The sequence below is a fragment of the Bufo bufo genome, chromosome 2 (assembly GCF_905171765.1).
Source record: "Bufo bufo chromosome 2, aBufBuf1.1, whole genome shotgun sequence".
NCBI lineage: Eukaryota > Metazoa > Chordata > Amphibia > Anura > Bufonidae > Bufo > Bufo bufo.
This window is the reverse complement of record NC_053390.1, coordinates 262,918,051-263,062,229: the sequence shown is the minus strand read 5'-3', so window position 1 is coordinate 263,062,229 and position 144,179 is coordinate 262,918,051.

The following is a 144,179-nucleotide window of genomic DNA, read 5'->3' as shown; positions in this document are numbered from 1 at the left end:
AAGGACGCTTTGCCAAAATTGGATATAATATCATTAATTGCACTTAAAGCAGTTGTTGGATTTGATGTCAGTATTAGTACATCGTCAGCAAAAAGGCCAATGCGGTGGTCTGAGTTACCCACTGTTAACCCCTTAATGAGAGATGAGGATCTAATGTGCTCCGCAAAGGGTTCCATTGCCAGGGCGAATATCAAGGGTGACATAGGACATCCTTGTCTGGTTCCATTCTTTATATTGAATGGAGTAGACAAAAAACTAGATGAGTATATAGATGCGGTTGGGTTAGAATATAGTGCCATTACTGCAGATAAAAAGAAATCCCTAAATCCGAACTTTTCCAAAGTAGCCTGGATGTATTTCCAATGTATTCTATCGAACGCCTTCTCCGCGTCCAAGGAAAGGAGCAGAGAAGGCGTTCGGGAGGAATATGCTACATCTAGAAGATCTATAAATCTCCTAGTACCATCTGAGGATTGTCTGTTGGGAACAAACCCAATTTGATCATTGACTATAAGGGAAGGCAAAATGCTGGATAATCTTTTTGCTAAAATTTTTGCAAAAATCTTTACATCAGAGTTTAGTAGTGATATTGGTCTGAAGTTAGCCGGTTTATCAGCAGGTTTACCAGGTTTTGGGAGGGTTATTATCATTGCATTTAACATGTCTTTGGGGATTGAATTTTGCTCTGCTATCAAATTGAAGGATCTGTTCAGGAAGGGGCTTAGAATGTGGGAGAAATTTTTATAGTATTCGTTTGTGAGTCCATCAGGACCTGGGGACTTATTGTTTTTGAGGGATTGGATTGTTTCAGTTATTTCTAGATGTGTGATTTTAGCGTTAAGGGCTTGGTTTTGGGATGAGGATATGGACGGAAGGGAAATATCTTTGAGAAAGTCATTAATATATTCAGGAGTTGGTTGGACTGTGTCAGCTGATTTTTCCAAATTATATAGGTTTTCATAGTATTTTGCAAATTCTTCTGCTATGTGTTTGGGGTTATACACTTTTTGGTTCTGGCTGTTGTATAAGAAGGGGATTCTTGATTTGGCTTCTCTTTTTTTAATTCTGTTCGCTAAGATTTTTGATGCTTTGTTGCCTTGAGAGTAATGGTCTGATTTTAATTTTCGAAGGTGGAATTCGTGTTTTTCATGAAGGTGAAGGTATAAATGATGTCTAGCAGTTTTTAGTTTGTTAATGATTTTTGGATCCAGAGACATCTTAGAGGAATTTTCTAGAACATTAATGTCCGCTAGTAATTTATCTAAGATTTCCCTTCTTTTTTTCTTTTGAATAGCTGCATGTTTTAGCAATACACCTCTTATAAATGCCTTGTGCGCACTCCATATTGTAATATCTGATACCAGATTATTGTCATTCATCTTAAAATATTCCTTTAATGAGAATTCTACGTCTGTGCGTATAGAGCCACTTTGGAGTAAAGAATTGTTAAGTCTCCACGGGGAGTATATTTTATTGCTATATGTGTCATCTAGTGTAAGGGAGATGAATGCATGGTCAGACCACGTTATATTAGAAATCGTTACCTCTATTACTTTTTGAAGTAGCCATTTATCTGAGAGAAAGAGGTCTATTCTAGAATAAGTGTTATGTGGGTGTGAGAAAAAAGTAAAATCTTTTTCATTGGCATGGTGTACCCTCCAGATATCTAGGAGTCCTTCCTGAAATATGAAATCTCTGAGTTGTGAGTTTTTGGGAGATAAGATAGGGGAAGGGAGTCTGTCCATTGAGGAGTCAGGGCACATATTAAAATCACCGCAGATCAGTAAGGATCCTTTCTTAGAATCCTGAGCTAATTTGATGATGCGTTTGATAAACTTTATCTGATCAGCATTAGGGGCATACAGGTTAACTATTGTGTATCTAGTGTTGTTTATGTCACATATTATGATAATATATCTACCTTCTTCATCTATTATTGTGTCATGACAATGGAAAGCAACAGAGTTCTTGAAACCTATAATCACACCTTTTCTTTTTTTTGAGGCTGGAGAGAAGAAAATATGCGGAAAGGAGGGATGAGAAAATCTGTATGAGTCTTCCTTATTAAGATGGGATTCCTGAATACAGATGATATCAGCTCTCTGTTTCCTCACCTCACTCCAACAAGTTGAACGCTTAAAGGGATTATTGAGACCATTAACATTTGCAGAAAAATTTTTTATGCCTTTATTGGCCATCTTGAACTCTAAGAAAGCATGCTAGAGTTCCTAATCTGAATTGATTAACCAGTAATGTGTGAATAACATAGTAAAGTACCCAAGTGTTACCGTGTTTTGATTGTGGGGGTCGTAGCATTGTACCTTTAGGTTCGGATATTTGAGGATGAAGGTATAGACCCTTTTTATGTAACCTTGTAAAACAATAAATTAAAACATAAAAAATAAGGTAAATATTAAATAACAATAACATAACAATGGTCTAACAATGACCACAAATTGTGATGTATCTCACTTAGTATAGGAGACGTTAGGTAAACAGTGGATTAGAGAATGTGAACACAGAGATGGGATATGTGTTCTGGGAGGTAGAGCAACGGGTGTGGAGCCCCGTTGAAATAGTATAGCATGAAAGTATACTTAATATAATATGGAAATTGTCCAGGATAGAACTCATGGAGGATTTCTTCCTACTTTGGACCATTCTGGAGTCAGGTTCAGTTGGCTTCTGTCCGAGGCAGGCCTGTAAGGTGAAGAGTTCATTACTTTGTCTTTGTCTTTGTCTTTGGCGCCCTCTAGTGGCACGGTAATGTTCCATTTGGCAAAGGCATTTGACGCTTCCTGAGGAGAGACTAGTACAATTGATGAGTTTTGATATCTTACAATCAGCTTAACAGGGAAGCCCCATTTATAAGGAATATTGTTATCCCTTAGTGCTTTGGTGTACGGTTGAAATTCACGTCTTCTACTCAGCGTTGCTGGTGAGAGGTCTGTGAATAGGAGAACATTGCAAAATCTTTCAGGAATGTCTGATCTCTTTTTTTGGGCTTCTCTCATCAGGGAATCCTTTAGGTGATAGAAATGGATTCTAGCTAAAACGTCTCTGGGAATAGAGGCTGATAAGGCTTTGGGTTTAGGAACCCGGTGAACACGGTCTATGATTAGCTCTGACCCTGGGGTGTCTGGTAAATATGACATTATAAGATCCGCAATAAAATCTTGTAATTGAGAGTCCAGAACGCTTTCAGGAATGCTTCTGAATCTTATGTTGTTTCTTCTGGAGCGATCCTCCAGATCAGCAATTTTAAGTTTCATGGTGGCTATGTCATCTTCAACCGCATTATGATTATCTACTAGTGAGTTATGTGCAGTGACAAATTCCTCCATTTTTTCTTCCAAATGTGCTGTTCTATCCCCTATGGCGACTATGTCTGCATGAATAACAGAGATTGTTTCTTTAAAGTCACCATGTATGGATCTTTTTAGATCTGCCAACATGTCCTGCATTGTGGTAACTGTTAGTCCAGGATCTATGCCTGGTGAAGCAGGGTAAGTATTAAGGGGAGGACTGTATGGCTGTTGCTCACTCACCCTTTTTTGTTTTTTAGGTTCCTGTGGTGGTGGAGAACCGGATCCTGCTGAGGAGGGAGATCCAGAAGATCGCTGGATGGGTGCCGCTGCTGGAGATGTACAGGGCTCTCCCTCTGTGTGGCGGGAACCGGCGCCATCTTGAGAAGTCCCAGGAGCTGGGTGAAAAAACGCCGTCATTTTCTGAGGCTGTGGACCTTTCTTCCGTCCCCTGGTCATCATCGGCAGGTCTGCTGTATCGAGGGCTGTCCTGGGGTAGGTAAGTATGAAATATATTTGCTGTAGTTGTGCCGCTTTGAGCCGTTATCGAGGCTCCACAACCGGAGCTCACACACTATGCGTCCTCTCCTCTCAGCATCCGGCCACGCCCCCACAGATTCTTTATTAATGACGCAGCAGATTAACTAGGTACATGCACCTACAGTGGGATGCGAATGTTTGGGCAACCTTGTTAATCGTCATGATTTTCCTGTATAAATCGTTGGTTGTTACGATAAAAAATGTCAGTTAAATATATCATATAGGAGACACACACAGTGATATTTGAAAAGTGAAATGAAGTTTATTGGATTTACAGAAAGTGTGCTATAATTGTTTAAACAAAATTAGGCAGGTGCATAAATTTGGGCACCACAAAAAAGAAATAAAATCAATATTTAGTAGATCCTCCTTTTGCAGAAATTACAGCCTCTAAACGCTTCCTGTAGGTTCCAATGAGAGTCTGGATTCTGGTTATTTTGGACCATTCCTCTTTACAAAACATCTTTAGTTCATTCAGGTTTGATGGCTTCCGACCATGGACAGCTCTCTTTAAGTCACACCACAGATTTTCAATTATATTCAGGTCTGGGGACTGAGATGGCCATTCCAGAACGTTGTACTTGTTCCTCTGCATAAATGCCTTAGTGGATTTTGAGAAGTGTTTAGGGTCGTTGTCTTGTTGAAAGATCCAGCCGCGGCGCAGCTTCAGCTTTGTCACTGATTCCTGGACATTGGTCTCCAGAATCTGCTGATACTGAGTGGAATCCATGCGTCCCTCAACTTTGACAAGATTCCCAGTCCCTGCACTAGCCACACAGCCCCACAGCATGATGGAACCACCACCATATTTTACTGTAGGTAGTACGTGTTTTTCTTGGAATGCTGTGTTCTTTTTCCTCCATGCATAACGCCCCTTGTTATGGCCAAATAACTCAATTTTAGTTTCATCAGTCCACAGCACCTTATTCCAAAATGAAGCTAGCTTGTCCAAATGTGCTTTAGCCAACCTCAAGCGGCACTTTTTTTTCTCTGCATCACTCTCGCATACAGCATCTCCTTGTGTAAAGTGCGCCGAATGGTTGAACGATGCACAGTGACTCCATCTGCAGCAAGATGATGTTGTAGGTATTTGGTGCTGGTCTGTGGGTTGACTCTGACTGTTCTCACCATTCGTCGCTTCGGTCTATCCAAGATTTTTCTTGGTCTGCGAGCCTTAACTTGAACTGAGCCTGTGGTCTTCCATTTCCTCAATATGTTCCTAACTGTGGAAACAGACAGCTGAAATCTCTGAGACAGATTTCTGTATCCTTCCTCTAAACCATGATGTCTTCAGGTCATCTGAGAGTTGTTTTGAGACCCCCATGTTGCTACTCTTCAGAGAAAATTAAAAGAGGAGGGAAACTTACAATTGACCCCCTTAAATACTCTTTCTCATGCTTGGATTCACCTGTGTATGTAGGTCAGGGGTCACTCAGCTTACCAAGCCAATTTGAGTTCCAATAATTAGTTCTAAAGGTTTTGGAATCAATAAAATGACAACAGTGCCCAAATTTATGCACCTGCCTAATTTTGTTTAAACAATTATAGCACACTTTCTGTAAATCCAATAAACTTCATTTCACTTCTCAAATATCACTGTGTGTGTCTCCTATATGATATATTTAACTGACATTTTCTATCGTAACAACCAACGATTTATACAGGAAAATCATGATGATTAACAAGGTTGCCCAAACTTTCGCATCCCACTGTATGTATTAGACTGGCTATTGAGACTAAGTCTAGTGCAAATAACAGAATAGATTAAGTATAAATGGCCCAGCAGATGAACTATATAAACGTCCCTATGTTACACCGCCTGTTGACAATGGTTCTAATGCACCGTATGTCTATGTGTAACTGAACAGATTAATTAATAATGGCGCAGCAGATAAAGTACACACACCTATATATTAGATCATCTGATGCACAGTCAGTCTATGTATAACAGAACAGATTAAGAATGAATGGCACAACAGATGAAGAAGATGCACAGGTTGATTACACAGAGCCTGCACTGTCCCTGCAGTCTCCCGCTGCTCTCCCTACAGTGTCTGAAAACTCTCCTTAAGATCTCCCTACACTGTCACTGCACTGTCCCTATTCAAGATTATACAATTAAAGCTTAGCACACCTGTCCCTATGCTCAGTTTAATGTCAAATTCCAGAGAGCAGACGGGATTAGGCTTTTTCAATTAGTGCAATTAGTTTCACTTCAATTCGGTCAACAGTTATTGTTATCATATTCACAGGGCAATTTGATCAAGAGGAGTAAAGTTTTAAACGTTTACCAAGTTTTATTAGGGGCTTTTCTGCTTATCCGTTTTATATGGAACTTTTGTTGGCAGTAATTTGCATAATTCCCAGTCTATGTTTATCCAGATTCTGAAAGTTACAATTCTGGGCTTTACTTGACACAAAATTCTAAGCTTTTTTTCTAGTTGAAGCAATCATTTAAACTAGTCATGATTTATTACACATGTCCTTGAACGTGAAAGGATTAAAATGCACAGACTGAATCATAGAGATCTGGTTAATACTATGAATAGGCATATAAGGATATAATTTACTACATCGTTAAATATTGTACACCACAAATTGTACATATTGTATTGTAAATCCTTGGCAGACCTTTGAGCTACTTATAGCATTGTGTGACTAGAGAAGTGATACATGTGAACAGAGCCTTAGTAGAAACCACAGTTAAGCCCATATATATATATACAGTATATATACATATTTGTCATTAACTGAAATGATATGCATTGCAGTCCGAACATTTCCTTAAACAGATGAAAAGATTATGACTTTTACTAACACATAAAAACATTTTAGAAATTGGCTTAAATAGTATTTTACATATTAATGTGCTTTAGCATAGTAATTAACATATTAATTGTGATATGGGCATTGTAGTATTTTAATTTTTGATTAGATGATGGCACTGAAAACTAGGTTAGTATTTTCAGAAAAATGATTAATATTCAAATTTACTATTGCAGTTGGTAGTGTAAAGTGGATGCCCAACTTGAATAATTTTTTTGGTATAAATAGATTAAAATGTTTCAGATTATTTTTTTTACTATAAGTTTACATTGATCACAGTTTGCTTTTCATATCTGAATTCCCTGCATAAAGCTTTAGTTAAATAATAATATTCTGTCTGCCATCAGTCACTACTAGGGAGCGCTTAGGAGATAACTGCATACTCTTCACAACAAAACAGATATGGATGAAGCACTCTCCAGATGGCCTCAATACATGTTACCACATCAGATGGATCCTTCACATATAGACAGTGTAAGAAGTAGAGAATAAGCAACAGCACGCTGGGGCAGATTTACTTTAAAGATTTACCACATTTACTAAGTGTTTGAGGCACTTTTAGATACAAATATGTGGTTGTAAAGTTAGACTAGACGGTCTACCGTGATAAATCTAGTGCAGTTTTCCAAGTTTATACTTTCTACTGATTAGACAGTATTAATCAATCTGACCCTCAGTGTTCAGTTTAAGCACAGTTCATGCTGTGAATTTGTCCATGTGGTGTCTTGGGGACACTTTGGCCATGTGTGAGGGATAAACCATCTTGAACTAAACTATGGCCCTAGTTTATCATGCCTTCAGCCTTTTGCGACTTTTTGGACTTTTGCAACTTTTTGGCATTTCTACACCACTCACTCCAGTTTTGAAATATGGGTGGGGAAGTAGGTGTGGTTAGCTATGTTAATGAGTTTCACTCCAGATTTATCACTGAGACTTTTGAAAAAAGTAAAAAAAAAAAGTTGCACTCTCACTCCAGTAGGAGGGTGGAGGAGGAAAACTGAAGTACTTTTTCTGGACAGAAGTGTTAAGTTTAAGGATGAGACAAAGTTATCAAAACATGTGACATTAGATAAATGTGGTGTAAAGTACGCCAACACAGACTTAAGCAAAACTGACTTTAAATATTCCTCTCATGATAAATTCCGCCTTTTGTGCTGTTTCCTATTTTCTTCTTTCTGGATTGTGTATACTTCATACATTCAATGCAATAATAAAAAAAATGCAATAATCTCCCCCTAAAGCATTATTTATATATACACTCACCTAAAGAATTATTAGGAACACCATACTAATACGGTGTTGGACCCCCTTTTGCCTTCAGAACTGCCTTAATTCTACGTGGCATTGATTCAACAAGGTGCTGATAGCATTCTTTAGAAATGTTAGCCCATATTGATAGGATAGCATCTTGCAGTTGATGGAGATTTGAGGGATGCACATCCAGGGCACGAAGCTCCCGTTCCACCACATCTCAAAGATGCTCTATTGGGTTGAGATCTGGTGACTGTGGGGGCCATTTTAGTACAGTGAACTCATTGTCATGTTGAAGAAACCAATTTGAAATGATTCAAGCTTTGTGACATGGTGCATTATCCTGCTGGAAGTAGCCATCAGAGGGTGGATACATGTTCTCATTCTGTTTACGCCAAATTCGGACTCTACGATTTGAATGTCTCAACAGAAATTGAGACTCATCAGACCAGGCAACATTTTTCCAGTCTTCAACAGTCCGATTTTGGTGAGCTCGTGCAAAAAGTAGCCTCTTTTTCCTATTTGTAGTGGAGATGAGTGGTACCCGGTGGAGTCTTCTGCTGTTGTAGCCCCTCTGCCTCAAGGTTGTGTGTGTTGTGGCTTCACAAATGCTTTGCTGCATACCTCGGTTGTAACGAGTGGTTATTTCAGTCAACGTTGCTCTTCTATCAGCTTGAATCAGTCGGCCCATTCTCCTCTGACCTCTATCATCCACAAGGCATTTTTTGCCCACAGGACTGCCGCATACTGGATGTTTTTCCCTTTTCACACCATTCTTTGTAAACCCTAGAAATGGTTGTGCGTGAAAATCCCAGTAACTGAGCAGATTGTGAAATACTCAGACCGGCCCGTCGGGCACCAACAACCATGCCACGCTCAAAATTGCTTAAATCACCTTTCTTTCCTAATCTGACATTCAGTTTGGAGTTCAGGAGATTGACTTGACCAGGACCACACCCCTAAATGCATTGAAGCAACTGCCATGTGATTGGTTGACTAGATAATTGCATTAATGAGAAATAGAACAGGTGTTCCTAATAATTCTTTAGGTGAGTGTATATATATATATATATATATATATATATATACTGTGTGTATATATTGTGACACAGTGAGAGGTTTGGTCTGGGAAAACAGGTATTTTCCTCCCAGCATGTTGTAATGGTCACGTACACACACACACAGGGGGATGATAGTGATCACTGCGCTCCACACTCACCCCTGGACCTGCCTACTTGCCTCGCAAGTCCTGATGGCAGGGGACAACTGGACAGCAGTCCCTAGCTTAGAACATGTGCTGGGAGGACAGACAAGACAAATAACGGATAGTGAACGACCAGGTCAATACCAAGAGAGAAACGCAGTACAAAAGGATAAAGCAGAGAATATTCAGGAGGAGCCGGAGTCAAAATACTAGGAGAGTAATGAAGTACAACAGGAGTCCGCAAAGAATAGTCAGGTGGAAGCCGAGGTCAGAATACCAGGAGAGCAGCGCAGTACAGGAGGAGCAGGCAGAGGATTGTCAGGGAACTCAGGAGCAGGTAAGTATGCCAGGTAACAAAAATCGCAATGAACCTAATTAACAGGCAAGCTGTGGCTAGAAGGCTGCCTGTTAAATACTGGCCAGCTAGGGTCATGTGACGTGGCCAGCGCCACATGACCCCACACTAGTGAATACAGCTGAGCACCGAGTGCCCAGCTCGGTGCTCAGACCTCCCCTGGTTGCCGGGGGAACTGAGGATGCCGGGTGCGCGGAGGAGACGTGTGTGGCCAGTCTGTCCCGCCCCCAATCACCTAAGAGACGAGGACGCTGTGCGTGTCCTCACTCCTGCATAGAGACGGGACGCCGACGGCGCTGAGGAGAGCGAGTGGCTCGGCGTCCTGTGACAGTACCCCTCCTCTTATGCGGTGCCACCGGACCCAAGACTTCAGAAAACGGCCTTTCAGGATGTTCTAAATGAAATTTTCGAACCAGTCTAGGAGCATGAACCTCCCTAGCAGGTATCCAAGATCTCTCTTCGGGTCCATACTCCTTCCAGTGAATCAGGTACTGTATGGAATTACGCACTCTCCTGACCAGTAATCTGGTATCTTTGACACCACATACTCGACAGCATCATTAACAAGAACCGGCGGAGGCGAGACTTTCGATGGTACAACAGGTTCAAAATATTATTTAAGTAGAGATTTATGAAACACATTGTGAATGTGGAACGACTCGGGCAGCTCCAACCTAAACGATACCGGATTAATCACCTCCGTAATCTTATACAGTCCAATAAAACGAGGAGCAAATTTTCTAGAAGCTACCTTGAGAGAGAGATTCTGGAGGACAACCACACCTTATCCCCAAACTGAAAGTTCACCCCCTGTCAGGTCAATTTTAGAAAACCAGGTTGCCCCCAGTACCTGGTTAAATAAATCCAAAATCAATGGGAGAGAGTATCTATTCTGGATCGTGATCTTATTTAATTTCCGTTAATCGATACCTTTGTGGTGCATGTGGACCGCGCCGGCATCCTCCATTGTACGCATTTTTTTGCAGGGGATGGTCGTTTGCTGCGGTCCACATGCGGTGGGACTGCTCCCCCAATGAAAAACACGCTACAGTGTTTGGGGTTTGAGCAGTTCCCCCATATTTGCCACTATATTTCTGTGATTTTGTTTTATATGTATTGAATGTGCCTTTACCTAGCATTTAAACATTCTTTTGCACCTGGTAACCTCCATCAAACGGTCTGATATGGGTGTGGCTTACAGTCTTGCTTTATTCACATTGCATTAGTTGTCCTGCTATGCGGTTGTGTGGAAGCTTGGCTGTGAGCTGGATTTCATCACCTTCAGACCGTGTTCACACCATAGTTAGCGTAGTGGTAGGACCCTTGCCATGCTGAGAGACCGTGACGTGGTGCATGATAGGCTCCGATATGTTCCTGACAGGAATATATTGGCAAAAGTCTTAGCTTTTAATATCTGCTTGTATGACTAGCTAGTATAGTCAGTGGCATATCCGTTTGGTGCATTTTTTTCTGGGATTTATATAATTATAATTTCATCCGCACAATGCTCCGTTTTGTGTAGGATGTCTTTGTGGTGCATGTGGACCGCGCCGGCATCCTCCATTGTACACATTTTTTTGCTGGGGATGGTCGTTTGCTGCGGTCCACATGCGGTGGGACTGCTCCCCCAATGAAAAACACGCTACAGTGTTTGGGGTTTGAGCAGTTCCCCCATATTTGCCACTATATTTCTGTGATTTTGTTTAATCGATACAAGGCCTAAGACCACCATCCTTCTTCTTTAGTTTCAAAACATTTTTTATTGAAGAGTATAGATAAATTCCCCATTAAAAGTGTTCTGTCTGACCCAGGAAGAAGTACATCAGCGACTTAAAAAGATTAAAATAGACAAATCGCCAGGACCGGATGGCATACACCCCCGTATCCTAAGGGAATTAAGTAATGTCATAGCCAGACCCTTATTTCTGATATTTGCGGACTCTATACTGACAGGGAATGTCCCACAGGATTGGCGCATGGCAAATGTGGTGCCAATATTCAAAAAGGGTCCAAAAACAGAGCCTGGAAACTATAGGCCGGTAAGTTTAACATCTGTTGTGGTTTTCTGAGCATCTCAACGGAAATAAGCAAATAACGCCATATCAGCATGGCTTCGTGAGGGATCGGTCATGCCAAACAAATTTAATCAGTTTCTATGAGGAGGTAAGTTCTAGACTTGACAGCGGCAAATCAATGGATGTCGTATATCTGGACTTCTTCAAAGCATTTGACACTGTACCACATAAAAGGTTAGTATATAAAATGAGAATGCTCGGACTGGGAGAAAACGTCTGTATGTGGGTAAGTAACTGGCTCAATGATAGAAAACAGAGGGTGGTTATTAACGGTACACACTCAGATTGGGTCACTGTCACTAGTGGGGTACCTCAGGGGTCAGTATTGGGCCCTATTCTCTTCAATATATTTATTAATGATCTTGTAGAAGGCTTGCATAGAAAAAGTATCAATTTTCGCAGATGACACGAAACTGTGTAAAGTGATTTACACTGAAGAGGACAGTATACTACTACAGAGGGATCTGGATAGATTGGAGGCTTGGGCAGATAAGTGGCAGATGAGGTTTACACTGACAAATGTAAGGTTATGCACATGGGAAGGAATAATGCAAGTCACCCGTACATACTAAATGATAAAACACTCGGTAATACTTACATGGAAAAGGATCTAGGAATTTTAATAAACAGCAAACTAAGCTGCAAAAACCAGTGTCAGGCAGCTGCTGCCAAGGCCAATAAGATAATGGGTTGCATCAGAAGGGGCATAGATGCCCGTGATAAGAACATAGTCCTACCACTTTACAAATCGCTAGTCAGACCGTACAGTTCTGGGCTCCTGTAAGCAAGGCAGACATAGCAGAGCTGGAGAAGGTCGAGAGGAGGGCAACTAAAGTAATAACTGGAATGGGGCAACTACAGTACCCTGAAAGATTATCAAAATTAGGGTTATTCACTTTAGAAAAAAGACGACTGAGGGGAGATCTAATTAATATGTATAAATATATCAGGGGTCAGTACAGAGATCTATCCCATCATCTATTTATCCCCAGGACTGTGACTGTGACGAGGGGACATCCTCTGCGTCTGGAGGAAAGAAGGTTTGTACGCAAACATAGAAAACGATTCTTTACGGTAAGAGCAGTGAGACTATGGAACTCTCTGCCTGAGGAGGTGGTGATGGTGAGTACAATAAAGGAATTCAAGAGGGGCCTGGATGTATTTCTGGAGCGTAATAATATTACAGGCTATAGCTACTAGAGAGGGGTCGTTTGATCCAGGGAGTTATTCTGATTGCCTGGTTGGAGTCGGGAAGGAATTTTTTATTCCTCTAAAGTGGGGAAAATTGGCTTCTACCTCACAGTTTTTTTTTTTGCCTTCCTCTGGATCAACTTGCAGGATAACAGGCCGAACTGGATGGACAAATGTCTTTTTTCAGTCTTATGTACTATGTTACTATGTTACTATGTTCAAGTATATCGTGTTTTTTTTTGCTTGTTTCCGTAAAGGAGTAATATTTTTTCTTAAAAGGTCAGATGTGCAATAATTATTTTACAGAAAGTGAAAAATAAGGATAATGAATAATCACATATAATGCGAAGAGTAAACATTAGGTAGACAATGGGAAAAAAGGGGGGGGGTAGGATTTACAGCTCATTAAGTCGTCAAGTCTGGAATGCAAACCATCTGGAGATTTCAGTCTACTATAGGGATTTGTGTATTATTACTGGATAGCCCTTGCTTATCGAAGCCTCTAAATGACACCCAAGGGTACCAGGTCTTCTGAAAAGCTTGAGTGGATCTGGTTTCCCAACCAGCTATCTGCTCCATTCTATAGATATCGTCTCATTTATTAAGCCACATAGCTAATGTGGGAAGTGAGTCACATCTCCATTTAGAGGTGATAAGTATCCTAGCAGAGGCCAGCAAGGAGGTTATCAGTTTCTTTGCATGTCTAGGGAGTGGTATTGGATCCAACAGGTTAAGTAGGCATAGTTGTGGTGTTGGTTGAACTTTGGTTTTACATATCTCACTGATCGAGGAACATATGGTATTCCAAAAGGAAGTTATATGGCTACATTGCCACCATATGTGAATAAATGTACCGGAATCCTGTTTACAACGCCAGCATAGGTGGCTGATGTCTGGGTATATTTTTTGAAGGACCTCAGGGGTGTAATACCAACGTGTGAGTATTTTATAATAATTCTCCTGTAAGCGAACGCATGAGGAGATCTTCGGAGTTAATGCTAAACACTTGTTGAGGGAATCTTGTGACAGTGTATTTTGTAGGTCCTTTTCCCATTTTATCATAAACGATAAGGTTTCAGGTTTGTTATATTGAAGTAACTCGGCATATATAGTAGTTATCTTTTTAGTTGGTTCTTTCAATTGTAATACTTTTGACTAAAATTGAGTCGGATATTTATATTTTGCTGGAAGTAATGCTTTCATAAAGCTTTTGACATGTGTCAAATGGAGGTAGGACAGAGGGGGTATGTGGAAAGGTTGTTTCCAATTTTCTAGTAAATAACCCTGCGAATCCAGCAGGTCTATGATTGGGGTGGTAAGGCATCTGAGGGAACTCGGAAGGGTCTGGAGGAATTGAGGTGGCGCATCCCATAGTATATCTATTATTTGTAGTAAAGGAGATATAGGGGTAGAAATCAGCAAGTGTTTAAGGTGGTGATTCCATATTCTAACAGTGTTTTTTGTTAGGAGGCTAAAAAGCTTTGTATGGGACAAAAATTTGTCCGATAATAGGAGGGATCTTAGTGAGATGCGGTTAATTAATTGTTCAACTTGTATGTCCAGTCGGGCCTCTGACTGGCGGAGCCAGTCTAGACATCGTACTCCTTGTATAGCTATATAATAACTACGTATATCCGGTACTCCCATCCCGCCCTGAAGAGAAGGTAATGTAGTGTACTGTTTTTTAAGTCTAGGTTTTTTCTTATGCCACAGGAAATTGGAGAGGATGGTCTGAATTTGTGTAAAGAAAGATCTAGGAAGGGGTATTGGTAAGGTCTGGAGGTAATATAGTATCTTAGGCAATAATATCGTTTTGATTAAAGTGTCTACCGAACCAGGATGAGAATTGGATGTCCCAAGTATTAATGGTTTGGCTTAAAGCTTTGGGGAGTTCCTGAAAGTTCGTTTTGTATAAATCATTTGGGTCAGCTGTTAACCAAATTCACAGGAATTTTAGGGAGATGTTGGACCATTGGTAAGGTGTAATTAATTGTAATCTGTTTTGGGTTTGTAAATCCAATGTCACGTTGAGAACTTGGGATTTGGCTGGGTTTATTAGGAAGTTAGATATTTTCCCAAAAAGGTCAAATATATTCTGTATAGCGGGGAATGCTGAGTCTGGATTTGTTATCATTACCAAGAGGTCATCCACGAATGCGGCAAGGTGGTGCTGTACCCCCTGCAGATCAATACCCTTTATTCTATCGTCTTGTCTAATTGCCTGAAACAAGCATTCTACTGTGAGAACGAATAGTAGAGGAGACAAGGGGCATCCTTGTCGGGTCCCATTATTGATCTGCAGGGGGGAGAGTGATAAAGTACCATTTATTAGGACCCTGGCTGTGGGTTTATTATACATTGCCATGATGGTAGAGATAAATTGGTCCGGTATACCAAATTTGTTGAGCGCTCTCTTCATGAATATCCAATCAATATGGTCAAACGCCTTTTCGGCGTCAGTGCCTAGTAACACTAAGTGCCTAGTAACACTAGCGTAATTTATGATATGGATCAGTCTAGTGGTGTTCATTCTGCCCTCTCTCCCAGCCACAAATTCAACCTGTTCACTACGGATGAGAAGGGGTAGAATCGTTTTTAGTCGAAGGGCTATGAGTTTGGCAAACATTTTGAGATCTGTGTTAAGGAGTGATATAGGTCTATAGTTGGCACAGAGAGAGTTGTCTTTGCTCTCTTTAGGTATGATTGTGATATGTGCCATCAACATCTGGGACGGCAAAGGATCTTCTTTTAGTGCCCCCTTGCATAGGTCAAGAAACCTAGGCAATAGGGCAGTACGGAAAGTACAATAGAATAACAGCGATAAACCATCTGGGCCCGGACTCTTATGGGGAAGGGGGTTAGCACTTCATTCAATTCGTGGATTGTAAATGGTTTTAGTAAAAACCTGGACTGTTCTGCAGAGAGAGAGGGCAGATTGAGGGTAGCCAACCAGTTATCTATTGCCGTAACCTTATCTTCTACGTTTGTCAATGAAGGAGGAGGGGTGATATTGTATAGACTTTCATAAAAGTCATTGAACCGGGATGCTATCTCATCAGTGTTTCTCAAAGGATGTGAAGAGGGTGACCGGATCATATGGATATAGGATTTTGTTTTCCGTTTTTTAATCTGTGCTAGCAAAAACTTTGAAGCTTTGTCGCCATGTGCATAGTACTTATATTTAGCTGATAAAAAAAAGTTTAGCTGTACGGGCGTTAGGAGTGTTCTTAAGGGTAGATCTTAACAGTTTGAGTTGGCTTAGGGTCACATCAGATATATGTTTCTTATGTATATTTTCAAGTTTCTGGATTTGTCTAGAAAGATCCAGTATTTGTTGTTCCTTTTGTTTTTTATTGTAAGATCCAAGTCCAATAAGGTGACCCCTAACTACCGTTTTGTGAGCTTCCCAAATAGATCCGTATTTCACGTCAGGGGTGTCATTGAGCTTAAAGTATTCCTCAAGCAGCTCAGTTATTTTCATATTATGATCTGGAGAATTGAGCAAAGACTCGTTCAGCCGCCAGTTGTACATGGGTTTGGGGAGCTGTCTAAGGATTACCTCCAAAAACACTGGTGCGTGATCTGAAAGCAGTAGGGAACCTATCTGTGCTTTTTTACAGTACGATAGTAACTGAATGGGTAAGAACAGGTAATCTAGGCGCTGATACGAGCAATGGGCCACTGAGTAAAAAGTGTAATCTTTAGTGTTGGGGTGTAAAGCTCTCCAGCCGTCCATGAGCCTGAGCGATTCTAATATGTCTAATATCTGACTTTCGCTAAAGCTGTTCTGGATGTGGAAGATAAACTGGTTGAGGAGTCTAGTTGTGGGAATAATGCCAAGTTTAAGTCACCACCTAAGATAACCGCTCCTTCCGCAAAGTTTCTTAGATATTGTTACGACCAGAGGATGTGGATCCTCTGTGTCAGCTGATAGAGGACTGGGAATTAGTCCAATATTGCTGACTGCTGACTCTCAGAGACAGGACCCTGGTGTCTGCACTGGTTACCTTGAATGCAGCTACCTGCAGTAGTGTGAACAGAGTCCAACAAAGGCAGAATAAAGGAACAGATGGTCTTTACTGGCAGACAGTATTCAAAAGTCACTTGACAGATACAGGCAACACAAAGTTCAGAGCAATATAGCATGCAGATATAAGCAGTCTCATAGGCAGCGCAGGGTCTGGATCCAGGCAGACTTCCAGGAGGAGATGGGCAGATGCATAGTCAGGCAGTGCAGATATAAGCGGTCTCATTGTCAGGCAGTGCAGATATAAGCAGTCTCATAGGCAGTGCAGGATCTGGATCCAGGCAGACTTACAGGAGGAGATGGACAGACGCGTAGTCAGTCAGTGCAGAGGTCTATAATCCAGGTGATCCAATAAACAGACAGCAGGCAGATGCGTAGTCAAACGAAGCAGAGGTCAGAATCCAGGAAATCCAATAAACAGACACAGAGGAATGCTTCAGCGGGAGTCAAGAGGTACAACAACCACGCTTGGGCACTTCATGATGAGTGAAGCTGCCTTAAATACAAATAGTCCCGCCTCCGGGTGGGGATGGTAATCAGGAACCAGCTGCCTACTCCTATAAGAAAGGGAGAGGTGCGCGCGCGCATGCTATAGCGCATCAGATGACACCTGGCAAAGAGGACGGATGCGGCGGTATGCTGGCGGGCACCTGCGTCTCCTACAAGGTAAGCCAGTACTGGGACCCATAGTGCTGCAATGTGTAGACAGCGATCTGCCACCCTGCAGTGGAGATGCAGATCCCATACTGACAGTACCCCCCCTCTTACGCCCCCTCCTCCACACGGCTGACCTGGAGAGGAATTTCTTCAGCAACAGAGGGGCATGAATATTCTCTGCAGATTCCCATGACCTTTCTTCAGGCCCGTAGCCCTTCCAGTCCACCAAATAGAAGGTCTTACCTCTGATAATCCTCCTGTCTAGAATGTCCTTAACTTCAAACTCATCATCCATAGTGACAGGAGGAGGGTTCTGTGAAGTGCCTTTGCAAAACCTGTTAAAGACAGCTGGCTTAAGTAACGAAACATGAAATGAGTTGGAAATCCGCAAGGTAGCAGGTAGTTTGAGCTTGTAGGCAACAGGATTAATTTTCTTGATCACAGAAAAAGGTCCCAAGAATCGCGGAGCCAGTTTGTAAGAGGGAAGTCTGAGACGGATATTCTTAGAAGAAAGCCATACCTTGTCTCCAATGGCAAACTGAGGAGGAGGTCTGCGCCTCTTATCCGCAGACCTTTTCATCTGGTCCGCTGCTCTCCGAAGCGATACTTTAGTGTCAGACCAGACCTGAGACAGCTGCTCCACACAGGAATCTGCCGCAGGAACTCCAGAAGAAGGCCGCACGGGAAGAGGAACACTTGGATGTCGTCCATAGACCACAAAAAATTGAGATTTACCTGTGGCTTGGTTGACTCTATTGTTATGAGCAAATTCCGCCCAGGAAAGATGCTTCACCCAGTCATCCTGATGGGCATTAGTGAAATGTCACAGGAAGCTGACCAATATTTGGTTCATGCGTTCCACCTGGCCGTTAGACTGTGGATGATAGGCAGAAGAAAAGTCCAAAGAGACATTCAGAGACTTACATAAAGATCTCCAGAACCGGGAGGTGAATTGTACTCCTCTATCCGAGACGATATGGAGGGGAAATCCATGAAGGCGGAAGATATGTAAAATGAATAGCTCAGCCAGACGAGGAGCAGATGGCAGACCTGGAAGCGGAATAAAGTGCGACATCTTAGAAAAACGGTCAACGACAACCCAAATGACTGTACAGTCCTCTGAGACAGGTAAATCGGTTATGAAGTCCATACCAATATGCTGCCAGGGGACCTCAGGCACCGGAAGAGGCAATAATAAACCTGCAGGTTTCAGTCTGGGAGACTTATTCTGAGCACACAAGGTACAGGAAGCCACAAAGTCTACAATATCCGCGGTTATGGATGGCCACCAGTAATGTCTGGAGATGAGATTCAAGGTCCCCCGTTGACCTGGATGGCCAGCAATCTTGGATGAATGCCCCCACCATAAAACCTTCCTTCGTTTAGATTCCAGAACAAAGATCTTAACTGGGGGAACCTTGGACAGGTTAACTGGAGCCACTGGGACTACTTTAGTTGGTTCAATGATGAACTGGGGTTCGTCTTCTGAATCTGTGGTTTCAAAGGACCTCGAGAGAGCGTCCGCTTTGATATTTTTGTCAGCGGACCGAAAATGCAATTGAAAATTAAATCGGGCAAAGAAGAGAGACCAACGGGCCTGACGAGGATTAAGTCGTTGAGCTGTATGCAAATAGGTGAGGTTCTTATGATCGGTGTAAATTATGACCGGTAGGCTAGAACCTTCCAGAAGATATCTCCATTCCTCTAGAGCCAACTTAATTGCTAGGAGTTCCCTGTCCCCAATAGAATAGTTTTTTTCGGCAGTGGAAAATAACTTAGAAAAAAACCCACAAGGAGACATACGACCTGAGGCATTCTTCTGTGACAGGACTGCCCCGGCTCCCACGGAGGATGCGTCCACCTCCAAGAAGAACTGTTTGTTGGGTTCTGGGCGTCTAAGGACTGGAGCTGAAGAAAAGGCTTGCTTGAGGGAGGAAAATGCCGTCTCTGCTTCAGGGGACCATTGTTTGGGATTGGCACCCTTCTTGGTCAGACCAGAAATAGGAGCTGTCAGGGTAGAAAAATTACGGCTGAATTGACGATAATAATTGGCAAAACCCAAGAACCTTTGTATTGCCTTCAGGCCGGAGGGACGGGGCCAGTCGAGCACTGCTGCCACCTTTCCAGGATCCATTTTGAGACCATGATCCGAGATGATGTACCCCAGGAAGGGCAGGGACGACTTTTCAAAGACACACTTTTCCAATTTAGCGTACAGACGATTCTCTCGTAAGCGTTGTAAGACCATCTGCACATGCCTGCGATGAGTTCTGATGTAACTGGAAAAAATAAGAATATCATCCAAATAGACAACAACACAAGAATAGAGGAGATCTCGAAAAATGTCATTGACAAACTCCTGGAAGACAGCAGGGGCATTACTGAGCCCGAAGGGCATCACGAGGTATTCATAGTGGCCATCCCTGGTATTAAAAGCTGTCTTCCATTCGTCACCCTCACGAATCCGTATTAAATTATATGCCCCCCGCAAGTCCAGCTTAGAGAAGATCCGAGCCCCACGGAGTCTATCAAATAATTCAGAAATTAACGGTAAAGGGTATTTATTCTTGATGGTGATCTTATTCAGACCACGGTAGTCTATACAGGGGCGAAGAGACCCATCTTTCTTTTTCACAAAAAAGAATCCTGCCCCTGCAGGTGAGGAAGACTTCCTGATGAAACCCCTCTCAAGGTTCTCCTTAATGTAATCTGCTGTTGCCTGCGATTCAGCAGGAGACAGGGGATAAACACGACCCCGAGGAGGAGAAGTCCCAGGTAGTAAATCAATTGGGCAGTCATAGAGGCGATGGGGAGGTAGTGTCTCAGCCTCTTTTTTATCGAACACATCCGCAAAGGAATGATAGACCACCGGCAAGGCCTCCAGGTTTTTAGGGAGGGATATAGAGACCCTTCGTTGAAAATAGAACATAAGCACTTGCCTTGGCACAGCTGACCCCATTGAAGAACCTCTCCAGAGCTCCACTCGATTACTGGATTGTGCATCCTAAGCCAGGGCAACCCCAGCAAAAGAGAATGGGACAGTTCAGGGAGCACATATAGAGAAATCTTTTCAACATGTAACCACCCTACATGCAGTTCCAACGGCTCAGTGATAACCCGGACTGGATCCGTCAGTACTTGTCCACTGACGGCAGTCACCAGCAGGGGATTTTGAAGCAGGCGTACAGGAATGTGGTATTGACTCACCATAGCAGATATGGAGACCTTGATGCCCCCAAGAACCAGAGTCACAGGAATTTGGAGAGTGGAACAGTTTTCGCCTAGGGCCGCCTCTCCCAAAGACCCTAAGCATTGGAGTTTCCCGACTTCTGGGGACAGTTGCGGACACGGTGACCCGGACCACCACAGTAGAGGCAGAGTCCAGAAGACATGCGAAGACGACGTTCCTCATCCGAGAGCCGAGTGGAATTCACCTGCATGGGTTCAGGATCCGAAAAGGAGGTGCGTAATGGAGGTTGAGACGTATTAGACTTAAACAGTTGTTGTGGAAGTCTTTTTTTTCGACGGGCCTCACGAGCTCGCTCCGAAAACCGTATGTCGATTTTAATAGCCAGAGAGATCAGAGCCTCAAGGGAGGTAGGCACATCACGACCTGCAAGTTCATCCTTAATACGTCCAGACAAACCTTCCCAAAAGGCCGCCACCAAAGCCTCCTCATTCCACGAAACTTCAGACGCTAAGGTCCGGAACTGAATCGCATATTGGCCCACCGACCAGCTTCCTTGACGGACGTGCAGCAGAGAGGAGGCCGCAGAAGAAGCTCGACCTGGCTCCTCAAACACCCTCTTAAAAGAGTCCATAAATAGTGCCACATTATTGGTGATAGGACCAGATCTCTCCCATATTGGATTCGCCCAGGCCAGAGCCTCACCCTCGAGATGAGAGATAATGAACGCCACTTTAGCGCGGTCTGATTAAAAGTGATGAGGAAGCAGTTCAAAGTGAATTGTACACTGGTTAAGAAACCCACGACAGACTTTCGGGTTGCCGCTGTAACGGGGTGGAGCAGATAATCGTGGTCCGGAAACGCTTGGCTGTGCTGCAGCCGCAACAGGGACAGCAGAAGCAGTAGGAGCCTGTGCAGACTGTGCTGTAGAAAGGGAGTCCAGGCGAGCAGCTACATGCTGCAAGTAATTAATCACTTGTTTCTGGGTAGTACGCTGTTGTTCAAGTTCATGTAGTAGTTCAGACATTCCTGGTTTAGAGCCAGCGGAATCCATGGCCCAAGCGTACTGTTACGACCAGAGGATGTGGATCCTCTGTGTAAGCTGATAGAGGACTGGGAATTAGTCCAATATTGCTGACTGCTGACTCTCAGAGACAGGACCCTGGTGTCTGCACTGGTTACCTTGAATGCAGCTACCTGCAGTAGTGTGAACAGAGTCCAACAAAGGCAGAATAAAGGAACAGATGGTCTTTACTGGCAGACAGTATTCAAAAGTCACTTGACAGATACAGGCAACACAAAGTTCAGAGCAATATAGCATGCAGATATAAGCAGTCTCATAGGCAGCGCAGGGTCTGGATCCAGGCAGACTTACAGGAGGAGATGGGCAGATGCATAGTCAGGCAGTGCAGATATAAGCGGTCTCATTGTCAGGCAGTGCAGATATAAGCAGTCTCATAGGCAGTGCAGGATCTGGATCCAGGCAGACTTACAGGAGGAGATGGGCAGACGCGTAGTCAGGCAGTTCTGAGATCTATAATCCAGGTGATCCAATAAACAGACAGCAGGCAGATGCGTAGTCAAACGAAGCAGAGGTCAGAATCCAGGAAATCCAATAAACAGACACAGAGGAATGCTTCAGCGGGAGTCAAGAGGTACAACAACCACGCTTGGGCACTTCATGATGAGTGAAGCTGCCTTAAATACAAATAGTCCCGCCTCCGGGTGGGGATGGTAATCAGGAACCAGTTGCCTACTCCTATAAGAAAGGGAGAGGTGCGCGCGCGCATGCTATAGCGCATCAGATGACACCTGGCAAAGAGGACGGATGCGGCGGTATGCTGGCGGGCACCTGCGTCTCCTACAAGGTAAGCCAGTACTGGGACCCATAGTGCTGCAATGTGTAGACAGCGATCTGCCACCCTGCAGTGGAGATGCAGATCCCATACTGACAGATATTCTAGAGTGCTACAAATCCATTTGGATTGAGCTGTGTTCGGGGCATATATATTCCCAAATGTAAATGTTTGATTACCTAGTGTACCCTTGATAAAAATTTATCTTCCCTCCGGATCAATCAAGGAGGAGAGAACATTTAGTGGAAAGTTTTTGTGGATGCAGAAGAAGGCGATACACCGTGGAACCATTGATTAAAACAGAGATCGTTCAGACGCGGTGTATGGTCTTTTTTAAAGTGAGTTTCTTGTACCATGGCTACACTCACCTGTTGCTTGCGTAGCAAATATATTATCTGACTTTGTTTAGCCGGAGAGTTAAGGCCTCTAACGTTGAAGGAGCAGATCTTCAAGGTGGCCATTTAGTTGAGGTGCAGATGTGTGATCTATCGATGAAGCAATTCCAGACTTGCTCGGTGAATTTTATGTGCTGTAGGACTAGGAGGGGGAGGGGAAAGTCATGGTGGAGAAAAAAAATTGAACAGTCAATACAAACATTAGTATATAGGTTAATAACCAAGTACAGCAATTTTGAGGGTATGCTGAATTAGAGAAATAAAGGGAGCCACCCAAACAGGGTGGAAGAGTGGGAGGTGGAGAATGGACAGCAATAGGCAGCATGGCGATGCTAACGAGTAGGAAGATAAAAGCTATAGAAGGAGGGAGTAGTAAGCTTGGGTTTGTAGATGAGCCCCAGCTGGGGGACACCGTATAGGGACTCTAGTGGACCTAAGTAAGGCTGGTCATAGTGGGGATAAAAGTGTAAAGCGTTTATTTTATTTATTTTTTCTTATCAAGAAAGCCTAAGAGAAGGTAATAAAATATGGGGAGGGGGGGGGGAAGGATAAGGTATGGAGGGGGGAAAGAGGAGGGGGGTAGATTAGGGGATAGGCCTATTTTGAGAAAAAGAAGTGGAGATAGAGATAAGAAATAAAACTCTGGATAAGCTCAGAGTTCAGAAAATGAGAACACAGTAAGTGAGAGAAGGATAAACTTATTATCAAATATGACTTTAGCTAGTAAGAAGGATTCTGAATCTTTAGAATAGTCCCTTGATCCTATGGAGACTTCAGGTGAAGGGCTACTTGTGGACCAGGAATGGAGGTTCCCTCAAGTGGAAGAGGAGCAGGAATCGGGTAATCTTCCTGTGGAGAGTCAATCCGGGTCTAGGGAAATTCTTCTTGGGGTCATCTTCATCAACCTTCTCTTTGAGCGCTGGGATCTGGAGGAAGCGCTCGGGGTCCAAGGTTCCAACACGGGTATAGCTGGTAAGTCCGTTAGGTTTTTAACGATGTACCAATCCGGTATATCCAGCGGCTCTATCTCCAGGGTGTTGTATACCTGGGGAAGGTCAGAGGGAGATCTGATCACTAGCTTGCGCCCCGGGTTGTTAATCAATAAACCAAACGGATGGAGCCAACGATAGGTGATAGATTTCTGCTGCAATACACCCAGAAGAGGTTTTAGCGCTCTTCTTTTCTGTAATGTCATTGGTGATAGATCCTGGAATAAAGAAACCGTGGTCCCGAAGCAGGCAAGTGGGTGTTTTTCTCTCGCCTCTTTAAGCAATTTTTCCTTGGTGCTAAAACTGAACAGTTTGCAGATTATGTCTCGTGGGGGTTCTTGTGGCTTGGGAGGTGGGCGAAGCGCCCTGTGAGCTCGGTCCATAGTGAGGTCATCTGTGGCCTCGGGGCCTAGTAGCGTTCGGAATAGCTCTTTCAATGACGACATGATAGAATCAGACAATACAGTCTCCAGAATGCCCTTAATACGGAGGTTGTGTCTCCTTCCCTTGTTATCTTGGTCTTCGACCAGGCTGTACAGGTGGTTAATGTGAGCCTGTGCATGTTCAAAGCTGTGGGATGCCACGGTGTTAAAAGCCATTAAAAGCCATTGATTCCTCGTGACTGGCCTCGAGCACCTCCACACGTTCTCTGAGTTGTTTCTGGTCACTCTTTATATCTTGTAAGTCCTGTTTTAAAGGAGCTAATGCGACTCCTAAAGCCTCTCTTATAAAAGATCTGGAGACCGGGAGATTTTCCACAGTGTGAAGGGATTCTGCTTCGCTTTACCTACCTCCGTCCGAGTCTGCAGATGCGCCTGCCTGCTCGTCTCTCACTGCTGACTCTCTCTCCCGCGCCATCTTGGATTCAGCGCGGGGTCTCTGAGCGCTTTTCTTGAAGAATTTCTCCATCTGTCCATTGACTGGATTTGATCCCCGTGGTCCGGGGCTATCTCTGGACTTGTCTCATCCGATTTTCCCCATTTTCTCCATTCTTAGTGTGCTGATTAAGCTCGCTTGCACCGTGTCTGCAGCAGAGCTCACACAAGCATGTGAGTCTCGCTCTGCGGCCAAGCTCCCTGCCTCCACCATCCTTCTTCTTAACGAAGAAAACCCCCGCCCCCATAGGAGAGACATAAGGTCTAATGTGCCCCTTACTGAGGCTTTACTTAATATAATCTTCCATGGCCTTGCGTTCGGGCTTAGAAAGATTATAAATACGCCCCTTAGGAAGCCTGGCACCCTCTACTAATTCTATGGCACAATCATAAGGTCTATGGGGTGGTAGAACCTCCGGGGTTGGTGATGAGAACACATCAGAATATTCCTTAATGACTGTGGGTAATGTATCAGATTCTACTGAGACCCCAGCCTGTACCACAGACAAGCACGAATCGCATTTGGGTCCCCATTTCACCAACTCCCCCCTGGACCAATCTATAGTGGGGTTGTGTAATTGGAGCCAAGGCAACCCTAGTACAAACTCGACCGGTAAGTTCTCCGGGACTAAGAGGGAACAATTCTCAGAGTGGCACACACCCACGGTTAAAGAAATCCCTGAGGTACACGACCTCATCGTACCACCTACCAGGGGAGTGGCGTCAATAGCCATGATATGGATAGGTGTAGGTAGAACAAAAATTGGAATACCCAGTCTTATAGTGTACTCAGAATCAATAAAGCTGGCCGCTGAGCCACAGTCAATAAAGGCCTTGCCCGGCCATTTATTACACCCCAGAGATATCGCTATAGGTATACCAAAAGCTTACATTTCATAATATCAGGGTGTACCTGGTCTTTAGGTTGCCTTGCCTTGGGAGATTTGACGGAGAGGACCTTCTTAGGACACTGGTTGATCCAATGGTCAGGATCTCCGCAGTAAAAACACACTCCACGTCTGCGGCGCAGATTCCCTCAGGTCATGCCGACCTGCATGGGTTCTTCGGAAGAGACCTCAGCATTGTTCCTGGGATAGACCTCAGGCTGGACCACCATCTGAGAAGAGAACCGTCGTTCCTGTCGTCTCTCTCTAAAACGTCAGTCAAGTCGGACAACAAGGGTCATCATCTCCTCTAGAGTCTCTGGAAGCTGATAACTCACTAGAAGATCCTTTAAGTTATCAGACAGACCTGACCTGAACTGACTCTAAGGCCCCTTTCACACGGGCGTTGCGGATTGGGGCCGGATGCGTTCAGGGTGCGTTCAGTGAAACTCGCATCACTTTGCAAGTAAGTTCAGTCAGTTTTGTCTGCGATTACATTCAGTTGTTCCATTTTTTCCACGCGGGTGCAATGCGTTTTGATGCGTTTTTCACGCGCGTGATAAAAAACTGAAGGTTTACAAACAACATCTCTTAGCAACCATCAGTGAAAAACGCATTGCACCCGCACTTGCTTGCGGATGCAATGCGTTTTTCACTGAAGCCCCATTCACTTCTATGGGGCCAGGGCTGCGTGAAAAACGCAGAATATAGAACATGCTGCGTTTTTCACACAACGCAGAACTGATGCGTGAAAAAAAACGCTCATGTACACAGACTCATTGAAATGAATAGGTCAGGATTCAGTGCGGGTGCAATGCGTTCACGTCACGCATTGCACCCGCGCGGAAATCTCGCCCATGTGAAAGGGGCCTTAAGGGCTTGTTCATTCCACCCTGTGGGAACACACCACCTTCTAAATTTGGTGCAATACTCCTCCGCTGGTAGATTGCCCTGAATCAGTGCCTTTAGAGCAGTCTAAGCTACAAGTGCCCTGTCTGGTTCATCATACAGGGTTCCCAGGTCCTGAAAAAAACCCTCTACTGATGCTAAATAACTGGCGTCAGCTGGTAAAGAGAATGCCCACTCCTGGGGATCAACCTGTAATCGGGAAATAACAATGCCCACATGTTGACTCTCGGGGCCAGAGGACACGGGCGCAAACTGAAATAAAGTTTACAAGTTTCCTTAAAGGAAAGAAACTTCTTCCGGTCTCCAGAAAAGGGTTCAGGAAGCTTAATCTGGGGCTCTAAATGCAGACTGGAGGCCTGAGGAATGGAAGAACCTTGTCCTAACTCAAAAGAAGGCAGTTTCTCCCCAAGTTCCTGCACCATCTGCGTCAGGTTAGAAACGTGGTCAGTCAGGGTCACCAGAGGATTCATGATACAGTGGTTTGGTAGGGCCTGTTAATCTGTAACGGTCACGTACACACACACACAGGGGGGAGGATAGTGACCACTGCGCTCCACCCTCACCCCTGGCCCTGCCTACTTGCCTCGCAAGTCCTGATGACAGGGGACAACTGGACAGCAGTCCCTAGCTTAGAATACGTGCTGGGAGGACAGACAAGACAAATAACGGATAGTGAACGGACCGGGCCAAGAGAGCAACGCAGTACAAAAGGATAAAGCAGAGAATAATCAGGAGGAGCCGGGGTCAAAATACCAGGAGAGTAATGAAGTACAACAGGAGTCCGCAAAGAATCGCCAGGTGGAAGCCGGGGTCAGAATACCAGGAGAGCAGTGCAGTACAGGAGGAGCAGGCAGAGGATCGTCGGGGAACTCAGGAGCAGGTAAGTATGCCAGGTAACAAAAATCGCAATGAACCTAATTAACAGGCAACCTGTGGCCAGCAGGCTGCCTGTTAAATACTGGCCAGCTGGGGTCATGTGACGTGGACAGCGCCACATGACCCCACACTAGTAAATACAGCTGAGCACCGAGTGCCCAGCTCGGTGCTCAGACCTCCCCTGGTTGCCGGGGGAACTGAGGACGCCGGGCGCACGGAGGAGACATGCGTGGCCGGTCCGTCCCACCCCAATCATCTAGGAGACGAGGACGCTGTGCGCGTCCTTGCTCCTGCACATAGTCGGGACGCCGACGGCGCTGAGGAGAGAGAGCGCCTTGGTGTCCCGTGACACATGTGCTGCTGGGCTGATTTACAGCCAGGTGAGGTCAAATACTGGACCGGATTTAAGTGCCGATCCAGGTTTTGGCAGCACCTGGCTGTCCTTAAATAGGCAGCTGGGCTCAGAAGCAAGGTCTCTGTGTTGGGATCTGGGAGCCTTGTGTCTGGATGAAGGCTTGCTACCTGTTTGGCGTGAAAACAGGTTGGTGCTACTATGCTCAAGGACTCTTTGAGGCAGAATTGCCGCATGGCGTGAATTACCACCAACACTGAAAGGTGACTTTTTGCATGTTTATGACTGCTTGTTTTGTCACTTGCCTAAAGTGTGAATAACTGAACTGTTTGATCCAAAGAACTTGTTGCCTCTATACTGCGTCCGCTGATCCTGTTTACCAGAGCGAAACCCCACTATATATATATATATATATATATATATATACAGTTGCAAGAAAAAGTATGTGAACCCTTTGGAATGATATGGATCTTCATCTAAGTCACAACAATAGACAATCACAGTCTGCTTAAACTAATAACACACAAAGAATTAAATGTTACCATGTTTTTATTGAACACACCAGGTAAACAATCACAGTGCAGGTGGAAAAAGTATGTGAACCCTTGGATTTAATAACTGGTTGAACCTCCTTTGGCAGCAATAACTTCAACCAAACGTTTCCTGTAGTTGCAGATCAGACGTTCACAACAGTCAGGAGTAATTCTTGACCGTTCCTCTTTACAGAACTGTTTCAGTTCAGCAATATTCTTGGGATGTCTGGTGTGAATCGCTTTCTTGAGGTCATGTCACAGCATCTCAATCGGGTTGAGGTCAGGACTCTTACTGGGCCACTCCAGAAGGCATATTTTCTTCTGTTTAAGCCATTCTGTTGTTGATTTACTTCTATGCTTTGGGTCGTTGTCCTGTTGCAACACCCATCTTCTGTTGAGCTTCAGATGGTGAACAGATGGCCTTAGGCTCTCCTGCAAATTGTCTTGCTAAATTTGGGAATTCATTTTTCCTTCGATGATAGCAATCCGTCCAGGCCCTGACGCAGCAAAGCAGCCCCAAAGCATGATGCACCAACACCATACTTCACAGTTGGGATGAAGTTTTGATGTTGGTGTGCTGTGCCTCTTTTTTTCCACACATAGTGTTGTGTGTTTCTTCCAAACAACTCAACTTTGGTTTCATCTGTCCACAGAATATTTTGCCAGTACTGGTGTGGAACATCCAGGTGCTCTTGTGCAAACTGTAAACGTGCAGCAATGTTTTTTTTGACATTAGTGGCTTCCTCTGTGGTATCCTCCCATGAAATCCATTCTTGTTTAGTGTTTTACGTATCGTAGATTCGCTAACAGGGATGTCAGCATATGCCAGAGACTTTTGTAAGTCTTTAGCTGACACTCTAGGATTCTTCTTCACCTCATTGAGCAGCCTGTGCTTTGCTCTTGCAGTCATCTTTACAGGACGGCCACTCCTAGGGAGAGTAGCAGCAGCGCTGTACTTTCTCCATTTATAGACAATTTGTCTTACCGTGGATTCATGAACAGCAAGGCTTTTGGAGATACTTTTATAACCCTTTCCAGCTTTATGCAAGTCAACAGTTCTTAATCGTAGGTCTTCTGAGAGCTCTTTTGTGTGAGGCATCATTCACATCAGGCAATGCTTCTTGTGAAAAGCAAACCCAGAACTGGTTTGTGTGTTTTTTTTTTATAGGGCAGGATAGCTGTAACTAACACCTCCAATCTCATCTCATTGATTGGACTCCAGTTGGCTGACACCTCATTCCAATTAGCTCTTGGAGATGTCATTAGTCTAGGGGTTTACATACTTTTCCCACCTGCACTGTGAATGTTTACATGGTGTGTTCAATAAACACATGGTAACATTTAATTCTTTGTGTTATTAGTTTACGCAGACTGTGATTGTCTTAGATGAAGATCAGATCACATTTTATGACCAATTTGTGCAGAAATCCATATCATTCCAAAGGGTTCACATACTTTTTCTTGCAACTGTATATATATATATATATATATAGAGAGAGAAACAAAAAAGTTCAGTGGCAGCACCGTCAATGAAACAAATGTGGGTGCAGCTGGCCCAGTGTGGATGTAAGCCAATCCAGATAGATAAAAATAACAAAAAGGGCAGCACTCCAGAAAGTAAAAAATGAAAAAATCTTTAATTACCTATATGGGACAAGCGACGTTTCGGCTCAATGTGTGAGCCTTTCTCAAGCAATGTGTACAGACAAAATACTGAGTATATATACCAGTAGGAGTGAATACAATCAATGTGCACTACAGGTGTGCTCATAACAAATAAGTTAATCAAATAAGTTAATCAAATACAAAATACAGTACATATATCAAATTTGCAGTATTTTGTCTGTACACATTGCTTGAGAAAGGCTCACACATTGAGCCGAAACGTCGCTTGTCCCATATGGGTAATTAAAGATTTTTTCATTTTTTACTTTCTGGAGTGCTGCCCTTTTTGTTATTTTATATACAGTACAGACCAAAAGTTTGGACACACCTTCTCATTCAAAGAGTTTTCTTTATTTTCATGACTATGAAGGCATCAAAACTATGAATTAACACATGTGGAATTATATACATAACAAACAAGTGTGAAACAACTGAAAATATGTCATATTCTAGGTTCTTCAAAGTAGCCACCTTTTGCTTTGATTACTGCTTTGCACACTCTTGGCATTCTCTTGATGAGCTTCAAGAGGTAGTCCCCTGAAATGGTCTTCCAACAGTCTTGAAGGAGTTCCCAGAGATGCTTAGCACTTGTTGGCCCGTTTGCCTTCACTCTGCGGTCCAGCTCACCCAAAACCATCTCGATTGGGTTCAGGTCCGGTGACTGTGGAGACCAGGTCATCTGGCGCAGCACCCCATTACTCTCCTTCATGGTCAAATAGCCCTTAATTTCAAAGTTTTCCCAATTTTTCGGCTGACTGACTGACCTTCATTTCTTAAAGTAATGATGGCCACTCGTTTTTCTTTACTTAGCTGCTTTTTTATTGCCATAATACAAATTCTAACAGTCTATTCAGTAGGACTATCAGCTGTGTATCCACCTGACTTCTCCTCAACGCAACTGATGGTCCCAACCCCATTTATAAGGCAAGAAATCCCACTTATTAAACCTGACAGGGCACACCTGTGAAGTGAAAACCATTTCAGGGGTCTACCTCTTGAAGCTCATCAAGAGAATGCCAAGAGTGTGCTAAGCAGTAATCAAAGCAAAAGGTGGCTACTTTGAAGAACCTAGAATATGACATATTTTCAGTTGTTTCACACTTGTTTGTTATGTATATAATTCCACATGTGGTAATTCATAGTTTTGATGCCTTCAGTGTGAATCTACAATTTTCATAGTCATGAAAATAAAGAAAACTCTTTGAATGAGAAGGTGTGTCCAAACTTTTGGTCTGTACTGTATATATATATATATATATATATATATATACAGTGGGATGCGAAAGTTTGGGCAACCTTGTTAATCGTCATGATTTTCCTGTATAAATCGTTGGTTATTACGATAAAAAATGTCAGTTAAATATATCATATAGGAGACACATACAGTGATATTTGAGAAGTGAAATAAAGTTTATTGGATTTACAGAAAGTGTGCTATAATTTTTTAAACAAAATTAGGCAGGTGCATAAATTTGGACACTGTTGTCATTTTATTGATTCCAAAACCTTTAGAACTAATTATTGAAACTCAAATTGGCTTGGTAAGCTCAGTGACCCCTGACCTACATACACAGGTGAATCCAATTATAAGAGTATTTAAGGGGGTCAATTGTAAGTTTCCCTCCTCTTTTAATTTTCTCTAATGCCGGCTTCCTCACTGTGACGTAGTCGGCGCAGGTGCAGTGAGGAATCCGGCACCAGGATCGCATCATTCACTCACTGCGCCGAAGACAGAAGTGAATGGCGCAGGCGCGGGATTTCGCCAACGATGCAGGGAACAGTGGCATCAATCAAGAGGTGCTGGGCGGGCAGAACACTGGACCTGGGTGGGATAAAGCGTGAGTGGACGGAGCCTCTAGGTGCTGATTTTACGCCCACATAGCACCTAGAGGCTCATTAGCATAGAATAAAAGTGCTTTTTTAACAAAAATGGCTGCAGGGACTAATGTTAGAAACATACTGTTATGTAGTGCTGACATTAGCGCATCGCTAATGTCAGTCAGCTACATAACAGTATTTATGGTGGTAGAAACCCTTTAAGGACAGCCAGGTGCTGCCAAAACCCGGACCGGCACTTAAACTCCGGTATTTGACCTCACCTGGCTGGAAATCAGCCCAGTCGCACATGCTAGGAGGAAAATACCTGCCTTGCCAGACACAATCCCTCACTGTGTCATATACCCCCCCTTCTTTGTTCAACCCTGAGGGGGTGGACACACACCAGACAAAAAACATCTGGTGACCCGGGCATTCCTGTCTTTGGCCTGGCTCATCCACTTGAGAGGGGAGTGGTCGGTCACCAGGTGGAACTTTCTCCCCAACAAATAGTAGTGGAGAGACTCGAGTGCCTACTTGATAGCCAGACACTCTCTCTCCACTATACTGTACCTGGTTTCAGCTGGGGTGAGCTTGCGCCTTAGGAAGACAATGGGATGCTCCTCCCCGTTGACTTCCTGAGACAGTACAGCACCGAGGCCTACTTCGGAGGCATCCGTTTGTACCACGAACTCCCTCTTGATGTCGGGAGTCACCAAAACCGGTGACCCACAGAGGGCCGACTTCAAAGAGGCAAAAGCCTCTTCCGCCCGATCATCCCAGCAAACCATCACTGATTTTCGTCCCTTCAAGAGCCCTTCAAGTAGGGAACAAACCTCATGTAATAGCCCACAATTCTCAGGAATTACTTTATTTGCCTAATGATGACAGGTCGGGACCAATTCGGTATCGCCTCTATTTTGTTCACTTGGGGTTTGATGACTCCGCACCCAATTACATACCTCAGGTAGTTAGTCTCTTCTAACCCTATTGCACATTTATTTTGGTTAGCGGTCCACTACAGCCTGTACTGTGGGTAGGTGACTTTCTCAGTCGGTACTGTGGATGACAATATCGTCCAGGTAAGCCGAAGAGTACCGACAATGTGGACAAAGCCCAATGTCCATTAGTCACTAAAAAGTGGCGGGGGCGCCATGCAGACCAAAGGGTAAGACCTTATATTGATACAGCCCCTCAAGCGTACCAGAACACTTTCGTGAGGTCCAAAACAGAAAAATACCTGTCTTGTCCTAACCTCTCGATGAGCTCATCCACCCGGGGATACGCATAGAATTTGGAAACCTCGTTAAGTTTTCGAAAGTCGTTACAAAACCGCAACGTCCCGTCTGGCTTGGGTATCAATACTATAGGACTGGCTCACTCACTTTTTGACTCCTCAATGACATCTAGCTGCAACATTAGCTGCACCTCCTCCGATATGGCTTGTCGCCGAGCCTCGGGTACCCGGAATGGTTTTAATCAGACTTTTGCCTGAGGCTCAGTGACAACGTCATGCTGGATTATGGAAGTGCTTCCAGGGAGGTCCGACAACACATCCGTGTTCCGACTAACGAACTCCCTTGCCTCCTGAGTCTGTTTAGAGGAGAGACTGTCAGCAATTTGTACTGTGGCAGCCGCCTCTCTTGCATCAGACAGAGAAGCCGGTACCTCTTCTCCTTAAAAACCCGACCGCGGGCTGTCTTCTGTACAGGTTTTCCTATCTTTCCACGGTTTGTGTAAATTTACATAGTAAACCTGCTCCGGCTTTCGCCGCCCTGGCTGGTGTACTTTGTAGTTTACATCTCCCCTGCCACCTAGCCAGGAACTTACTGTCCACGGTTGGCACCAGAACCAAAACCCGATCACCCGAGTTAACGATCCGGACCCGAGCCTGCCGATTATAGACCCGACTCTGGGCTCGCTGAGCTGCCTCCATATTCTCCCTAACAAGAGACTGTCTCTATCCAATCTTGCATCTGGGTAACGTACTCAATGACACTTTTATGTGGAGTGGGTTGTTGTTACCATGCCTCTGTGGCCACGTCCAAGAGACCGCAAGGGTGTCTTCCATATAGCAGTTCGAAGGGCGAGAACCCAGTAGAGGCCTGGAGTACCTCTCGGACTGTGAACATGCGATAGGGCAGAAGGAGGTCTCAGTCCTTCCCATCTTTAGACACTACCTTTTTCAACATATTTTTTAATGTTTGGTTAAACTGTTCTATCAGACCGTCCTTTGGCGGATGGTAAATGGACTTCCGAAGTTGTTTTATTTGCATCAACTTACAGAGTTCCCTCATCACCTTAGACATAAAGGGGGTCTCTTGGTTGGTCAGAACCTCTTTAGGTAGTCCTACTCGGGAAAACATCTCCATTAACTCCTTAGCTATGAGTTTGGCTGAGGTATGTCAGCAACCGAGTGGCGTAGTCTAGAATGACTAAGATGTGTTGATGGCCTCTGGCGGACTTCGTTACTGGATCTATGAGGTCCATAGCTATTCGGTCAAACGGTACTTCAATAATCGGGAGAACCAAAATATTAATTATACCGCCACACAGTGTTGTGTGTATGGCAGCATAAGGTCACACCCAAATTAATGCAGAAATTATATGTGAACTGGGTATCTTAAAACATAACTTTTACTAAGTCAATTAAAATAGATATAACACCACTTGGTGCGAGACAACAATTATTCATACAAATCCACTAGCTATAAATCACATGAATAGTGAAATAAATGGGTGGGTCTTACCACGCCTTGTGGAAGGATCCACCTCTAGTGGAGTTAGGTCCTTGTGGATGGTTTGCAGAAGGACACTGGTGACCAAAGTGCTTGTGTCTGGCAGCATAGATCAAACTCCTAGTATACCCTGGTAGTAGGTTCCCTACCTATAAGGGGGCTAGGGGCTGATCTTTTCAGCTGCCTATCAGACACAGAGCACCCGCCCGACAGAGGCGACCCCATACGGAACCTTTTCCTCTGTATGGGCCTAGTACTACACTTTACCCTGTTAACAAAGCCCTACATGCCATGTTTCATTCTTATTTGCCAGAAATCATCAGGGGACTTCACAGAGTATGCAGGGTTAACTAAAAAGGAAAATACAGAATTACACAAAGTGTTGGTCAGTTATCATACTGAGTGTCAGATGTTAAATAGCAGACTACTCGGATTGTCAACTTACTGGAATCGAAGGTAGTTTACCGCCGTATTCTTTAAATGGATAATAGGTAGGTCATATCCATGCTGAATTAAGGGAAGTGTCCTATGTCAGCGTGTGTCTCTCCGCAAGTAGTGGTAATTTGGGAGAGCAGCTATTACTAGTCTCTCCCCCTCTATATACCCCAGAGCCGGCTGGTTACGCCGCCTGATTACCTGCCTCACCTGTCCATGGTGGCGCGAGTGCCTTTCTCCGCTTGTGGAACGCACGCCGCCCGCGAGACCTTTTGAAACAACTTGATGGGATCCATATGGAGGAGGGATGCATACTGGGTAGCGTAGACGTAGAGGCCTTATATTCATCAATCCCACACAAATGGGGGCTACATGCAGTGTCTCACTTCTTATCTACAAGGGGGAGGCAGTTTCAAGCACATAACAGTTTTGTAGTTTTGTGCTCGAACTACTTGCGTTCTCACTTAAAAGGAATTACTTCCTGTTTAATGGCCGATTCTACCACCAGCTCAGGGGCACTGCGATGGGGAGCCCCTGTGCCCCATCGTATGTAAACCTGTTCCTGGGCTGGTGGGAGAATACCCTGGTATTTAGAGACGAGTCAACACCAGAATTACAGTGTGTACAAAAATGGGCACGGTTTATTGATGACATATTCGTCATTTGGAGGGGGAGCCTTGAGACTTTCTCTACATGGGTCCATAGCCTAAATAAGAATGACATAGGCCTCCATTTTACATCAGAGTGTCACCCAACACAACTCCCCTTCCTTGATATTTGTGTCATCCAGAACCAGAGCGGTACTCTGGATACATCTATTTACCGAAAGCCCACCTCTACTAACTCTCTCTTGAGGTGGGAGAGTAACCACCCTTTCCCCTCAAGAGAGGGATTCTGCGAGGACAATACCTGCGGCTAAGGAGGAATTGTTCCAGACGCTCTGACTTTGTGCAACAGGCCGAGGACCTAAGAACCAGATTCATGGACTGAGGGTACCCGGCGGGTATATTGACACCGGCCTATCAGGCCGCTCTTAATTGTGACTGAGGGTCACTCCTTATTCCCAAAGATGAACCACCAATTGGTAGCCATTCACAGGCAAATAGAGAAATTTGTCTTATCAGTACGTTTAACGGTTCTTCCACTGCAATAAGGGATATTATCTCCAAGCACTGGCATGTATTAAGGATGGATCCAGATATATGTAAAGTCATAAAGGAATACCCCAGCATCACATACAGGCGTGGCAGGAGTGTTCGCGATCAGATGGTGAACAGCCATTTTACACCAGCCTCCACCAATAAAACGTGGCTTGAAAGAGGTATCCACGGCAACTATAGATGTGGTGGATGTGTAGCGTGCACCTTTATGACCAAGGCAAAAACATTCAGGAGCAGTAAAACCGGAAAGACATACATGGTCAGGGACTTTATTAATTGTAAAACCACAGGAGTAGTTTATAAGATCACATGTGACTGTGGAAAAGAATATGTGGGAAAAACAACAAGAGAACTCAGGAGGAGGATAGGAGAACATCTGGGGGATATAAAAAATGGGAGAGACACGTCTGTCTCACGACATGTCACAGCTGAACATGGAGGGAGGGTTGAGTGCCTTTCCTTCATGGGTATCGAGAGGATTAAGCCGGGGGTGAGACAGGGGGACCTGGATAGGATGATCCTCCAATGTGAGGTGAAATTAATTTTTTTACCTCAAGACCGTCCACCCCACAGGATTAAATGAGCAATTTAATTTTACTTGCTTTCTATAAATAGGGGCTGTGACAGCCACCCTGTCATATGAGGCCCCCCCACATGCAAGTGGCGAGTTTTCTACCTATGACGCCTCCTCCTTAAATTAAATTGACTTCGATGACACGCCTCCTAGAAAGTTGTTAATGATATGGCTCTTTGTATTTTCTTCTGTATGTGCTAAACTGACTGGCGCCTCTAGATGTACTTGGCTATCCTGTCAAATGAAATCCCTTTATGCGATTCAGCATTTATCTATCAGCTGTCAAGATATCACTTGCAGCATTTACAGGTCCTGTGCTTACGTGCCGCGGCGTTGCTAAGCGACGGGCAACGCTTAGACACAGGTCCCTACCTCACTTCCGGTAAGCCTGCATCACATGATCCCTACTTCCGGTCTGGTGGAACGCACGTGGGCGGCGTTCGTTCCACAGGCGGAGAAAGGCACTCGCGCCACCATGGACAGGTGAGGCAGGTAATCAGGGGGCGTAACCAGCTGGTTCTGGGGTATATAGAGGGGGAGAGACTAGTAATAGCTGCTCTCCCAAATTACCACTACTTGCGGTGAGACACACGCTGACATGGGACACTTCCCTTAATTCAGCATGGATATGACCTAGCTATTATCCATTTAAAGAATACGGCGGTAAACTACCTTTGATTCTAGTAAGTTGACAATCCGAGTAGTCTGCTATTTAACATCTGACAGTCAGTATGATAACTGACCAACACTTTGTGTAATTCTGTATTTTCTTTTTTAGTTAACCCTGCATACTCTGTGAAGTCCCCTGATGATTTCTGGCAAATAAGAATGAAACATGGCATGTAGGGCTTTGTTAACAGGGTAAAGTGTAGTACTAGGCCCATACAGAGGGAAAGGTTCTGTATGGGGTCGCCCCTGTCAGGGCGGGTGCTCTGTGTCTGATAGGCAGGTGAAAAGATCAGCCCCTAGCCCCCTTATAGGTAGGGAACCTACTACCAGGGTATACTAGGAGTTTAATCTATGCCGCCAGACACAAGCACTTTGGTCACCAGTGTCCTTCTGCAAACCGTCCACAAGGACCTAACTCCACTAGAGGTGGATCCTTCCACAAGACGTGGTAAGACCCACCCATTTATTTCACTATTCATGTGATTTATAGCTAGTGGATTTGTATGAATAATTGTTGTCTCGCACCAAGTGGTGTTATATCTATTTTAATTGACTTAGTAAAAGTTATGTTTTAAGATACCCAGTTCACATATAATTTCTGCGATAATCGGGAGAGGTACTAGGGGACTACGGAAATGTGGCTGGGGGCTAGTTATCTGGCAGGTCGGACAAGACTTACAAAACTCTTCCACTTCTTTGAATATGCTGGGCCTGTAAAACCGCTGTAGAATACGATCCTGAGTTTTCTGCAGCCCCAGGTGATCCCCGAGAACATGTTGGTGGGCTACATCTAACAAAAGCTTGCGATAAGCCTTGGGGACCACAAACTGTTCAATAGGCTCACCCCATAGTTGGTTTACCCGATACAACATATCCTGATGAACCACAAAACGGGGAAACACTGACTCTGCCCCGGTTGTTGTGGTTCACCATCTATTATTAACACATTTTCCCAGGCGCGGGATAGGGTTGGGTCCCGACGTTGGGCGGTATCAAAATTATCCCCAGAGACATTGAGGTCTGCCAATTCAGGACCCGGCGGCAAGTCCTCCTTGTCTTCCACCATCACACTTAGCAGGGTTGTCTCCCCCTCTTCCACCAAAGTAGCGGTCACCCCTACTGCTGGCCCTTCTGTCTCAGGTTCTCAGGGTTTTGGTCTCCCCCCTGAGCCAGGCCACTCTGCAGTTTTGGGAAGCCCGGGAAGTGTCTCCCTATTATAAGTTCGTTGTGTGAATTTGGGGCAACTGCCACTTTGTGAATCCATCTGCCAGCCCCTGTGATTAGAGACTCTAGGGCGGTGGGATAGTCTTTTAAGTCTCCATAGATGCACATGACCCTGACTTTCCAGCCAGTATACTCTGCTGACCGTACCAACAGGTGGTTTAGAGTTTTTGGGGTACCTGCTGCACACAGCTTCCTGGCATATAGCGACTGATGGTAGCCATAGTTAGTATCCATGTGTTCCACCTGATGGGGACAGTCAGCTCTTACATGACCCGGCTACTGACACTGCCAGCAGACTATCGGAGCCAGGTTCATAGAGGGTACACCCCGGGTCGGTTTGGTTTGTTCAAGTCGCCAGGTCTGGGATAGAGACCTACAGGGTTTGACTGCCCCCCTCCCCAAAGAACCCCCTGTAACAGTCTTAGTAGCCTCATAGCGCTCCACCAGGTCCACCACTTCTAGGGCATTGCCAGGAGACACCTGGCCAATTCAGTGCTGGAGAGGGGGTGGCAGAGCCCTCCAGAACATATCAGCCAATAGTCTTTCCAGCATAGCCGCGGGGCTCAGCACATCAGGCTGTAGCCAATTTTGCAAGAGGTGGAGTAAGTCATAATACTGGGTCCTTGCAGGATTAGCGGCTTAAACCCCCAATGATGTACCCGCTAGGCCCTGACCAATACATTCACCCCCAGTCTTGCCAAAATCTCACCCTTTACTTTTTGGTAGTCGGCCGCTTGATCGCCCGGCAAGTCGAAATACACCAGCTGGGAATCGAATGCCAGGAATAGAGCGATGACCTCAGCGCACTGGTCAAGGGGTAGCTTTTCCCTGATGGCCACTTTCTCGTACATCGCCAGGTAGGTTTCGATGTCGTCTGCGGGGGTCATCTTAGGAATCGCGACACTGACTGCTTTCCAGGCATCGTGGACGCACTGGGTTGCTCCTGCTGTCTGCAAAACCATCACGTGTTGTAGCAGCAACTGGTTAGTCTCCTGCTGCTGCTTATTAGCCTCGCATTGGTGCAGGTTTGTCTCTCACTGCTGCAGATTAGCCTCCATGAGGGAGTTCCCAAAAGCCTCCATTTTGTCGTGAGGCACTGGTTGTAATACAGCTGGTTTAATGAAAGACATACAACTATGCCTGAAAAATGCAGAAACCAAAAATATCTGTGTTCACGTCAGCCTCACTGCTCTTGCCCGCATCCTCCACCAATTGTGGGGTTTCACTCTGGTAGATAGGGTAAGTGGGTGCAGTACAGAGGCAAAATACAAGTTCTTAACTTAAAACATCAGTGTTTATTCACACTTGAGGCAATTGCACAAAACAGCACGTAACTTTGCATTCTTGGTGTTAATTCACACACAATGGAAAGTTCATAAAACACAAGTGACCTTGCTGGCAGTTCTGCCTCGAGTAGTCCACAGCAGGCTTTAGGGGGCCTGTTTCCCCAGCATGCGGCTGTCAGCCCTCCAGCATGGCACAAAGCCTCAGATCCCAAAAACCGAGACATCTGTGCTGAGCCAGCTGCCTATTTAAGGACAGCCAGGTGCTGCCAAAACCCAGACCGGCACTTAAACTCCGGTCCGGTATTTGACCTCACCTGGCTGGAAATCAGCCTAGCCGCACATGCTGGGAGGAAAATACCAGCCTTGCCAGACACAACCCCTCACTGTGTCACTATATATATATATATATATATATATATATATATATATATATTGTATTATAATTCTATTTGCACACATGTGTTGATTGGGAAGACTATGCAGATATGTTAATGACATATTAAAATGTGAACTGTACAGATTTTATGGCTTATCAGTTTCTTCAGTCACATTAAATTTAGTTTACTGTTTTCATATTTGCTGCCACAGCGATTAAGAAAACCATTTATTATTTAACAGAACATATTGCTTTGAAGGAATAAATTTTCCCAAAATGGCTATATATTATTCACATATATTGAAATAAAATAGGAAAGCAGGTCAAAACAAGTGTGGAAAGAGTATAGATTAAACTCTATTTACAGTAAATTCTACAAAACTTTGTAGAATAAAATTCCATTAATCTGGTATTGCATCTGATAATCTAGATAGATCATCTACATGTAATCCTAGTTAAACCTACAAGAAAAGGAGTCTTTAAATAGCCATAGGTAAAAAAATAACAATAATCTTTATTAAATCCGTAATCCTATATAATAAAATCTCTATGTACGTGCGCGTCCGTGCGTGTGTGCCGATTTGTTAAGTGCGCATGCGCGGCGCGCTGGCCAATCGGCACGCACTTATGGACAGCGCCTGCAGCGCCCATACATGTGCGTCCGGCGGCAGTCTCTGTGAGTGGAGGTGAGAGGCCACATCCATCCCTATGTGCCGTCCCCTGTCGTCCAGAGCTGCAGGCAGCTGATGCGGGGAAACTTCCCTGCCCCCTTCCTCCCTCTATTACTCTGACTACATCTGTACACTCCGGCCATGACATTAGAGAGAGTTAGGGAGGGGGCTACAGGGAATATATTGTAGAGATAGAGGGGGATACAGGAGGAAATACATTGTACTGTATACATATTACACTCCAACCTCCATCATATTATACTCCAACCCCCATCATTGTACACATATTATACTCCAACCCCCATCATTACACTACAGCCCTCATTGGAGTGTAATATGTGCGTAATGATGGGGGTTGGAGTGTATAATGATGGTATAATGATGCTGATGGGCACTCACACAGGGATTTTATGTGATGGGGGCTGGAGTGTAATCCTACATAATAAAATCCCTGCGTGAGTGCCCTGTGTCCGTGTGTGTGTGCCGTTTGTTATACTGGGCATGCGTGGCGCGGGGACCTATCAGCACACACAGCGCTCCACACACCGCCCGCACCTGTGCCCAGCTCCGCCGTGACTCCTCCTCCCCCTCCAGCTTCATCTGCAGACCCCTTACACCCCAGGGTCCCCATCATTATACACATAGTACACTCCAACCCCCATCATTACACACATATTACACTCCAACCCCCATTATTACACACATATTACACTCCAATCCCCATCATTACACACATATTACACGCCAACCCCCATCATTACACACATATTACACGCCAACCCCCATCATTACACACATATTACACTCCAATCCCCATCATTACACTCCAATGAGGGCTGTAGTGTAATGATGGGGGTTGGAGTGTAATATGTGTACAATGATGGGGGTTGGAGTGTAATACATGTGTAATGCTCTCTGCCTGTGATAGCTTCCCTCACTTGCTACTGTGCGGCCATTTCCTGACTTTGGTGGGCGGGGTTAGGGTGAGATAGGAGCGAGTAGGATGCGGCCGTTGCGGGGACTAACATGTGCCCCCTGTGCTGACAGATACCCGGGGTCCAGAATCGGAGGTCCCCATCCCCAGTGCTCCCAGCTTTGTCCTCCCAGGCTCTTTGGGAGTTCTATGAACTCCAGGATGCAATGCTGCAGCAGGTACGGGCCACTCTCTGCCCGGTGCGCAGGTGTGGGCAGTGCATAAGGGTGTCGGTGTAGGATACGTTGTGGCAGGCGGCGGTTGTTGGGCCCAGATCCCGGGGTGTCAGTCAGCTGCAGAGGAAGCCGGATGGGTAGGAGGAGACGCGGTGGAGCTGGGCACAGCAGCGGTCCGATGCGCAGGGTTGGGCGGTGCGTGCGGAGTCCCGTGTGTTGATTGGACGCCGCGCATGCGCACTTAACTAATCGTCACAGACGCACGGTCGCACACGCACACAGGGACTTTATTATAGAGGATATATATCAACTATAATAAAAGCCCTGTGTGCATGCTCACGGCTGCGTGTCCGTGCGTGTGTGGCGATAATTGAACTGTGCACGTGCTGCCCAATCACTGCCGCCCCACACGCAACCGCGCCGCCCACACCAACACGCACGGCACACCGACCAATCATCACACGACGCTCCGCACGCCGCCCACACCTGCGTGCCGGCCAGGCAAATCGCCGCCGCTCGCAGGTTATGGTGTGCTCTCCACGTTCGAGCGCCGCCATTACTGTTCGTGCATCACACAGCCGCACAGTCCCAGCACTCTCAGCCACAGACAGCAGCCTCTGCCAGCAGTCTCAGCCATCAGTCAATGCCACCAGCCACAGCCTCCAGTCACAGTACCTGCAGTCTCATTCATCAGTCACAGGCACCAGTCACAGTGCCATCAGTCACAGGCACCAGTCACAGTGCCAGCAGTCTCAGCCATCAGTCAGTGCCACCAGTCACAGTGCCACCAGCCACAGGCACCAGTCACAGTGCCAGCAGTCTCAGCCACCAGTCAGTGCCAGCTGTTTCAGCCATCAGTCAGTGCCACCAGCCACATCATCAGTCTCAGCCATCAGTCAGTGCCACAGCAACCAGTAACAGTGCCAGCAGTCTCAGCCACCTGTTAGTTCCAGCAGTCTCAGCCACCAGTCAGTGCCAGCCGTCTCAGCCATCAGTCAGTGCCACCAGCCTCATCACCAGTCACAGTGCCAGCAGTCTCAGCCACCAGTTAGTGCCAGCAGTCTCAGTCACCAGTTAGTGCCAGCAGTCTCAGCCACCAGTTAATGCCAGCAGTCTCGACCAACAGTCGCTGCTAGCAGTCTCAGCCACCAGTTGCTGCCAGCAGTCTTAGCAGCACCAGTCAGTGGCAGCTGTCTCAGCCACCAGTCAGTGCCATTTAAGGCCTCTTTCACACAACCGTATGGCTTTTTCAGTATTTTGCGGTCCGTTTTTCACGGATCCGTTGTTCCATTTTTTTGGTTTCCGTTGCGTTTCTGTTCCGTTTTTCCGTATGGCATATACAGTATACAGTAATTACATAGAAAAAATTGGGCTGGGCATAACATTTTCAATGCATGATTCCGCAAAAACGGAACGGATATGGAACACATACGAAATACATTCCGTATGTGTTCTGTTTTTTTTGCGGACCTATTGACTTGAATGGAGCCACGGAACGTGATTTGCGGGCAATAATAGGACATGTTTCAACGGAACGGAAAAACGGAAATACAGAATGCATATGGAGTACATTCCGTTTTTTTTGCGGAACCATTGGAATGACTGACCGTATACGGAACGCAAAAAACGGCCCGCAAATGGAAAAAAAAAACGGTTGTGTGAAAGAGGCCTAATATAGACTGTTCCTACTGTTCTAGCGCCCGTTATTGTAACGGGCTTAATGTCTAGTAATACAATAAAAGGATGAAAAACACAACCACAAAAGTTTGGTACCGCTCAGGGACAAAGGGTCAATATTATGATTAAATCATATATAGAGACTGTGTGGGGACAGTATTGAATACCATAATACATGTAAATCTCAGACCTATACTGTTACAACATAAGTTTAAAGTGCCTAATGCAAAAAAGAGTTCACTAAAGTAACACATAAGTCAGAAAAAATCCCTCACACAGAAAGAAAAGCAAAGTCATATAATACAAAGCTTAGCCATGCTGTTAATGTCAACCTCAGAAAGGACCGCACACCCCAGCACGCGTTTCGGCAGAACATCTTCTTCTGGGGGAAGAAGGCAACTCCAGAAGAAGGTGTTCTGCCGAAACGCACGTCAGGGGTGTGCGGTCCTTTCTGAGGTTGACATTAACAGTATTAGTAAGCTTTGTATTATATGACTTTGCTTTTCTTTCTATGTGAGGGCTTTTTTCTAACTTATGTGTTACTTTGGTGAACTATTTTTTGCATTAGGCACTTTAAACTTATGCTGTAACAGTATAGGTCTGAGATTTACATGTATTTTGGTATATAATACTGTCCCCACCCAGTCTCTATATGTGATTTAATTATAATATTGACCCTTTGTCCCTGAGCGGTACCACACTTTTTTGGTTGTGTTTTTCATCCTTGTAGGCTACATGCACATGAACGTTGTTTGTTTCTGTGTCCATTCAGTTTCTTTTGCGGATAGGATGTGGACCCATTCATTTCAATGGGTCCGCAAAAAATGCGGACAGCACACTGTGTGCTGTCCGCATCAGTATGTCCGTTCTGTAGCCCCGCCAAAAAAATAGAACATGTCCTATTCTTGTCTGTTTTAGTCATTGTTACAATGGATCTGCAAATAAAAACAAAACGGATGGCATACAGATATCATAAGTTTTTTTTTGCGGATCCGCAATTTGCAGACCGCAAAACTCATACGGTCATGTGCATGTAGCCTTATTGTATTATTACGGATTTAATAAAGATTATTATTTTTAACCTATGGCTATTTAAAGACTCCATTTCTTTTAGGTTTATGTATTTTCATGAGTTGGGCTATTGAGGGGTTATATATATTCCTATATCCAAAATTCAGATTGGATTGTAGTAATCATTTTTCTGTTAGCTGATAACCTATTTGCTCTAAATGTAATTAGTAAATTACCCGGCACTTACTTCTAGCACTGAAGACTGAGCAGAGAGAATACATTTACTGTAGAAAATTAATTTGATTAATAAATGTTTCAGAATGTAATATCAGGATATTTTGCTTTTAGGCTTTATTTTCTATATTTAGGTTTTATATAATTTTTTATTTTCTACTTTTACCGTTACCTACAAGATTTTTCCACTATAAAAAAAAATATATACAAAGGGACTGTGGAGGTCACAACTTATTACTTCACAGGCATGGATTAATAGTTAAGATAAAATGTAACAACCTTTTTCTTGCTCCTGTCCTACACTGTATTTTTCTCTTAGGCCTCATGCACACGACCGTTGTTTTATTCCGTGTCCGTTGTTCAGTTTTTCGTGATTTTCTGCTAATGCACCGTTTGTCATCTGCGTCCGTGATCCGTGGTTCCAGTCCGTCAAAAAAATATAACCTGTCCTATTTTTTTCACGGAAAACGGTTTGCGGACCCATTCAAGTCAATGGGACCATGAAAAAACGCGGAGGCACACAAGATTGTCATCCGCGTCCGTTTTTTTCATATCATTTGCATGGCAAACTTGACTTAGACTTTTTTTTTTACTTTCCTTCATGTCTGGTGATCCTCCAAAAATAAAGGAAGGCACACGGAAACAAAAACGGAAACGGATCACGGAACAACGGAACCCCATTTTGCGGAACGGAACACAACAACGGTCGTGTGCATGAGGCCTTAGGCTGCAGCCATGTCTTCTCTCTCCTCCCTCACCCATCTGAAGCTAATGCATGTGAGCCAGGAGGTTTAGGAGGAGTGGGCTGGGTTTAGGCTACATTCTGTGTCTACACAGTGAGCATGGCTATTTTATTGGAAGGATTCTCTTAGTTGCCAATAATATGAAATGCATACCGTGCCAGCCATAGTTCCAATAGTGGAAACAGTATAAAATGTTTTTTGTGGCAGAAGCAATCTTATTGATTGCTTATACAGTGACAGAAGCAGTAATGTATACCATTGTACACACACATAGCATCAAGACAGCAATGTTTACACACCCGGATGTGGCCTTTATTACAGTTCTACAGCTTTCCAAAGTTCCTGAAAGGCTTAATTATATCGTTATAATTCTCTTCCTATATTGCTGCGTAAGTAGGCACTTTTGTCTTTCAGGATCATTGGAAAACTGCATAAAAGCAAAGGTTGAGGTATGCTGGAGACCAAATTGAGCATGAAGCATGCTCACTGTAGCCCTGACACTATATGTATTTTTACACTATGCATAAAATTGGGGACTATATGTACAGTATTATAGATGAGCGAATTTCTTAAAAGTTAAATTCGGCTGATTCGCCGAATTTCACAAAAAAATTTGCTTTGTGATGAAGCACATTTTTTTGTAATTCGCGTGTGCAATGACAGGGAGCTGCGATAGCGCCACCCCCATCATTGTACCCCTCAGATGCTGCATTCATACATGATCGCAGCATCCGAGTGTAAAATAAAAAAAAATAAAAATGTAATCAAACGTACCACCTCCATTTGCTGGCTACAGGCCGGCCGCCGCCATCTTGTTTGAAGATCTCGGCCGAAATCATGTGCGGTGCGAGATTACGTCATCACGCTGCCGATGTAATCTGGCGCCGCACAGGATTTCGGCCGAGATCTTTAAGCAAGATGGAGGCTGGTGGTCCGTTGCGAGCAAATGGAGGAGATAAGTTTGAATTTTTTGGTATTTTATGCTATTTCTGTCATGGGTAATGGGGAGGGGATAACACCAGATAAAACACAGAAGGAAAATACCGGAGTGTAGGCCTCAAAGCTAAGGGAGAGGGATGGTGACCTCCTAGGAATCCCTAGAACTCTCCCTGACTCCTGCCGGTATAAGTAGACCCTGAAGGTGGAAATACTCATACACCGGAACCTTAGCCCTGGAGACCCTGGAAGTCCATACGAGTGGTGGCAGGGAATGAGACTACTGGTTCCTCCCCAGATGAAGGAACCAGCGTCTCCCTGAGGCCTAGACAACAACACACACACGCGAACAACAAAATGCAAAACAAAATGCACTTAGCTTAAAGAAGAATGGAGGAGCAGGAGATCCAAAGGAACAACACACCAGCTCAACCAACTCCAGTAGGAAATATCAACCGCCTGGTAAGCAGTGTGAGTCAGAACTAAATAGAGCCTTAGTAATCACCACAAGTTGCACCTGACAAGAGGTGTGGTCATTACCAAACAACAACACTGCAAGATGAAAACAGAGAGACTGTCAGATACCCTCAAGTGCTGCCAGTCTCTCAGGTCTTCTCATCTCTGTCATGGGAGGGACCGTGACAGTAACCCCCCTCTACGGGTGACCTCCGGACACCCAGGGCCGACTTTGACAGGATGCGCCCTATGAAAGGCCTTCACAAGGCGACTGGTATTATAGTCGGTCACAGGAACGCACATACTTTCCTCTGGACCGTAACCTTTCCAGTGCACAAGATACTGGAGAGATCTACGGAGAATTTGTGAGTTTACTATCCTGGCAATTAGAGTTGAGAGGACACCTGGATGTTCGGGTTCGGCAGGTTCGGCCGAACTTTAAAAAAAAGTTTGGGTTCGGGATCCGAACTTGACCCGAACTTGACCCCGAACCCGAACCCCATTGAAGTCAATGGGGACCCAAACTTTTGGCCACTAAAATGGCTCTAAAATAGCCCTGGAAAGAGCTAGAGGGCTGCAAAAGGCAGCAAAATGTGCTTAAGAGCATGCCAAATCCTCTGCAAACAAATGTGGATAGGGAAATGAATTAAAATAACATAAAAGACCTTAAAAAAAATAAAAATTAGGAATGATCTAGGAGGAAGAGGTTGAGGAGGCTGTGAATGGGTGGATGTGGCGGTGTAGTCTCACGTGGCTGTCTTGGTGGAAGCGGCGGCGAAAGAGGAATAGGTAGCCAACACAGATGTGTGTTATTTTGCATTTTTACATAGGGGTATCCCCCAAAATATTGGGACATATAAAAAAAATAAGGAATAAGTGCACTTGAGTACAAGGATGGATGGTTGAGGCTGTTAGAACTGTCTATTCTGCACAAGGTACAGACAAGTCTTGTGGTATCCAGGCCTGGTTCATTTTAATGAGCGTGAGCTTGTTCACGTTGACTGTGGACAGGCGGCTGCGTCTGTCTGTAATGACGCCTCCTGCCATGCTAAATACACGTTCAGAGAGTACACTGGCTGCAGGGCAGGCCGGCACCTCCAAGACATACAGGGCAAGCTCTGGCCATGTGGACAATTTGGAGACCCAGAAGTTGAATGAGGCAGAACCATCAGTCAGTACGTGTAGTCGTGTGCACAGGTACTGTTCCACCATGTTGGTCAAATGCTGCCTCCTGCTAAACGCTCCATATCAGCAGTTGCGGCGAGGTGACAAAGCTTTTCCACATGTCGGCCATGCTAACCCTGCCTTCTGAGGTGCTGGCGCTGACACAGCTGCGTTGGCGACCTCTTCCTCCTCCCCTGCCTTCGCCTTGTGCTTCCACTTGTCCCCCGACGTCAGTCGGGAATGCTCTTAGGAGCGCCTTTACCAGCGTGCGCCTGTAGTCGCGCATCTTCCTATCACGCTCCAGTGAGGGAATTAAGGACGGCACATTGTCTTTGTAACGGGGATCCAGCAGGGTGGCCACCCAGTAGTCAGCACACGTTAAAATGTGGGCAACTCTTCAGTCATTGCGCAGGCAGTGCAGCATGTGTGCCAGGCTGCCAAGAGGTAAGGACAAGCTGTCCTCTGTGGGAGGCGTATCCTCTGCGTCCTCCGTATTCCCCCCAGCCACGCACCAGTGATGGGCACGAGCTGCGTTGGGTGCCAACCTGCTGTGAACATGCTTCATCCTCCTCTTCCTCATCCTCCTCCTCCTCGTCCTCCAGTAGTGGGCCCTGGCTGGCAAAATTTGTACCTGGCCTCTGCTGTTGCAAAAAACCTCCCTCTGAGGCACTTTTAAAAGACTAGCCTGAAAGTCTTAGAAATGACCCCTCTTCCTCCTCCTCCTCCTCCTCCTCCTCCGCCTGGCCCACATCCTTGTGCTCGCACAGTCTCTCCAGCATGTGCAAGGTGGAGTTCCACCTGGTGGGCACGTCGCATATGAGACGGTGAGCGGGAAGGCCAAAGTTACGCTGTAGCGCAGACAGGCAAATGGCGGCAGGATGAGAACGCTGGAAGCGTGCACAGACGGCCCGCACTTTATGCAGCAGCTCAGACATCTCGGGGTAGTTGTGAATGAATTTCTGCACCACCAAATTCAGCACATGCGCCAGGCAAGGGATGTGCATCAAACCGGCTAGTCACAGAGCTGCAACGAGATTTTGCCCATTATCGCACACCACCAGGCCGGGCTTGAGGCTCACTGGCAGCAACCACTCGTTGGTCTGTTGTTCTATACCCTGCCACAACTCCTGGGCGGTGTGGGGCCTGTCCCCCAAACACATCAGTTTCAGAACGGCCTGCTGAGGTTTACCCCCGGCTGTGCTGAAGTTGGTGGTGAAGGTCTGTCGCTGACCGGATGAGGAGGTGGTAGAAGAGGAGGAGGAAGCCGAGTAGGAGGAGGAGGCAACAGGAGGCAAAGAATGATGCCCTGCGATCCTTGGAGGCGGAAGGACGTGCGCCGAACAGCTCTCCGCCTGGGGCCCAGCCGCCACTACATTTACCAAGTGTGCAGTTAGGGAGATATAGCGTCCCTGGCCGTGCTTACTGGTCCGCGTATCTGTGGTTAGGTGGACCTTGCCACAGATAGCATTGCACAGTGCACACTTGATTTTATCCGATACTTGGTTGTGCAGGGAAGGCACGGCTCTCCTGGAGAAGTAGTGGCGGCTGGGAACGACATACTGTGGGACAGCAAGCGACATGAGCTGTTTGAAGCTGTCCGTCTCCACCAGCCTGAATGACAGCATTTCAAAGGCCAGTAGTTTAGAAATGCTGGCATTTAGGTCCAGAGATCGAGGGTGGCTAGGTGGGAATTTACGCTTTCTCTCCAAGGTTTGGGAGATGGAGAGCTGAACGCTTCCGTGTGACATGGTGGAGATGCTTGGTGACGGAGGTGGTGGCGTTGGTGACACATCCTCTGTTTGCTGGGTGGCAGGTGCCAACATTCCTCCAGAGGCAGAGGAAGAGGCCGAGGCAGCAGCAGAAGAGGGAGCAGGAGGGGGTGTCTCGCATGAAGATGCCTGGTCATGCAGGTTGTGCAAAGGTTCAGAACGTTAATGTCTCGCTTCAGGCTCTGATGGCACAGCGTGCAAACCACTCTGGTCTTGTCGTAAGCACATTGTGTGAAGAAGTGTTATGCCACGGAACTCCTTGAAGCTGCCTTTGGTGTGCTCGGTCCCTGGTGGCGGTGGCCAGTAGCAGGCGAACTGTCTTTGCCACGGCTGCTCTGCTTTTGCACCCTGCTCCCTCTTTTGCTGCGCTGTTGGCTCGGTCTCACCACTGCTTCTTCCTCCGAACTCTGAAAGTCAGTGGCACGACCTTCATTCCATGTGGGGTCTAGGACCTCATCGTCCCCTGCATCGTCTTCCACCCAGTCTTCCTCCCTGACCTCCTTTTCGGTCTGCACACTGCAGAAAGACGTAGCAGTTGGCACCTGTGTTTTGTCATCATCAGAGACGTGCTGAGGTGGTATTCCCATGTCCTCATCAGGAAACATAAGTGGTTGTGCGTCAGTGCATTCTATGTCTTCACCCCCTGGGAAAGGGCTAGGTGGATGCCCATGGGAAACCCTGCCAGCAGAGTCTTCAAACAGCATAAGAGACTGCTGCATGACTTGAGGCTCAGACAGGTTCCCTGATATGCACGGGGGTGATGTGACAGACTGATGGGCATGAGTTTCAGGTGCCACCTGTGCGCTTTCTGTAGAAGACTGGGTGGGAGATAATGTGAACGTGCTGGATCCACTGTCAGCCACACAATCGACTATCGTCCGTACTTGCTCAGGCCTTACCATCCTTAGAATGGCATTGGGCCTGACCAAATATCTCTGGAAATTCTGGTGCCTACTGGGACCCGAAGTAGTTGGTTCACTAGGACGTGTAGCTGGGCCCAAACGGCCACGTCCTCTCCCTGCAGCAGTGGCTCCACCAACACCACCACCACGACCATGACCGCGTCCCTTATTAGAATTTTTCCTCATGGTTAGCGTTCCGCCAAGCAAGAAATAAAAAATAAAGGGAATGGTATATATGGGCTGGTTAATATGACAGATTCTCAGCAAAATAGCTTTAGTTCAGCTACTTCTAAATGGGTACAGTCACACACAGATAGTGTCACAGCAGGGTATATGGGCTGGTTAATATGACAGATTCTCAGCAAAATAGCTTTAGTTCAGCTACTTCTAAATGGGTACGGTCACACACAGATAGTGTCACAGCGGTGTATATGGGATGGTTAATATGACAGATTCTCAGCAAAATAGCTTTAGTTCAGCTACTTATAAATAGGTTCGGTCACACACAGATAGTGTCACAGCGGTGTATATGGGCTGGTTAATTTGACAGATTCTCAGCAAAATAGCTTTAGTTCAGCTACTTCTAAATGGGTACGGTCACACACAGATAGTGTCACAGCGGTGTATATGGGCTAATTAATATGACAGACTCTCAGCAAAATAGCTTTAGTTCAGCTACTTCTAAATAGGTTTGGTCACACACAGATAGTGTCACAGCGGTGTATATGGGATGGTTAATATGACAGATTCTCAGCAAAATAGCTTTAGTTCAGCTACTTCTAAATAGGTTCGGTCACACACAGATAGTGTCACAGCGGTGTATATGGGCTGGTTAATATGACAGATTCTCAGCAAAATAGCTTTAGTTCAGCTACTCCTAAATGGGTACGGTCACACACAGATAGTGTCACAGCAGGGTATATGGGCTGGTTAATATGACAGATTCTCAGCAAAATAGCTTTAGTTCAGCTACTCATAAATGGGTACGGTCACAGACAGATAGTGTCACAGCGGTGTATATGGGCTGATTAATATGACAGATTCTCAGCAAAATAGCTTTAGTTCAGCTACTTCTAAATAGGTTCGGTCACACACAGATAGTGTCACAGCTATGTATATGGGCTGGTTAATATGACAGATTCCCAGCAAAATAGATTTATTTCAGCTACTTCTAAATAGGTTCTTTCACACACAGATAGTGTCACAGCGGTGTATATGGGCTGGTTAATATGACAGATTCTCAGAAAAATAGCTTTAGTTCAGCGACTTCTAAATGGGTTCGGTCACACACAGATAGTGTGACAGCGGTGTATATGGGCTGGTTAAAATGACAGATTCTCAGCAAAATAGCTTTAGTTCAGCTACTTCAAAATTAGCTCTGCTACACACAGATTGGATAAGAGCGGTATGGTCTGAAGACAAGCGTCAGATCATGCAATGCTGTGCTGGTGCACTGCAATTGCGGTAAAATGGCCGCTGATGACCACTGAAAAAAGTGTCTGAATAAAACGCTCAGGGCAAGCACAAAACCTGTGTGCTCAGGATTCACAAAAGATCGATGATTCTCAGCTGTAGATGTGCAGAATTTCAGGACTTTGTTGTATTTCTCCCTGCCTAATCTCTCCCTCACAGCAGCAGCAACCTATCCCTACACTAGTGAAGAGCAGAGTGACGTGCAGCGCTACGTGACTCCAGCTTTTAAGGAGGCTGGGTCACATGGTGCACTTGGCCAATCACAGCCATGCCAATAGTAAGCATGGCTGTGATGGCCTCTTGGGGCAAGTAGTATGACACTTTTCTGCTTGGCTGCTTTGCAGCCTTTCAAAAAACGCCATAGAAATCGCCAAATACCGAACCCGAACTTTTACGTAAATGTTTAGGTTCGGGTTCGGATGGAAAAAATCGGAAAGTTCGGTACGAACCTGAACTTTACAGTTCGGGTTCGCTCAGCTGTACTGGCAATCTGAAATTCAAGATTACCGTTCACCAAGACAGGAGCAGGAGGTAAGGAGGACAGTTCAGCAGGTTCGACATATCTTTTCAGCAATGATTTGAGAAAAACATTATGAATTTTTAAAGCCTGAGGAAGTTCAAGACGAAAAGCAACCGGATTAATAATGGCAGAGATTTTAAAACTGGCCCAAACTTCCAAGAAGGTACCTTCAACTTAATGTTTCTTGTGGACAGCCACACAGAATCACCCACTCTCAGGTCCGGACCACTCATGCATCTTTTTTCAGCCATACGTTTATACTTTTTGCCCATTTTTTTTTATTGTTTTGTATTTTTCACCAAATAGATGACATCGAAGAGGAAAATCTTTCCTATTCCGGTATACTAGAAGTCTTAGTACCAGAAAATGTGCCAAACTGCGGGTGGAACCCATATGCTCCAAAAAACGGTGACTTATCAGTGGACTCCTGTCTACGGTTATTTATTGCAAACTTGGCCATCGACAAAAATGAAGACCACTCCTCCTGATTCTCCGAGACAAAACATCTCAAATAAGTCCCCAGATTCTGGTAAGTGCGTTCAGTCTGTCTGTTCGACTAAGGATGAAAAGCCAAAGAGAAGGACAATTGAACCCCCAGGCGATTACAGAACGCCTTTCAGAATCTGGAAATAAACTGAGTCCCCCCATCAGACATCACATCAGAGGGGATACCGTGTAGTTTCACGATGTTATCAACAAACACTTGTGCGAGAGTTTTAGCATTAGGTAGACCTGATAATGCTATAAAGGGCGACATCTTGCTGAAGCTATCAACAACCACCAGAATCACAGTTTTCCCTGAGGAATTAGGCAAATCTGTGATAAAGTCCATGGACAAATGAATCCATGGCGGGACAGGATAGACAAGGGAAGTAGAGATCCTGAAGGCCGAGTATGTGTCACCTTGGCACGCACACAAGTCTCACAAGCTGAAACATAGCCCTCAATACATTTACGCAACCCTGGCCACCAGAATCTCCAGGAAATTAGATAAACCGTGGATCTGCTCCCAGGGTATCCTATAAGAACAGTACTGTGATGTTCTTCAAACACCTTGTGCCGTAGTTCTTAAGGAACAAACAACTTCCCTGGAGGACAAGAATCAGGTGCATCTCCCTGGGCCTCCAACACCTCTGCCTCAAGTTCAGGATAAAGGGCGGATACAACCACCCCATCAGCTAAAATCGGGCCAGGATCCTCCGAATCAACCCCCCGTGAAAGCTACGCGACAAAGCATCTGTTGCGAGCAAATGGAGGAGATAAGTTTGAATTTTTTGGTATTTTATGCTATTTCTGTCATGGGTAATGGGGAGGGGATAACACCAGATAAAACACAGAAGGAAAATACCGGAGTGTAGGCCTCAAAGCTAAGGGAGAGGGATGGTGACCTCCTAGGAATCCCTAGAACTCTCCCTGACTCCTGCCGGTATAAGTAGACCCTGAAGGTGGAAATACTCATACACCGGAACCTTAGCCCTGGAGACCCTGGAAGTCCATACGAGTGGTGGCAGGGAATGAGACTACTGGTTCCTCCCCAGATGAAGGAACCAGCGTCTCCCTGAGGCCTAGACAACAACACACACACGCGAACAACAAAATGCAAAACAAAATGCACTTAGCTTAAAGAAGAATGGAGGAGCAGGAGATCCAAAGGAACAACACACCAGCTCAACCAACTCCAGTAGGAAATATCAACCGCCTGGTAAGCAGTGTGAGTCAGAACTAAATAGAGCCTTAGTAATCACCACAAGTTGCACCTGACAAGAGGTGTGGTCATTACCAAACAACAACACTGCAAGATGAAAACAGAGAGACTGTCAGATACCCTCAAGTGCTGCCAGTCTCTCAGGTCTTCTCATCTCTGTCATGGGAGGGACCGTGACAGTAACCCCCCTCTACGGGAGACCTCCGGACACCCAGGGCCGACTTTGACAGGATGCGCCCTATGAAAGGCCTTCACAAGGCGACTGGTATTATAGTCGGTCACAGGAACGCACATACTTTCCTCTGGACCGTAACCTTTCCAGTGCACGAGATACTGGAGAGATCTACGGAGAATTTGTGAGTTTACTATCCTGGCAATTAGAGTTGAGAGGACACCTGGATGTTCGGGTTCGGCAGGTTCGGCCGAACTTTAAAAAAAAGTTTGGGTTCGGGATCCGAACTTGACCCGAACTTGACCCCGAACCCGAACCCCATTGAAGTCAATGGGGACCCAAACTTTTGGCCACTAAAATGGCTCTAAAATAGCCCTGGAAAGAGCTAGAGGGCTGCAAAAGGCAGCAAAATGTGCTTAAGAGCATGCCAAATCCTCTGCAAACAAATGTGGATAGGGAAATGAATTAAAATAACATAAAAGACCTTAAAAAAAATAAAAATTAGGAATGATCTAGGAGGAAGAGGTTGAGGAGGCTGTGAATGGGTGGATGTGGCGGTGTAGTCTCACGTGGCTGTCTTGGTGGAAGCGGCGGCGAAAGAGGAATAGGTAGCCAACACAGATGTGTGTTATTTTGCATTTTTACATAGGGGTATCCCCCAAAATATTGGGACATATAAAAAAAATAAGGAATAAGTGCACTTGAGTACAAGGATGGATGGTTGAGGCTGTTAGAACTGTCTATTCTGCACAAGGTACAGACAAGTCTTGTGGTATCCAGGCCTGGTTCATTTTAATGAGCGTGAGCTTGTTCACGTTGACTGTGGACAGGCGGCTGCGTCTGTCTGTAATGACGCCTCCTGCCATGCTAAATACACGTTCAGAGAGTACACTGGCTGCAGGGCAGGCCGGCACCTCCAAGGCATACAGGGCAAGCTCTGGCCATGTGGACAATTTGGAGACCCAGAAGTTGAATGAGGCAGAACCATCAGTCAGTACGTGTAGTCGTGTGCACAGGTACTGTTCCACCATGTTGGTCAAATGCTGCCTCCTGCTAAACGCTCCATATCAGCAGTTGCGGCGAGGTGACAAAGCTTTTCCACATGTCGGCCATGCTAACCCTGCCTTCTGAGGTGCTGGCGCTGACACAGCTGCGTTGGCGACCTCTTCCTCCTCCCCTGCCTTCGCCTTGTGCTTCCACTTGTCCCCCGACGTCAGTCGGGAATGCTCTTAGGAGCGCCTTTACCAGCGTGCGCCTGTAGTCGCGCATCTTCCTATCACGCTCCAGTGAGGGAATTAAGGACGGCACATTGTCTTTGTAACGGGGATCCAGCAGGGTGGCCACCCAGTAGTCAGCACACGTTAAAATGTGGGCAACTCTTCAGTCATTGCGCAGGCAGTGCAGCATGTGTGCCAGGCTGCCAAGAGGTAAGGACAAGCTGTCCTCTGTGGGAGGCGTATCCTCTGCGTCCTCCGTATTCCCCCCAGCCACGCACCAGTGATGGGCACGAGCTGCGTTGGGTGCCAACCTGCTGTGAACATGCTTCATCCTCCTCTTCCTCATCCTCCTCCTCCTCGTCCTCCAGTAGTGGGCCCTGGCTGGCAAAATTTGTACCTGGCCTCTGCTGTTGCAAAAAACCTCCCTCTGAGGCACTTTTAAAAGACTAGCCTGAAAGTCTTAGAAATGACCCCTCTTCCTCCTCCTCCTCCTCCTCCTCCTCCGCCTGGCCCACATCCTTGTGCTCGCACAGTCTCTCCAGCATGTGCAAGGTGGAGTTCCACCTGGTGGGCACGTCGCATATGAGACGGTGAGCGGGAAGGCCAAAGTTACGCTGTAGCGCAGACAGGCAAATGGCGGCAGGATGAGAACGCTGGAAGCGTGCACAGACGGCCCGCACTTTATGCAGCAGCTCAGACATCTCGGGGTAGTTGTGAATGAATTTCTGCACCACCAAATTCAGCACATGCGCCAGGCAAGGGATGTGCATCAAACCGGCTAGTCACAGAGCTGCAACGAGATTTTGCCCATTATCGCACACCACCAGGCCGGGCTTGAGGCTCACTGGCAGCAACCACTCGTTGGTCTGTTGTTCTATACCCCGCCACAACTCCTGGGCGGTGTGGGGCCTGTCCCCCAAACACATCAGTTTCAGAACGGCCTGCTGAGGTTTACCCCCGGCTGTGCTGAAGTTGGTGGTGAAGGTCTGTCGCTGACCGGATGAGGAGGTGGTAGAAGAGGAGGAGGAAGCCGAGTAGGAGGAGGAGGCAACAGGAGGCAAAGAATGATGCCCTGCGATCCTTGGAGGCGGAAGGACGTGCGCCGAACAGCTCTCCGCCTGGGGCCCAGCCGCCACTACATTTACCAAGTGTGCAGTTAGGGAGATATAGCGTCCCTGGCCGTGCTTACTGGTCCGCGTATCTGTGGTTAGGTGGACCTTGCCACAGATAGCATTGCACAGTGCACACTTGATTTTATCCGATACTTGGTTGTGCAGGGAAGGCACGGCTCTCCTGGAGAAGTAGTGGCGGCTGGGAACGACATACTGTGGGACAGCAAGCGACATGAGCTGTTTGAAGCTGTCCGTCTCCACCAGCCTGAATGACAGCATTTCAAAGGCCAGTAGTTTAGAAATGCTGGCATTTAGGTCCAGAGATCGAGGGTGGCTAGGTGGGAATTTACGCTTTCTCTCCAAGGTTTGGGAGATGGAGAGCTGAACGCTTCCGTGTGACATGGTGGAGATGCTTGGTGACGGAGGTGGTGGCGTTGGTGACACATCCTCTGTTTGCTGGGTGGCAGGTGCCAACATTCCTCCAGAGGCAGAGGAAGAGGCCGAGGCAGCAGCAGAAGAGGGAGCAGGAGGGGGTGTCTCGCATGAAGATGCCTGGTCATGCAGGTTGTGCAAAGGTTCAGAACGTTAATGTCTCGCTTCAGGCTCTGATGGCACAGCGTGCAAACCACTCTGGTCTTGTCGTAAGCACATTGTGTGAAGAAGTGTTATGCCACGGAACTCCTTGAAGCTGCCTTTGGTGTGCTCGGTCCCTGGTGGCGGTGGCCAGTAGCAGGCGAACTGTCTTTGCCACGGCTGCTCTGCTTTTGCACCCTGCTCCCTCTTTTGCTGCGCTGTTGGCTCGGTCTCACCACTGCTTCTTCCTCCGAACTCTGAAAGTCAGTGGCACGACCTTCATTCCATGTGGGGTCTAGGACCTCATCGTCCCCTGCATCGTCTTCCACCCAGTCTTCCTCCCTGACCTCCTTTTCGGTCTGCACACTGCAGAAAGACGTAGCAGTTGGCACCTGTGTTTTGTCATCATCAGAGACGTGCTGAGGTGGTATTCCCATGTCCTCATCAGGAAACATAAGTGGTTGTGCGTCAGTGCATTCTATGTCTTCACCCCCTGGGAAAGGGCTAGGTGGATGCCCATGGGAAACCCTGCCAGCAGAGTCTTCAAACAGCATAAGAGACTGCTGCATGACTTGAGGCTCAGACAGGTTCCCTGATATGCACGGGGGTGATGTGACAGACTGATGGGCATGAGTTTCAGGTGCCACCTGTGCGCTTTCTGTAGAAGACTGGGTGGGAGATAATGTGAACGTGCTGGATCCACTGTCAGCCACACAATCGACTATCGTCCGTACTTGCTCAGGCCTTACCATCCTTAGAATGGCATTGGGCCTGACCAAATATCTCTGGAAATTCTGGTGCCTACTGGGACCCGAAGTAGTTGGTTCACTAGGACGTGTAGCTGGGCCCAAACGGCCACGTCCTCTCCCTGCAGCAGTGGCTCCACCAACACCACCACCACGACCATGACCGCGTCCCTTATTAGAATTTTTCCTCATGGTTAGCGTTCCGCCAAGCAAGAAATAAAAAATAAAGGGAATGGTATATATGGGCTGGTTAATATGACAGATTCTCAGCAAAATAGCTTTAGTTCAGCTACTTCTAAATGGGTACAGTCACACACAGATAGTGTCACAGCAGGGTATATGGGCTGGTTAATATGACAGATTCTCAGCAAAATAGCTTTAGTTCAGCTACTTCTAAATGGGTACGGTCACACACAGATAGTGTCACAGCGGTGTATATGGGATGGTTAATATGACAGATTCTCAGCAAAATAGCTTTAGTTCAGCTACTTCTAAATAGGTTCGGTCACACACAGATAGTGTCACAGCGGTGTATATGGGCTGGTTAATTTGACAGATTCTCAGCAAAATAGCTTTAGTTCAGCTACTTCTAAATGGGTACGGTCACACACAGATAGTGTCACAGCGGTGTATATGGGATGGTTAATATGACAGATTCTCAGCAAAATAGCTTTAGTTCAGCTACTTATAAATAGGTTCGGTCACACACAGATAGTGTCACAGCGGTGTATATGGGCTGGTTAATTTGACAGATTCTCAGCAAAATAGCTTTAGTTCAGCTACTTCTAAATAGGTTCGGTCACACACAGATAGTGTCACAGCGGTGTATATGGGATGGTTAATATGACAGATTCTCAGCAAAATAGCTTTAGTTCAGCTACTTCTAAATAGGTTCGGTCACACACAGATAGTGTCACAGCGGTGTATATGGGCTGGTTAATATGACAGATTCTCAGCAAAATAGCTTTAGTTCAGCTACTCCTAAATGGGTACGGTCACACACAGATAGTGTCACAGCAGGGTATATGGGCTGGTTAATATGACAGATTCTCAGCAAAATAGCTTTAGTTCAGCTACTCATAAATGGGTACGGTCACAGACAGATAGTGTCACAGCGGTGTATATGGGCTGATTAATATGACAGATTCTCAGCAAAATAGCTTTAGTTCAGCTACTTCTAAATAGGTTCGGTCACACACAGATAGTGTCACAGCTATGTATATGGGCTGGTTAATATGACAGATTCCCAGCAAAATAGATTTATTTCAGCTACTTCTAAATAGGTTCTTTCACACACAGATAGTGTCACAGCGGTGTATATGGGCTGGTTAATATGACAGATTCTCAGAAAAATAGCTTTAGTTCAGCGACTTCTAAATGGGTTCGGTCACACACAGATAGTGTGACAGCGGTGTATATGGGCTGGTTAAAATGACAGATTCCCAGCAAAATAGCTTTAGTTCAGCTACTTCAAAATTAGCTCTGCTACACACAGATTGGATAAGAGCGGTATGGTCTGAAGACAAGCGTCAGATCATGCAATGCTGTGCTGGTGCACTGCAATTGCGGTAAAATGGCCGCTGATGACCACTGAAAAAAGTGTCTGAATAAAACGCTCAGGGCAAGCACAAAACCTGTGTGCTCAGGATTCACAAAAGATCGATGATTCTCAGCTGTAGATGTGCAGAATTTCAGGACTTTGTTGTATTTCTCCCTGCCTAATCTCTCCCTCACAGCAGCAGCAACCTATCCCTACACTAGTGAAGAGCAGAGTGACGTGCAGCGCTACGTGACTCCAGCTTTTAAGGAGGCTGGGTCACATGGTGCACTTGGCCAATCACAGCCATGCCAATAGTAGGCATGGCTGTGATGGCCTCTTGGGGCAAGTAGTATGACACTTTTCTGCTTGGCTGCTTTGCAGCCTTTCAAAAAACGCCATAGAAATCGCCGAATACCGAACCCGAACTTTTACGTAAATGTTTAGGTTCGGGTTCGGATGGAAAAAATCGGAAAGTTCGGTACGAACCTGAACTTTACAGTTCGGGTTCGCTCAGCTGTACTGGCAATCTGAAATTCAAGATTACCGTTCACCAAGACAGGAGCAGGAGGTAAGGAGGACAGTTCAGCAGGTTCGACATATCTTTTCAGCAATGATTTGAGAAAAACATTATGAATTTTTAAAGCCTGAGGAAGTTCAAGACGAAAAGCAACCGGATTAATAATGGCAGAGATTTTAAAACTGGCCCAAACTTCCAAGAAGGTACCTTCAACTTAATGTTTCTTGTGGACAGCCACACAGAATCACCCACTCTCAGGTCCGGACCACTCATGAATCTTTTTTCAGCCATACGTTTATACTTTTTGCCCATTTTTTTTTATTGTTTTGTATTTTTCACCAAATAGATGACATCGAAGAGGAAAATCTTTCCTATTCCGGTATACTAGAAGTCTTAGTACCAGAAAATGTGCCAAACTGCGGGTGGAACCCATATGCTCCAAAAAACGGTGACTTATCAGTGGACTCCTGTCTACGGTTATTTATTGCAAACTTGGCCATCGACAAAAATGAAGACCACTCCTCCTGATTCTCCGAGACAAAACATCTCAAATAAGTCCCCAGATTCTGGTAAGTGCGTTCAGTCTGTCTGTTCGACTAAGGATGAAAAGCCAAAGAGAAGGACAATTGAACCCCCAGGCGATTACAGAACGCCTGGTGGGGGGATTACAGAGTCCCCCCATCAGACATCACATCAGAGGGGATACCGTGTAGTTTCACGATGTTATCAACAAACACTTGTGCGAGAGTTTTAGCATTAGGTAGACCTGATAATGCTATAAAGGGCGACATCTTGCTGAAGCTATCAACAACCACCAGAATCACAGTTTTCCCTGAGGAATTAGGCAAATCTGTGATAAAGTCCATGGACAAATGAATCCATGGCGGGACAGGATAGACAAGGGAAGTAGAGATCCTGAAGGCCGAGTATGTGTCACCTTGGCACGCACACAAGTCTCACAAGCTGAAACATAGCCCTCAATACATTTACGCAACCCTGGCCACCAGAATCTCCAGGAAATTAGATAAACCGTGGATCTGCTCCCAGGGTATCCTATAAGAACAGTACTGTGATGTTCTTCAAACACCTTGTGCCGTAGTTCTTAAGGAACAAACAACTTCCCTGGAGGACAAGAATCAGGTGCATCTCCCTGGGCCTCCAACACCTCTGCCTCAAGTTCAGGATAAAGGGCGGATACAACCACCCCATCAGCTAAAATCGGGCCAGGATCCTCCGAATCAACCCCCCGTGAAAGCTACGCGACAAAGCATCTGGTTTGACATTCTTAACCCCAGGGCGATAGGTAACAACGAAATTAAATCTGGTAAAAAACAACGACCATCTGGCTTGCCTTGGGTTCAGACGTTTAGCCTACTCCAGATAAGCCACATTTTTGTGATCAGTAATTACCGTAATGGGATGAACCGCTCCTTCCAACCAATGACGCCATTCCTTAAAAGCCAACTTAATGGCCAGCAACTCTCTTTTACCTACATCATAATTGCTTTCAGCAGTAGAGAGTTTGTTTTAGAGAAAAAAGCACATGGGTGACATTTGCTAGGGGAAGGATCCTGCGACAAGACTGCTCCAAACCCTACCTCGGATGCGTCAACTTCCAGAATGAATGGCTGTGACACATCAGGTTGCACCAGTATAGGAGCTGAAGCTAAATATTCCTTTACCACAGAAAAGGCATGTAATGCCTCATCAGACCAGACTGAGAAATCTGCACCTTTCTTAGTCATATCTTAGTCATATCTGTTAATGGTTTAACATCCAGTCCAGTAATTCAAGATAAATTTACGGTAGTAGTTGGTGAACCCAAAAAATCGCATGAGCGCTTTCAGATTTTTGGGTCGATCCCAGTCCAACACAGCACAGATTTTTTTCGGATCCATACGAAAACCCGAAGATGAGAGTAGATAACCCAGGAATTGCACTTCCGGAACCGCAAATACACACTTCTCCATCTTAGCATAAAATGTATTCTCCCTTAGGATCTGTAAAACCTGTCTCATGTGATCCTGATGCGTCTCCATGTCAGGGGAATAGATTAAAATATCATCCAGGTGCACCCCCACAAACCTGCCCACTAGATGATGAAAGATGTCATTGATGAAATGTTAAAAAAAAAACAGCAGGAGCATTGGTCAACCCAAAAGGCATGACCAGATTCTCAAAAGGACCTTCAGGGGTATTAAAGGCCGTCTTCCATTCGCCCGTCCTCCTTGATCCTTAACAGATTATATGCTCCCCTCAAATCCAATTTAGAGAACACCTTGGCACCGACAATCTGATTGAACAAATCTGGGATCAAAGGAAGGGGATAGGGAACATGGCCTAAGAGTTCCGTCCTTTTTTTTAACAAAGAACCCTGCATCCACTGGTTATTTGGATGGTCTAATATGACCTTTAGCCAAACTCTCAGTGATATATTCTTGCATGGCTACTCTTTCGGGTTCAGAAAGATTATACAACCGAGACTTGGGCAACCTAGCTCCGGGAATGAGGTTGATGGGGCAATCATACTCCCAATGTGGAGGTAACTCCTGGTCTGCACTTTCAGAGAATACATCAGAAAAATCCGAAATAAAAGAAGGTACTATTTTACTGGTTACAACAGAAAGCAACGTGCTAAGACAGTTGTCTATGCAAAAATCACTCCAATCACTAATCTGTCTCGCTTGCCAATCGATGGTAGGTTTATGTTTGGTTAACCACGGTAAACCTAGCACCAGAGGAGCAGGCAGACCCTCCAGCACAAAACACTAAATGGTTTCTTGATGAGAATCTCCCACCTTTAGGCGAATGTCCTGCACCATTGTGACAAACACTTTTGTGAGAGTGGGGCGGAATCAATCGCAAACAGAAATATTTTTGTCTAATGCGCTTGTTGTCAAACCATGCATATGGACAAACTGGCCATCCACTAGGTTAGCCCCTGCCCCACTGTCAATAAATACTTCAATTCCCAGAGTTTTGGAGTCTAGCGCCACCTTGGCAGGCAGGAGAAATCGGGTACTACCGGTAAATGACAAAAGTACATTCTCAAATTCTCCACCCACACTACCAAGAGTGAGAAGAGGACTAAACACATTTGTTTTCTTTCTCTCTGTTTCACCTTGACGTTTAACATAAGGACATACGTTAACAAAATGTTCCCCTTTACAACAGAAAAAGTCTTTTCTTAACCTCAATGTTACAAATTGTGCAATATTTTCCTCATAAGGTCCCAGGAAAGCTGGATAAAATAACATGTAGAGCTGTAATAGTGACAACTAAATGCAAAATGGACCTAAATAAATCACCCTTCTCGCTGCCAAATTAGTCCATTGCTAGTTACACCTGCTTATCTGGGTCTCGGGAAAGTTGAGTAGTTGGCGCAAAGTAAAGGTAATACTAACAGTAGCATTTTCTTAGCATTTAACTGCAGGTATTTTTTCAATTTATTTTCTTGTACTTTTTACACTAAAAGTATAAAAGATCTGCCCACAAAGTAAATGCAAACAGCAAACATACCATCCTCACCTATATCTGTTGTGATTCTGGCCTTGGAGCTTCTCTCTCTTGCAGATCCTTCAGCACTAAACAGGTTATGGACACCATTACAGTCAACGGGGACTAAGTCCCACCCTTTTTCCCCAAACCTACGGTTTTGTGATGTCATGCTGATACACACAGTCTCCAGCCGAAGATGGTGTAGACAGGAAGAAAAGGGGCTTTTCTCTACCTGCAAGATTTCAGCAAAACAGCTTGCTGACAGTTATGCACACATATCTAAGTGGGACATTTTTATGCATGTATTTAATTATTGAGCAAAAAGTCATGTTGACTGGACTCTTCTTTGACAGGACCTTTGCACACCTACTTTGCATAGGCAGCTAGAAAAACGTAAGCCTCATTCACACGTCCGTGTCCGTGCTCAAATCCGTGAGAAGGTGGTCAGTGATGCATCCGTGAAGCTGTCCATGAAGGATCCATGTTGGGTCTGTGGGTCCGTTTTTTGCTGTCCATGGATATGGAAACTATAGGGGACCACAGGAATATGAAGGAGGTGGTAGAGGAGGGAGGAGATATGGGAGAGGCTATCATAATGACACTAGAGAGGGACGTTTCAAGGTGAACAATGAGCAAGTGACACAACAATCAAAAGGTGTGGGTGGAAAAGAGCAGTCAGAAATATGGAAGGATCTGAGAAGGTGAGAGAAAAGGGAGAGAGTAGACCGGAGGATATGGGGTTGGAAAATTTTCCCCACCAAATGATGAAAGGCTTATTAATCGACAATGCTCAAAAGGAAGAGAGTTTGAAAAGCACTCCGGGGAAGAAAAAAAGACCTATAGAGGAAACAGAGGAGGAAAAAGAAAACGCAAGTCCACAGGCCAAGAAAGGTCGGGAGAGCAAATAGGGATATATAATCTAAGTTCCTATGAGCTAAAAGAAGAAGAGAAAAGAGTCCTCAACAAAGGTTTTAAGTTTGCCCCCACACATAAGGGCAACAAATTTGAGGTATATTTGGACATACATCGGTATATTAGAAAACTTAATATTTTCGAGTATATGACGTCCAAACCACCAATAAGTATAGGGTTGGGGGAACAACAATCACATACCACCCTTAAAAATAAATCTAAATGTTACCCAAACAACAGGTACAATGAGTGCATTGAGGCCTTTAAAAGAGGAATAATAAAAGGATTGGAAGGGATAAAAGACAATAAAAATAAAAAAAGTAATCTCAGTCGGAAAGAGAAAGATGCTTTAAAAAATTTGGAGAATAATGAAAATATAATAATTAAACCTGCGGATAAGGGTGGGGGGATAGTTGTCCTTGATAAGAGTAGCTATGAGAAAGAAATGGGACGCAACTTAGGAGATAAGGTAACCTATAAATTGCTGAAAAAGGACCCTATTAATGAATATAAAAAAGAATTAAAAACACTACTTGAGAGAGGGTTGGGAAAAGGAGTTTTAAATAAGGAAGAATTTTACTATCTCCATAATATTCACCCAATCGCACCCTTCATCTATTACTTGCCCAAAGTTCACAAGGATCCTGCCAATCCACCTGGGAGATCCATTGTCTCCGGGATTGGATCCATTACCAACAGGATTTCAGAATATGTGGACATATTTCTCCAGAGATATGTGCCCACTGCGCCATCTTACCTTAAAGATACAGGTCATGTTCTGAAGATCCTGAAGGAGGTGTGTACAGTGACAGATGATGTGCATCTGATGACAGCAGATGTCTCATCACTGTACACTATAATTCCCAATGATAAAGGATTGGAGTCGGTAAAATACTTTATGGATAAGGATGAGCACATGGCAAATGATACAAAGGAATTCATCCTAAATTGCATTGATTATTGTTTGACCCATAACTATTTTTGGTATGGTGATTCTTTTTATTTACAGACAATCACGGATTGATTTAGTCTTTACTAATAATAAAGGTGCACTAGATATTGAACGAGTAAATTATGGACAACGGGGGATTTCGGACCATGACCCTATTATTATAAACACGAAAATGGTATGAATATAAACACAGGATGGATAAATATGATGGGAGCACATGATAAAATCTTGGAAGAGATTAAGGAATACTTTTCTATAAATGAGCGCTCTGCGGAAATTAACATAGTCTGGGAGGCTGTGAAGGCCTTCATTAGAGGGACTGTCATAAAATATACGGTAATATATAAAAATAAATCTAGGGGGAAAATACAAGAATTAGAGCATGAAGCAGAAATATACAAAAAAATATATATTGGAAATCCCATAGAGCAAAATTATAATGAATGGATAGAGAAAGTCACCAAACTGGAAAATGAATTATCCTTGATGGCGGAAAGACAAAAAGATAACTTTGTGAGAGATAATTACATTCACACGCATATACCAGGTAAAAAGCTAGCCGCATTGGTGGCAGCTCAATCAAACAAAAGCAGGTATATGCACTGCTTGTTAGATAAATCCGGATACAATATTACCGAACAAACGGCTAAAATAGAATTTCTCAAAGAATATTTTAAGAGTATATACTGCAGTAAAATAACGAAAAATGTAACACCTCTTGAAGCTCATCAAGAGAATGCCAAGAGTGTGCAAAGCAGTAATCAAAGCAAAAGGTGGCTACTTTGAAGAACCTAGAATATGACATATTTTCAGTTGTTTCACACTTGTTTGTTATGTATATAATTCCACATGTGTTAATTCATAGTTTTGATGCCTTCATAGTCATGAAAATAAAGAAAACTCTTTGAATGAGAAGGTGTGTCCAAACTTTTGGTCTGTACTGTATATAAAAAAAAAATCTGTGCTACCATGTTGATGTGTGCAGGTACACACCCCAACTTTTCTAAACCCCTCTGTACCCTTAATTACTGAAGGCTAATAGCAATTCATTCATAACTTCTAGTAGAAATAATATAAAGAAATTGCGCAACATAGAGCCATAAGAATAGATGCTCCAGAATTGTTAGTACATGGGGAATACATGAAGTAATTAATGCTGTTGGCCCAATATATTTTGGCGCCTTATATTATAATGAGGCGACTCGTTTATACTATATATTTTCCATGGAAGTGGTTATCTTATCCCTGGCTGTGAGCGCATCCAATCAGAGCACCCTGCTCTTAGCCAGGGAGCATGAGATCAAGTTATTGGGGAAAGGGAGGGGGAGTTAGGTTGCTATTTTCAAATCTGCCAATGAAACTCAGGGATAAAGTTGGCAAGCTACTCCCTTTTTCTCACAAACCCAATAAAGTTTAATTTAGGACCACCCTTTTTGTCTACATCATATTGCCTATAAAAGTGTATGTGACTTGAATAAAGGATGGCATATTTTCCATGATACCAGCCTGTATTGGTCTCATTGAGAAAGCTGTATGAGCTCATACTTATAATCCTAACTGATTTGGCGCCACACAAAGAAGAAGGGAATCGCATAAATTACGCTAACAAAATTGGCGCCCGAACAGGGACAGACAGCTTGCATAATTTCCAATTCAAATGCCACGAGACTTGTGCAAAACCATCAGACGAGGTCACCAGCTGCAGAAAACGGTAGAAGCTTTAATTCTTACAAACCTCCTCTGAGTTTTTTGCCCAAGTAGATTCTCAAGAGTTAAATTGGTGTTATCGCGATAGAAGGGTTCAAATTATAGCTGATCTGTCCTTTAGAATGAAAGAACCCATTTAAATATTCCTTCTTTGTGTGGTAGGAGATGCTGGAACTAAGCGGAAGTTGTTAGACTGGCTTATAGTTGCATATCCTGTGACGTAGAATTGGATCCCAGCCAGACTCTGATTAGAGTTTTTGGAAAAAGGAAGGATTGTATTTCCAAATTGGAAGAATCTAGATTATATAGTTTTGAGTTCCCCTATTCGGAAGAATCTAGATTATATAGTTTTGAGTTCTCCTAATTGGATGACTTTTAGTTTGAATATTTTTTCTGTAAAAAAATTTTTTGTGGGTTCCCAATTAGGAAGAATCTAGGTAAAAAATTTGGTGATTTACCGTTTAGGAAGAATGTAGGTTAAAAAAATGTTTGTGGTTCCCCCGACTAGGAAGAATCTAGAATTTAACATATAAAATGGGTAACTCTAATGTTAGAGGATATAGGGAGGAGATGTTAACAGCAGCTCAGCTGATGAGAGAAAGAGAGGGAAATGTTTCAGTAATTAAGTTAAAATCGTTCATGCATGCAATTGGTATGCTTGAAACCAGAAGATTGAATGAAAATTTATGGAAAAATATGGTGGAGGTTGTCCAGTCACGTGACAGATGGAAAGTTCAAAGAATTTGAAAAAAATGGACAAAAAAATTTTTGGGGTAAGATGGAGGATTTGGATGTGGTAGCGAATAGTGATGAGTAAGCACCAAAGTATTTGGGTGTTCGGCCCGAACACCTTGCTATATTTTTGTGCTCGGTTGAGCACCCGAGTATAATGGAAGTCAGTGGGAGACAACCAGGCACTCCCTGCTCAGAAGAGAAGAGGGTGTTTGGGTTATAAAAAAGGGTTAGAAATTGATGGAAACCCCATCAAAATAGTTTGGAAACAGCATTAAGAGGATAGCTGGATGAGTCTTAGACTCATATTATGTACAACATACAATAGACAGCCACACAAAGGCTATATGCCAAAAGCCAGGTATGTGCAAGCCATCAATCTATCCATGAGACAGATGACAGGCTTAGTCAGCATACCTTACAATGGCAGCCTTGTGCACCATGAGATATTCCAAACCAGCTCTCATCTGACTGAGAACCAGTAAACCTCAAAGTTATTTTGCATCTGTTGGATGGCTTGGGTGGACCTGCACACCTAGATCAATATCTTTAGGGCGACAAAAAGTTTTCTGACTGTTCTAACTTAATATTCAATAACCTTTCCATACAGTTTTGTAATGTAAAAACTTATTTGCATAAACATGGGCATAATGGAAAGACATGCAAATGAGCAGAATCTGCCTTGTTTTTCAGTCATAAGACTATGAAAACCAATAGATGGCGCTATTGAGTTATGAACAGCGGCCTCTATTGGTTTCACAGTCTTATGACAAGAATATTTGACTTAGTAAGTGGTTGGATCACACTCTAGGTGGGGAATTTTTCGTGGGTGTCAGGAAATGGTTCCTAGGCCGAGTTGCAATGTAGAGAAAGACTCCTGAAAACCATTTGTATGCTTTAAGTGCAGTACATTATTGCATAGGTTGTTTTCCAGTTCACATAAATTAAAAGTTTTTGGGCATATAGCCTTCTTCAGATCACTGGATGAGCCGCTTGTGCTGGTATTTCAATGTGGACTAGGGTCCATAGTTTGGGTCCTCTGTGGCCTGGAGGGAGCTTGTGGGATGTAGGCTACTGCCCTGTATTTTGGCACCAAAATACAGGGCAGTAGCCTACATCCCACAAGCGCCCTCCAGGCCACAAAGCCCCCAAACTACGGACCCTAGTCCACAGTGAAATACCAGCATAAGCGGCTCATCCAGTGAGCTGGGTAATAACTCAGTGATAAAATCTGACACTGGGAAAGCTGGGTAATAACTCATAATCTACACTGAGTTATTACCCAGCTTTTCCAGTGTCAGATATTATCACTGACTTACTACATAATTATTACATAATATTCGCTATATTGCTATATATCATATTTTTCGCCCTATAAGACGCACCGGCCTATAAGACGCAACTAGGTTTTTGAGGAAGAAAATAAGAAAATAAATATTTTTAACCAAAAGGTGTGCTTTTGGTGGGTTTTAAATTAATTGTGGTCTGTGCATGACACTATTATGGGGGATCTGTGGATGACGCACTGTCATGTGGGGGATCTGTGGATGGCACTGTTATGGGGGATCTGTGGATGGCACTGTTATGGGGGATCTGTGGATGGCACTGTTATGGGGGATCTGTGGATGGCGCTGTTATGGGGGATCTGTGGATGGCACTGTTATGGGGGATCTGTGGATGGTACTGCTATGGGGTGGGAGATCTGTGGATGACATTGTTATGGGGTGGGTGGGATCTGTGGATGGCATTGTTATGGTGTGGGGGATATGTGGATGGAACTGTTATGGGGGGGGGATCTGTGGATGACACTGCTATATGTCATCCACAGATCCCCCTCATAACAGTGTCAACCAATACACCGGCCCTCTGCTCACCGAAGTATTCATAAACATGAATCCTTATCCTGTTATTAAGTTTAACTAACGCTGCGCTCTCCCATGTTCCCCTGTATCCCCCTGTATCCCCACAGCACTTACGAACAAGCTTCCATAGCAGGCAGAGCGGACGGTAGCAGTAACGTCACTCACTGATATCGCGCGCCTGCTCCGCCTGCTTCATTCATAAAGTGGGAGGAGCAGGCGCTCGACGTCAGTGAGTGACGTTACTGCTGCCGTCCGCTCTGCCTGCTATTGAAGCTTGTTCGTAAGTGCTATGGGGATACAGGGGGACATGGGAACATGGGAAAGCGCAGCGTTAGTTAAACTTAATAACAGGATAAGGATTCATGTTTATGAATACTTCGGTGAGCGGCGGGGCCCGATGTAAGAATACAGTGACTGCACTGGGCCCCGCCCCTAGTTCCGGACAACAGCTCCTCCTCTCTCCCGGCTCATGCATCGCAGTCTGCGATGCTGCAGCGTCACAGACTGCGATGTAAAATGGAAGCATTCGCCCTATAAGACGCAGGGGCATTTCCCCCCCACTTTTGGGGGGTAAGGGAAAGTGCGTCTTATGGGGTGAAAAATACGGTATTTGTTTTTTAGAATATTACAAATATTCTAATAAACGAATATAGAACAATTTATTGAATATGATCTCAGCGAATAGTCTTGTCATAACACTATGCAACTAATAGAGGGCGCTGTTCATTAGTCATGATTCATGACGTATGAATCATGACTCATGAACAGCGCCCTCTATTAGTTGCATAGTGTTATGACAAGACTATTCGCTCTTGTTAGTGAATAGTCTTGTCATAACACTATGCCACTAATAGAGGGCGCTGTTCATGAGAGATTCTGCTCATTTGCCCATGTTTATGCAAATGAGTTTTTACATGACAAAACTGTATAGAAAGGTTATTGAATATTATGTTAGGACAATAGGGAAACTTTTTGTCGCCCTAATGATATTGATCTAGGTGTGCAGGTCCACCCAAGCCATCCAAAAGATGCAAAATAACTTTGAGGTTTACTGGTTCTCAGTCAGATGAGAGCTGGTTTTGGAATATCTCATAGTGCACAAGGCTGCCATTGTAAGGTATGCTGGCTGTTATCTGTCTCATGGATAGATGGATGGCTTGCACATACCTGTCTTTTGGCATATGGCCTTTGTGTGGTTGTCTATTGTATGTTGTACATAATAGGAGTCTAAGACACATCCAGCTATCCTCTTAATGCTGTTGACAAACCATTTTGATGGGGTTTCCATCAATTTCTAACCTTTTTTTATGAACCAGACACCCTCTTCTCTTCCAAGCAGGGGGTGCCTGGGGTTCTCCCATTGAATTCCATTGTATTAAATTGTATTCGAGCACCCGAATTATCCGGCCGAGCACTCTGATCTGCCGAGCATAGCGATGCTTGAGCTGAACAGCAGTTCGGCAGAGCATGCTTGCTCATCACTAGTAGCGAACAAAGAATAGGACAGTCTGCCATGTGCCAGCCCTTCCCCACCACATCTGCTGTAACCTCCAATAATAATGCTGGGTCTTGTAGTTCTACAAAAACTCCTATTGCTCCTTCTGTCAGCCCCTCCTCTGCACAATGTTCTGGAATGTGCTCCTATTCAACAGAAACACCTCCCACCATGCTGTCTGCTCCTTCCATCCCTTCCCCATCCCCCGAAACTCCCTCCTCAGGAAACCAACCCCCTCCTCATGGGGGATGGGAGTGTGTGCAGGCACAAAAATGCTGAAACTAGTAACATATGTGTTGTCTGTAGATCTCAAAGACAGGGCACGATTCCTATCATAGGTCCAAGTACTGATGAGCCTGTGTATCACCCTTGGTCCCCTAGTGAGATGTTGTCCATGATGAGTAGAATCCACAATCCAGAGGACTTACCCATGCTGTTCTGTAGGGAGTTAGCGAAGATATGGAAAGCTTTCTCATGTTGTTGGCAGGATTTGGAAGATTTAGTCCATTGTAAAGCTAGTGATTAGAGTTGAGCGAACACCTGGATGTTCGGGTTCGAGAAGTTCGGCCGAACTTCCCGGAAATGTTCGGGTTCAGAATCCGAACCCGACCCGAACTTCGTCCCGAAGCCGAACCCCATTGAAGTCACGTCACCTACCACTGGAACAGTCCATTGTCAGATATTTAGGCCCCGGCACCCAGGCAGAGGAGAGAGGTCCCATAACATAGAATCTGGCTTCATGTCAGCAGAGAATTAGTCTTCATGTCATAGCAGAGAATCAGGCTTCACGTCACCCACCACTGGAACAGTCCATTGTCAGATATTTAGGCCCAGGCACCCAGGCAGAGGAGAGAGGTCCCATATCAGAGAATCTGGCTTCATGTCAGCAGAGAATCAGTCTTCATGTCATAGCAGAGAATCAGGCTTCACGTCACCCACCACTGGAACAGTCCATTGTCAGATATTTAGGCCCAGGCACCCAGGCAGAGGAGAGAGGTCCCATAGCAGAGAATCTGGCTTCATGTCAGCAGAGAATCAGTCTTCATGTCATAGCAGAGAATCAGGCTTCACGTCACCCACCACTGGAACAGTCCATTGTCAGATATTTAGGCCCCGGCACCCAGGCAGAGGAGAGAGGTCCCATAACAGAGATTCAGGCTTCATGTCAGCAGAGAATCAGTCTTCATGTCATAGCAGAGAATCATGCTTCACGTCACCCAACATTGTAACAGTCCATTGTCATATAATTTAGGCCCCGGCACCCAGACAGAGGATAGAGGTCCCATAACATAGAATCTGGCTTCATGTCAGCAACTCAGCAGAGAATCAGTCTTCATGTCATAGCAGAGAATCAGGCTTCATGTCACCCACCACTGGAACAGGCCACTGTCAGATATTTTTAGGCCCCTGCACCCAGACAGAGGAGAGGTTCATTCAATTTTGGGTTGCCCCGCAATATAATGGTAAAATGATAATAAAAATAGGATTGAATGAGGAAGTGCCCTGGATTACAATAATATATGGTTAAGGGGAGGTAGTTAATGTCTAATCTGCACAAGGGATGGACAGGTCCTGTGGGATCCATGCCTGGTTCATTTTTATGAACGTCAGCTTGTCCACATTGGCTGTAGACAGGCGGCTGCGTTTGTCTGTAATGACGCCCCCTGCCATGCTGAATACACGTTCAGACAAAACGCTGGCCGCCGGGCAGGCCAGCACCTCCAAGGCATAAAAGGCTAGCTCTGGCCACGTGGACAATTTGGAGACCCAGAAGTTGAATGGGGCCAAACCATTAGTCAGTACGTGGAGGGGTGTGCACACGTACTGTTCCACCATGTTAGTGAAATGTTGCCTCCTGCTAACACGTTCCGTATCAGGTGGTGGTGCAGTTAGCTGTGGCGTGGTGACAAAACTTTTCCACATCTCTGCCATGCTAACCCTGCCCTCAGAGGAGCTGGCCGTGACACAGCTGCGTTGGCGACCTCTTGCTCCTCCTCTGCCTTCGCCTTGGGCTTCCACTTGTTCCCCTGTGACATTTGGGAATGCTCTCAGTAGCGCGTCTACCAACGTGCGCTTGTACTCGCGCATCTTCCTATCACGCTCCAGTGTAGGAAGTAAGGTGGGCACATTGTCTTTGTACCGGGGATCCAGCAGGGTGGCAACCCAGTAGTCCGAACACGTTAAAATGTGGGCAACTCTGCTGTCGTTGCGCAGGCACTGCAGCATGTAGTCGCTCATGTGTGCCAGGCTGCCCAGAGGTAAGGACAAGCTGTCCTCTGTGGGAGGCGTATCGTCATCGTCCTGCGTTTCCCCCCAGCCACGCACCAGTGATGGGCCCGAGCTGCGTTGGGTGCCACCCCGCTGTGAACATGCTTCATCCTCATCCTCCTCCACCCCCTCCTCGTCCTCCAGTAGTGGGCCCTGTCTGGCCACATTTGTACCTGGCCTCTGCTGTTGCAAAAAAACCTCCCTCTCAGTCACTTCGAAGAGACTGTTCTGAAAGTGCTAAAAATGACCCCTCTTCCTCCTCCTCCTCCTGGGCCACCTCCTCTTCCATCATCGCCCTAAGTGTTTTCTCAAGGAGACATTAAAGTGGTATTGTAACGCTGATAACGGCGTCATCGCCACTGGCCATGTTGGTGGAGTACTCGAAACAGCGCAACAGGGCACACAGGTCTCGCATGGAGACCCAGTCATTGGTGGTGAAGTGGTGCTGTTCCGCAGTGCGACTGACCCGTGAGTGCTGCAGCTGAAACTCCACTATGGCCTGCTGCTGCTCGCACAGTCTGTCCAGCATGTGCAAGGTGGAGTTCCACCTGGTGGGCACGTCGCATATGAGGCGGTGAGCGGGAAGGCCGAAGTTACGCTGTAGCGCAGACAGGTGAGCAGCGGCAGGATGTGAACGCCGGAAGCGCGAACAGACGGCCCGCACTTTATGCAGCAGCTCTGACATGTCGGGGTAGTTGTGAATGAACTTCTGCACCACCAAATTCAGCACATGCGCCAGGCAAGGGATGTGCGTCAAACCGGCTAGTCCCAGAGCTGCAACGAGATTTCGCCCATTATCGCACACCACCAGGCTCACCGGCAGCAACCACTCGTCGGTCTGTTGTTCTATACCCCCCCACAACTCCTGTGCGGTGTGGGGCCTGTCCCCCCAAACATATGAGTTTCAGAATGGCCTGCTGACGTTTACCCCGGGCTGTGCTGAAGTTGGTGGTGAAGGTGTGTGGCTGACTGGATGAGCAGGTGGAAGAAGAGGAGGAGGAAGCCGAGTAGGAGGAGGAGGAGACAGGAGGCAAAGAATGTTGCCCTGCGATCCTTGGCGGCGGAAGGACGTGCGCCAAACAGCTCTCCGCCTGGGGCCCAGCTGCCACTACATTTACCCAGTGTGCAGTTAGGGAGATATAGCGTCCATGGCCGTGCTTACTGTCCACGTATCTGTGGTTAGGCGGACCTTGCCACAGATGGCGTTGCGCAGTGCACACTTGATTTTATCGGATACTTGGTTGTGCAGGGAAGGCCCGGCTCTCTTGGAGAAGTAGTGCCGGCTGGGAACAACATACTGTGGGACAGCAAGCGACATGAGCTGTTTGAAGCTGTCTGTGTCCACCAGCCTAAATGACAGCATTTCATAGGCCAGTAGTTTAGAAATGCTGGCATTCAGGGCCAGGTATCGAGGGTGGCTAGGTGGGAATTTACGCTTTCTCTCAAATGTTTGTGAGATGAAGAGCTGAACGCTGCCGTGTGACATGGTTGAGATGCTTGGTGACGCAGGTGGTGGTGTTGGTGGTACATCCCATGTTTGCTGGGCGGCAGGTGCCAACGTTCCTCCAGAGGCGGAGGAAGAGGCCGAGGTGGCAGCAGCAGAAGAGGCCAAGGCGGCAGCAGCAGAAGAGGTAGCAGGGGGAGCCTGAGTGAGTTCCTTACTTTTAAGGTGTTTACTCCACTGCAGTTCATGCTTTGCATGCAGGTGCCTGGTCATGCAGGTTGTGCTAAGGTTCAGAACGTTAATGCCTCGCTTCAGGCTCTGATGGCACAGCGTGCAAACCACTCGGGTCTTGTCGTCAGGACATTGTTTGAAGAAGTGCCATGCCAGGGAACTCCTTGAAGCTGCCTTTGGGGTGCTCGGTCCCAGATGGCGGCGGTCAGTAGCAGGCGGAGTCTCTTGGCGGCAGGTGTTCTGCTTTTGCCCACTGCTCCCTCTTTTGCTACGCTGTTGGCTCGGTCTCACCACTGCCTCTTCCTCCGAACTGTGAAAGTCAGTGGCACGACCTTCATTCCATGTGGGGTCTAGGACCTCATCATCCCCTGCATCGTCTTCCACCCAGTCTTGATCCCTGACCTCCTGTTCAGTCTGCACACTGAAGAAAGACGCAGCAGTTGGCACCTGTGTTTCGTCATCATCAGAGACGTGCTGAGGTGGTATTCCCATGTCCTCATCATCAGGAAACATAAGTGGTTGTGCGTTAGTGCATTCTATCTCTTCCACCCCTGGGGAAGGGCTAGGTGGATGCCCTTGGGAAACCCTGCCAGCAGAGTCTTCAAACAGCATAAGAGACTGCTGCATAACTTGAGGCTCAGACAGTTTCCCTGATATGCATGGGGGTGATGTGACAGACTGATGAGCTTGGTTTTCATGCGCCATCTGTGCGCTTTCTGCAGAAGACTGGGTGGGAGATAATGTGAACGTGCTGGATCCACTGTCGGCCACTCAATTGACTAATGCCTGTACCTGCTCAGGCCTTACCATCCTTAGAACGGCATTGGGCCCCACCAAATATCGCTGTAAATTCTGCTGGCTACTGGGACCCGAGGTAGGACGTGTGGCTGTGGCAGAACGGCCACGTCCTCTCCCAGCACCAGAGGGTCCACTAACACCACCACGACCATGTCCGCGTCCCTTACTAGATGTTTTCCTCATTGTTACTGTTCACCACAATAAGAAAAATATTATTTGGCCCAATGTATTGAATTCAAATTCAGGCCTTTTTTTACAGACACCTAACACTATCTGGCTATCTATTTAGGTACCGTATTACACTAATACAGGCACAGCAGTAATGACAGATTTAGCTGAATATAAATTTGACGCCTATTATTTAGGCGCTGGGTGACAGGTATACGTTTACAGACAGAATTAGACTTGGATATGCACAGTAGCGTGTGTGTGAAGTTATTAAGAATGACCCTATCAGCACCTTGAATCTAATATACCCTTTTAGGGATAGATTTAAAGTAGGCCTGATACAGCAGAAACCACTAATTTAGGAAATTGCTAGGTTGGGAATTGTATTTCAAACCAGAACAAAAACTGTGCTTTGACGGACACAATATAACTTAACCCGCTACAGCAATAGCCACAGATTTAGCTGAATATGAATTTGAGGCCTATTATTTAGGCGCTGGGTGACAGGTATACGTTTACGGACAGAATTAGACTTGGATATGCACAGTAGCGTGTGTGTGAAGTTATTGAGAATGACCCTATCAGCACCTTGAATCTAATATACCCTTTTAGGGATAGATTTAAAGTAGGCCTGATACAGCAGAAACCACTAATTTAGGAAATTTTGTAAAAACAACCAATAACCACGTACAATACAGTAAAGCACTGCCACACAAAATCCTCCTCTCTGCCTGTGATATAATTATGGTACAATGGGTTGATGTAATTATCACAGGCAGGAGAATACACAATGTCCTCTGTCCTGGAGACAACCGAGGAGTAATTCAATTATCTCTCAGGACAAAGGGAAATCGCCAATTCACATGTGGAGACAATAGGACAGACATAACCACTCAAACATACAATGTCCCACCCATTACAGTAACATAGACATTTAACATATCCCAAAATGGCACGAATTAGACCAGGGGTTCAAAAGTTAGTAAAAGTCCTTTGTGAACAAAGGAAGCATGGCTGATAAGAGGGCCCATAATCCTGGGGAAAGAGGCTGGCAACCAGGCCCCTCCAAAACCCAGTGGCGAGGTTAGATTCGCCACATTGGTATATAACACCCCGCTTCAATCCGTTTTTTTGGGGGGCGACTGGTATATCACCCCAGTAGAAATTATTTGTTCCAATAACGCTTGATACCTGCAGTATCGCAGCAGAACCGCACACAACTGCCGCACAATACAAATGCACTATAATATACTTTCTAACATAGAAAGTATATTATAACATTGTACAAGGAAGGCAATCCATTAGAATATACATAAAGATAAAACGTAACCTTTAATAATTTTACTATGAGGGTCCATTCACACGTCCGTAAGTGTTTTGCGGATCCGCAAAACACAGACACCGGCAATGTGCATTCCGCAATTTGTGGACCGCACATCGCCGGCACTATAATAGAAAATGCCTAATCTTGTCTGCAATTGCTGACAAGAATAGGACATGTTCTATTTTTTTGCGGAAACGGAAGCACAGATGCGGAAGTGCGGATCCACAAATCCGGATGCGGACAGCACATTCCGGCCCCATTGAACATGAGTGGGTCTGCACCCATTCCGCCAAATTGCGGAACGGAGGCGGACCCATTTTGCGGACGTGTGAATGGAAAAGTTATCCCTCAAAATGAAAATAAATTTAAATAAAATTAAAGTTAAAGGGGTTCTGCACTTTGTTTTAACTGATGATCTATCCTCTGAATAGATCATCAGCATCTGATCGGCGGGGGTCCGCCGATAAGCTGTTTGAGAAGGCAGCTTAAAGGGGTTCTGCACTTTGTTTTAACTGATGATCTATCCCCTGGATATCTGATAGGCGGGGGTCTGACACCTGGGACCCCCGCCGATAAGCTGTTTGAGAAGGCAGCGGCGCTCCAGCAGCGGCACGGCCTTTTCACTGTTTACGGCTGGCCCAGTGACGTCACGACTAGTATCAACTAGCGTGGGCGGGGCTAAGCTCCATTCAAGTGAACAGAGCTTAGCCCCGCCCACGCTAGTTGATACTATTCGTGACGTCACTGGGCCAGCGGTAAAAAGCGAGAAGGCTGCGGCGCTGCTGAAGCGCCGCTGCCTTCTCAAACAGCTAATCGGCGGGGGTCCCAGGTGTCGGACCCCTGCCGATCAGATGTTGATGATCTATCCAGGGGATAGATCATCAGTTAAAACAAAGTGCAGAACCCCTTTAAGCAAAAAGCATAGATGTGGTAGGCAATAACAAGTGCTCGGCGGCACTAAATCAGGTGCTCGGCGGCACCAAATCAGAAACCATATGTCCTACCACAATCCGGGGGGTTCCAGTGCACATCCATGAATCCCGGAGGGAAAGCAAAAACCATCTATCCCTGGGCTAGATGATGATGTGGTATTGAAGGACAGGGTGGGCAAAGAACTGTCCCTAATATTGCCCTACAGGGGCGTGCTATTCTGGCCCTGATAGCCTAACCACAGACCACCCGCCCTGATAAAAGCGACCCCGTCCGGAACCTTACCCTATATAAAAATGGCCCTAGTAAGCCCTTAGCCCCTAGGCCCCTGACTTCCAGGTGATCACTATATAGAGCTATGTGTTTTTGACTCATTATAAAAGTATAATATAAGTATATCGTACCACTCTGTGTATCACACCTATCCATAGCACACCTATACTAGTCCTTAAAATGACTTTTGTGGCCCTATTAGCTAGCGTTTGGTGTCCCTAACAGCCTGTCCCTGCTCCACACAGCAACCTCTCCCTGCACTGGCAAAACACTGAATGTAAAATTGTGGCCAGATCAGGTTTATTTATAAGGTAGGGGGTGTGTCCATGTGCTGAAATGTCTCAAATGACTGTCCTGTACCACCTGATGGATGTGTCATGGGTCAAAGTTCTTCATAATGTAAAATAATATGGCGGGCGCGAATTTCTCCATATGTTCGCATGTTCGGCGAATCGCGAACACGCAAAGTTCGCCGTGAAATGACCGCCGGGCGAACCGCACGGCCAGCTCTCTACCTACAAACACCATGTACATGCATTGTGACACTGACAAACCCAAAGATTATTATGAGCACGTCTTTAAGGAATTCACACTGATAGATGAATGATAGTGATGGAGCGCAGGTCCACTTACGTGTCCAGTCGCTTCGCCGCCTTTGTAGTGTGACGGGTAGTTTTATTTTATAGCGCTTATGTGCTTCTTACCCGATGTTGATCATATCTACAAGGTGACGTCTATTGGTATATAGTCCAGGTTTCGGCCGCTCCACGAATGCTCTCCGGTTGCTAATGACGCTGCGCGCCTGCGCAGTACGGCTTTCCGGACGCTGACTGTTCCACGTGTGTTCTCCGGTTGTTAGCAATACTGGGCACCTGCGCAATACAAAATTCTGGACGCTCACAGACCACAAGTTGTTTCACTACGATGTTCTAGCTTCACACTTGCGTATTTCCACTTTTCAATTCCCGGTTATAAAAGTATTACACCGAGTGTATCAGGGGTGCAGTCACTCTTCTAGCCACACGCGTTTCAAAGCTGCATGGGTTTTTTCCTCAGTGGCAGTATATTGATTACATGGTTAATGTAAAAAAATAAAATCAGGCATCATACATTACTGTCACGACTGTGACTGATCCAGACAGGTCTGGGAGGAGAAGGTCGCAGCGACTTGCTACTCGCGATAGCTTGTGAGTTTGCTCCGTGGTTCAGGGTATGTCATCTGGGTTTTGCCTTGTGAACCTTTTTGTCCTGACTGGGAGTTTGTAGGCATCCTTCTCAGGTGAGTCCTGAGAAGCCACTCCCAGCTACTATATTAGTTTCAGTTTCACTTGCAGTCATTGCCAGATATAGTCCTTACTTCCAGTGCTAGTCTGACCTTTGAAGGAGATCGTTTGACGGTGTTGCTGTGGAGCTCTTGTCCGGCGTGGACTGTCGTGTTTGGGATCGCCTTCTCTGCTCGTGACTGGATAAGTCTATCTCTGCTATAGATTGTTTGTTTGTTGCTGTCTTCCCCTGTTGTTCTCCTAGACGTCAGTGATGGTGACTAGTGCTCCCATCTGCCGTTCCCCAGTCTAGTCTTGTTAGGGTGACTGAGGGTTTAGGCATCCTGCTCGCCGCAAGGGTTCACACCCCGTCTAGGGTATCAGGGCAGACAGGTGCCAGCTTAGGGTTAGTCAGGGGTGGCCATTCTATTTCCCATCCGTAGATAAGGGTCCCCCTTCCCCTCCGTCTGGTGCGACACGACTGCTGCTGGGATAGCGGTCGTGACAATTACACATCCATCTCTATCTAACAAAGCTAGAACCAGCTCTGTATCTCACATGGATCCAAAGATCTCCACATTCATTGCTCTGCCAGATTTATATCAAGCTGAAAGCTCAAGGGGAGTGTCTTTTCTGCTGCACCTCAGGGGACGTGTCTTTTCTGCTTCTAAGGGGGTGTGTCCATGCTCTTCCTATCACAACTCAGGAGGCAGCTGAAAGGTAAAACTGAGCATGTGCAGCCTTCTCAGTGATCAGGACAAGGAAATAAAAAAAATAAACAACAAACAGAAGGTGGCACTATACAGATACATTTTATTGAATAACTTAGTGGCTATGCTGAATTGTTAAGTACCTGCAATTAGAAAAGAATTCAGATCTAGGTGTTGGTTTGAAAACTGTAGAATATTTTTCATGGGCAAACCTTTAACAGCAATAGTTCATGAAAAGTCTCCACCACAATTTGCATTAAAGGTATACAGTTTTCTCATACTAATGACCTATCCCCAAGACAGGTCATCAATATCAGATTGGCGGGGGTCCAGCTCCCGAACCCCCCTGCTGATCAGCTGTTTTGGCAGCTACCAGTGCCCGAAAAAAAACTGTTGATGAAACTGAAAGTAGAAGTCTCTGTCCACAGTGTGGTAGACGTGCCGGCATACTGCAGCTCAGCTTCCATCCAAGTGAATGGTAGCTGAGCTGCATTACGCTAGCATGGGCACTATGCAATAGACAAAGCTTCTCCTTTAAGCTCTGTTGTCCACTGTTGTGTTTCTGCTGCTGGCGGCTTTCACAAATCGTTGATTGGTGGGGGTGTTAGGTGTGGGATCCCCACTGAAGTGACATTGATGACCTATCCAAAGAAGCATGTACATCAGAGATTGGCCAGCTATGGGAAATTTTAAAAAACTATCCAGTTAGTAAATGGGACAGAGAAGCTGTAATTACACCGCTCTGCCGCTGCAATGACGACAGCAAGCAAGTAAACAGTGAAGAGAATACAGCTCTATCATGAGTGCTGAAGTGTGTTCGAATAGCTGGTCGTCAGTGATGCTGATATTCAGACCCCTGCTGATATGATATTGATGCCCTATCCTGAGAATAGGTCATCAAAATGAGAAAACTGGACAACCCCTTTAAATACTGTACATATATGGTCTGACTGGAGATTTTAAATCTGATAGTCATATCTGAAATCAATAGCAGTAGAAAAGTAGTCAGATGCACTATAGGAGGTAATATTGGGCAAAAATAAAATGAAAATGGAAAAGCTAAAATTGAAATGCAAATACTTTTTTGACATTTCATTTGCCAACCATGTGTGAACATTTTGGGACAAAATAAAAAAAATGCAATAATTTTTGTCATTTAATTTTTGTCACCCATACTGGTATTTTATAGTTTAAACATTTTTTGAATGAATAAATGAAAGGTAAAGCGACATTTTAAAATTAATTTTTCATCCCTGAAGGAAATTTAAGTGACAAAATTAAAGGAACAATACATGAAAAGTGTCACCTGCAGCTGATTTAATTTTCATATCATGCTTTTCTTTTCCATTTCACTTTTTTCATTTTCTTTTTCAAGTTGTCCAATATTCAAACAGATGTTTATTAGTACTAGTGGTCTGGGCTCTACATGTAAATATATGTTAATTAGACCTGGATTGAACATAGAGCCCCCTCAATTGGAATAACAGACATATAAGCTGAGAACGAGCTGCTGCCGGGAACAAGTCTGTATTCCAATAGAGAGCACTCTGCACAACAACTTCAATAGCGTTTTCATTTTCATTTTATTTTTGGTTGCTATTACATACCTCCCATACATGTACAACCTGGAGAGATAAGGCCATAACTTTGATTCCCACAGGATACTATCCACATGAAGTTTGCATTTTAACCTGTTCCCATATGAACTTCCTGAAGGCACTTTTGCTATTTCCTCAGTCTAAAAATATTTATGGCTATTTAATTTGGGATAGAGAAACAATTTTACAACCTTGGAACCCTTGTAAATGAATACGTAAACTTTATGAAATACGGTGGCACACAGGGCCGATTCTAACCTTTCTGCGGCCTGAGGTAAAAATGTAAATGGTGCCGACCCCGTGATAAATTCTCAGTCCAACCCCTCCTGTCATCCCTACTCCTAAAGACATATGTGGGTGAGCATTATATACAGTGCTATAGCACATACAGGAGAATACAGCACTACATACATTACGTCCAGTGAAGTCTCTTCTGAAGTAGATATTCTCTTTTCTCATCTTCTCCATTGGAAGCAGACTGCCACGATGATATCATTCAGCCTTGTCTCGCAGTGTTTTGCACACGGACTAGCAGGCTGAGGCCTCATGCACACGACCGGTTTTTTTTGCGGTCCGCAAAACGGATTTCCGTTGTTCCGTTATCTGTGACCGTATTTTCTTCCGTGGGTCTTCCTTGATTTTTGGAGGATCCACGGACATGAAAAGTGAAAAAAAAAACTAAGTCAAGTTTGCATTGAAAATGATAGGAAAAACGGACACAGATCACGGACGCGGATGACTATCTTGTGTGCATCCGTGATTTTTCACGAACCCATTGACTTGAATGGGTCCGTGAACCGTTGTCCGTGAAAAAAATAGGACAGGTCGTATTTTTTTCACGGACTGGAAAAACGGATCACGGACGCGGAAGCCAAACCGTGCATTTTCCGATTTTTCCACGGACACATTGAAAGTAAAAAAAAATGGAAAACGGAACAATGGCCGCGGATGCACACAACGGTCATGTGCATGAGGCCTTAGGCCTATGACAGGATGGAACCCAGAGGCTCCTGTGCCATGCCGTAAACTGCTACTCCCTTAGAGGGAGGTCGGCTGCCACCTGAGGCAAGATGCTCACCTTGCCTCATAGCAGAAGCAGCCCTGCTTGCCCATATAAATAAATAAATAACAAGTAATGTTTTATTCATCGATAACCGTGACTAAATGCTGACTACGGTGGCAGTTTTTTGGAGACTGTCTATGGCATTTGTTTAATATCATCTACATTTGTGTAAATAACCTTTTATGTGTCCTTCAACTTGAGGTAACATTTTATGGAAATTGCCTCGTCAGGTGAGCTGCAGGGATGCTTTCAGTCTGTCCCATTTAAACAAAAATCTCTTCTTTAATTTATTTATTCTGAATCTATTAATAACAGTATATTAAGGAATTGTGCAGAATGCAAAATAGAAACAAAAAAGAGGAGGCAGTGCAGGAGAAAAGTGCAGTTAGTGGACTTGAAGGCAGGCATAAGAGAATTATAAAGTGACTTTCTGTTCCTTTTTTTTTTTGTGCCTGACAAACAGAGCTATTCGCCCTCGAAATGCATTGACAAATAAAAGGATCTATAATTCTCATATGCCTGCCTTCAAGTCAATGGGAGACAGTGCCTGAACCAATGTTCCCTTTCCATACAAATCCATTCTTCAGAATGCAAAATCTTATTTATTTAGCTCTTTGAATAGTAGAGATCAAGCAGTGAGATAAAGTACCCCCTACCCACTAACCTAACCCCTAACATAATTCTGCATTTACCATACATTACTATTCATTCTATTACCTTTATTATACCTAGGCAATACTACATTTACAGTTGTAATATCCTCAATTTTTCCCTCATACATACGAAAAAGAAGATATATACAGTATTTTTTTGCATCTTCCTATTTGGAATGGTCTGTTCTACTGCTGAGTACTACAGAGCACTGCTGAATGCTGAAAGAGAAAACTCGTGGCTACTTCCAGCTGTGTGCTGTCTTGTAGTACTGTTTAAAGCTAATTTATCGTCTGTAAATAACCTATTGTTCAAAAATCTAGTTTTTATGTTGGTGATTTTCTTTCTCCACATGTCTCCACATATTTTAAAAAGATCAAAAAATCTATTGCAAAAATGCAATTTTCACACTGGCCACTAGGCCTAGAATATGCCAAGACATCCTCTTCCTTAAGAGCAGCCACATGGGCCATAGACACAATGAACAGGAGTTGACCCCATGGACTTCTAAGGAAGAATATTCTATGCAAGATCTGTTCGGCTACTTTCACACCTGTGTTAGGTGCGGATCCGTCTGGTATCTGCACAGATGGATCCGCACCTATAATGCAAATGCTTGTATACGTTCAGAACGGATCAGTTTGCATTATTCTTCAAAAAATGGTCAAAATGGATCCGTCCTAACTTACATTGAAAGTCAATGGGGGACGGATCCGTTTTCAACTGCACCATATTGTGTCAGTGAAAACGGATCCGTCCCCATTGACTTACATTGTAAGTCAGGACGGATCCGTTTGGTTCCTCATCGCCAGGCGGACACCAAAACGCTGCAAGCAGCGTTTTGGTGTCCGCATCCAGAGCTGAATGGAGGCGGTACGGAGACAAATTGATGCATTCTGAATGGATCCTTATCTATTCAGAATGCATTGGGGCTGAACTGATCTGTTTTGAACCGTTTGTGAGATCCCTGAAACGGATCTCACAAACAGAATTCAAAACGCCAGTGTGAAAGTAGCCTTACCTGTGTAGATGTCAGGAAGTAAATAGGCTGTGATAGCACCCATTGTCAATGCTGGATTCCCTGGTTAAAATTACTGTTTGGGCTCTTTCACATGAGTGGATCCCGTTCGGGTAATCCGCTACGTGAAAGAGAGCCAAGCCCCGTTCTGGACAGCAGAGACACAGAGATAAAGTTGTCACTGTGATTTTGTAATAAAAAGATCACAGAGAGGCACGGAGCATTATCAATCATGTTACTGCTCCGTGTCTCTGCTGTCCGGGACAGGGCTTGGCTCTCTTTCACGCAGCGGATTACCCGCACGGGATGCGCTCGTGTGAAAGAGTCCTTACTGTGAACAGTTAAGCAAGTTGAAGATGAAATGATCCCTAAAAGGCAGAAACTTAAAGATGACACATTCCTTTGTATTTTAAGCAAAAACGGATTTTTTTATTTTCATCTTTTACATTTTCAAAATAACAAAAAAATAAATGAAAAGGGCCCAAAGTTTGGGCACCCTGTATGGTTAGTACCTAGTACCACCCCCTTTGGCAAGTATCACAGCTTGTAAATGGTTTATGTAGCCAGCCAAGAGTCTGTCAATTGTTGTTTGACAGATTTTCTTCCATTCTTTCTTGCAAAAGTCTCCCAGTTCTGTGAGATTCCTGGGCCATCTTGCATGCACTGCTCTTTTGACGTCCATCTACAAAATTTCAATGATGTTACGATCAGGGGACTGTGAGGACCATGGTCAAATCTCACCTTTTTATAGTTGGTATTAGGTTTGTTTTACTGAAATTTCATTGAATCCATTCTTCCCTCTACCTGTGAAATGTTCCCTGCAACACAGCCCCAAAGCATGATTGATTCACCCCATGCCTAATGGTTGGTGATCTTTTCATGACATTCTGTAAGCTTTTTTTCTCCAAACATACCTTTGCATATTGTAACCAAAAAGTTCTATTTTAACCTCATCGGTCCACACTAGTTTTCAAAATGCATCAGGCTTGTTTGTTCTTTTGCAAACTTTTAATGCTGAATTTTATGGTGAGAATGCAGGAGAGGTTTTCTTCTGATTACTCTTGCTTGAAGGCCATATTTGTGCAGGTGTCGCTAAATCTCCAACTCCAGATTCTGTTAAATCTTCCTGAAGATCTTTTGCAGTCAAGCAGGGGTTTTGATTTGCCTTTTTAGCAATCCTACGAGCAGCTGTCTCAGAATTTTTTCTTGATCTTGACCTCCACTGTTCTTGTCAACTGCCATTTCTTTTTTGCATTTCAATCTGAGGAAATGTCAACATATAACTACCTCAAAGGCGCAAGCTGAAGGTTTTACCATGGCCGTCACAGTCCCCTGATTTGAATATCATAAAAAATCTGTGGATAGACCTCAAAAGAGCAGTGCATGTAAGGCAGCCCAGGAATTACACAGAACTGGAAGACTTTTGCCAGGAAGAATGGATAAAAAGCCCTCAAACAAGAATTGAAAGACTCTTGGTTGGCTACCAAAAGCTTTTACAAGCTGTGATACTTGCTAAAGGGTATGCTACAAGGTACTAACTATGCAGGATGCCCACACTTTTGCTTTAGGCCCTTTTCCTTTTTTGCTTAAAATACAAAGGGAATGTGTCATATTTAACTTTCTAGCTTTTGGAGATCATTTCATCTTTAACTTGCTTAACAGTCTTCACAGGAACAGTATTTTTGACCAAGGTTGTCCAAACTTTTGCATGCCATTGTATACAGAGGTGGTTCTGTATTACATTGTAATTCTGCTTATGATATCTGCTGAAAGTTACTTGTACAGAACTTGAAAGTCTCAACTAGTGACAGTACACAAACTGCATGATTTTAGATATTTTTAAACATAGATAGTAACATGGAAAATTAAAATCACCAAAACTTAAAAAAATATTTAACATACCAAAATTATTTAAACAATAGGCCATTTTCTGATGACACATACCCTTTAAAACTACAATACTGGTTTAGTACATTCTCTACACATGTTTATTATGTATAGTAGCATAGAGAAATATAGGAAGCTGGCTTATATTTAGAAGCAGCGCTGGCTACGCCAAAGTTATGAAGGGGCCGGCCCCTCTACATAACTTCAGAGATCCACTGCCAGAACAGGAGCTTTTTAAGACCAGCATCTAAATGTCACGCCTTGCCCTGTGAATGTGCGGAGATCTGTCAGACTGGCTGCACATGTCTGACTCCTCTCTTTGTTTTGTTTTGGGTTGAGCTGGATCCACCTTCCCTCAGGTGTACTGGGTTGATTGTTAGCGAGGCTATTTATTCCTCATTCTCCCAGTCGCCTGTGCAGGTTATAGTTCATTCCTGTGGGCTTTGGATGTGTTGTGGATCGTCTGGTCCAGCTCAGCTCAAGATAAGACCTCTCTGTTTCTTCTCTTGGTGTCTTTTATCTAGGCCTCTAGGGAGATGCTTGCTTCCTCCTGTTTGAAGAAGCAGGTTGTCTCTTTCCTTTTCCCTACTGCTCAGGGTTTTCCCAGGGTGTACAGACTTAGGCACGAGGGCATGTGCATATTCACCATTAGGGTATGCACATGTGCACAGCAGTATAGGGAAAGCCTTAGGGGTCGCTAGGAGGTGACCCTTTTCTCCCTAGCTTTTGGGCCTAGTCTATTATTCTGTTTGTTTTCCCTGTGTTTGGTTATTTCCCTGCTTACCTACCTACCGTGACACTAAAATGCCGATCTTAATAATGAACCCCATTTGAGTTTCCTTCTAACTTTGTCAAAACCCATGAATATACAGGAAAAAAATACGCCTTTTAACAAAATTGTTAGACCGAATATTGTAGCTTGAGTTAGATTGTAGTTTACATAGCACATTAAGTAGTCAAGGAATGCCTATATATGTAGTGGTAATTAGGGTTGAGCGAACCTGAACTTTAGGGTTTTTTGTACCCGGACCCGAATCCGAACATTTTTGTGAAAGTTTGAATGGCGCTTGTTGAAAGGCTGCAGGCCAGCCAATTAACAAACGTTTAACTCGTGTGCCCTTGGAAGCCATCACAGCCATGCCTACTAATGGCATGGCTGTGATTAGCCAAGTGCAGCATGTGACCCAGACTCTATATAAGCTGGAGTCACGTAGCGCCGCACATCACTCTGCTCTTACTAGTTGTAGGGATAGGATGCTGCTGCTGTGAGGGAGAGATTAGAAAAGACTCTGATATCTGCACTTGGTATGAAGTCTGCGATCTACAGCGTTTTATGTTTAGGGGTGCAATGGAACATTTTTGTACCCTGCCCTGAGCCCAGTGAGACTGAAAAAAAGTTTTAATCCGTCTGTTAGTTAGGTGGGCCTCGGCGGCCACTTTGTGCAACAGCAGTGCACCAGCACTGCATACTGTATGTGCCAGGGGCAATCATTTAATCCTGTTCTTGTAGTTCAGTGGCCGACATATACCCATTTTTAAAGTGCACCTGCACATGTGCCAGGGGAAGTGAAAATAATACCGTCTGTGAGTTCAGGGACCGAGGGGGTGACATATCCCCATTTTTTTTTAAGTACCCCTGTGCTGCATTTATGAGAGTGAAATATATTCAGTTAAATCCATCTGTTCAATTGTGGGGTGACATATTTAAATTTTTTGTTGTAAAGTACCTCTGAGGCCTGCACTGCATATGTGACAGGCAGGCACATAAATTCAGCAAATAAATCTGTTCTATTGTAGGGATGACATATCCACAATTTTTTATGTAAAAAAAAACCTGTGCTTCATTTGTGAGACTGCAATATAATCTCAGTTAAATCCATCTGTTTCATTTAGGATTAAAAAAAAACTTTTGTTTTGGGCAATAAAGTACCTTTTTGCCCTGTGCTGCATTTCTGGTAGTTAAAGAAATACAGTTAAATCCATCTGTTTCATTGTCTGTGAGAAAAAACTTTTTTTGGGCAATAAAGTACCTTTGCTGCCTGAACTGCATAGCAGACTGTGCAATAAGTTTAAAAAATTTGTCTGTTCCATTGTTGGGTGACATTTTCCCATCAAAAAAACCCTGCCTTGCCTAGGTGACAGAGACCTAAATTTCTAAAATTCGTCTGTTCCATTGTTGGGTGACATAAACCCATTTTGGCTGTCAAAAACACCCTGCTCTGCATTGTTCACAAGGAACTTAATTTTGTAAAAACGTCTGTTACTTTGGTGGGTGACAGCAAAAAATTAGGAGAGCGTCAAACAAGGTACGTGGCCCTGGTCGTGGTGCTGCTGGTGGAGCTCCTGTTGCAGGGAGAGGACGTGTTCGATCTGTGCCAGCTACACGCCCAAGTGACACACCTTCCTCAGATGCGATTAGGCGACAGAACCTTCAGCGTTATTTGGTATGGCCGAATGCGACTCTACGAATGGTGAGGCCAGAACAAGTACAGGCGATAGTAGATTGGGTGGCTGAAAGTGCCTCCAATTCCTTCACATTGTCTCCCACCCAGTCCCCTGCTGAAAGATCAGAGTTGGCACCTGCAGCCCATGGCCACCAATCTTTCACCTCAACCCCTTGCAAATCAGCCAAGCACTCTGAGCCCCAAGTCATGCAGCAGTCTCTTCTTCTTTTTGATGACTCTGCTGGCAGGGTTTCCCACGGCCATCCACATAGCCCTGCCCCAGAAGTGGAAGAGATTGAGTGCACCGATGCCCAATCACTTATGTTTCAGGATGAGTACATGGGAGGACCACCGCAGCACGTCTTGGATGTTGACTAAACACAGGTGCCAACTGCTGAGGCTTTCTGCAGTGTGCAGACCGACAAGGAGGGCAGGGGTGAAGACTGGGTGGAAGATAATGTGGAGGACGATGAGGTCCTCAACCCCACATGGAATCAAGATGATGCGAGTGACCTGTGTAGTTCGGAGGAAGAGGCGGTGGTCGCACAGAGCCACCAGCACAGCAACAGGGAGCAGGGTGCAAAAGCGGAGCTCCAAGGAGTTTCCTGGCGTGGCAGTTCTTCAGACAATGTGCTGACGACAAGACACGAGTGGTTTGCATGCTGTGCAATCAGAGCCTGAAGCGAGGCATAAACTTTCTCAACCTGGGCACAACCTACATGACCAGGCATCTAAGTGCAAAGCACCAGCTGCAGTGGAGTAGACACCTCAAAAACCAAGAAAGGTCTCTGGCTCCTCCTGCTTCCTCTTCTGCTGCAGTCTCGGCCTTTTCATCCCCCTCTGGAGTGACAATGGCACCTGCCACCCCGCAAACAGAGGATATGGCAGCAACGCCACCACCTTGGTCACCAAGCATCTCCACAATGTCCCATGGAAGCATTAAGCTGTCTATCTCCCAAACACTGGAGCGAAAGAGGAAGTACCCCCCTACCCACCCGCGATCCATGGCCCTGAATGCCAGCATTTCCAAATTCCTGGCCTTTGAAATGCTGTCATTCCGTCTGGTGGACACGGACAGTTTTAAGAATCTGATGGTGGTGGCTGTCCCACAGTACGCTGTGCCCAGCCACCACTACTTTTTCAGGTGAGCCATCCCTTCCCTGCACAACCAAATAAGGGAAAAAATCTGGTGTGCACTGTGCTACGCCATCTGTGGCAAGGTCCACATAACTACAGATACATGGACCAGGAAGCATGGTCAGGGACGTTATATCTCCCTAACAGCACACTGGGTAAATGCAGTGGCGGCTGGGCCTGAGACGGATAGCAGTGTCCTTCCACCACCGAGGATTGTAGGGCATTTCTCTTTGCCTCCTGTTGCTTCCTCCTCCTACTCCGCTTCCGTCACCACCAACTTCAGCACAGCAAGGGGAAAACGACAGAAGGGAGTTTTGAAAAACGTATCTGTTTGGGGGACAAACCCCACACCGCGCAGGAGCTGTGGATGGGCATGGAACAACAGATCGATGAGTGGTTGGTGCCAGTGAGCCTCAAGCCCGGCCTGGTGGTGTGCCATAATGGGCAAAATCTCGTAGCAGCTCTGGGCCTATCCAGTTTGACGCACATCCCTTGCCTGGTGCTTTTGGTGGTGCAGAAATTCCGTAAAAATTACCCCAATATGTCAGATCTGCTGCATAAAGTGCAAGTAGACCGCCAAGTTGGCCACATTCTAACTTGTGCTGATTACTCGGTGGCCACGCTGCTGGATCCCCGTTACAAGGACAACGTACTGTCCTTAATTCCGTCACTGGAGCGTGATTGTAATATACACGAGTACAAGCGCACACTGGTAGACGCGCTGCTGATGGCATTCCCACCTGCCAGCGGGGGCACAGTGGAAGCACAAGGCAAAGGCAGAGGAGGAGGAAGAGGTTGCCAACGCAGCTGGGGCACCGCTAGCACCTCAGAAGGCAGGGTTAGCATGGCAGAAATGTGGAAAAGTTTTGTCAGCACGCCACAACAACCAGCACCACCAGCTGATATGGAACGTCTTAGCAGGAGGCAGCATTATAGCAACATGGTGGAGCAGTATGTGTGCACATGCCTACACATGCTGACTGATGGGTCTGCCCCCTGCAACTTCTGGGTCTCCAAATTGGGCACATGGCCTAAGCTTGCCCTTTACGCCTTGGAGGTGCTGGCCTGCCCTGCAGCTAGTGTATTGTCTGAATGTTTGTTTAGCACGGCAGGGAGGGGTTATCACAGACAAACGCAGCTGCCTGTCCACAGCCAATGTGGACAAGGTCACGTTCATTAAAATGAACCAGGCAGGGATCCCACAGGACTTGTCTGTACCTTGTGCAGAATAGACATGTATACCAGCCTCAACCAGCCATTGTTGTACTCCAGCGCACATTCTCTTTTTTATATTTCCCAATGTTTTGGGGTCTACCCAAATTTAAACAAACAAACAAAATAAAAATAAATAAAAAACAGTGTTGGCTACCTCCTCCTCCTCCACCGCCGCTTCCACCTACACCGCTATATCCACCGCCACCTCAACGTCCTACTCCATATGGACCTCCTCCTCTTAGATCATGATTATTACTTTTAATTTTTACGTATTCTATGTTATTTTAAGTCATTTCCATATCAACATTTGTTTATAGAGCACTTGCCATGCTCTTAACCACATTTTGCTGCCTTTTGCAGCCCTCTAGCCCTTTCCATGACTTTTTTAGAGCCATTTTAGTGCTCCAAAGTTCGAGTCCCTATTTACTTCAATGGGGTTCGGGGTCAAGTTCGGGTCAAGTTCGGGTCCCGAACTCAAACTTTTTTGCGAAGTTCGGCCGAACCCGTCGAACCCGAACTTCCAGGTGTCCGCTCAACTCTAGTGGTAATTTGTAATTTGGCAACACAAGTTTAGGTGTATGGGTACCTTAGATCAGCACTAAGGGCTGGAAAACAATGAATCATTAGAATCCTTACACACAAATTTGCTTAGCTGTTTTTTTTTACAAAAAAAAAAAAAACTGTAATAAGGGGTGCGGAGCTAGCGCCTTAACTGAATGGCAGCGTCCGGCTAAAGCTCCTGCTTACAACCTGCTGTGGGGACGGCAATCTTCAGCTTTAAGAGCGGAAAAATGGTCAAATACGGCAGACAGAAGCAAGGGGATGCTTCCCTGCAAGCTAAATCTTCTCATGTTGTGTCAGACATGACGAAATATTTGAAAAAGAAGCAAGCAACCGGACTGGCCAAGGAACCCAAGATGGCCGCGGCTCCCTGCAGTGCCACACGAGGCCGTACATCGAGTCAATCCGAAGGGGAAGATGAAACGGAGGAAGCGGGTGAGTCGCAAAACCTCCCAATCTCACGCCGTTTTATTAAACAAGCTTTAGAAGAAGCTATTCACCCTATCTATTCCAAGCTACAGGAGGTAGCGCAGGATATCCAGCAAATAGGCCACAGAGTGGACTCACTGGAGACTATCCAGACTGCGGCGTTGGGTCATAGTGCTGCATTCCCACAATCCCTGTCAGCTTGCCAATTTCATGTAAACCAGCTGTATGCTTCCCTGGAAGACCAGGAAAACAGAAGCAGGCGGAATAACCTCCGGTTCAGAGGAATCCCAGAATCGGTTTCGGCCTCTGAAATCCCGAGTGCTATCATGAAGATAGTTGCTTCTCTGCTAGGGGACTTTGACCCGGCCATGCTTATAATTGAACGGGCTCATAGAGCTCTACGCCCGCGTCCTAAGGACAGTGACCCCCCCAGGGACGTTATAAGCTGATTCCTGAATTTTCAGGATAAGGAAGCGATCTTAAAAGCGGCTAGAATCGCACCCACGATTCTCCTGGAGGAGGCCCCCATACAAATATTTCAGGACTTATCTCCGTCTACTTTACAAAAACGGAGACTTCTTAGGCCTCTCACATCACTGCTCAAGGAGAAAAAGATCTTATACAGATGGACATTTCCGTTTGGGCTTTCCTTTCTGCTGGCTGGAAATAGGATCACTATCTCCTCCTTCTCAGATCTCTCAGAAGCATGCAAAGCTCTGGACTCTCCTCCACTAGATATTCCAGACTGGGATAAAGCACAAGATATTTAATCTCTGCCTCCTCTTCCTGTCCTACAGCCCTGGGAGGTTTCTGCAACTCCTAAGAAGCAAAGATCCAAGAAGTCTAAGGACCTAACAACACCTAAGAAGACTCTCTCCTCCCAAGATGGTTCCTGAGGACTTCTTTAATTGTCTTATATTTTCCCCAGCTTTCCTCCTATATGCATCTGGTACTGTTATGTTCAGGATCTTCCTAATTCAACCCTCATTACCCCTTCTACCTTATCATTTCATATCTTCTCTTTCATTTATCTCTCCCCCATATACCCCTATTTTCTAGCACTGCGGTCCAATTAACGCCTCTTCTCATATCCCCCATTTAGAGCTCTTTTTTGTCTTCCTCCGTTTATTTCTTCTTTCACTTGCCTATCCCCACCTCGATGCAGGTTACTAGTGAATCGAAATTCACTTTCCCCCTACCCGTTACAGGTTGTTAGTCGTACAACCATATATTATGTTATTTTGCCACTTAAGGTGGATTCAAGTTTTAGTTTTTTCTTTAACATGTTATAATGTTGGGCTTTTTGAACTTGTCATGCTATCTGCTCATAGTTACACTCCGTGTCTTATGGTACCAGAAACATGTCAGACTTAAACATAGTTTCATACAATGTAAAGGGTTTGAGATCCCCCTCTAAGCGCAGCCAAATCTTTTCTCTTCTATGGAAGGAAAGAGGTTCTGTGATTTTCCTACAGGAGACCCACTTCAAGCATAATAAATACCCTGATCTCTCCTTCTCTAGATTCCCCACTTGGTATCACTGTGGCGCCAATGGGGCAGCCTCTAGGGGGGTCAGCATTGGTTTCCGCAGAGGCATCCCTTTCTCTTACATAAGTCATATCCAAGACCCAGAGGGTCGCTTCATTATTTTAAAAGGTAAAATTGGCCAAACGCTCTACACCTTTGTAAACGCTTATGCCCCCAATGCTGACCAACCTAGATGGCTTGCTGAACTTCTTTCCTTAGTGGAGTCACACATAGAGGGAATTCTTATTCTTGCAGGTGATCTGAATATGGCTTTTAACCCCCTGATAGATACCTCCTCGAAAAAATCAGCTTTATCTGCAAGGGCAATCTGCGGTACTCTGGCTAGACTGTTTAACCTGTTTAACTGATGTTTGGAGGTGTCTTAATCCTAATACTATTGACTATTCCTTTTTCTCCTCAGCAAATAATTCCTATGGCAGAATCGACTACATACTGATCTCAAAGGAATACTTACAACTCTGCTCCTCTGCAAGAATAGGGTCCATGATGCTTTCAGATCATTCACCAATCTTCTGCTCACTCCGCCCTCCTCAGGGACTGGGTAAGAAAACTGGTTGGAGGTTCAATGAGTCTATTCTGAATAATGCAACACACAAGAACCGTATACTATCCCTTTTAAGAGAATACTTTCATATAAATCAAACTCCCGACACCTCTCCTAGCACCTTGTGGGATGCTCACAAAGCATATATCAGAGGACAATTAATAAGTCTTGGCTCATATTTAAAAAAAGAATCAGAAAAGAAGTTAAACTCCCTCCTCTCCAAGATTAATACATTAGAAAAGACCCATAAAATATCCCTACTCCAATCACACTTATCAGAATTATTACTTCTTAAAACTGAGCTAAAAAATATACTTAACGAACGCTCTGCTAAATTTTTCTTAAACTCCCAACAAAAAATCTTTGCCCATGGGGATAAAGCTACTAAATACCAAATCCAGCGGATTAAACACAGAAAAATAGCAAGCTACGTGCAAAGTATAACCTCTCCTCACGGTTCCACATATTTGAGATCTGAAGATATTGCAGAGCAATTTAAACTCTATTATGAATCCCTCTATAACCTTCCCTCCCCAACACTCCCAAACCCTAAACTAGACAAAATCCAAAATATATCCTCTTTTCTCAGTTCTTTAAATCTCCCAGCTCTTTCAGAAGAACAACGTGACCACCTCGCTACCCCCTTCACCTTATCAGACATTCAAATAGCACTAAACTCCTCTCCTACGGGGAAATGCCCAGGCCCTGACGGCCTTCCTTTGTCCTATTATAGAGCGTTCTCAGATATACTACTCCCTCAACTTCTCCCAATTTGTAATAATGCCCTTCTGAATACCCCGGTATCTCCTGACATGTCCAGAGCCACAATTACGATTATCCCCAAAACAGGTAAAGATCCCTCATTATGTTCAAACTATCGTCCCATATCGCTGCTTAATGCAGATTTAAAACTATTGGCTAAAATGTTAGCAAATAGACTACAAACTTTTCTTCCCTCTTTAAGTCACCCAGACCAGGTAGGATTTATAAAAGGGAGAGAGGGGAAGGATAATGTTATGAAAGTATTAAACGCTTTGTTTTTCTCCTCCCTAAAAAAGATCCCTATAGTCCTTCTAGGTACTGATGCTGAGAAAGCATTTGATAGAATAGATTGGGTTTTTATTAACCTCACACTTTCTAAATTCAACATCCCGGAACAATTTTCCAATGCGATTGCAGCTATGTATCACTCTTCCTCAGCATCAGTATCAGTTAACGGTACCCTATCCCCTAGCTTCCGTATACAAAATGGTACTAGGCAGGGTTGCCCCCTTTCCCCCCTTATATTTGTACTAGTAATGGAAACACTTCTACAAGCTTTAAGACAGCAGAAAGACATCTTGGGACTTAGAGTCGGGGAACAAGAAATCAAATTGGCTGCCTTCGCATGGTAAAAGCTCATGTGACGTACCATGTGATGACCGAAGTGACGTCATCACAGGTCCTTGAACTATAATTAATGCTCACCACAGGTCCTTCAACAAAGGATACACAAGGAGATGCCGGGCTACGCGAGCAAGTGGATTAAGGTGAGTTAAATTATTTTTTCTTTTTTTTTAACCCCTCCAGTGCTATTTTACTTTGCATTCTGTATTCAGAATGCTATTATTTTTCCTTATAACCATGTTATAAGGGAAAATAATACAATCCACAGAACACCGATCCCAAGCCCGAACTTCTGTGAAGAAGTTCGGGTTTGGGTACCAAACACGCACGATTTTTCTCACGCGAGTGCAAAACGCATTACAATGTTTTGCACTCATGCGGAAAAATCGCGGGTGTTCCCGCAACGCACCCGCACATTTTTCCGCAACACCCGTGTGAAAGAGGCCTTAAGGGCACCTTTTATCATATATGGTGGAGCTGTCAAATCATCAAAGATTGGTGGATTAATATAATCAAAAAATGCAATAGCATATGTATTACCGCCCTATTGTGTTCCCCTGACCTAACCCTACTTAGTTTAGGGTTAAATAAGGTTATCAAAAAAGTTAGATCTTTGTTTCTTATACTATTAGCTGCTGCCAGAATCCTAGTTGCGGCTGCTTGGCTCTCCAATGAGGCCCCGGTAGAGGCCAAATGGGTCCAAAAAGTTGACCAGATTTATAGACTGGAGGAACTCTCCCATTGGGAAACACATACACGCTCCGTCTTCTTAGATGTATGGTCTCCATGGAAAAGTTTCAGGGGTTTCTCTTGATCCCCCTTATTCTCCCTTACCCCCCCTCAGGACTTCCTCTCTCCCTCTGCTTACCCTTTACAACCAGAGGCATTCATTGAATATCTGAACAATGTTGTTCTATATTGATAGCTAGATACTTTATTTATGAGCAAATAAGCCCACATCTATGGTTTAATTTGTTGTTAACTTTCTCCTTAAAGGGCTTCTGTCACCCCATTAAACCGTTTATTTTTTTTTCTTTACTAATAATCCCTACACTGCGATCTCAGCATACATAAGCTAATTAATGATTTTCGTTCAGTAGAATTTGCTAAAAATCGATTTTTATAATATGTAAATTACCTTGCTACCAGCAAGTAGGGCGGCTACTTGCTGGTAGCAGCCGCATCCTCTGATCGTAATGACGCCTGCGCCGGGTGTAGATGTGACGTCATCGGCGCAGGCACATTGAGGATGGAGCGGCCGAGTGAGTGGCCGCCTCTCAATGCGCCTGCGCAGATTGAAGATAAGTACGGCCGCGGCGCAGGCGCCAGATATTGAATGAAAACAGGCAGGGCCAGCAGAGAACGATTCTGTTCCCTGGCCCTGTCAATCAACAAGCGGAGGTGGCGTCATTACGATCGCAGCCGCCCTACTTGCTGGTAGCAAGGTAATTTACATATTATAAAAATCGATTTTTAGCAAATTCTACTGAACGAAAATCATTAATTAGCTTATGTATGCTGAGATCGCAGTGTAGGGATTATTAGTAAAGAAAAAAAAAAACGGTTTAATGGGGTGACAGAAACCCTTTAAGTTAATTTTTGACCTTATGTAAACTGTATACCAGAAATATGCCTATGAATACGAGGTAATAACATTTGCCTTCAACTGTCCGCTCTAAGATTGTATTCATTTTATGCCGTTATTTGTATACCATATCTGTATACCATTTGATTGTAATGTCCTATTATTAAAAACAATAAAAATTGTTAATAAAAATAAAAAAAAAGCTGTAATAAAATAATATTTTTCCATAGTGCATCTTATTTTTATGTTTAAATGTTTTCAGACACATTTTTGCCTATAGTGAAATGGATGAAAAAACATCTGGTAAATAGCAAAGGCTTCAACATGCAATACCAATGACAAAATATGCCACCAAGCAAAAATCCATTTTCTGTTCTGCACTTCACATTTCCCATAGATTGGTCTTTCAGCTAACATCTGAAGCTGGCGTTTACACACAAAAAACAGCACCAAAAACTGCATGGGCAAAAAAAACAAACACATAATGCATATATGTGTTTTCAGCTTATAGCTGTGGCTTTTTGCAGCACTTTTAGGCTGGGTTCACACGGGCGTTGCGGGAAAAGATGCGTGTGCGTTGCAGGAACATGCGTGATTTTTCCCCGCCAGTGCAAAGCGTTTTAATGCGTTTTGCATGCGCGTGAGAAAAATCGGCATATTTGGTACCCAGACCCGAACTCGGGCTTCTTCACAGAGCTCATCACATGGTCCATCACCATGGTGATGGATCATGTGATGTATCATGTGATGAGCACAGTGATGTCACCACAGGTCCTTTGACAGGTCCTGAAGAAAGAACAGGAGACCGGCAGCTACGCGATCAATTGGAAGAGGTGAGTTAATTCTTTTTTTATTTTTTAACCCTCAATTGACCTTCTACTAAGCATTCTGTATTAAAGAATGCTATTATTTTAAAAATAAAATACAGTGAATAGACTTTCATCCTTGCAACCATGCATGAAAATCGCAACGCATCCGCACTTGCTTGCGGATGCTTGCGATTTTCACACAACCCCATTCACTTCTATGGGGCCTGCGTTGCGTGAAAAATGCACAATATAGAGCACGCTGCGATTTTCACAAAACACACAAGTGATGCGTGAAAATCACCGCTCATGTACACAGCCCCATAGAAGTGAATAGATCCGGATTCAGTGCGGGTGCAATGCGTTCACCTCACGCATTGCACCCGCACTGAAAACTCGCCCGTGTGAACCCAGCCTTAATTGATGGCAATGGTTGGACGACTGCTGTAGTACAAACCAGTAAATTGACTTGTATGCAGTCTTGTGTACTGCAACTGCCGCTCAATGAGCATTAATCAAAAGTCTTTGGATAAAGGCTCATGCACACGACCATGTGCTGGCCGGGCACATGCTGCGGACCGCAAATTACGGTCCGCAATGCATGGGCACTGACTGTGTGGTAGCCGTATGCGAATCGCTGATCCATTCACTTGAATGGGGTCCGCAAACCGCATCCGACGGTCCATTCCAAAAAATGTAGTGCATGCACTACTTTTTTGCGGTGCGGAGGCATGGCCAGAAACACAGCGGAAGCACTCCATAGTGCTTCCGATCCATGCTTCCGCACCCTATCTCCGGGTTTGCGGACCCATTCAAGTAAATGGGTCCGCATCTGTGATGCGGGGTGCACACGGCCGGTGCCACGGCAGGGCAACGGTCGTGTGCATGAGCCCTAAGGATGAGCGAATCGATTCCTATCAATGGATTTACAGCGAGAATTAGAACATGCCCTGATGAATTTGCATGCACTGCTAAATGAAGTTTAGTGTCATGTGCACAATCGCTGGTTCATTTTCGGCATATCAACGGAGCATGCTCCAATATTCTCATTAACCGAGCATCCACGTGGCGAGATGGGCGGCCAGGTTAATCTGCCGGCACAGTGGGGAATCGTCTGTAGATGGGTAGTCCCTCAGATGAACGAATTGATTCATAAGAATAAATTCACTTATGCCTATCTAGGTGCAGCTCCAGCATCAGTGAGCACACCAAAAAGTGAATACAAACAATGCAACTAGACGGCAGATAGCAGTGGTCTAGAAGATTATCATTTGAATACAATATGACAAATAGTCCTTGTCCATTCATTCGTGTTTGAATCCACAGCATTTTTATGTTTATACGGCATGAACATGAACAGAAAGCAGTTGTTCTCTATCAGTGCAATGTGAGAAAACAAACAGCTACAAACATATACCATAATGGAAAGCAAATGAGAAACATAAAGTTCTCTCATGTAAATTGCTATTCTGAGTATTAAGCACCTGGTGTTTGATTAAATTCAGATCATGATTGCTAATCCGGTAAAGCACTCTCAAGGTGACTTCAATAATTCACAGTCAGTATGGCACAATGATGCTACTGGATGGTGCGGTAATCGTTGTGTGCATGCAGCTAATTAGATTCTAATCTGTAGGGATGATCAAGGCTAACGAGCTGCAAAAAGTTAAAGTCTGTTTATTTCGATTGCTAGCAGCCATTCTGGTTATCAGGTTTCTATTGCAGTTTTATAAAGATTTGTTTCCACATGTTGATATACTGTATTTGTTATTTTGGGATTTATAATAAAGGTCAAAAATTGTACTGCGCACATATCTATGCATATAGATGGAGATTTATGAAGACTGTCATGATCTCTCTGCGCTGGAGTAAGATGCACGTCTTAAATTATTTTCATCTCTGGCAGTCCGTGTGCTAGAAATTGAAGTCTATGCCAGCCAGCTATAGCTTTTTACAGTTTCTGGGGCAGATTGTCGTAAATCCAACGGGCCACACTAAGCCCCTTCACTTAAAGCAGAGGTAGGCAACCTCCAGCACTCCAGCTGTTGTGAAACTACAACTCCCAGCATGCATACTTTCTCTTCTCAGAACTCCAATAGAAATCAATGGAGCATGCTGGGAATTGTAGTTTCACAACAGCTGGAGTGCCCAAGGTTGCTGACCAGTGCCTTAAAGACTGTAAAATAATATTTTGCAACTTTTTTTTACACCACAAAAGTGGCAAAAGTGCATTAGTAAATACACCCGCATATGTCAGATTTCTCTGTTATACACGCATTTTTCAGAGATGGACATTTCCATACTTGCAAAGTAGATAGATATATTAGTGTATATCTCTAACGTTTTTGTAACATCCATTCTGGGATTTGAACTTAGAAGCTTTGGGTCTTAGCAGCTGGGTTATTCTAAGCACTCCAAATACAGTGAAAGAAATGGTGGATCTTTATTCCCCTTGCAACGTTTTAACCGCTCGATGCGGTCTTTCTCAAGCTTGAGAAAGACCGCATCGAGCGGTTAAAACGTTGCAAGGGGAATAAAGATCCACCATTTCTTTCACTGTATTTGGAGTGCTGCCTCATCCTTTGATGCTATATATATATATATATATATATATATATATATGGAATACAACTGGGTTTTCAGAAATGGTGCTGGCTCAGAAGCTGAGCAGGTACTATAGCCTGCCGGTGGCTGTTGTGTTATACAGCAGATACCTGCTGTCAGTGACCATGATCAGATGACTCAGATCATGGACATTTGCATTTGTCAATTGCAACCACGGCATCTGAGGGGTCATTGACATGGAGTGGGCAGCTCCTGGTGACTGAACAGCTCCTCCGTGATGATATTGCAGTATTTTTTCAGTTGCTATGTCAGCTGGGAGCCTTATAAAGGTTCCTTGGCCTGCAATAGCAAAGCTCCTTTTGAGCCTTACCTCTAGCAGCACTCAATAGAAACACTGTGATTTAACCATAGACTATTGCAGCCTATGGCAGTGGTGGCGAACCTATGGCACAGGTGACGGAGGCGGCACTCAGAGCCCTCTCTGTGGGCACCCGCACCCTAGAAAAAGTCTATGGTGGACCAATATGCCTTAGACTTTTCCTGCCCTTCATCAGCACAAGGTGGCTATTGTAGGCAGGCTATTATAGCTAAATGATAAAGTAGATGGAGGATATACCGTATTTTCCGCCTTATAAGACGCACCGGCCCATAAGACGAACCTAGGTTTTAGAGTAAGACAATAAGAAAAAAATATTTTTCATTACACCTCAGGTCAGACCACCAATCAGACCCCCAATGTTAATCAGACCTCAGATCAGACCCCCATGCCTCATATCAGTCCTCCATGCCTCATATCAGCCCCCAGCCATATGTATATTCAGCCCCCAGCCATATATATCATCAGCCCCCAGCCATTATTCAGCAGCCCCCAGCCTCAGATCACAAAATAGATAAAAAGTTCCAAAAGATGATGATCCAGATTCTTATCCCAAATGCGCAGTTGTTTCACCTTGTAGCCAAACAATCGGATTCCAGAGGCTGGTGCACTCACGTACACCCGCACCCTAATGAGAAGTTATAACACAATAGTGAAGTTCCACCAGGTGATTCCGCTAAAAGCAATTTATTCTACTTACAAAATAGACTAAGATTCAGCCTTCTAAAATCAAAGTGTTCTCATCACAAAAATCCACCCGACCCGGGTTTCGCCAGTCCAGCTTCGTCAGGGGCGATGGTATCCTCCCTCACAGGTGCGGGATTTATTAGTCCTAGATCACATCCACGGACCGCCCATCTATGCAAAAACATTTTTGCTCTTCTAAGGTACACATCAAAACTCCACAGTCTTGCTTCAAACAATAAATAAACATTGGTTCCTAAAATCCACAAATGCTAGCGGTATTTTGTCATAAAGAACTAACTACTTCGCTGCTTCCCAGAGCGTTAAATTCACACATTTCCAATCGCCCTCCCCTTTCCATTCATAGAAAGGTCACATGGTCACGCTTCGATCACATGGTCCCCTAGAGCCAATCACAACCCACTATATTCTATTCATTCATAACTAACATTTTCTTTAACAGGTATTGTTACGACTAGAGAATGTGGATCCTCTGTGTCAGCTGATAGAGGACTGAGAATTAGCCCAATATTGCTGACTGCTGACTCTCAGAGTCAGGACCCTGGTGTCGCAGCTACAAGCAGTAGTGTGAACAGAGTCCAACAAAGGCGGAGTAAAGGAACAGATGGTCTTTACTGGCAGACAATCTTCAAAAGTCACTTGACAGATACAGGCAAAACAAAGTTCAGAGCAATACAGCATGCAGATATAAGCGGTCTCATTGTCAGGCAGTGCAGGGTCAGGATCTGGGCAGACTTACAGGAGGCGATGGGCAGATGCGTAGTCAGACAGTGCAGAGGTCTATAATCCAGATGATCCAATAAACAGACGGCAGGCAGATGCATAGTCAAACGAAGCAGAGGTCAGAGTCCAGGAAATCCAATAAACAGACACAGTAGGATGCTTTAGCGGAAGTCAGGAGGTACAACTACCACGCTTGGGCACTTCATGATGAGTGAAGCTGCCTTAAATACAAATAGTCCCGCCTCCGGGTGGGGATGGTAATCAGGAACCAGCTGCCTACTCATATAAGAAAGGGAAAGGTGCGTGCGCGCGTGCTATAGCGCATCAGATGACACCTGGCAGTGAGGACAGATATGGCGGTATGCTGGTGGGAGCCTGCGTCTCCTATAAGGTAAGCCAGTACTGGGACCCATGGTGCTGCGATGTGCAGAGAGCGATCTGCCACCCTGCGGTGGGGACACAGACCCCATACTGACAGGTATCCAATGACAGCGGCAACACACCACCCCCCACTTACACCTTTTCTTCCTCATTCCACCAAGCACGGCTTAAGATCATACTCAACATTTAACCCTGCTGGTTTCAGGGTCCCCAATCTATATATCCAGCCAACTTTCTCGCGGTTAATATTAGCAACAGGATCCCCCCTCGCCAATTCCTCTCCATTTTTTCCAAACCACTAAACTTTAAACCCGCCGGATTTTTCCCATGCTTAAGCTTGAAGTGTAGTGGAACACTGTGATCCTCTTTGCCCTTCCTGATATTCCCTATATGCTCCTGCAATCGGGTCTTCAGTTTATGTAGGGTTCTACCCACATACTGGAGCCCACAAGGCCACTCCAGCATGTAGATAACCCCCATCGTCTCACACGATATTTCCCCTTTTATCTTTCTCTTCTTGTCCTCCCTAGTGCGGTTTCTGCAAGCACTGCAGAAGCCGCACCAAGTGAACTGCTCCCTACTTTGCTTTTTATTTTTCACTAAACAGCTATGTACTAATGCATCCCGCAAATTAGGTGCTCTTTTAAACAAGACTTTCGGCCGCTCGGGGATAACTTGTCCCAACACTGGGTCATTTTTTTAAATGAACCAGTTTTTCTGCAAATAATTTTTCAGTGGTCCTACTTGCGTGTTGTACTGAGTGAGGAAGGTAAATTTGAAATCATGCATTTTGTTCTCCTTATCTACTTCCTTATTTTTATTTCTATTTTTATTTAACCCCCCTTCCCATTCTTCCACCTCTCTCCTGACCTTCCCCAAAAACTTCGGGATTATATCCCTTCTCAAACCTCTTCTGAATCACCCTACTTTGTTCTCTGTAATCTCTAACCTCAGTACAGTTACGCCGAACATGTATGAATTGCCCCTTAGGAATGTTTTGTTTCCAAGGGGCATGGTGGCAGCTCTGCATATCGATGTATCCATTCACATCTGTTGGTTTGAAGTACGTTTTTGTCTTCAGCTGACCGTCCTCCAAAAAAATGATCAGATACAAAAAAAATTATGCTAATGGGGCTCATTTCACTAGTAAATTTCAGATTAAATGTGTTCTGGTTTAAACTGTCCATAAATTTTTTCAAACCCCAACATTCACCTTCCCACATAATTAAACAATCGTCGATAAAGCGCTTCCACAATATCAACGTGCCACCCTCCCGGACTTTCTTTAGAAGGGGATCGCTAGCTTCTCCCAGGCAGCTATATATAGATTGGCGAAACTGGGGGCACACTTCGCCCCCATCTCCGTCCCGGTCAGCTGGAGATAAAACGCACCATCAAACCAGAAATAGTTTTTACTGAGGCAAAAATCCAAACATTGTAAAATAAATTCTCTCTGCAACGGTGACATGCAGTCATCCTCTTCCAAATAATTTCGAATCGCCTCCAATCCAAGGTCTTTAGGAATAACTGTGTAGAGAGAGAATACATCAGCAGTAGCTAACCACAAATCAGTATTAACTTCCCCAATCTCTTTAATGATGTTCAGGACCATACCCGTATCCTTAAGATAAGATGCTGTTTTACCCAAATATCTTTGCAGAAAATAGTCTGCATATTCAGTAATGCCGCTTGTCAAAGACTGGAGGCCCAAAACAATTGGCCTTCCAGGGGGATCCACTAGCCGCTTGTGGATTTTTGGCAAGTGGTATATTACCGGTGTCCTTGGATACCTGATTTTTAAAAAACCCAATTACTTTTTATCAATAATACCTCTCTCAAATGCCCTATCCAATATTGCATCCATTTCTTTTTTATATTCTGGAAGGGGATCTTTTCTCAATACTTGATAGGTTTCATCTCCTCGTCATACTTACTCCTATCTAGTACCACTAACCCCCCCCCCCCCCTTATCAGCTGGCTTGATTACGATCTGGCTGTTTGACTCTAAATTCCTTAACGCATTTTTCTCTTCTCGTGTTAAATTTGGACCCCTCATTCTATCATCCATGTTTTCCACACTTTTTAGTATACCCTTCTTAAAAGCTTCCACGCAGTCATTATCTTTATTCACAGGAAAAAATCTGCTTCTAGCCTTCAAACCCGTATGTATTACATCATTCTGTTGTTCCGGAGGTTTGTTCTCTATCTTTTCATTATTCAACATATATTTTGCTAGATTTAGCTTGCGAATAAATCTATACACATCCAAAAACATCTCAAATTTATTTAACTTCTTTGAGGGCGCAAATTTCAAGCCTTTCCCCAGCACATTCTTTTCCTCATCTGTTAAAGGGCTTCTGTCACCCCCCAAAACTCATTTTTGGGCATATTAAAATCCTTATTGTACGACTATTCCCTATATAGGGCTCTTACCTTGTTCTGTGGCTTTGTTTCATTAAAAATCGAGCTTTTAAAATATGCAAATTACTTCACTACCAGCAAGTAGGGCGTCTACTTGCTGGTAGCCGCCGCATCCTCCTTTTAAAAAAATGTCCCCTCCTCCAGTTGATTGACAGGGCCAGTGAGTGCTCTCCTCCTCCGGCTGGCCCTGTCAGCATTTCAAATCCTGCACCTGCGCCTTACGTGTCTTCATTCGGCGCAGGCGCTTTGAGAGAAGGATGCTTGCTTCCTCAGCACTTCCTCAGTGCGCCTGCGCCGATGACGTCTTCTCTTTTGGGTTTAGAGGTGACGTCATCGGCTCAGGCGCACTGAGGGAGTGCTGAGGAAGTCCTTCTCTCAGAGCGCCTGCGCCGAATGAAGACACATAAGGCGCAGGCGCGGGATTTGAAATGCTGACAGGGCCAGCCGGAGGAGGAGAGCGCTCGCTGGCCCTGTCAATCAACTGGAGGAGGGGGCTTTTTTTAAAAGGAGGATGCGGCGGCTACCAGCAAGTAGACGCCCTACTTGCTGGTAGTGAAGTAATTTGCATATTTTAAAAGCTCGATTTTTAATGAAACGAAGCCACAGAACAAGGTAAGAGCCCTATATAGGTAATAGTCGTACAATAAGGATTTTAATATGCCCAAAAATGAAAAATGAGTTTTGGGGGGTGACTAGGGATGAGCGAACCCGAACTGTATAGTTCGGGTTCGTACCGAATTTTGGGGTGTCCGTGACACGGACCCGAACCCGAACATTTTCGTAAAAGTCCGGGTTCGGGTTCGGTGTTCGGCGCTTTCTTGGCGCTTTTTGAAAGGCTGCAAAGCAGCCAATCAACAAGCGTCATACTACTTGCCCCAAGAGGCCATCACAGCCTTGCCTACTATTGGCATGGCTGTGATTGGCCAGTGCAGCATGTGACCCAGCCTCTATATAAGCTTGGGTCACGTAGCGCTGCACGTCACTCTGCTGATTCCAGCATAGGGAGAGGTTGCTGCTGCGACGTTAGGGCGAGATTAGGCAGATTAACTCCTCCAAAAGACTTCATTCTGTGATCGATCTGCTAATATCGACTTGCTCACTTTTTTTAGGCTGCCCAGAGCGTTTTTAGATCACTTTTTTCTGGGGTGATCGGCGGCCATCTTGTGGCTTTGGGTGCGCCAGCACAAGCTACCACCAAGTGCTTTTAACCATCAATAGTGTGGTTATTTTTTGCTATATCCTACATCAGCTGCAGGCTGAGCCTGTGTCACCGAAGTGCATTTAACCATCAACAGTCTGGTTATTTTTTGGCCATATACTACATCAGGTGCAGGCTGAGCCTGTGTCACCCAAGTGCATTTAACCATCAACAGTGTGGTTATTTTTTGGCCATATACTACATCAGGTGCAGGCTGAGCCAGTGTCACCCAAGTGCATTTAACCATCAACAGTGGGGTTAATTTTTGGCCATATACTACATCAGGTGCAGGCTGAGCCTGTGTCACCCAAGTGCATTTAAACATCAACAGTGTGGTTAATTTTTGGCCATATACTACATCAGGTGCAGGCTGAGCCTGTGTCACCAAAGTGCATTTAACCATCAATAGTGTGGTTATTTTTTGGCCATATGCTACATCAAGGGGCAAGTTGAGCCTGTCACCCAGCGCCTAAAAAATAGACCTGACATTTCTATTCAACCAAATCTGTACTGTTTTAGCTGGTTGTTATTTGTAGTGACCGTAAAAGCACAGTTTTTGTTCTGGGTTGAAAAACTATTCCCAAATTTGACATTCTCGAAATAACTAAGTAGTTTATGTTATATGAGTCCTACTTGAAATCTATCCCAAAAAGGATATCTTAGATTCAAGGTGCTGATAGTGTCATTCAGAAAAACTTAACACACACGCTACCGTGCAGATACAAGTCTAATTCTGTGATTAAACGTATACCTGTCACACAGCGCAAAAAAAAATAGGCCTCACATTTCTATTCAACCAAATCTGTACTGTTTGAGCTGGTCAAATTATTTGTAGTGACCGTAAAAGCACAGTTTTTGTTCTGGGGTGAAAAACTATTCCCAAATTTGACATTCTCAAAATAACTAAGTAGTTTATGCTATATGAGGCCTACTTGAAATCTATCCCAAAAAGGATATCTTAGATTCAAGGTGCTGATAGTGTCATTCAGAAAAACTTAACACACACGCTACCGTGCAGATACAAGTTTAATTCTGTGATTAAACGTATACCTGTCACACAGCGCAAAAAAAAATAGGCCTCACATTTCTATTCAACCAAATCTGTACTGTTTGAGCTGGTCAAATTATTGGTAGTGACCGTAAAAGCACAGTTTTTGTTCTGGGTTGAAAAACTATTCCCAAATTTGACATTTTCAAAATAACTAAGTAGTTTATGCTATATGAGGCCTACTTGAAATCTATCCCAAAAAGGATATCTTAGATTCAAGGTGCTGATAGTGTCATTCATAAAAACTTAACACACACGCTACCGTGCAGATACAAGTCTAATTCTGTGATTAAACGTATACCTGTCACACAGCGCAAAAAAAAATAGGTCTCACATTTCTATTCAACCAAATCTGTACTGTTTGAGCTGGTCAAGTAATTTGTAGTGACCGTAAAAGCACAGTTTTTGTTCTGGGTTGAAAAACTATTCCCAAATTTGACATTCTCAAAATAAGTAGTTTATGCTATATGAGGCCTACTTGAAATCTATCCCAAAAAGGATATCTTAGATTCAAGGTGCTGATAGTGTCATTCAGAAAAACTTAACACACACGCTACCGTGCAGATACAAGTCTAATTCTGTGATTAAACGTATACCTGTCACACAGTGCAAAAAAAAATAGGTCTCACATTTCTATTCAACCAAATCTGTACTGTTTGAGATGGTCAAGTTATTTGTAGTGACCGTAAAAGAACAGTTTTTGTTCTGGGTTGAAAAACTATTCCCAAATTTGACATTCTCAAAATAAGTAGTTTATGCTATATGAGGCCTACTTAAAATCTATCCCAAAAAGGATATCTTAGATTCAAGGTGCTGATAGTGTCATTCAGAAAAACTTAACACACACGCTACCGTGCAGATACAAGTCTAATTCTGTGATTAAAACTATACCTGTCACACAGCTCAAAAAAAAATAGGTCTCACATTTCTATTCAACCAAATCTGTACTGTTTGAGCTGGTCAAGTTATTTGTAGTGACCGTAAAAGCACAGTTTTAGTTCTGGGGTGAAAAACTATTCCCAAATTTGACATTCTCAAAATTGTGGTGAACGGGAACAATGAGGAAAACATCTAATAAGGGACGCGTACGCGGACATGGTCGTGGTGGTGTTAGTGGACCCTCTGGTGCTGGGAGAGGACGTGGCCGTTCTGCCACAGCCACACGTCCTAGTGAACCAACTACCTCAGGTCCCAGTAGCCAGCAGAATTTACAGCGATATTTGGTGGGGCCCAATGCCGTTCTAAGGATGGTAAGGCCTGAGCAGGTACAGGCATTAGTCAATTGGGTGGCCGAGAGTGGATCCAGCACGTTCACATTATCTCCCACCCAGTCTTCTGCAGAAAGCGCACAGATGGCGCATGAAAACCAAGCCCATCGGTCTGTCACATCACCCCCATGCATATCAGGGAAACTGTCTGAGCCTTAAGTTATGCAGCAGTCTCTTATGCTGTTTGAAGACTCTGCTGCCAGGGTTTCCCAAGGGCATCCACCTAGCCCTTCCCCAGGGGTGGAAGAGATAGAATGCACTAACGCACAACCACTTATTTTTCATGATGATGAGGACATGGGAATACCACCTCAGCACGTCTCTGATGATGACGAAACACAGGTGCCAACTGCTGCGTCTTTCTGCAGTGTGCAGACTGAACAGGAGATCAGGGATCAAGACTGGGTGGAAGACGATGCAGGGGACGATGAGGTCCTAGACCCTACATGGAATGAAGGTCGTGCCACTGACTTTCACAGTTCGGAGGAAGAGGCAGTGGTGAGACCGAGCCAACAGCGTAGCAAAAGAGGGAGCAGTGGGCAAAAGCAGAACACCCGCCGCCAAGAGACTCCGCCTGCTACTGACCGCCGCCATCTGGGACCGAGCACCCCAAAGGCAGCTTCAAGGAGTTCCCTGGCATGGCACTTCTTCAAACAATGTGCTGACGACAAGACCCGAGTGGTTTGCACGCTGTGCCATCAGAGCCTGAAGCGAGGCATTAACGTTCTGAACCTTAGCACAACCTGCATGACCAGGCACCTGCATGCAAAGCATGAACTGCAGTGGAGTAAACACCTTAAAAACAAGGAAGTCACTCAGGCTCCCCCTGCTACCTCTTCTGCTGCTGCCGCCTCGGCCTCTTCTGCTGCTGCCGCCGCCTCGGCCTCTTCCTCTGGAGGAACGTTGGCACCTGCCGCCCAGCAAACATGGGATGTACCACCAACACCACCACCTGCGTCACCAAGCATCTCAACCATGTCACACGGCAGCGTTCAGCTCTCAATCTCACAAACATTTGAGAGAAAGCGTAAATTCCCACCTAGCCACCCTCGATCCCTGGCCCTGAATGCCAGCATTTCTAAACTACTGGCCTATGAAATGCTGTCATTTAGGCTGGTGGACACAGACAGCTTCAAACAGCTCATGTCGCTTGCTGTCCCACAGTATGTTGTTCCCAGCCGCCACTACTTCTCCAAGAGAGCCGTGCCTTCCCTGCACAACCAAGTGTCCGATAAAATCAAGTGTGCACTGCGCAACGCCATCTGTGGCAAGGTCCACCTAACCACAGATACGTGGACCAGTAAGCACGGCCAGGGACGCTATATCTCCCTAACTGCACACTGGGTAAATGTAGTGGCGGCTGGGCCCCAGGCGGAGAGCTGTTTGGCGCACGTCCTTCCGCCGCCAAGGATCGCAGGGCAACATTCTTTGCCTCCTGTCTCCTCCTCCTCCTACTCAGCTTCCTCCTCCTCTTCTTCCACCTGCTCATCCAGTCAGCCACACACCTTCACCACCAACTTCAGCACAGCCCGGGGTAAACGTCAGCAGGCCGTTCTGAAACTCATATGTTTGGGGGACAGGCCCCACACCGCACAGGAGTTGTGGCGGGGTATAGAACAACAGACCGACGAGTGGTTGCTGCCGGTGAGCCTCAAGCCCGGCCTGGTGGTGTGCGATAATGGGCGAAATCTCGTTGCAGCTCTGGGACTAGCCGGTTTGCCGCACATCCCTTGCCTGGCGCATGTGCTGAATTTGGTGGTGCAGAAGTTCATTCGCAACTACCCCGACATGTCAGAGCTGCTGCATAAAGTGCGGGCCATCTGTTCGCGCTTCTGGCGTTCACACCCTGCTGCTACACGCCTGTCTGCGCTACAGCGTAACTTCGGCCTTCCTGCTCACCGCCTCACGCCTCATATGCGATGTGCCAAACAGGTGGAACTCAACCTTGCACATGCTGGACAGACTGTGCGAGCAGCAGCAGGCCATAGTGGAGTTTCAGCTGCTGCACGCACGGGTCAGTCGCACTGCGGAACAGCACCACTTCACCACCAATGACTGGGCCTCCATGCGAGACCTGTGTGCCCTGTTGCGCTGTTTCGAGTACTCCACCAACATGGCCAGTGGCGATGACGCCGTTATCAGCGTTACAATACCACGTCTATGTCTCCTTGAGAAAACACTTAGGGCGATGATTGAAGAGGAGGTGGCCCAGGAGGAAGAGGAGGAAGAGGGGTCATTTTTAGCACTTTCAGGCCAGTCTCTTCGAAGTGACTCAGAGGGAGGTTTTTTGCAACACCAGAGGCCAGGTACAAATGTGGCCAGACAGGGCCCACTACTGGAGGACGAGGAGGACGAGGATGAGGAGGAGGTGGAGGAGGATGAGGATGAAGCATGTTCACAGCGGGGTGGCACCCAAAGCAGCTCGGGCCCATCACTGGTGCGTGGCTGGGGGGAAACACAGGACGATGACGATACGCCTCCCACAGAGGACAGCTTGTCCTTACCTCTGGGCAGCCTGGCACACATGAGCGACTACATGCTGCAGTGCCTGCGCAACGACAGCAGAGTTGCCCACATTTTAACATTTGCGGACTACTGGGTTGCCACTCTGCTGGATCCCCGGTACAAAGACAATCTGCCCACCTTACTTCCTACACTGGAGCGTGATAGGAAGATGCACGAGTACAAGCGCACGTTGGTAGACGCGCTACTGAGAGCATTCCCAAATGTCACAGGGGAACCAGTGGAAGCCCAAGGCGAAGGCAGAGGAGGAGCAAGAGGTCGCCAACGCAGCTGTGTCACGGCCAGCTCCTCTGAGGGCAGGGTTAGCATGGCAGAGATGTGGAAAAGTTTTGTCACCACGCCACAGCTAACTGCACCACCACCTGATACAGAACGTGTTAGCAGGAGGCAACATTTCACTAACATGGTGGAACAGTACCTGTGCACACCCCTCCACGTACTGACTGATGGTTCGGCCCCATTCAACTTCTGGGTCTCCAAATTGTCCACGTGGCCAGAGCTAGCCTTTTATGCCTTGGAGGTGCTGGCCTGCCTGGCGGCCAGCGTTTTGTCTGAACGTGTATTCAGCACGGCAGGGGGCGTCATTACAGACAAACGCAGCCGCCTGTCTACAGCCAATGTGGACAAGCTGACGTTTATAAAAATGAACCAGGCATGGATCCCACAGGACCTGTCCATCCCTTGTGCAGATTAGATATTAACTACCTCCCCTTAACAATATATTATTCTACTCCAGGGCACTTCCTCATTCAATCCTATTTTTATTTTCATTTTACCATTATATTGCGGGGCAACCCAAAGTTGAATGAACCTCTCCTCTGTCTGGGTGCCGGGGCCTAAATGTGTGACAGTGGCCTGTTCCAGTGGTGGGTGACGTGAAGCCTGATTCTCTGCTATGATATGAAGACTGATTCTGTGCTGACATAAGGCCAGATTCTCTATTACGGGACCTCTCTCCTCTGCCTGGGTGCCTGGGCCTAAATATGTGACAGTGGCCTGTTCCAGTGGTGGGTGACGTGAAGCCTGATTCTCTGCTATGACATGAAGACTGATTCTGTGCTGACATAAGGCCAGATTCTCTGTTACGGGACCTCTCTCCTCTGCCTGGGTGCCTGGGCCTAAATTTGTGACAGTGGCCTGTTCCAGTGGTGGGTGACATGAAGCCTGATTCTCTGCTATGACATGAAGACTGATTCTGTGCTGACATAAGGCCAGATTCTCTGTTACGGGACCTCTCTCCTCTGTCTGGGTGCCGGGGCCTAAATATGTGACAGTGGCCTGTTCCAGTGGTGGGTGACGTGAAGCCTGATTCTCTGCTATGACATGAAGACTGATTCTGTGCTGACATAAGGCCAGATTCTCTGTTACGGGGCCTCTCTCCTCTGCCTGGGTGCCTGGGCCTAAATATGTGACAGTGGCCTGTTCCAGTGGTGGGTGACGTGAAGCCTGATTCTCTGCTATGACATGAAGACTGATTCTGTGCTGACATGAAGCCAGATTCTCTGTTACGGGACCTCTCTCCTCTGTCTGGGTGCCGGGGCCTAAATATGTGACAGTGGCCTGTTCCAGTGGTGGGTGACGTGAAGCCTGATTCTCTGCTATGACATGAAGACTGATTCTGTGCTGACATGAAGCCAGATTCTCTGCTATGGCATGAAGAGACTGATTCTCTGCTGACATGAAGCCAGATTCTTTGCTATGGCATGAAGAGACTGATTCTCTGCTGACGTGAAGCCAGATTCTCTGCTATGGGACCTCTGTCCAATTGATATTGGTTAATTTTTATTTTTAAAATTTTTATTTTAATTCATTTCCCTATCCACATTTGTTTGCAGGGGATTTACCTACATGTTGCTGCCTTTTGCAGCCCTCTAGCTCTTTCCTGGGCTGTTTTACAGCCTTTTTAGTGCCCAAAAGTTCGGGTCCCCATTGACTTCAACGGGGTTCGGGTTCGGGACGAAGTTCGGGTCGGGTTCGGATCCCGAACCCGAACATTTCCGGGAAGTTCGGCCGAACTTCTCGAACCCGAACATCCAGGGGTTCGCTCAACTCTAGGGGTGACAGAAGCCCTTTAATTGATATGAACTAAGATTATATATCCCACTCAGTTCTCCCAGATTTTTTTGGGGTGGGGGTCGCAATCTTCCCCCTTTTCCCCTTCCCCTTTTTACACTTTCTGTAAATCCAATAAGCTTCATTTCACTTCTCAAATATCACTGCGTGTGTCTCCTATATGATATATTTAACTGACATTTTTTATCGTAACAACCAACGATTTATACAGGAAAATCATGCTGATTAACAAGGTTGCCCAAACTTTCGCATCCCACTGTATATTACTTAACCTATAATTTTCCTTATTTCCAGCGACTGGTCCATATTGATTCCTGTACCCCCTATTAGGTCCCCTCCTGTCATAAGGTCTTCCTTAGTTCCCATAATTCTGGTTGTGATTGTACGCTCTCGGCGGATATCGCTCCTGCCACTGTTCATTATGTTGGTAATAACCATATTGTCTTCCCCGTGGTTCTCAACCATAATTCCCAACTTCCTTTCCGTTGTAATTTCCTCCTCTAGGTAAGGCTACATTGTTTCCTCCTGCCATTATTTCCTCATTTTTCTCATTTTTACTACGCCATTTATATATTTTTTTCCTCCTGTATTATCTACATGCTGGAGTGCCCTTGTTATCTACATGCTGGAGTGCCCTTGTGGGCTCCAGTATGTGGGTAGAACCCTACGTAAACTGAAGACCCAATTGCAGGATCATATAGGGAATATCAGGAAGGGCAAAGAGGATCACAGTGTTCCACTACACTTCAAGCTTATGCATGGGAAAAATCTGGCAGGTTTGAAGTTTAGTGGTTTGGAAAAAGTGGAGAGGAATTGGCGAGGGGGGGATCCTGTTGCTAATATCAACCGCAAGGAAGTTGGCTGGATATATAGATTGGGGACCCTGAAACCAGCAGTGTTAAATGTTGAGTTTGATCTTAAGCCATGCTTGGTGGAATGAGGAAGAAGAGGTGTAAGTGGGGGGTGGTGTGTTGCCGCTGTCATTGGATACCTGTTAAAGAAAATGTTAGTTATGAATGAATAGAATATATTGGGTTGTGATTAGCTCTAGGGGACCATGTGATTGGAGCGTGACCATGTGACCTTTTTATGAATGGAAAGGGTAGGGCCATTGGAAATGTGTGAATTTAACGTTCTGGGAAGCAGCGAAGTAGTTAGTTCTTTATGTCAAAATACCGCTAGCATTTGTGGATTTTAGGAACCAATGTTTATTTATTGTTTGAAGCAAGACTGTAGAGTTTTGATGTGTACCTTAGAAGAGCAAAAATGTTTTTGTATAGATGGGCGGTCCATGGATGTGATCTAGGACTAATAAATATCACACCTGTGAGGGAGGATACCATCGCCCCTGACGAAGCTGGACTGGCGAAACCCGGGTCGGGTGGATTTTTGTGATGAGAACACTTTGATTTTAGAAGGCTGAATCTTAGTCTATTTTGTAAGTAGAATAAATTGCTTTTACCAGAATCACCTGGTGGAACTTCACTATTGTGTTATAACTTCTCTCTAGGGTGCGGGTGTACTTGAGTGCACCAGCCTCTGGAATCCAATTGTTTGGCTACAAGGTGAAACAACTGCGCATTTGGGATAAGAATCTGGGAGTGGAATCCTACACTCATAGGCAGTGCGATCATCATCTTTTGGAACTTTTGACTGTGAAGCGAACTTTACCCACGTCGCTTGGTGGATCTGCAGCGCCGATAAGTAACCACAGAGATCAGAGACTGTCTGAATTTTAGCACAAAATAAATAAACCACTTACCTCTCCTTTTCCCGGACGCCGCCACTCCTCTCCTCCAGCGCGATCCTCTTCCTCCCCTGCTGTCGGCTGTGCTGTGAACTGGCGCTCACAGCGTGAGGTCACAGAGCGCACTCACGCTGTGCGCAGCTACTGCGCAACCGACAGATGAGGACCACGAAGCGGTGAGTACAGAGCCTTCACCGCTTCCTGGGCCTCCGGTACTAATAAGCGCATCCATATTGAAATTGCTCAGTATTCACCCTATAAGATGCAGGAGCATTTCCCCCCCCTGCAAAAATTGCGTCTTAAGGAGCGAAAAAAAGGGTACTATATTGGACTGTAGTATTCAGGTTAAATTGCCATGTTGGAACTTTGCAATAAATAAGTGGGTTTTGGGTTGCAGTTTGGGCACTTGGTCGGTAAAAGGTTCGCCATTACTGGCCTATGGCATAAGTTATCTAATGGTCACATGTTTGAGTCCACTATGGGGGCTAAAAATAAAGTTTAAAAAACCCCCAAAAGAAACAAAAATTCAAATCCACTCTTGGCCTATTTTACAACTAAAAATAATAAAAAAATAAACCTGATTGATATTATTGCCAGTGAAAGTATTCAAAGCGTAAAAATATAAAAGTATAGTAAATATTTTCCATAAACAGCATAACAGAAAAAGTAAAAATGCCAGATTTAGCCATTTATGGTTGTTTCGCCTCCGCAAATTTTTTTTATTGAAAGTGATCAAAAAGTCATACTTACATCAAAATAGTGCAACAAAAATAGTTTACACAGCAACGAAGATGAAATATGAAAACGTTAGGGTGTCAACATATGGCGATGCAAATAATTATTCAACATTTCTTACATTTTTTTAAAGGCAAACACAATAAAAACTATTTAAATTTAGTATCTCTGTAATCATACTGACCCGCTGAAGAAATGTAATATCATTTTTACCACCCAGTGAATGCTGTAAATGCAAAATGGTGCTCAGCGCATCAGGTCCAATGGTGTATCCATTAGTAAAAACTGGTGAAGACCCCTATGGAGTGATACGGGTTACATTCCCCGAGGTGGGCACTGGCTGCAACTTATTGGTTATGTGTTTTGCTGCTGGGCAGCATTCGAGTTACTGCTTAGCAAACAGCCCATTGGGAAATTGTTAGAATCATAAAAAAAAAAAGTCAATTATAATAATAACTTAATTATTAGTTTGAGTTGGATGTACACCATGCTGTATAAGGAAAGTGTACCTGACTGTACACCTCCTGCTTTCTTTAGGGGCATACTTATTCCGCAGGGGGGATGGTGTGTTTCTGGTAATTGTGAATGTAGGTTATTTTCCTGGGTCTGCTAGACACACTTCCTTTCCCCCCCAGCTTCTAGTTATAAGGGCATGCTTTGCGAGATGTTCCTCTCCTTACCTCTAGTGAGGTGTTATAAGGTGTGACTTACCTGCCTTAGGCATCTTTCAGACAGGTGAGATTTCCGCATGGGTGCAATGCGTGAGGTGAACGCATTGCACCCCACTGAATCCGGACCTATTAATTTCTATGGGGCTGTGCACATGAGCAGTGATTTTCACGCATCACTGTTGCATGAAAATCGCAGCATGTTCTATTTTGTGCGTTTTTCACGCAACGCAAGCCCCATAGAAGTGAATGGGGCTGCGTGAAAATCGCAAGCATCCGCAAGCAAGTGTGTATGCGGTGCGATTTTCACGCACGTTGCTAGGAGACGATCGGGATGGGGACCCGATCATTATTATTTTCCCTTATAAGATGGTTATAAGGGAAAATAATAGCATTCTTAAAACAGAATGCATAGTAAAATAGGGCTGGAGGGGTTAAAAAAAAATAAAAAATTTAACTCACCTTAATCCACTTGTTCGCGCAGTCTGGCTTCTCTTCTGCCTTCATCTGTGAGGAAAAGGATCTATGGTGACGTCACTGCGCTCTGATCTTCCCTTCAGACACGCATTTATATTAACCTGAAAGCTCTCAAAAAGGCCACTCACATAGAGTGCTATCTAAATGTAAATTATGCTCATCATGGTGATGGATCATGTGATGGACCATGTGATGAGCGGAGTGACGTCACCACAGGTCCTTTACCCAGGTCCTGAAGAAAGAAGACAGCAGAGAAGCCGGGCTGCGGGAACAAGAGGATTAAGGTGTTACATTTTTTTATTTTTTTTATTTAACCGCTCCAGCCCTATTGTACTATGCATTCTGTTTTAAGAATGCTATTATTTTCCCTTATAACCATGTTATAAGGGAAAATAATACAATCTACAGAACACCTAACCCAAACCTGAACTTCTGTGAAGAAGTTCGGGTTTGGGTACCAAACATGCCGATGTTTCTCACGCGCGCGCAAAACGCATTACAATGTTTTGCACTCGCACGGAAATATCGCGCATGTTCCCTGAAAGGGATTTTTCATAATCTTACTTTTGATTCATAACAGATTAGACATAGATTATACAAGCCTCATCTCTTGTGGAATACAGTTCCCTGAATTAGCACATCTCACACCCTTTGCCAGTTGCTGGACACAATAGCAGCCTCCCTTAACAAAAGGCTATTTAACATCACACCTCACATACAATGACAGCAAACTATTATAAGTCATTCAACTTATTAACATGTACAGTAAACCTGTTCAATATGTAAAATAACCCTTTTCAATGTATTGTATATAGCAGATACCAATATTGTTTAACAAAGTTTCTGCTGTATCTTGTAAGTATACCAGGATTATTCCAATTGGATCTTGAGAGACAATATGCTCCCACCCCCAAAAAGCCCTATAGGTATGTGCTTGGAAATAAAGATTTCAGATATTTGACAACCTGAGTTGAGTCTGGGCTGTCTTATCTCCTGATCAGAAGCAAACCGGATATTCGTTGTACAGGGAAAATAATTACGGGTTGGAGGTCTGATGCCTCATCATATAACCATCATAAACCTGCCTGGGGAAAACCGCTAACATTCCCGCAACTCACCCGCATCTTTTCCCGCAATGCCCGTGTGAAACCAGCCTTAGTCCTCTTTCTCCAGCTGCCTCATCAGCAGCTTCACGCTCTCCCACCCCACTCTTACTGCTTTGTGTATAGTTTTCTTCAATGTTTTACTCTGTTTTAGTGATGACGTTTATTTCTTCTCAAGTCACAGCTGGTGGTTAAAGATGTCCCGAACTATTCGCCGGCGAACATAGCTTGTTCGCGTTCGCCGCGGCGGGCGAACGTATGCGATGTTCGGTCCGCCCCCTATACATCATCATTGAGCAAACTTTGACCCTGTACCTCACTGTCAGCAGACACATTCCAGCCAATCAGCATACCCTCCCTCCCAGACCCTCCCACCTCCTATCAAAAAGCAAGAACAGCATCCATCTTAGATTCATTCTGAAGCTGCAGTGTCACAAATTTGACTAAGTTGTAATCGCAATGCGATTAATACAGGTTATATTAATCGCATTGCGAATTCAACTTAGAGCTGGGTTCCTAATAGTTGTATTGCTAGAATATAACGAAGATTGAGAATATAGTGCTATATTCATTATATTCGTCAATTCTAGCAATACAACCATTAGGAACTCAGATCTAAGTTGTAATCGCAATGCGATAATGCAGGTTATATTAATCGCATTGCGAATTCAACTTATCACACTCTGCATCAACTACGTAATTTTCCATGGGAGTTTTGCCATAGATCCCCCTCCGGCATGCCACAGTCCAGGTGTTAGTCCCCTTGAAACAACTTTTCCATCACTATTGTGGCCAGAAAGAGTCCCTGTGGGTTTTAAAATTCGCCTGTCTATTGAAGTCTATGGTGGTTCGCCCGGTTCACCCGTTCGCGAACATTTGCGTAAATTTACGTTCGCCGTCCGCGAACGGAAAATTTTATGTTCGCGACATCTCTACTGGTGGTTCGTGTTATTATGGAGAGAATGGAATGAAGTAGAAAGTGTACTTAACCACTGGGAGCCCGATGGTTGGCATACTATTTATTACCCTCTAATATGTTAAGCCTCATGCAGACGTCTGTGGAACACGGTCAGTGAGATAACGGACTGGAATTGCAGGAGCGCACGGCGTCATTGGTTGCAATGACGCCTTGTGCTCCTGCAATGCCAGTCCGATATCTCACTGACCGTGTTCCACGGATGTCTGCATGAGGCTTAATGCTGACATTATTAACTGTTGAAAATTTTGATAAACAGGAAAAGCTGTGACCGACCCCCTATCCAACAAAATGATCTGCTGTCAGATGTCTTTTATTATGAGAAAGCGATAAGACATGATTTAATTTATTGGTGTCAATTGTTCTCAGCAGTCCTTTCATCCAAAGTATAAAATCTTAAAATGTCATATTTGTAGTGAGGGCAGGTTTCCCAATAAAATCAACTTGTATGGTTTTTCCTTACTTTCCTTGTACAAATGGTACAAAAGGGATTGTATGAGGTTAAAAAATTCAGTTATTGTGATATAGCTATAAGTATGGTGGTTAGAGACAACATGAAGTTTCCCTTCCCTTCCGAGCAAGAACTAAGGTTAGGTGTACACGACGACATTTGTCGCGCGACAGATAGGGCACAACTATACTGCAACATTTGTCACTCGACATTAATGTCGGGCGACAATTTTTAGAATGGTAGTCTATGGTGTTGCACTGCGGCATGCTGCGACTGCGACGTGACAGTCGCAGAAAAATCCATCTTGAATAGTTTTTTTGCGACTGTCATGTCGCAGTCGCAGCATGTCGCATGTCGCAGTGAGACACCATAGACTATCATTATAAAAATTGTCGCGCAACATTGGTGCGACACGCGACACATTTCGTCGTGTAGACCTAGCCTAAAACTCAATTATGGCTATTATTATTGATAGTTATGCTCTATGATGCTGTGAGTTGCTGCCTGACCATAAGTCTACTGTACTGTACTCATTATGTGCATACAGTACAGTAGACCTGTGGTCAGACAGGAGGAACTCTTAGCATCATTAATTATTGTGGAGAGGAGCAATGTTGGGTAAGGGAAACATGGCAGTCACACAGAACGTGTTTCCCGAAACTGGCATTTACAAAATTTTCCCTGGCATTTAACCCCTTCACACATTATCATGTACGTGTACATGACAATGTGTGAGGGCTTATATGGAGCGGGCTGCTGCTGCTGTAAATTACAGGAGAAACATGGTCGCAATGACGGGGAATGGCGATCATGTTGGATCCCATAATTTACTCCCACAGATGCCGCGATTTTAAAGCAATCACTGCATCTGTGAGGTAAGGCAGAGGAAAGCTTCCTTGGTCTTCTAATTGAAGCCCCCACAATGAAATTGTGGGGCTCCGATCAGTTACCATGACAGCCTGGGGCCTGCTGAAGTTTCCCAGTGCTGTCATAGTAATCTGCCTGCTGAGCTATGCATGAGGCATAGGGTAAATGGGACAAGGAATCAGCAGTTCCCTGATTCTAGCCCCCTAAAGGGGTTAAGTAAAGAAGATAAAAGTTTAAGCATCCATTTAGCCAATTTTACATATAAAAAATAAATATACAATAAAAAAAAGACATAAAATTTGCTGCATCCAAAAATGTCTGCAACAGCAAAAAAAAAGAAAGAAAAATACACAATCTGGCATTTTTTTTGTCACCTTGTAACCCCCAAAAAATTGAATAACAGTGATCAGAAAGTCGTACGTACAACACAAATGGTACCAATAAAAACTATAGTTCGTTCCGCAATAAACAAACCCTCATACAGCTCTTGGATGGAACTTTTAAGGGCTCTTTCACACCTGCGTTCTTTTCTTCCGGCATAGAGTTCCGTCGTCGGGGCTCTATGCCGAAAGAATCCTGATCAGGATTATCCTAATGCATTCTGAATGGAGAGAAATCCGTTCAGGATGCATCAGGATGTCTTCAGTTCCGGAACGGAACGTTTTTTGGCCGGAGAAAATACTGCAGCATGCTGCGCTTTTTGCTCCTGGCCAAAAATCCAGAACACTTGCCGCAATGCCGGATCCGGAATTAATGCCCATTGAAAGGCATTGATCCGGATCCGGCCTTAAGCTAAACGTTGTTTCGGCGCATTGCCGGAGCCGACATTTAGCTTTTTCTGAATGGTTACCATGGCTGCCGGGACGCTAAAGTCCTGGCAGCCATGGTAAAGTGTAGCGGGGAGCGGGGGAGCAGTATACTTAGCGTCCGTGCGGCTCCCCAGGCGCTCCAGAGTGACGTCAGGGCGCCCCAAGCGCATGGATCATGTGATCGCATTGGACACGTCATCCATGCACATGGGGCGCCCTGACGTCATTCTGGAGCGCCCCGGGAGCCGCACGGACTGTAAGTATACAGCTCCCCCGCTCCCCGCTCCTACTATGGCAACCAGGACTTTAATAGCGTCCTGGCTGCCATAGTAACACTGAAAGCATTTTAAAGACTGATCCGTCTTCAAATGCTTTCAGTACACTTGCGTTTTTCCGGATCCGGAGTGTAATTCCGGCAAGTGGAGTACATGCCGGATCCGGACAACGCAAGTGTGAAAGAGCCCTTAAAAGTTATGGCTGTCAGTTTTATATAGTTTTTATTATTGAATTTTTTTTTATTTTTTATATATACTGCAGCCAGATGTTTGCTGACAGTGAATAGGGAAATAATGAAACATTTGTTTATGTTTAAGGCTACATTCACACGACGAAAAAAAGTCAGTTAAAAGCGGATAGGCTGTCAGTTTTTTTAAACTTTTTTTTTCACTAATGTCTTTTTGAGAAACAGATGTTAAAAACAATCTTCTTTAATTGTATGGGGGCTGTCAGTGGATACAGACAAGATTTTTTTGTCGTGTAAATGTAGCTTAATGTAGCAGACGACCATATTCATTTCAATGGGGCTGCAAAAAGATGTGGACAGCACATCATGTGCTGTCCGTATCCGTAGTTCCATTCCGCGGCCCTGCAAGAAAGATAGAGCAAGTCCTATACTTGACCGCAATTGCGGATAAGAATAGTCATTTCTATCATAGTGCTGGCCATGTGCGATCCGCAAAATGTGGAACGCACAAGGCCTGTAACTTTGTTATGTGGATCCACAATTTGCAGTCCGCAGAACACTACGGCCGTCTGAATGAGCCCTAAACATGTTTTTTTTTTTTTGTGGCAGTTTTCCTCACTTTTATTATGATTTTTCAAAATCCAGCATGCCCTAGATTCTCCAGGCTTCTCTATATAGAAATAAAAATCACACACACATAAAAAATGTCTGTATAGAAAACACCATAAAACCACTTGTAAAAAATACATTAAATAATCGCCAGAAGTAAATGGCACAATAAAGGAAGCAATGCCCAAAAGTGATGAGTTACAACTCCATAGTTTAGTAAGCAGTTTTTTTTTGTTTTGTTTTATCTTAAAATAAAAAAAAGTAGAAAATAAAAATCCATTATTGTCTTTTTAATAATGTTAAAACTTGAAGTTGGTATATTGAGGAAGATTCATTCTCACTGGTGAAATGTATAGGCCAGTGTACCTTGTTTGAGATTCTGTCTTGCATCCTGCCGTGGATCATAATGTAATGTGACTGATCTTCCCTTCAGACACGCATTTATATTAACCTGAAAGCTCTCAAAAAGGCCACTCACATAGAGTGTTATCTAAATGTAAATTATTTGGTATTGTAAAATACATTTATATTCAGTCACCAAGAGACAACCCAGTAATAATTTGATCAAGTCAAGTTTTTGGATAAAACAATGTTATATATACACCAGAATTACAGGCAAAGACTGCAAAGTCAGCCAATAAGTTTTTAGATGTTGTCATACTGAGACCACCACAATTGTCAAATATCGTTTGTGAAAGTAAAATTTAGTTTGAAAAATTGAATTATGATATGGATGGAACTGTGAATCTTTTTGACAATAGAGATAAAATCTATTAAACTGAAATACCCAGAAGCTTCAGTATTAACAAGAATTAATAAGCCCCTAAACAGTATTCATATAGTGCCACTTCCATGAATAGAAGAAATTCTGCAAAAGGTACGAAACATACGGTACGTCATAGAGATAAGAACATTTCTTGAACTTTGTATCAGGTTTGATTTGCATGAATTAGGGTGGATTCACACTAGCGTTAGGGATTCCGTTATAACTTTCCGTTATAACAGGGTTATAACGGAACATAACGGATTCCATAGGATGGAATGCAAAACGGAAGCCTTCAAGGCCTCTTTCACACGAGCGTGTCCATATAAGGTCCGGATGCGTTGCGGCAAACCAGCGCGAGTAGGTATGCAATTGCAGTCAGTTTTGACTGCGATTGCTTTCCGTCGTTCAGTTTTTATCGAGCGGGTGCAATGCGTTTTGCACGAGCGTGATAAAAAACTGAATGTGGTACCCAGACACAAACTTCTTCACAGAAGTTCAAGTTTGGGTTCAAGATTGTGTAGATTGTATTATTTCCCCTTATAACATGGTTATAAGGGAAAATAATAGCATTCTGAATACAGAATGCATAGTACAATAGGGCTGGAGGGGTTAAAAAAATTATAAATAATTTAACTCACCTTAATCCACTTGTTCGCGCAGCCCGGCATCTCTTTTGTCTTCTTCTTTGAGGAATATAACCTTTGATGACGTCACTGCGCTCATCACATGGTCCATCACATGATCTTTTACCATGGTAATGGATCATGTGATGGACCATGTGATGATCGCAGTGACGTCATCGAAGGTTCTATTCCTCAAAGAAGAAGACAAAAGAGATGCCGGGCTGCGCGAACAAGTGGATTAAGGTGAGTTAAAATAGAGCTTGCTATGATTTTCACGCAACGCACAAGTGACGCGTGAAAATCACCGCTCATGTGCACAGCCCCATAGAAATGAATGGGTCCGGATTCAGTGGGGGTGCAATGCGTTCAACTCACGCATTGCACCCGCGCGGAAAACTCGCCCGTGTGAAAAGTCTATGGGAAAACATAACGGATCCGTCTGGGTCCGGTTATGCAAGACAGAAAACAAAGTCCTGTCGACAGGACTTTTGTTTTCCGTCTTGCATAACGGGAACCAGACGGATCCGTTTTGATTCCCATAGACTTCTATTAAAACGGAGAGCAAATGGAATGCCTTTTAAAGGCGTCCGGTTTGCATTCCGTCATAATGCAAGTCTATTGGCAGCAAAACGGATCCGCCCTTCCATCTTATGGATTCCGTTATGTTCAGTTATAACCCTGTTATAACGGAAAGCCATACCGAAATCCCTAACGCTAGTGTGAACCCACCCTTAATCGTCAGATTTGATTAAATTTCAAATATATTTGGCTTGATTCGTAAGTGCCCCAGTTCCTCTGAAAAGTCATGTATCACTTTTTTACGCTTTTTAAAGTCAAAACAGTATTAGTAATCTCAAAGTAACAGCGAGAGCTAACAAATTGTTTAAAAACACACTTCCCTGTTGGATTTTTTTTAAATGAAAAAAACTGTCCAAAAATTGTCCCTTTTTAGTGGCAAATCCCTTCTCTGTCTTCTGAATGGCTTCAGCACTTTAGTGCACCAATGTCTTTCTGAATCCTGACCTGACTACTGTGACTTGGAGAGCCCCTGGCTTTCAGACTGGACTCTGGAGACAGTGGAGAAAGAATATGCATTGAAAATTCAAGTTCCCAGATTCAGCCTTAGGCCCCTCTCACACGAGCGAGTTTTCCGCGTGGGTGCAATGCGTGAAGTGAACACATAGCACCCACACTGAACCCTGACCCATTCATTTCAATGGGTCTGTGTACATTAGCGTTTTTTCACGCATGTGATCCGCTTTGCGTGAAAAATGCTGCATTTTTTATATTCTGCGTTTTTCACACAGCCCTGGCCCCATAGAAGTGAATGGGGCTTCAGTGAAAAACACATTGCATCCGCAAGCAAGTGCGGATGCAATGCGTTTTTCACTGATGGTTGCTAAGAGATGCTTGTAAACCTTCAGTTTTTTATCACGTGCGTGATAAACGCATCAAAACACATTGCACCCGCGCAGAAAAAACTGAGCAACTGAACGCAATCGCAGTCAAAACTAACTGAACTTGCTTGCAAAATGGTGCGAGTTTCACTAAACGCACCCTGAACGCATCCGGACCTAATCCGTCACGCTCGTGTGAAAGGGGCCTACCCCTTCAGAGCAGTCAGACGCAGGAGACAGATATTCATTGTGTGATTTGTGCTTCATGTATGACTTACATTAAATACAAGTAAAAGTAAAAATTGCGTGCAACTTGTGGCATCAAATCTGAATTTTTTGCGACTATCGCATCACAGTTGTGGCATGTCATGTGTTGCATTGCAACATCATTCACAATCATTAGATCCAAGGTCACTTGACACTTGTCGTCATGTAGCCCCAGCCTTAGGCTTTTGTCTGCGATTGCGTTCAGTTGTTCAGTTTTTTCCACGTGGGTGCAATGCGTTTTGATGCGTTTTTCACTTGCGTGATAAAAAACAAGGTTTACAAACAACATCTCTGAGAAACCATCAGTGAAAAACGCATCGCACCCCCACTTGCTTGCGGATGCAATGCGTTTTTAATGCAGCCCCATTCACTTCTATGCGGCCAGCAATGCATGAAAAACGCAGAATATAGAACATGCTGCGATTTTCACACAACGCAGAACTGATGCGTGAAAAACAATGCTCATGTACACAGACCCATTGAAATGAATGGGTCAGGATTCAGTGCGGGTGCAATGGGTTCACGTCACACATTGCACCCGCACAGCAAACTCGCTCATGTGAAAGGGGTCTTACTCTAGTAAAGAGGTGGCTTAGATAGTGTAATAACATCAAGACTAGAGATGAGCAAATCGTAGCTGACGAAGTGGAATTCGATCTGAATTTCAGGAAAAATAGATTTGCAACAAATGCGAATTTCCTCGCGCTTCGTGATAACGAATCACAATTTTTCCTAAAATGGCGCTAAAACGGCGGCTACACGTGTGATGACATGGGGCAAGGAGCTGTGGTAAGGCGGGATGACCCATAATGCCATGCATGCAGCCAATCAGCAGCCAGCCCTGTAAAGTCGCAGCCCTATAAATACGGCGGCCATCTTGGATTCAGACATTTTCCAGCGTTCGGAGTGCAGGGACAGATGTGTGAAGGCACTAGGAACAGCAATAGTTCACTTCTGCAGTTATATGTGGTGAAATCATTTAGTGGCGTATTTCAGTACAAAAATAAAAATGATACGCAGTTCACTTCTGCAGCTACATGTGTTGAAAGCGTTTAGTGGTGTATTTCATTACAAAAAGAAAAATATATTCTCAGTTCACTTCTGCAGCTATATGTGGTGAAAGTGTTTAGTGGCCTATTGCAGGTCAGAAAGAAAAATATATACGCACTGCACTGTTGCAGATATTTTTGGTGAAATCGTTTAGTGGCCTATTTCAGTACAACAATAAAAATATATTCTCAGTTCACGTTTGCAGTTATATGTGTTGAAACCGTTTAGTGGCCTATTTAAGTACAAAAAGAAAAATATATTTGTCGCTTTAAGGTTACTTTCAGACTAGTGTTAGGGTGTCCGCTTGTGAGCTCCGTTTGAAGGGGCTCACAAGCGGCCCCGAACGCATCCGTACTGCCCTAATGCATTCTGAGTGGACGCGGATCTGATCAGAATGCATCAGTCTGGCAGCGTTCAGCCTCCGCTCTGCTCAGCAGGCGGACACCTGAACGCAGCTTGCAGCGTTCGGGTGTCCGCCTGGCCGTGCGGAGGCAAGCAGATCCGTCCAGACTTACAATGTAAGTCAATGGGGACGGATCCGTTTGAAGATGACACAATATGGCTCAATCTTCAAACGGATCCGTCCCCCATTGACTTTCAATGTAAAGTCTGGACGGATCCGTCTGAACTACTTTCACACTTAGAAATTTTTTTAAACTATAATGCAGACGGATCCGTTCTGAACGGATCCAAACGTCTGCATTATAGGAGCGGATCCGTCTGAGCAGACATCAGACGGACCCGCTCTGAACAGTAGTGTGAAAGTAGCCTAAGGGGTGTTTTGATTTGCTTTTAATTTATTTAGTTCAGCTAAAAGTATGTCAGACAGAGAACTGCCAGGCCATGCACAGAAGAGTGGAAGAGGCCTAAATGTTTCTGGCGAAGGCAGAGGTCGCAGCAGAGTAAGGGGGCGTGGCACTAGGAGTCGCAGCGAGAGGCCTGAGCTCCCGGTGTCATCTAGTGGTCGTGTCTTGACCAGCAACCTAGCGGTTCTTGATTGGTTAACTTGGTTATCCACTTCATCCCAAGTGACATCAGACACCCCCAGCCAACAGTTTGTGGGTTCGTCAGGCACAACCCTTAGTTGGCATGGCCTGGGAGCAGGCCCTGTGCCCTCACCTGTCCTCAACCTGCCTCTGTCCTTTGCTGTTCCCTCAGCCACAGAAGTATTTTATGCTGTAGGCTCAGCTCCTCTATACAGCGAGGACAAGCTACTAAAGAACAGTCAGCAGCTACTGCCCAGCCAAGATCTGGAGGAGACATCCGCCGCTTCCTCCGCTAAAAGGACAAGTAGTGATGGGGAGAGTGACGTGGGAGGTGGTGTTGCGAGCGGTCAGGCTCCTGACCCAGAGACCGTTGAGGAGGACAACAGTGACGTGCAGACAATACTCGATGATGATAAAGCCGATTGCACTTGGGAGCCGGGTGCAGAAGGGGCTTTATCATCATCAGGAGAAGAGGGTGGCAGCTTGCCATGAGGCAGCGGCTGAGCCAGCAAGGTGGTAACATGGCTGGGAGTCAGCAGGGTGGCAGCAATGGGAGGTCGGGAGCCAAACGTGCTCGCAGCAGCCTACCTGCCCGGGAAGCACTGGTGATGGGGGTTCATGGAGGCAGCGGCGGTAGCAGTCAGTCAGTGCGGACTGTTAGGGAGAAAATCACCTACTCAGCGGTGTGGCAGTTTTTTGTTAAGCCGCAGGAGGAGGTTAACATGGCCATATGTAGAATATGTGGTCAGAACAGTGAAGCGTGGCAGGGCAATGTTGGCACCACGGCCCTGCGTCAACATATGCAGCGTCACCATAAAGTGGCCTGGGAGAACCGTGGCTCCGATGTGGTGGTCCAGCCTGCCGCAGCAAACGCTGCATCACCCAGTGGCACACACCCGGTTTGAGCCAGTCAAGGCTCCACCATCTCAGCCAAGGGGAGCTGTCTGTCATTCCCATCTTCTGCTGGTCCAGATGCTCCTGCTCCTCCTCCTCCTTGTCAGTCATTTCGTCAGCAATCGATCACCGAAGCGATTGCCAAGACAGCAGTATGGGTGCACTTATCCAACGGCGCAGACGCTGAATGTCCTCCTGGCCAAGTTGCTGGTGCTGCTGCACCTTTCAGAGAACTGATGGCTTGTGCCGAGCCGAGGTCGAGAGTTCCAAGCCGTCATTGTTATGCAAAAAACGCCGTACCAGCCCTGTACAAATATGTAAAACAGAAGGTGGGCCAGTCCTTGAGCCTGTCGGTGTTTGCCAAAGTGCACAGCAGCACCAACGTGTGGGGCTGTAACTATGGACAGGGACAATACATGTCCTTCACGACCCATTGGTTGAATGTGGTTCCTGTACAGACACACCAGCAACTTGGCCAGGTGACGCAGCTTCCGCCTTCACGTTGTCTCGACGTTGGTCCTGCGACAATGTCTGCCTCTGCCTCCTCATCCTCCACCATGTCCTCAGCCTCCACTGCAGGGACAAGTCACAGTGCCCCTCCAGCATACCACATGTGCAGGGCACGGCGGTGTCATGCTGTTCTGCACCTCGTTTACCTGGGTGAACGGAGTCACACAGGGAAAGAACCGCTCCGTGTCCTTCGTCAAGAAATGGAATGATGGCTCTTTCTCCTCAACAACTGAAAATCGGAACCATGGTGACCGACAACGGGAAGAACATTGTGTCGGTGCTGCGTCAAGGAGGGCTGAGCCATGCGCTCTGCATGGCACACATGTTTAATCTGGTTGTCAAACGGTTCCTGAAGTCTTCCACCCATCTGCAAGACAGACTAAAAATGGCCAGGAAACTTTGCATGCACTTCAGCCACTCATACACCGCAAAGCACACCCTCCTTGAGCTGCAGCGGCAGAATGTCATCCCCCAACATAGGCTGATATGCGAAATTTCCACCCATTGGAATTCCACCCTCCATATGTTGGACCGACTATACCAGGGCTGGCCAAGCTGCGGCTCTCCAGCTGTTGTAAAACTACAGTTCCCACCATGCCCTGCTGTAGGCTGATAGCTGTAAGCAGTCTAGGCATGCTGGGAGTTGTAGTTTTGCAACAGCTGGAGAGCCGCAGGTTGAACATTCCTGGACTATACGAACAGAGAAAGGCCTTCAACGATTCTTTGATGATCCAAGCGGGTAGGAGTACTCCCCTGTGCAACTTTGATGTCAGCCAGTGGCAGATCATGCAGTTTGCTCAGGCCCTTTGAGGACGCCACGTTATTTGTCAGTCGCCAGGACTATGGAATGAACAAAGTCATTCCACTGCTTCATGCCCTGGAACAGATGCTGGTAAATCTAGCTGGTCAGGGGACTGGAGATGCGGCTCCTAGATCTCACGGCCACATGAGCCCTATGGGGGCTGAACTGGAGGAGGAGGAGGACATTGAAGCACAAACAATGTGTAGCGAAATGGGTGGTTTTTACACACAGGTCACAGGAGAGGAGATACAGTAGCAGCCAGAGGAGCTACAATACAGGGAAATGAGGAAGACGAAGCAGAGGACCCAGACACACCGTGGCAGTATGCAGTGGAGATGGAGGCAGGGAGTCCCTCTGAGTCACTTGCACAAATGGCCTGATGCATGCTCACTTGCTTGCGTAGTGACAGCCAAATTGTCACCATTCGGCAGAGGGATGACTTCTGGCTCCCCACCTTGTTGGACCCTTGCTACCGGTCACAAATGGGGGTGTTTTTTACACTCACTGAGAGGGAGGACAAACTGAACTACTACAGAGACATCCAATGTAGTCAGTTGGCCGCTGCCTATCTGCGCCATCATCCATCCTCTCGCAGGTCTGACCGGGGGGGCCCTCTGCACTCACGTTCCACTACCATGGCTGCTGGGGAGGGGTGGGGTGGCAGGAGCAGTACCAACTCCAGCTCCATCAAAAGCAGCCTGAGTCTACAGTCGCTGATGAGCAGCTTTCTAACCCGCATAGTGAAGAAACTACTCACCAGCAGCAGCAGGTAGACCTGGAGCAGGACCTGAAGCAGCTGGTGGTGGCATACTTGGACAGCACCCTGCCAACCCACATTGAAGATCCACTGGACTACTGGGCAGCCAAACTGGATTTGTGGCCGCAACTAGCAGAGTTTGCCCTGGAAAAACTGTCCTGCGCGGCAAGTAGTGTGGCATTAGAGCGGATGTTTAGTGCGGAGGGGGCAATAGTTCCCTTAAGGAGAACTCGCCTGTCCACCCAAAATTTGGAGAGACTGACTTTTGTCAAGATAAATCAGGCTTGGATCAGCCAGGATTTCCACCCACCAATGCCTGATGCATCTGATTAGATCATCCATGCTGCCTCACCCAAATCTTGAAAAAAGACGCCAGTTTCTTCTTGCTACTTGCCTCAGCTACTACTCTGATGCTGCCACCCACCTGATGAAACACATCTGATGCTCCTGGTGCTCCTTCTTTCACCTATCTTCGTCAGCGGGTAATGCTATTGCCACCCACCTCCCCACTCGGTCACCAGGTCACTTTGTGATCTCCTGATGCTGCTGCTGCCATCTCCACGCTAGGTCACCTTCACACTCTGTGGTATTCTGATGCTGATGCTATCTCCACACTATGTCACCTTGCAACTCTGTGGTATCCTGATGTTGCTGCTGCCATCTCCACACTATGTCACCTTGCCACTCTGTGGTATTCTGATGCTGGTGCCATCTCCACACTATGTCACCTTGCAACTCTGTGGTATCCCCCTGATGCTGCTGCTGCCGCCACCTCCACAATCTGTCATTGGGCCGCTCTGTGGTCTCCTCTTGCTGCCGCCACCTCCAGACTCGGTTATTGTGCCACTAGTGATGAGCGAGAATGCTCGGCCGAATACCTGTTCGGCTCGAACATCGCTATGCTCGGCACATGGAAGTACTCGGCTGAGTACCACATGTGCTCGATCACCATGCTCGAGTCTCTATCCCGCACGTTTCGCAGCTGCCAATAAACGTGCAGGTAAGTACTGCCATCACTGTAATGCCAGTATCCATGTTGGCTACTGGCATTACAGTGATTGGCTGGCCGGAACGCGTCTGTGCAGCAGTACCTTCTGTTTGTCAGGGGCAGAGATAGGAAGAATATTAGTGAAAATAATAATTTTTTTCCCATAATCTATCCAAATTTTTGCTGTCAACTGTGTAATCCGTGAATTGTGTGATCTGCGCTTTAATACTTTGTGTGGTTGTCAGGCCCAGATATAGGGAAAAAATTATGATACAGAAAACACTATTTTTTTCCCATAAACACTATTATCCCCATAATCTATCCACATTTTTGCTGTCAACGGTGTAATCCGTGAATTGTGTGATCTGCGCTTCAATACCTTTTGTGGTTGTCAGGCCCAGATATAGGTAAAAATTTAAAATACAGAAAACTATTTTTCTCCCATAATCTATCCACATTTTTGCTGTCAATGGTGTAATCCGTGAATTATGTGATCTGTGCTTCAACACCTTGTGTGGTTGTCAGGCCAAGATATAGTGAAAAATATAAATAATAAACTACATCAGAAAACAGTGTCTGTACTGAAGATTCCAATAATCTGGGCCTAAAATAGTGTCCATCTTCAATGGTGTTCTGTGACTGTTCTGTCCCCACATGAAGGCGAATGAAGGTGTAACTGATAATGGCTTTGTGACTGTCCTACCTTCGTATCCAAGCAGTGGAGCAGACCGGACCGGCAGATGCTCAGGTTAGATGGATCCAGACGTAGACATGAGGATGCAATCAAACGTGGGTTTATTGATCCAGAGCAAGTGACATACAGTGATGCAATAGAGGAATGCAGTAGATGCTGTCATGTGGATGTCTTTCCTGAGGCTAACTGCTGAGGCAACTGCTGGTCAAAAACTGATGCCTTCACAAGCCAAGGTGTGTGTCTCCAGTCACAAAGGAATGCAGCACTGAAAAAGGCTACAGGAAGTGACAAGGCCCAAGGCTGCAAAAACCACGCCCAGAGATAAAACTTTATAGACAACGAAAGAGGCGTGCAGCATACAAATTCCGGCCAGCAGATGGCAGCAGAGAACAATAGACTTAAACAACATAGGTAAAACAAGAAATAATACAGTGCAGAAATTCAATATGAAAGGAACAGCACACTCCCCGTCTGAAATTCACTTAGGGGATTTCACTATGACGAATGTCCATGAAATATAAACAACCTGTAAAAAGAAAAACATGTTAGAATGCAAACATAGATTAGTCCTGTTTTCCAACTTGGAATGGAGAAGATCTGCGAAACTTGATACAGTCCTGTTCACCCAGCAGGGACGTTCTCGATGGGCAATATTAAAATGAGTTTGTTGATTGGTCTTGAGAACTTTTTAAGCTCGCCTTTCCTGAAGATCTTCAACTCCACCTTTCTGACCTTGCCATCCTTGCTAGGGAAAACCTTTGAAATTAGTCCGATAGGCCAGTCAATCCTTTCGGTTTGTTGCTCTTTCATCAATACAAGGTCTCCTTCCTTCAAGTTTGGTTTGTTGTGTTGCCATTTTCTTCTTCCTTGAAGAATACTGAGGTACTCCTTTCGCCACCTGTTCCAGAAGTAATCTGCTAGATATTGTACACGCTTCCAGTGTTTTTGGTAGATGTTAGCATGAGTAAATTCTCCACTAGGTATTAGCGTATTCTCAGTTTTTTGGGTAAGCAGAATAGCCGGAGTCAGTATGGCTGGTGTTTCAGGATCCATAGACACTGGCACAAGGGGTCTTGAGTTGATAATGGCTGAAACTTCAGCGAGAAGGGTGACTAGAGTCTCATGTGTGAGTCTTGACGAATTTACATCCATCAGCATAGAATTTAAGATGTTGCGTGAGATGCCGATCATTCTCTCCCAGGAGCCTCCCATGTGGGAACTATGAGGAGGATTGAAAATCCAGGTGCAACCTTTTTCCGCCAACTGATCTTGAATGGACTTGGTGTCGATGTTAAGTTCTCTACAAGCTCCGATGAAGTTGCTTCCCTGGTCAGACCTCAATTGTTTAACTGGTCCTCTGATTGCGAAGAACCGTCTTAAGGCATTGATAAGGCTGGATGTGTCCATAGATTCTATCACCTCTATGTGAACTGCTCGCACACTCATGCAAGTAAATAGTACAGCCCAACGCTTACTGTTTGCGTGACCGCCGCGGGTCCTGCGTGCGGGCACCATCCATGGCCCAAAGACATCTAGGCCAACATAGGTGAAAGGCGGCTCTGTGCATAGTCTATCCACAGGCAAGTCGGCCATTTGTTGGTGTAGTTGTTTTCCTCTTGCTTTACGACAGTGCACACATTCATGCAGTACTTGGGCCACACGTTTTTTCATACCTATAATCCAAAGGCCAGCAGACCGTATTTTGCCCTCAGTAATTTGCCTGCCTTGGTGTTCGGCCCTTTCGTGGTAGTGTCGGATTAGCAAGACGGTGATATGATGTTTGCTGGGAATGATGAGAGGATTTTGTTCTGCAATTCCCAGGTGGGCTTGATTCAAACGACCACCAACTCTTAGCAAGCCAAAACTGTCGATAACTGGATTTAAGTTGGCAAGAGGGCTTTTTAAAGGAATCTGCTGTTTGTTGTGCAAGCACTTCCATTCTATGTTGAAATTTTCTTGCTGGACGTGACGTATTATGAGGTACTCACTATGAGAGATGTTCTCAGCAGAGAAGGGTTTATGACAGGCATGCCAACCATGACAATCTTTATCTTGGTGAGTATTATGATAACATCTTGCAATGTGCACTAACCTTGCAATAGTTATGACGAGTCTCATCCAGCTGGAGAAACGTTCAAAGCGCTGACAACCCAAGCTGGTGGTCTGCTTTGTTCCAGTGACTAGTGCACTAACTTCAGCGCGGATTTCTGGATCATTATCCGGATCCTGGATGCTGAAAACTTCCTGTACACATTCGTCCGCCTCTTCAAGCAGAAACTCTGGACCTGTAAGCCAAGTAGAGTTAATAAAGGAACCTATAGACATAGGCCTAGTGGCGTGATCTGCTGGATTAAGTTCGGATGGTACATAGTGCCATTGCTCAGGTTTGGAGGACCTACTGATTCTCTCTATGCGGTTACTAACGTACACATAGAATCGCTTGGTCCGATTGTGGATGTAACCTAAAACGACCTTACTGTCGGTGTAATACTGGACTTCAGCTATGTCGACACCCAGTTCTTGTTGTATGAAATCCGCAATCTCCACTGCCAACACAGTCCCACAGAGTTCCAGTCTGGGAATAGTATGATCGGGCTTGGGGCCTAACTTAGCCTTACCAAAGACGAATCCAACGTGATTTTGGTTGTTGGGTTCTGTGACTTTCATATAGGCAACCGCTGCGATGGCCTCCGTGGAGGCGTCCGAGAACACATGGAGTTCTTTCTTTATGCTAGAGGAAAGTGAAGTTTTAATATAGCATCTCGGGATGTGGATCTCATCCAAGGCACACAAAGATCGCTTCCAGGCTTCCCATTTTTGCTCTTTCTCGGAGGGAAGTGGGGTATCCCAATCCTTGACTGTTTCAGAAAACTGTCTCAGTAGAGATTTACCTTGTATGGTGATGGACGCTACAAATCCCAGCGGATCAAATAGGCTGTTTACCACTGATAGGACGCCTCGTTTTGTGAATGGCTTGTCTGCGCAACTTATCTGAAAACCGAAAGAGTCAGCCGAGAGATCCCTTCTGAGGCCCAAGCTCCTCTGCACAGGTGGACTGTCCAGTCCCAAGTTAATGTCCTTGAATCCTGGTGCATGATCGCCTGATTCGAAGGCCCTCATAACGGCCAGGCTGTTTGAAGCAATTTTGTGTAGTCTAAGTTTAGCTTGGTACAACATACTTTGAGTCCTTTTGAGCAGATCGATAGCCGCTTCTTCAGTCGGTAGTGATTTGAGTCCATCGTCTACGTAGAAGTCCTTTTCTACAAAGTCTCTGGCGTCTTTACCGTACTTTGATTCTCCCTCTAATGCAGTTCGCCGAAGGCCGTAAGTTGCCACTGCAGGTGAAGGGCTGTTTCCAAATACGTGTACCCTCATACGATATTCTGCCATCTCTGCGTTGGTGTCGTTATTCTTGTACCACAGAAACCTGAGGAAATTCCGGTGGTCCTCTCTGACTACGAAACAGTGGAACATCTGTTCAATGTCGGCGGTGATGGCAACAAGCTCTTTTCTGAACCTCATCAGCACTCCAACTAGGTTATTCGTCAGATTAGGACCTGTGAGAAGGACATCATTAAGCGATACACCTTGATGTTTGGCACTTGATTCGAAAACAACCCTAATTTGATTAGGTTTCCGTGGGTGATACACTCCAAATGAAGGCAAGTACCAGCACTCGTCGTTCTTCCCTAAGGATGGAGCTGGTTCTGCATGGTTGTTGCGGAATATTTTGTCGATAAAGGCAACGATGTGTTCTCTCATCTCAGGCTTACTGTTCATGGTACGCTGAAGAGAGTTAAATCTAGACAGAGCTTGTTCCCTATTGTTCGGGAGTCTCACCCTGGTAGCTCGGAAGGGTAATGGAGAAACCCAGTGATTGGTTTCGTCTTTAAGGAACTCATTGTCCATTATCTTGATAAATTCTCTGTCCTCTACTGACAAAGCTACTTTATCATCGTCCTTGCTTGTGTGAAAGACTAATCTTCCCAAGTTGTCAGCAAAGGGAGGAATGTCGTCAGGTGGTTGTATGAGGTCTGGAGGCTTCTCTTTCACCTCATAGTGATGAGGGCAAGGCTTAATGCAAGTTGTGCGTCCATCTCCACGCACGTACGTTTTGAATGAGTGGATTTTTGGTTGATCCAAGCATACATTTCCTATGACTACCCATCCCAAGTCCAGTCTCTGGGCATATGGTGCATAGTCGGGACTATTACACTGTTGACGCACCTTGTGTACCCTTAGATTGTCTCTGCCAAGCAGGAGTAGAATCTCAGCGTTGTTGTCCATAGGTGGGATAACGTTGGATAGGTGCCTTAGGTGTGGATGGTGAAATGCAGCTTCCGGGGTAGGAATCTCATCCCTATGGTTGGGTATTTGATCGCATTCGATCAGAGTCGGTAGAGGTATTTCCGTATTTCCACTGACGGAACAAGCGATGAATCCTTGTGCCCTCCTGCCGCTAGTCTCTACGCGGCCCGAGCAGGTGTTTAAGATGTAGGGTTCTGACGGTCCCTTTATACCAAAGGCTTCAAAGAATTTAGGTCCTGCTAGGGAGCGGTTGCTTTGGTCGTCAATGATGGCATACATTTTTACTGCCTTTTCTGGTAGCCCCTCCGGGTAGACCTTGATTAGGCATATGCGGGCACAACATTTCTCACTCTGGCCCTCCCCACATACGTCCGAGCATGAGCAGGAAACAGCAGTGGCTGTGTTAGCGTGGTTCTGGGGCTCCCCGCCATGACTTTGAGCAGGACTGGTGGTGACAGCAGCAGGTGAATCCCTTGTGAGTGGAGTTGGGTGCATAGCTGTGGCATGTCTATCACTATGACACTCCTCACACTTGATAATGGATTTACAGTCCTTAGCCATGTGCTCCAATGAGGCGCAGCACCTGAAACATACCCCAAGCTCGGTGAGAACTTTCTTGCGCTCCTGTATGGTTTTGGATCTAAATCCTCTGCATTTGTTCAGTGAGTGTGGTTTTTTATGAATGGGACATTCACGATTAAAGGCCTTGTCTCCTGATGAGGTAGTGTACTGTCTACCAGTGGGTACTGCAGATGATGGTAGGTTAGTCTTTCTAACATTCACGCTGCTCTTAAAGTCTCTGTGTTTATGCACAATACTTTCATACCTTGATGATGGTGTCACTGAGGCTGTAGTATTGAACTCCAGGAAGTCGAGGCTGGGGTCATTCCTCATCTGGGACTGTTCATCGATGAACCTACAGAAATGAATAAATGGGGGAAAAGTGACGTCATGCACTCTTTTGTACCTTGAGACTGATGCCGCCCACTTCTCTTGCCGGCTGTATGGTAACTTCACGACAATTGGGTTCACCTCATGGGCTGTATCTAGGTAGCACAGCCCGGACAGACGAGGGTCTCTTTTGGCAAGCTCCAGTTCCATGAGCAAATCACTTAGATCCTGAAGCTTGTGGACATCCTTGAGACTGATCTTGGGGACGTTCTGCAGTCTCCTGAATAGTGCCTTCTCTATTGCTTCTGCACTGCCAAAGGTGCGTTCGAGTCTCTGCCAGGCTGCAGCGAGACCTGCTTCTGCTTGTCCCACATAGACAGTTCTAAGGCTCTTGATGCGATTTGTGGAGCCTGGGCCCAGCCAGTTGATCAAGAGGTCGAGCTCCTGCTCTGCGGTTAGGTTGAGGTTGGCGATGGCGGCTTTGAAGGTTGCCTTCCAGGCTCTGTAGCTCTCCGCATGGTCATCAAATTTTGAGAGACTGGTGTTAATTAGCTCTCTGCTCACCATAAACCTGGCAAACTCAGACATATCTGATTTCTCACTGCTTGTTGCCATGACAACTTGTGATGCCCCTGGGGCGTATAGGCTGCGTGGCGTGAAAGGGTGAGATGCTTCCGGGTAGAATGATGTTGCTGCAGGGTTGAGCTGTGGTCTAGCCTCTGTCGATTCTGATGACTGCTGCTTGAGCTGTAGCCATCTTGCTGTAATAACTGCCCTTGAGAGAGCGCGTCTGGGCGACTGTTATTAGATTGCTCGGGTGCTGTGGGTGTCACTGGCACTGCGGGTAGAGTTGACTTGGAGGTTTCGGTGTTGTTGGCTTGGACAGTACTGCACACTGGGGGTGGTGCAGGTAACTGTTTCAGTATATAGTCGCTGGTGCGATCAGCTGGATCGTCTATCTCCTCTGGTGGTAAGCAGACTGAATCAAGGCCTTGGCTCAATGCTTGCTCAAGTAGTCTTACTTTTGCTAATGCGATTTCCTCTTCCCTATCTGATTCAAGGATCTTTATTCGAGCCTCTGCTTCTGCCCTCTTGGCTTCTGCCTCCGCTTCTGCCCTCTTGGCTTCTGCCTCTGCTTCAGCCCTCTTGGCTTCTGCCTCTGCTTCAGCCCTTTTGGCCGCCGCCTCAGCCCTCTTGGCCGCCGCCTCCGCTTCTGCCCTCTTGGCTTCTGCTTCAGCCCTCTTGGCTTCTGCCTCCGCTTCAGCCCTCTTGGCCGCCGCCTCTGCTTCTGTCCTCTTGGCTTCTACCTCCGCTTCAGCCCTCTTGGCCGCCGTCTGTGCCTCTGCCCTCGCAAGGACTTCTTTTTCGGTGAAGGAACGCCTCACTTTGGATTGCTCTGCATTTATGCGGGCCTCTAGTAGACTGTCACTCAGGGCGGAGCTTCTAGAGCATGATGATCTGTAGGACCGCGAGGAATGTTTGGATGAATGCGATCTGTGTGATCTAGTTTCTTGCAAATGAGAGATACGGAGTTCCACTTTATCTTTAGCATCCAGCACCATGGCGTCTCTTTGTCTGTCTATTGATTCTGCCTTGCACAATTCTGATGGGGCTTCTTCAATATTAGAGTCTTTTAGAAAGGTTATATACCTTGTGGACAGTCTCTTGTATCTTTCATGGGCTGCGTTCAGCCGCACGACGGTAACTTGTAAGCTGGTGGCATCGCCTGAGGAGGACTTGAGTCCTGATATGAGGGAGGAAACTCGCTCCCATAGATCTTCCAGGTCGTCACATAGCTCATCTTTCCTGGTGTGATAGTTTTCTGTGATCTTTATAGTTGGTTTGAGAGAGCGCCTTGGTCGCGTGACTTGGTCTGCTGGAAGTGTGGTTTCTACCTCCAGCTCTTCATAATGATCAGTATCAGGTTGCATTTGCTTTGTTTCATCGCTGGGGAACTGTACAAGGTCCTTTTCGGACATTTTGATTTAAGGTGCGCTGTCTCTTTAAGAAATCGAACTTTTGAATTGGGGGCTGAAAATTGCAGTGCGGCTCAGATGAGGCACCCCGATGAGTTTCCCAAAGTCCTTTTAGTGAATTGCGGGGTTTTGGTTTAACCCCTTAAGGACCTAGGACGTACCGGTACGCCCTATTTCCCGAGTCCTTAAGGACCTAGGACGTACCGGTACGCCCTATTTCCCGAGTCCTTAAGGACCGAGGACGTACCGGTACGTCCTGACTTAAAATCTGTATTCCGGCGCCCCAGGGGTTAATTGGAACGGGATTTCGGCTGAAATCATTCAGCCGGCATCCCGTAACAATGCAGGGGGGGGTCATTTGACCCCCCCGTATCGGCGATCGCAGCAAACCGCAGGTCAATTCAGACCTGCGGTTTGCTGCGCTTTTTGCAGTTTCTGATCGCCGCGGTCCCTGACCGCGGGGATCAGAAACTTTAGAGTGGCTAAAATCATTATTTTTCACCCCCCCCTGCACCCCTGCACGATTTGATGCCGGCGGGTGGTGCGGGGGGGGTGTCGCAGGCGGTGGGGGCGTTGCGGGAGGCGGGCGGTGCGGCAGGCGGGATCGCGATCCCCCGCCCGCCTCCCCATGAACGATCGTTGGCTTCTAGTGGGTATACCAGGGTGCCAGCACATTGCTGGCACCCTGGTATAAACGGCTGACATCTGTGAAGATGTCAGCCGTTTAACCCTTTCCATACCGCGGTCCGTACGGACGACCGCTGTATGGAAAAAGTTAACTGTCATCGGTCAGGGAGCTCCCTCCCTCTCCATCGGGGGGCTGCTGTGGCTTTGCAGCCCCCCGATGGAGAGGGAGAGAGCCCCCAGAGAGCCCCCCTCAGCCCCGTGCTTACCCTTCCCCGTCTGCGAAGTTCTGAGCAGACGGGGAGGGTTCCCATGGCAACAGGACGCCTGCTCAGGCGTCCTGCTGTCCATGGTGCTGAACAGATCTATGCTGAAAGCATAGATCTGTTCAGTGTAAGTAAAATACAGTACAGAACAATATATATTGTTCTGTACTGTATTATACAGACACCAGACCCACTGGATCTTCAAGAACCAAGTGGGTCTGGGTCACAAAAATGTAAAAAAAAGTGAAAAAAGTTAAGATAAAAAAAAAAACATTTATCACTGAATAAAAATTAAAAAAATAAAATAAACTACACATATTAGGTATCGCCGCGTCCGTAACGACCTGATCTATAAAATGGTCATGTTACTTTCCCCGCACGGTGAACGCCATAAAAATAAAAAAATAAAAACTATGAGAAAATTGAAATTTTGCCCACCTTACTTCCCAAAAAAAGTAATAAAAGTGATCAAAAAAGTCGCATGTACGCCAAAATAGTACCAATCAAACCGTCATCTCATCCCGCAAAAAATGAGACCCTACTCAAGATAATCGCCCAAAAGCTGAAAAAACTATGGCTCTTAGACTATGGAGACACTAAAACATGATTTTTTTTTTTCAAAAATGAACTCATTCTGTAAAACTTACATAAATAAAAAAAAAGTATACATATTAGGTATCGCCGCGTCCGTATCGACCGGCTCTATAAAAATATCACATGACCTAACCCCTCAGATGACCACCGTAAAAAAATAAAAATAAAAACAGTGTAAAAAAAGCCATTTTTTGCCATCTTACGTCACAAAAAGTGTAATAGCAAGCGATCAAAAAATCATATGCACCCCAAAATAGTGCCAATCAAACCGTCATCTCATCCCGCAAAAAATGAGACCCTACTCAAGATAATCGCCCAAAAACTGAAAAAACTATGGCTCTTAGAATATGGAGACACTAAAACATTTTTTTGGTTTTAAAAATGAAGTTATTGTATAAAACTTACATAAATAAAAAAAAATGTATACATATTAGGTATCGCCGCGTCCGCGACAACCTGCTCTATAAAAATACCACATAATCTAACCTGTCAGATGAATGTTGTAAATAACAAAAAAAAAAAACGTGCCAAAAAAGCTATTTCTTGTTACCTTGCTGCACAAAAAGTGTAATATAGAGCAACCAAAAATCATATGTACCCTAAACTAGTACCAACAAAACTGCCACCCTATCCCGTAGTTTCTAAAATGGGGTCACTTTTTTGGAGTTTCTACTCTAGGGGTGCATCAGGGGGGCTTCAAATGGGACATGGTGTCAAAAAAAACAGTCCAGCAAAACCTGCCTTCCAAAAACCGTATGGAATTCCTTTCCTTCTGCGCCCTGCCGTGTGCCCGTACAGCGGTTTACGACCACATATGGGGTGTTTCTGTAAACTACAGAATTAGGGCCATAAATATTGAGTTTTGTTTGGCTGTTAACCCTTGCTTTGTAACTGGAAAAAAAATATTAAAATGGAAAATCTGCCAAAAATGTGAAATTTTGAAATTGTGTCTCTATTTTCCATTAAATCTTGTGCAACACCTAAAGGGTTAACAAAGTTTGTAAAATCAGTTTTGAATAGCTTGAGGGGTGTAGTTTCTTAGATGGGGTCACTTTTATGGAGTTTCTACTCTAGGGGTGCATCAGGGGGGCTTCAAATGGGACATGGTGTCAAAAAACCAGTCCAGCAAAATCTGGCTTCCAAAAACCAAACCGCGCACCTTTCACTCTACGCCCTACTGTGTGCCCGTACAGTAGTTTACAGCCACATATGGGGTGTTTCTGTAAACGGCAGAGTCAGGGCAATAAAGATACAATCTTGTTTGGCTGTTAACCCTTGCTTTGTTAGTGGAAAAAATGGGTTAAAATTGAAAATTAGGCAAAAAAATGAAATTCTCAAATTTCATCCCCATTTGCCAATAACTCTTGTGCAACACCTAAAGGGTTAACGACGTATGTAAAATCAGTTTTGAATACCTTGAGGGGTGTAGTTTCTTAGATGGGGTCACTTTTAGGGAGTTTCTCCTCTTGGGGTGCATCAGGGGGCTTCAAATGGGACATGGTGTCAAAAAACCAGTCCATAAAAATCAGCCTTCCAAAAACCATATGGTGCACCTTTCACTCTACGCCCCGCTGTGTGGCCGTACAGTAGTTTACGGCCACATATGGGGTGTTTCTGTAAACGGCAGAGTCAGGGCAATAAAGATACAATCTTGTTTGGCTGTTAACCCTTGCTTTGTTAGTGGAAAAAATGGGTTAAAATTGAAAATTAGGCAAAAAAATGAAATTCTCAAATTTCATCCCCATTTGCCAATAACTCTTGTGCAACACCTAAAGGGTTAACGACGTATGTAAAATCAGTTTTGAATACCTTGAGGGGTGTAGTTTCTTAGATGGGGTCACTTTTAGGGAGTTTCTCCTCTTGGGGTGCATCAGGGGGCTTCAAATGGGACATGGTGTCAAAAAACCAGTCCATAAAAATCAGCCTTCCAAAAACCATATGGTGCACCTTTCACTCTACGCCCCGCTGTGTGGCCGTACAGTAGTTTACGGCCACATATTGGGTGTTTCTGTAAACGGCAGAGTCAGGGCAATAAAGATACAGTCTTGTTTGGCTGTTAACCCTTGGTTTGTTAGTGGAAAAAATGGGTTAAAATGAAAAATTTGACAAAAATATGAAATTCTCAAATTTCCTCCCCATTTGCCAATAACTCTTGTGCAACACCTAAAGGGTTAACAATGTATGCAAAATCAGTTTTGAATACCTTGAGGGGTGTAGTTTCTTAGATGGGGTCATTTTTGGGTGGTTTCTATTATGTAAGCCTCGCAAAGTGACTTCAGACCTGAACTGGTCGCTAAAAATTGAGTTTTTGTAAATTTCTGAAAAATTTCAAGATTTGCTTCTAAACTTCTAAGCCTTATAACATCCCCAAAAAATAAAATATCATTCCCAAAACAATTCAAGCATGAAGTAGACATATGGGGAATGTAAAGTCATCACAATTTTTGGGGGTATTACTATGTATTACAGAGGTAGAGAAACTGAAAATTTGAAATTTGCTAATTTTTCAAAATTTACGGTAAAAATTGTATTTTTTTATGCAAAAAAATTAACTTTTTTGACCCAATTTTAGCAGTGTCATGAAGTACAATATGTGACGAAAAAACAATCTCAGAACGGCCTGGGTAAGTCAAAGCGTTTTAAAGT